Source organism: Microcaecilia unicolor, chromosome 9 (assembly GCF_901765095.1).
Source record: "Microcaecilia unicolor chromosome 9, aMicUni1.1, whole genome shotgun sequence".
NCBI classification, from domain to species: domain Eukaryota; kingdom Metazoa; phylum Chordata; class Amphibia; order Gymnophiona; family Siphonopidae; genus Microcaecilia; species Microcaecilia unicolor.
In genome coordinates, this window is record NC_044039.1 from 183,974,300 (window position 1) to 184,118,478 (window position 144,179).

General features: G+C 44.3%; 2 protein-coding genes and 1 long non-coding RNA gene across 3 annotated transcripts; 2 read left to right on the forward strand and 1 right to left on the reverse strand.

Annotated features, from left to right (window-relative positions):
- Positions 1 to 1,355: 1,355 nt before the first annotated feature.
- Positions 1,356 to 24,731, forward strand: LOC115477712 (SERTA domain-containing protein 2-like). The gene is made up of 2 exons (XM_030214765.1): positions 1,356 to 1,590; positions 23,359 to 24,731. Exons 1-2 carry the CDS (start codon positions 1,481 to 1,483, stop codon positions 24,203 to 24,205), a joined length of 957 nt encoding a protein of 318 aa, XP_030070625.1. The 5' UTR covers positions 1,356 to 1,480; the 3' UTR covers positions 24,206 to 24,731.
- Positions 24,732 to 50,385: 25,654 nt separating this feature from the next.
- On the reverse strand, positions 50,386 to 74,332 carry CLBA1 (clathrin binding box of aftiphilin containing 1). Its single transcript, XM_030215071.1, has 6 exons — positions 73,898 to 74,332; positions 70,320 to 71,046; positions 55,107 to 55,255; positions 53,145 to 53,271; positions 52,587 to 52,700; positions 50,386 to 50,616 (listed from the first exon to the last, which is right to left on the reverse strand). The coding sequence occupies exons 2-6, from the start codon at positions 70,794 to 70,796 to the stop codon at positions 50,485 to 50,487; spliced, it is 999 nt and encodes a 332-aa protein (XP_030070931.1). The 5' UTR covers positions 70,797 to 71,046; positions 73,898 to 74,332; the 3' UTR covers positions 50,386 to 50,484.
- Positions 74,116 to 79,950, forward strand: LOC115477931. Its single transcript, XR_003943403.1, has 3 exons — positions 74,116 to 74,203; positions 78,640 to 78,803; positions 79,523 to 79,950. It is a non-coding gene; the product is annotated as an uncharacterized LOC115477931 (long non-coding RNA).
- The last annotated feature ends 64,229 nt before the right edge of the window (positions 79,951 to 144,179 follow it).

The window sequence follows — 144,179 nt, forward strand, 5'->3', positions numbered from 1 at the left end:
ATATATTTTAAAACAATTTTAATACCTTGGTAGTCTATAAATTTTTATATTGTACATTATATTTTACACATCACTTTATTGTATATCTTTTCATTTCATTTTTATTTTATTGCATATATAGGTTACAGAGTAATAGGGGAATTTGAAAGTACTGACTCTTTTCTTAATATTTTTCCTTTATTCTCCTTTGTTATGAGAATTTGAACTACTAATTGTAGTGGACTTGAACTGAATAATTTTAGATTGTAAGCTCTCTTGAGCAGGGACTGTCCTTCCCCATGTTTAAACTTGTACAGCGCTGCGTAACCCTGGCAGCGCTATAGAAATGCTAAGTAGTAGTAGTAGTAGTAGGGAGGGGAGGTTTCATGATAGCATTGTGCTTATTATTTCAATCAGTTTTTTTGTACAAGTTTAGCTTCATTTGTCTTTATTTGAAATTTCTTAAATAAAAAAATGTTCTAAAAATGTAATAATCTTATCAATGGGGTGGAGCTAGGGTGGGTGCGGGGCTAGGAGGGGGGCCCCACCAAATTGGTCTGCATAGGGCCCCGCACTTGCTAAGACCGGCCCTGTCCAGAATATTGGCACCTGCGCATGCTCAGTTTTCAGCGCATACCTGCTGCAGACTGCCAAGGTGGAAAGAAGCATTTTCCTGCCAGCTGAGATATTTTTTTGGTGGTGGTGGTGGGGAAGAACATTTGGTACCCACCCACTGCTTACCTAGGCTCACCCAAAATCTGGCTACGCCCCTGCTTTCTAGTGGTTTTTTTTTTCACCAAGGTTGTTTTATTTGCTTATTGTTAAAAACCAAAAATCAGAAGACCCAAGTCCTCTCAAAATATGGTTGCTGTTCTGTTTAGATCTACCCGAGGTCAATGAAATGTTAACAAACATGCTGCTTTCTACATGCTCCCTGGACCCTGGAAAGCTTGATTCTGAATTAAGGATGCACTCCTTAATTATTATTATTTTTTTAAACCGCAAAGCAGACGAGCATTCAAGAATCACCAACATCTGAAAAGTTACGATTACGAAACGACGACCAACACAACGCTGCACAATTAGAGTTATAAGCGCACGCGCCTTGACATAGTATCTCTCTCTCTTTTTTTTTTTTTTTTTGTTTCTTTCACTCTTTCTCTCTAATTGGCCACCGACTTGGAGTAGGCTGAGCATTTCAATCTACTGACCAATAGGTAAATGGTTGCTGGGCAGTGCGGCGCTCCGGCCTCCAATGAGCTCGCGTGCACCTGACGGGGGCCGTCAATCAGCTGAGCGTTTTTCGCGCAGTTTCTATTACTGGTGCTGCTGCCTTCCTTCTTGCCTTGTGTTCTGAACCGCTAGTAGCGGAAAAAGCGGAGGTTGGTAAGGGTGACGCCGTTTGGAGCTAAAGGCTATCATAAATGTCTGGCTACGGCGGAGACGGTTCTACAAGAAGTTGGAGAGCAGGTGACGGACAGCTGGGACAATGTGAGTGTGAATGTCTTTTTGGAACCAGAAGCGGAAGATGAAGATCATCAGCGGAGGAGGAGGGAGTGCACCCGTTCGGCTTTCGGCAGAGGATACGGTGAAAGCCTGCCCCAGGGCAAGGTGAGGAGGAGGAAGGCTACTGATTGGCTCTGTGCCGCCGACGTGCAGCAGGGATTCTTGAGGCTGTTTCTGCTGGAGGGTAGTGTGTGATAACGCGTAGTGCAAGTTTTGGCACGCGCTATAATTAGCCGTGGCGGTCCGAGCCTTGAAAGGTACCCGCTGAACGGCTGCCGGGGATGTTATGCTTCCTGTTGGGGGTAGGGGTTAGTGAGTGGGGTCATCTGGGGTTAGTTCCTTCCTCCACACACGTTCAACTAACGGCACACTTCCCAGCCTGTCTACGCTGAACCTGCGGTATCTGCACAGTTCCCGCCGGGAATGCCCTAGGCTTAGTCCACTTCTCAACCTGTGCGGATCTCTGCAGTAGTAGCACCTCAGACCTAGGCCCAACCGATGTTAAGCACCCTCGTTCTTATTAACCACATGCGCATAGTAGGTTTTTTTTTTTTTTTACATAAAATGATATAGCCCACACTACTTGTTCTGGGTGGATAACAGTAACAGCCTACTTATTTTCGGGTTACCTAAAGTTAGGTGTGCTTGCATGCATGCACAGTGGTGGTATGTAACACAGTGTAAATGCAAGAAGAGGGTGTTTGTGTGGGTGGGGCGTGGGTGGTTCATGGGTGGTTCCCACGTTTAAAGTAGCATAATTTATATGCTAAAGTGTTGTAGTTGAGTTTGTGCATTTAATGCCCACATTGACATGGCGTAAGTGGGTGCACCTGAATGTTAACATAAGAATAGCCATAGTGTGTCAGTCCAATGGTCCATCTAGCCCTGTAGCCTGTTTCCTGCAGAAACCCAAATAGTACCAACATTCTGTGCTACCAATCCTAGGGCAAGCAATGGCTTTCTGTGTGCCTGTCTCAGTAGCAGGCCATGGACTTTACCTCCAGGAGCTTGTTCAAATTTTTTTTTTAAAACCCAGATAAACTAACTGCTTTTAGTACATATTCCGGCAAAGAGTTCCAGAGCTTAACTATTTGTTGACTGAAAAAATACTTCTGATTTGTTTTAAAAGTATTTCCATGTAATTTTGAGTAAAAAAAATATTCACTTCTACTTGTTCTGTGCCACTCTGGGTTTTGTAGTCCTCAATCATATCTCTCCCCCCCCCCCCCCCCCCCCCCCCAGCTGTCTCTTATCTAGGCTGAAGGGTCCTAATAGCTTTAGCCTTTCCTTGTGTGAGAGGAATTCGTTCCCTTTATGATTTTGGCTGCTCTTCTTTGAACCCTTTTTAATTCTACTATATATATATATATATATATAGTAGAATATATAGTATATATAGTGTATATATATATATATACACTAGCTGTTAAGCCCGTAAAAACGGGCGAGTATTGCAGCCCTCCTCTCTTCCCTGGCCTCACCCCGTCCACCGATCCTCCCCCCGTATCCAGCAACCCTCCTCTTTCCCTTGGCCTCCCCCCTCCCCCCATGTCCAGCAACCCTCCTCGTCACCGCTCCCTCCCACCTCCGTGCCGGGTCCCCTGCACTGACCTGACAGCGCCTCTCATCTCTGTGTGAAAGCGGAGGTGAGAGGCGTTGTCAGGTCAGTGCTGGGGGCCCGATACGGAGGGGAGCGATGGGGGGGAGGGTGGAGATTGGTTCACGCGATGTTCGTTTCCAGGCAGTGTCGTCCGACAGTCCGACTCCGTTTCCCTCTCTGTTCTGCCCTCTGACGTCTTGACGCGAGGGCAGGACAGAGAGGGAAGTCTGTACTATGCATTTGCAGGTGACTACAACAATGCAGTTTTATAGATACTTCTATACCTTTTATAATGTAACTTCAAAGCTGTTTACAGTCAAGAAGATATATTTGGACATGAATTACAGTATCAAAAAGCAACAAAAGGTTTACAGTAAATCAGAGTACATGCTTTAAAGCTTTACGAAGAGATATAATTTGCTATAGTCAGTAGAGAAGCTGGGATTGAATTCCAGATCTTGGGACCTTGTAAAGAAAAAAATGTTCCCATGTTAATTTCAGCTTCTTTACTAGTCTTTACTAATCTAGATGAGGTTGCACCATGAAGCTATAGAGAGAGTATTTTTCGTCTTATTTACCATCACTTTCCTAATAATTCCTAGCATCCTGTTTTCTTTTTTGGCCACCACTACACACTGGGCAGAAGATTTCAGTGTATTATCTACAGTGACACTTAAATCTTTTTCTTGGGTGCTGACTCCCAAGATGGACCCTAGCATCAGGTAACTGATCTGGATTCTTCTTCACAATGTGCACCACTATGCATTTGTCCACATTAAATTTTGTTAAACACATCAGTGATGTACCTAGGGCAGAGGTAGGCAATTCCAGTCCTCGAGAGCCGCAGGTCAGGTTTTCAGGATATCCACAATGAATATGCAGAAGATAGATTTGCAAGCACTGCCTCCTTGGTATGCAAATCTATCTCCTGCATATTCATTGTGGATATCCTGAAAACCTGATCTGCCTGCGGCTCTCGAGGACCGGAGTTGCCTACCCCTGACCTAGGGTAGTTGACACCCGGGGCTGGTCATTTTGTAACCCCCCCCCCCCCCCCCCTCCAAAATCCAGTATTAGGCATACATAGTAACATAGTAGATGACGGCAGAAAAAAGACCTGCACGGTCCATCTAGTCTGCCCAACAAGATAAACTCATATGTGCTACTTTTGTGTTTTACCTTACCTTTGATTTGTATCTGCCATTTTCAGGGCACAGACCGTAGAAGTCTTGCCCAGCACTAGCCCTGCCTCCCAATCTCGGCTAAGCTTCTGAGGATCCATTCCTTCTGAACAGGATTCCTTTATGATTATCCATCGCATGCTTGAATTCTGCTACTGTTTTCATCTCCACCACCACTGAGAATACAAAACAAGACCTATGGAGCAATTCTACCATACCATACCATAAGCTGTAATTTCTACGAGTCATACAAGGAAAAGGAAAGCATCTTAAACACTACAGTGAGCACTAGAACATCAATTCACCTATTGTAAAATGAAACCAGACAGATTAGTACAGATCGTTGATCCTGCACAATCAATGCCAGCTGAAAGCCATGTCTTTTTCACAAACACAGATACACCCTAATCCACTATAGAATAAGTAATCATAAACTTTCTATGTAGACAAAAATTAAACTGAACCCCCAAGATGCCAGACTCTGCATACAATGCAACACCACAGAAACAGAAAATGTCCCCCTAGTAGTGTGCAAAATATAAAGACAGCAGATGTAAATTTGAAAAAACTAAACAAATACCAATCACCACTTTACAAATTAACAAATAGAAATAAAACAAATATAGAAAACCCATTTTATTGGACTAATACATTTAGCTTTCAGAGGCCAAAACCTCCTTCCTCAGGTCAATACAGTATAGTGCTGTTACTGTATCCTATCCTGACCTGAGGAAGGGGGTTTTATTCTCCGAAAGTTAGTCAAAATGTATTAAGATTAGTCCAATAAAAAGATCACCTTATTTTCATGTTCTATTTATAAACATTTATTAACACAGCTACAATACTACTTTATCCTAAAGCAAGAAAAGAAAAAATATATATATTTTATTTACAGTTTGTTAGGTTTCTGCTTTCCTCATCTTTTCACTGCCTCCCTTCCATCCAGCATCTGTCTTCGCTCTCTCCCTGCAATCCACCGTCTGCCCGCCCTCTTTCTTTCTCTCTCTCCCCCCCCCCCTTGCTTCAGCCCCAGCCACTTCTCCCTGTCCCCTTTTCAGCCCCCAGTTCCAGTACTAGCTCCCTTATCCCTCCTACACTCCTTTTCAGCCCCCAGTTCCAGTCCCCTTCATCCACCTGCCTTGCATTAGGGCCATCCTTTTCAGCTCCAGCCCCATTCTCTCACCTGCCCTTCTTTTCAGCCCCGGACCCATTCTCCCTCCTGCCCCATTCTCAGACCCCTGTTCCAACTCTCTTCTCCCATCTGAGCCCCCCCCCCCCCCCCCCCGACCCAGTCCCCACCTGCCTACCATCAGCTCCCTCGACAGACCTCTTCTCTCTGCCACCTAGCACCCTGCATTTATAAAATAATCTCTGAATCGGCGGCGTAGCGCCTCGCATCTGCGTGTAAAAGAAGCGGATCGCCTCGTCGGGCCTTCCCTCACTGTGTTCCACCCTCGCAGAAATGGGAAGTTACGTCAGACGGGGGTGGGACACAGGAAAGGCCCGACAAGGCGATCCGCTTCTTTTACACGCAGACGCGAGGCACTGTGCTGCCGATTCAAAGATTTAAAAAAAAAAAATTTTAATGCAGGGTGGCAGAGAGAAGAGGGCTATCGAGGGAGCTTGAGGGTAGGTAGGGACTGGGACTGTGGCGCCAGTGCGCTTTGTACACCACTGAAACACATTAAATGTTGATGTGTAAATGCCGATCGTTATTCTATAAAAGAATTTGGATGCCTAGGTGCCATTTTAGAACTAGTACTTAGGTGCCAAGATGCAGTGCACTAATTTCTTAGCATGCTCATGCTTTGGAAAGGCCAGTAGCTGGTGAACGCCCTTGCTTTTCATTCTCTGAGAGGGTTCTCACAGCTTCTTAGGCAGTCAGGTAACCTCCTTAGCACTGTTAGTTCTGCCATAAGCTTATTGAATAGGTTGAGGAAAGAGATGTAGAGCAAAAGTAATTTGGGATAGCTCAAATATAAGATGGAAACTATTTGGTAAAGACTTCATTTTGCAAGAATAAACATTGTGCTGTAAGTGCAATAGATGCTTTTTGACTCTGGTGGTGCTCTTCCATTGTAGAGCCGTATAAAGGTTCTCCCTTCATCTTTCCTTTTTTTTTCTCTTAACCATTGAATTTGTTCTAATTTTAAACTAGATCTACTGGAAGTTTCTAATGCACAGTTTTTCTTGTCATTTTCTGTAAGTCTCATTTTGAGGAGTAGTAGCTGTTTACTAATAATAATTAATGGTGTTAAGATAGCAGCACACTTGGGTAAATCTAGCCCTTCATTTATTGTAGGATCAATTGGGATGAAGGAAAAGCTGTGGCGGTTTTATTTTTCCCTTCCTCATCCCAGCAGTAAATATTGTTAAATCGGTTTTATTTCCTTAGCGTCCCTCCGGCCCGGCCCACAATGTGGCTGATGGTTGTGCACTCCTTCCAGTAGGTGGAGACTGAGAATTCTGACTATTGTTAGAGCTAATAAGAGCCCTGGTTAGCTAGAATGAGATTCAGTATTCTTAGTCTCCAGCAGGTGGAAGGAGGTGAGCCCTTCAGTCTCTTTCTAATTTTTCCCATTTGGCTTTAAAAAATTATTTATTTTTTTGATTTTGCTCACACCTTTTTCAGTAGTAGCTCAAGGTGAGTTACATTCAAGTACTCTGGATATTTTTCTGTCCCAGGAGGGCTCACAATATGTTTGTACCTGGGGCAATGGAGGGTTGTAGCTTGCCCAAGATCAGACGGAGCAGCAGTGGGATTTGAACCGGCCACCTTTGGATTGCAAGATCAGTGCTCTAACCACTGGGCCACTCCTCCACTCCTAATGTTCAGTACATTCTGTGATCTGGTGTTTCTCTTAAAATTGGAGGCTGATACCCATGAGGGTTTTCAGTAAACATGGTTGGCTGGGTCTCTGCCCCCATAAAATCCTCCCAAATGTTTGTTTGTGTTTCTATCTTAAGTTTGAATGACGTTTTCATTTGCACTGCCTCAGCCCCTTTGTGGGAAGAGTGTCCTGAGAGCCCGGAGAGACAGCCACATTGATTGTGAGTTAAAGCTGCTTTGATTGTCTTTTTTTTTTTTTTTTTTTTTTTGCAACTGTAGCTTTTTATTTGGTTTGCTGCTAGTTGACTCTTTCCTTGCTGGGAGAGTATCAGGGTGTGGGGGGGGGGGGCAAGTTTGCTGATCTTTGCTATGGCGAAGAAACAGAGAGAGGTCTGTTAAAGAAGGGTCATTTCAGTGGCTGGTGTTTGTAAGTTTTGCATGGTCAGACAGCTCCTGACCGGTTTTTCTGCCCCGTTGGTGGTTTCTTTTGTAAATGCTGCGGTTTCTTCTCTTACCGCTGCTGGAACTTGAATAGCGTTGGCTTCGGTGGGAAACGCTCCCATTTTAGAGAAACAAATTGCTGAGACAGAGAAGGCCGGCTTCTTTCACAGACTCATTGTTAGGGGTTTCTTTCCAGCTTTCTCATCGCCAACAGTACCTTCCTGAGGAGTGAATTCCTCCTGAATTTGTTTTGCAACTGTACTAAGCTTTTTCTTTTACTTAAAGCTGCTTCCTCTGCTCCATTTCCTTCTACTGCAGAGAGGATTTTAACTTGGTTTAATTGCCCAAGGGTTTCCTGGGACCTGGTGTATGACCCTGTGTCTGATTCAGACTCTGATACATCCCTTCTATAAGATAATTGTTTGAATGTTTCTGAGTTTTTTGGGGACACTGAATCCATGATTTTGGTTCCAGATGCACTTCTACCTGGAGAAGATCCTTCAGTAGTCAGATTCTATAACTACTGCTTAAGCAGTTTCATTCTACCTGTAGCAGCTGTAGATGCATGACTATTCATAACATTGGCATAGTGTGTTGATATTTCAGGAGATTACAGTAAGATACACAAATCAAAAAGATGTCATTCCATACTCTGGAATATAGTATCTCTAGCAGATATCGGAACAGGACCCTTCTCTTATTTACTTTGTCATTCTGAGGAAAAAAGGGTCCTTTAGTCCAATTTTTTAGTTTTCAAAGTGGGCAATTGAGCACTCAAGACCTCCTCTTACAGAAACTCTTGATTCCATCATAGTCACAATGCGTTCATGGGAGTTTCTAAGACCTCTGGACTTAACGGTGGTATATCTTCACATCCCAGTTCGTCCACTTCATCAGCGATTTCTTCTCTTTGTGGTCTTTCGCAAGCATTCAGTCTCCAGCTTTGCCTTTTGGTTCCTCGAGCATTCATGAAGTTCATGGTAGTAGTAGCAACAGCTCTCGGGTAAGAAGGTATTCTAGTTCACCATTTCCTGGACAATTGGTTGATAGATGCAAAGTATCTCCAGAAAAGGCTGCAAGTTACAACTCCAGTTGTCCAGTTTCTTCAGTCCCTCAGTTGGGTAGTAAACCCTCTTAAGAGTTGTTTGGAGCCCTCTCAGAGCCTCCTTATCTTGGAGTCTCCTTCGATTCTCTTCAGGGCCGAGTGTTTCTTCCATAGGACAGGATTGTCATTCTTCAAGGCCAGATTCTCTCCTCCTCAAACAGTCCGATCTTCAGATTTTTGATTGCATGATAGCAACGATAGAGGTAGTACCTTGGGCCAGAGCGTTCAGGAGACCTCTACAGATGTCCCGCTGACTGTGAAACTGCCTCTTGGGACTTTCGAAAGTGAGAGTCTCCTTTAGTGGCTTCAGACTCCAATTCTGAACAAGGGTGTTCTTTTGATGAGCCTCAGTGAATGCCAGTCTCGGGAGCTGAGGAACTCTCTGTTTGGGGCATCTTGCTCAGGGTCTCTGGTTCCCGACGGAAACACGCTGTTTGATCACTCTGGAAACATGGGCAATTCATTCTGTTCTGCTCTCTTTTCAACTTCTAGTGGAATCCAAATCTGCGCGGGTGCTCTCGGACAATGCGACGACAGTAGTCTGTCAATCGTTAAGGAGGGATGAAGAGTCGACCTTTACAATAAGAAGCAGCTCTTCTCATGGCCTGGGCAGAGCAGCATCTTTTGGATCTGTCGGCGTCTCACAGTTCAAGCTTCTACTACTAACCTACAAATGCACTCAATCTGCAGCCCCTCATTACCTCTCTACCCTCATATCCCCGTACGTTCCTACCCGTAACCTCCGCTCACAGGACAAATCCCTCCTATCAGTACCCTTCTCCACCACCGCCAACTCCAGACTCCGCCCCTTCTGCCTCGCCTCACCCTATGCTTGGAATAAACTACCCGAACCCATACGCCACGCGCCCTCCCTGCCTATCTTCAAATCCTTACTCAAAGCCCACCTCTTCACTGTAGCTTTCGGCACTTAACCACTTACCTCTATTCAGGAAACCTACACTCCCCCATTTGATTGACTGCTTACCTGTCCTTTAGATTGTAAGCTCTTTTGAGCAGGGACTGTCCTTCCTCGTTTAAATTGTACAGCGCTGCGTAACCCTAGTAGCACTTTAGAAATGTTAAGTAGTAGTAGTATGTAGCGGGGACAACAAATGTTCAACAAATTTCTGTCATCACAGGAGAGTGATTTCTCGAAGCACGTGCATTTCAAGTAGTTCTCCACCGTTGGGCTGTCCCTGTCATGGATTTCATGGCACCAAATCTGAATGGCACGGTTCCATTATTCTTCGGTCACAGGAAGGATCACAAAGTGGAGGTCATAGTTGCACCTCTTTTACGTTTATTTCCTCGGTGGCCTCTTATAGGCAGACTTATTCAAAGGATCAAGGTCCACAGCAGTCTTTAATCTTGATAGGATCGGCCTTGAAGGCCTCCGTATGCTGATTTTTTTACACCTTCTGGTGGACTCGCTGAAACTTCCGGAGTCTCCCGGCCTCCTTCAGGGACCACCAGTTCTTCCAGATCCGGCTTGATTTTGTCTTATGGCTTGGCTCTTGGAAGGGCGTGATTGTTTGAGGGGTCATTCTTCTAAAGTAATAGTCACAATGCTATATTCAGACTTGGTGCACTTTTGAGTTTTCCTGCCTCTCTCCTTTTTTTTGGAGTTTACTAAGGAGCAGGTGGCTTTTTGCGTCCCGTTCCTACATTCCTTCTGAAAGTCATTTCCAGATTTCATTTGAGGCATACGGTAGTTTTGCCGCTCATTGTGTTCGTCCTCTGGATCGGCAGTTCTGCGCAGTCTGCGTAAACAATGTCAAGAAGGTTCTGAAACACTATTTGCAATCTGAGCGGTTTAGATAATCAGATCATATTTTCTTATCGGGGAGGGGATCCTGCAAAGGGATTCCCACATCTAAATCCACCATTTCTAGGTGGCTTAAAGAGATGATTGTTTCTGCTTATCTTCTTCCAAGAAGCTAGTTCCGGAGGGACTGAAAGTCCATTATACCAGAGGACAGGCGATGTCATGAGCAGAGTAGTTTTGTTTTTGTTTGGTTTCTCCTTTGGATTTATGTCGGGCAGCGACATGGTCTTCCAGGCTGGATGTGCAGTGTTGCCAGGATGTGATTTTTGAGCCAGTGTTGTTACAACCAGATTGTTACGGTCGTTCCCTTAAATGTACTGCTCTCATGTCCCATCAGTCACATTCTGGGCCAGTCCAGAGGGACGCCAAGGAAAGAGAAATTAGATCTTACTTGCTAATTTTTCCCTTAGCCCCTCCGGACTGGCCCAGATCCCATCCTTACCAGTTCTTTAGGGAAGAGCTACTTTGTTTGACTTCGATTAAAATAAAATAAAATCAGCCAAAATAAGGCAATTGACCATAAAGTGAAGATCTACAGGTATTTTCCTGTATGCTCACAGTGGCTGTTTTGAGTCCTCCGGTTGCACAGCTTTTCTCCTTTCTATTCTGCTTTGTAAAGATAATACTGAATCCCACTCTAGCTAACCAGGGCTCTTATTGGCTCTCACAAGAGTCAGAATTCTCAGTCTCCATCTGCTGGAAGAAGTGCGCAACAATTGGTCATATTCTGGACCGGTCTGGAGGGACTAAAGGAAAGTAAATTAGCAGGTAAGATCTGATTTCTCCTTCTTTCCTTACCAAGCTTGTAAAGGGGAAAACTCACTAAAGTATGTGAAATTATAGGCATATATGTACATCAAAAATATTTTGGCTCTATGATGAATGGATCCAGTGACTGAAATGGCATCACTGTACCATTCCCTGCAGAAAACTTTAATTTGGTGTCTGGGCATGTGCTCCCTGGTTCTGCTGGGGGTGCTTCAGAGATGGTACAGTCATTTTGGAGAGGGAGCCCATAAAACAGTGGCTGGACTTCCTGAGGATTTTTTTGCCCCAACTCGGCTATTGCAGCGGGGATCAGGTATAAATGTAGAGAGAAATAGAAACAGAGAAAAATGTAGTTAGACAAAGATTATATAGCTATCCAGTTTGCCAGTCTATGCCATATACTCTCCCTATCATTCCTATAGAGATTCTATGTACTTGTCCCAAGCTTTCTTGAGTTCAGGTGCTCCACTTACACAAGGAGACCATTCTACAAATACACTACCCTTTTTGTGAAGAAGTATTTCCTTAGGCTACTTTTGAGTCTATCCTCTTTCATTTTTGTCTAATGCCCCTGCCTTGTTCCAGGGCTTCCATTCAGTTGAAAGACTCGCCTCCAGTGAATTTATGCTGAACGTAAGAGTGGCCATACTTACTTAGACCAATGGTCCATCTGTCCCAGTATACCATTTCCAAACAGTGGCCAAGGCAGGTCATGAGTACTTGCAGAAACCCAATTAACAACATTCCATGCTACCAATCCTGTGTCTGTCTCTATAGCAAACTATGAACTGTTCCTCCAGGAATATGTCCAAACCTTTTTTTAAAACCCAGATATGCTAACCACTGTTACTACATCCTCCGGCAAAGAGTTCCAGAGCTTAACTATTGGTTGAGTGAAAAAATATTTCCTCCTATTTGTATTAAAAGTATTTCCATATAACTTCTTGTGTCCCCTAGTCTTTGTACTTTTGGAACAAGTAAAAAATTGATTTACTTCTCATTCTACATCACTCAGGATTTTGTAGACATCAATCATATTTCCCCTCATCCGTCTTTTTCCAAGCTGAAGAGCTAACCTCTTTTTAGCCTTTCCTCATATGAGAGGGGTTCCGTCCCCTTTATCATTTTGGTTGCTCTTCTTTGAACCTTTTCTAATTCTGCAATATCTTTTTTTTTTTTTTTTTTTTTTTTTTTATACATTGACCAGAACTGAACGCAATACTCAAGGTGTGGTTGCACCTGGAACGATAGAGAGGCATTATAGTATTTTCGGTTTTATTATCCATCCATTTCCTAATAATTCCTAGCATCCTGTTTGCTTTTTTGGCCACTGCCACACACTGATCAGAAGATTTCAGCGTATTATTTACAGCGACACCTAGATCTTTTTCTTGAGTGCTGACCCCCAAGGTGGACCCTAGCATCTGGTAACTATGATTTGGCTTGTTCTTTCCAATGTGTATCACTTTGTATTTGTCCACATTTCTTCTGCCATTTAGTTGCCCAGTCTTCCAATTTCCTAAGGTCTTCCTGCAATATTTCACAGTCCACATGTGTTTTAAGAACCTTGAATAGTTTTGTATCCTCTGCAAAATTAATCGCATCACTCGTCCCAATTTCCATATCATTGCTAAATATGTTAAATAGCACCGGTCCCAGTACCGATCCCTGTGGCACTTCATTGTTCACTCTATTGAGAGAAATGTCCATTTAACCCTACCCTCTGTTTTCTGGCCAATAACCAACTCCTAATCCACACCAGAACCTTGCCTCCTATCCCATGACTTTAATTTTTTCAGGAGCCTCTCATGAGGAACTTTATCAAAAACTCTCTGAAAATCTAGATAGACTACATCAACCGGCTCACCTTTATCCACATGTTTATTCACGCCCTCAAAGAAATGAAGCAAATTGGTGAGGCAGATCTTCCCTTGGCTGAACCCTTGCAGACTGTGTCACATTAAACCATGTTTGTCTACATGTTCTGTAATTTTATTCTTTATAATTCTTTATAATAGTTTCCACTATTTTGCCTGGCACTGATAACAGGCTGGTATTACCAGTTTGTAATTTCCTGGTTCACCCCTAGAACCTTTTTTAAAAATGTGTGTCACATTGACCACCCTCCAATCTTCAGGTACTACGGACAATTATAACGACAGGTTACATATTACTAACTGCAGATCAGCAATTTCATGCTTGAGTTCTTTTGAGTACCCTTGGGTGTATGCCATCTGGTCCAGGTGATTTACTACTCTTTAATTTGTCAGTTTGGTTCAGTACATCTTCCAGGTTCATTGATGTTCAGTTGCTCTGCATCATCACCCTTGAAAACTCATTTCTGGTAAAGGCAGCTCTCTTACATTGTTCTTCCATAAAGACCGAAGCAAAGAATTAATTCAGTTTCTCTGCTTGTGCTCCCCGAGCGCCCCTTTTGTTCTTGCGTGATCTAACAGTCCCACCGATTCCCTCGCAGGCTTTCTGCTTCTGATATACCTGAAAAAGTTGTTACTGTGAGTTTTAGCCTCTGCAGCAAGTTTCTCTTCATGTTCTCTTTTAGCCTTCTTTATTAATGCTTTGCATCTGACTTGCCAGTGATTATGTTGCTTCTTGTTTTCATTTGGGTCCTTTTTCCATTCTTTGAAGGACAATCTTTTGGTTGAAATTGCCTCTTTTACTTCACCTTTTAACCATGCTGGCTGTCATTTTCTTTCCACCTTTGCAAATATATGGAATGCATCTGGTCTGGGCTTCCAAGATGGTATTTTTGAATAACGTCCACACTTGATTTAGTGTCTTAACCTTAGCAGCTGATCCTTTTAGTTTCTTCTTAACCATTTTCCTCATTTTAGGTCGCCCTTTCAAAAATTAAATGTAGTTACAGTAGATTTTCCTTTGCGAGTTCATCCCAGATAGTAGCTCAGACTTGATCATGTTATGGTCACTGTTTCCCAGGGGACCTAACACTGCCACATCTCGCACAATGTCCTGCACACCACAAAGGACCAGGTCCAAAATGACTCCCCATCTTGTCGGTTCCTGGACCAATTGCTCCTAGAAGCAGTCGTTTATTACTTCTAGAAATGTTATCTCCCTGGTACTCCCTAATTTAACATTTATCCAAAGAGTATTGGGGTAATTGAAATATTATAGCTTTGCCTAATTTGCCAGCTTTCCTAATCTCTGTAAACATTTCTTCATCTGTTCGTTTTGTCCCAGCGGACGGTAGTACAGCCTACAAGAATACTCCTTCCCTTCACACATGGACTTTCTATCCGTAATGATTCCACACTATCTGTTTCATATGGAATGTTTATTTTATTTGACTCAATTCCCTCTTTAACGTATAGCGCAACCCCTCTCCAGTTTGATCCTCTCCATCATTTCGATACAATTTGTACACTGTTAGTGCAGTGTCCCATTGATTGTCCACTTTCCACGAAGTCTGAGATGCCTATTATATCTGTACTAGTAAAAAAGGCCCGTTTCTGACACACATGAAACGGATGCTAGCAAGGTTTTCCTCGGAGTGTGTATGTTTGAGAGCGTGAATGTGCGAGTGTGTGTGTGAGAATGAGTGTGTGCAAGTGCATATGAGAGACTGTGAGAGAGAGAGAGTGTGTTTCACACAGTGTGTGTGAGAGAGACACAGACTCTCTGTGAGACTGAGTGTATGAGACCAAGAGAGTGTGTGAGTGACTGTGTGACACAGAGAGTGAATGTGATAGTGTGAGAGAGAGAAAGACATTGACTGTGAGAGAGAGTGTGTGTGTGTGACAGAGATGCCCCCCCCCCCCTCTCTCTCTGGTGTCTGAGCGTTACTGTGCAGGACGCTGAGCTCTGGCTGTGCTTCAAGGAACTGACCAATCCTATTTAATAGAATGCACCGCCAACATTCTGAAGCCGAAAAACCTCATGTGGTTGGTCACTTCTGCTTGTGACGAACCCGGAAGTACGTGATGTCAATTCAGGAGATGGATACAGAGAGCAGGAATGCTTTCTTCCTCATTGAGCCTGCAAATAGGTGGGAAAGTGTGGGATACAAATGCAATAAAGGCTTATGATGTAGCTTGTGTATTTGGATTTAGCTCACACCTTATATTAATAGTAGCTCAAGGTGAGTTAAATTCAGGTACACTAGGTATTTCCCTGTCCCTGGAGGGCTTACACTTTTGTACCCAAGGCAAATGTGGATTCACCTTTGCACAGATTCAGATTAAAAAGTGTTACAGTAACCGCTAATTTAGTGCCTCGTCCATGAACCAATATCCATTTTGGCGCTGTATTTACAACTTGGGAATTGAGTGAAGACCAGTAGATCCGTCCATACCCTATCTAAGCTAAGTAGTTTTAATATTTGTTTGTATATTGTTTGAATAGTTTGCTACTAGACGACAATATCTGGCTGGAGGAAGGGTGTGCAATGTGAGCAATGTGTGTATATGCTTCTCAATTCTTTGAGTCACAGTAACACACCAAAAACAACTGAGCACAAAATTATCTATTTAAATAGTGGTTATTTTTTTTTATTTTTTTTTTTACATTTTTTGTGTTTGCACAAATTTATATATTTTTAAGTATGTTTTGAATTATGGTTTCTAAATATATTCATCAATTACGTTAATAGAAACCGATCTACTTAGGATACCTAGTATTTGGACTATATAATTAAATTTTCCCTCAACCATTCTTCTAACCTTTTGGAGATCCCTTCTCATTGTTTCTACTCCCACCAGGGTATCCACTCTACTAGCTATCTTCGTGTCATCCACAAAAAGGCAAACCTTTTCCTTCCAACCCTCCAGCAATATCTCTCACAAATATATTAAACAGAATAGGCCCCAGCACCGACCCCTGAGGAACTCCACTACTCACCTTCCTATCCGAGCGGCTTCCATTTACCACCACCCTCCGCCACCTGTCGGTCAACCAGTTACCTATCCAGTTCACCACTTTCAGTCCCAAGTTCAGCCCTTTCAGTTTAATTACTTTTTTTATTTATTTTATTTTTATGGATTTACATATATTTCAAGGAGTTACACTTGACTAGAAAATGTTAAAATAAAAAAAAAAACATTAAATAGGAAAAAAGGAAAACTATTTCACTTATTCAACACTCAAGTCCACTTTAAATGGGGAGATATTCATCACACTGGAGGCAAATAAAAGGAAAAAAATATCTATAAGATTTCTGCATCTAGGTGAGAGTGGACATACTTTACATTATTTAGTTCCTTATGTTCTCTTAGAGGTTACAAATGTTGTTAAATGAGATGGATCCATGAAAACAAACTTTTGTGTATTGTAAATTACAATGCATTTACAAGGAAATCTAAGATAAAATGTGCCTCCCAGGCGCAAAACTTCTGGTTTCAATAACAAAAATTGGTTGCGTTTCTTTTGTCTCCTTCGCGACATCAGGAAATACATATACCTTAAGTCCCAAAAACAATTTGTCCTTACATTTTTTTTTTTAATTTATTTGTAATTTTAATGAATTTTACAAGATACACTTGTACAGAAAAGGAGTATTACCATACCATACAAGAAAATATTTTATAAAGAAAATCTATTAAATGATAATTACTGCTAAAGTCCACAATTGTAGGCAAGGCACAATTCAAAAATTGGTTAACATAGGAAAAAATGAGTAGAACATGTTCCCACTTATCCTATCACGGAGTAGATACTAATGGAGGAAGCACAAGAGAGTTTACGGCTGGCTCTTGTCTGGAGTCCAGGAATTTTGCTAACTGATCACTCTCAAAGAAAACATATTTAATTGATTGAAATTTAACACATTTGCAAGGAAAATTTAAGCCAGAAAATTCCCCCCTGTGACAATACACGATCACGAAGTTTCAAAAAAGACTGACGTCTTTTCTGAGTTTGTCTAGCAATATCAAAATACTTTGACTTTGCAATTCAGAAAGACTTCATGTCTATGTTTAAAGAAAGTTTTCAAGATCCAGTCCCGATCCGGCTGTAGAACAAAGTCTATAATTAATGTAGCAGGTTGTACTCCACATAGTTCATCTTCAATTATTTGTGATAAATTCAAATTTAGCTCCTCAAATGGGGTTTCCATAGATGGTATTATGTGCTCACTTGGTTTCTTAACATAGGGAGCCAAATAATAAATCCTTGCTACAGGTGGAAACAATTGTTCAGTAATTTTTAATACTTCAGAAAGATATCTTTTGAATGTTATTAAAGGAGCCACTGCTGGAACTTTAGGAAAATTTATAAATCTCAATGTTTTCATCCTTTGTAAATTTTCTAAAGTTTCTATTTTCCTCTGTAAGTATACATTTTCTTTTATTAAAGTTATTTGACTCTCTTTAATTTGATTTGTTTCAAGTATAATTGTTTGTTCAAAAGTTTTAGATTGGTCCAACTGTTTTTCCAAGTCTGCTGTTTTAGATTGGTCCAACTGTTTTTCCAAGTCTGCTGTTTTAGCTTGATTTGATTGAATAACTTTAACTATTGGAGATAGTTTCTGGGTTAAAGAATCTTCTAAACATTCCAAAGCATCCCAAATTTTTTCTAGGGTTATTTTCTCCGGTTTTTTAGGAAATAATTTCAATGTTACCTCTTCCTGAGCTCCTTTCTTAGAGCCAGTCTTGCTCTCTTGTGATTCAGCTCCTGCTCCTTCGGTATTCTCAGCAGTAACCACCAGCACTGCTGCACTCGGCGTTCTGCTAGCAGAGTCTGCCCCTGCTCCCAGATCAGACATCTCCTCGGGTCTAGTCAATCCAGGGCTCTGGTCTGCCAGCATTGCCGGCATCGAAGGAGGACTCCGTTCCTCTGGGCTCAGAGTGGTCTCTCCCTCAGGCAGGTAGGTCGGTTCTCCTCTCATCGATCCCTCCTGCAGCAAGGGTTGTTGCCCAGTCAATTCTACTCTGGGAACAGTGAAACGGTCCATCGGTCCCAATTCCTGTCTTGCAGAGGGAGCAGGGTAAGCCCTCTGTTTGCCCCGTCTCTTGGGCATGGAAATATATTTTTTAAGGAAAAAAAAAACAGCAAGAGGGAGTTGGGTGAGGAGCTGTTTCACACACGTCCTATTCAGACGCCATCTTGCCTCACACTCTTTGTCCTTACATTTAAAAAACATCCGAAGTAGCCATTGTTTGGCAATAATGCCATCGTAGCTACAAGAGTTGCTACGATAGCTTGTTCTATGTCTGATGCTTCGAGGAAATTAGTAACATCTAATGATATTTCTTGTTGTTGTGGCGATGGATTGCGTTGTTTCTGAGGTACATAATAAACTTGAGTAAAAGGTGGTAGGTTACTCTCTGGAATCTCAAGAACTTCTTTAAGGTACCGTTTTAACATTTCTATCGTACTTATCTTTACTCTTGGAAAGGTTTTTGGAAATCTTAAATTATATCTTTTCATATAGTTATCATATATTTTCACTTTGCTCCTTAGGTTTGATATATCTTTCACCAGAGTGGTTTGAATATTACCAAAATTTACAATTTTTCCTTCCATAACATCAATCCTCTCAGAGCATGCTCTTATATCAGTTTCATTTTTCTCAACTTTACTTTCAATTTCATTAACTTTTGGGGTTAATGTAATTGTTTGATAAATGTTGTGCCATTTGAGCCACCAAGTCCCACAAATTGTCTAAAGTTACCTTTGACGGTTTCTCTAAAGTCCAGGGAGGCAAATTTAGTATTTGTTTCCTTCTCAGTTTCTGTTCCTCATTGACCTGCAGTCGATTCCCTCGGAGTACTTCAGGAGATACTAATCGTTCTGCTTGGCTTGAGTCTAGTTCAGGCCCAATCTTTGGAGCTTGCGTGCTCGTTCCTTCGGAGGGGGAGCTCGTCTGTGTCGGCTGCGGGGGCGGAGCTCTCATGTCGGGGCTCAGTCACATCTAGTCCTGGGAACGCCGAGCTCTCCTCCATTCTGCTGACATTCCCTAAGGAACCGCTCCCGACCGTTCCATCATGTCCAGAAGTCCTAAAAAAAAACCTGTAGGTACTAGGGCCGGCGTTGGGGAAGCTTGGACTGCTGACTTGCCCCTTCTCTTCGGCATTTGGTTTCTCAGGAAATGAGGTCTGCAGCTCACCTAGGTGCTTGCCGCCATCTTGAAATCTCTTGATGACCCCTTTCAGTTTATTTACAAGTCTTCTGTGGGGGACCATATCTCAAAGGCTTTGTTGAAATCCAAGTAGATTACATCTAGCGCATGTCCTTCATCCAGTTCTTTGGTCACCCAGTCAAAGAACTCAATAAGATTTGTTTGGCAGGATTTTCCTTTGGTAAAGCCATGTTGCCTCAGGTCCTGTAAGAAAGTTACTATCCTTTTCTTTCAACAGTGACTCTTATTTTTCCTTCCACCGACGTGAGACTTACCAGTCTGTAGTTCCCCACTTCTTCCTTGTCTTCACTTTTGTAATTTGCAAGAAGTCTTTATTGTCAAGTGAAACATATCATAAAATACATTGCACAAACAACTAGAAAGTACTGTTCTGTGACTAGTACAAATAATCTTCTAATATTTCCTATATTATAATAATCAATGGTTTCAACTTTCAAATATTAACATCACCGAACTTCAAAATTTTTATTGATTTTTTTTTTTCATTTTTAACAATTCCCCCCCCCCCCCCCCCCACCCACCCTTGTCTCCACTTTTGTGAAGAGGGACCACATCCCTTTGTTTCCAATCCCGTGGAACCTCTCCCGTCTCTAAAGATCTATTAAATCAATTTTTAAGAGGTCCCGTCAGGACCTCCCTGAGCTCCCTCAGTATCCTGGGATGTATCCCATCTGGCCCCATAGCTTTGTCCACCTTCAGATTCTCCAGCTAAAAACTCTTCTATAAACGGCGCAGTATCCACTCCATTCCCAGATATTCCTTTGGCAGCCAAACGTGGTCCTTCACCAGGATTTTCTTCCATGAACACAGAAGAGAAGTAATTGTTTAGCACGTTTGATTTATCCTCCTCACTCTACACATAGCCTTCAGTGGTCAAAGCTAAAGGCTTCTGTAAATATGGCGACTGATCATGAGCGGAAGAAAAAATGGCTAAAGATGTTGAGAGGTGACAACCTTTTTCAGATATATTGGAGAAAGAAGAAAATATAGGAATGAAGGCTTCTTCTATGCCTTCCCATGCCCAACAGCTCCTTCAGGTATTCCCCCATTTTATCAAAATCAATACTTCTGAAATCCAGTACTTTGAGTTTTGTGCGTCCTCTGTCCGCCTTTGCCCTTATATTGAACCATATTGTGCGATCACTATTACATAGCTGGGCACCCACCCGGATATTGGAAACACTTCCTCCATTCGTTAGCACTAAATCCAGTATCTACTCTTCCCTCGTGGGTTCCGTCACCATTTGTCTGAGCAAGGCACTTTGACAGGTGTCCACAATCTCCCTACTTCTTTCCGATTCTGCAGACTTGATGTTCCAATCCACATCAGTCAAGTTGAAATCTCCCAACAGTAGCACCTCCCCTTTCATACCAATCTTTTGAATATCTTCTATCAGATCCTTGTTTAGCTTCTCCATTTGTGCCAGAGGTCTGTAGATGGAACCTGTATCCACACGGGGGTTATCTTTTCAGGTCGATCCATAAAGCTTCTTTTCCCCACATTCCCCGCATTTCATCCGATCTGATATTGTCTCTCTCATACAGCGCCACTCCTCTACCTCTTCGGTCCTCTATCTTTCCTAAAAAGATTATAGCCTGGTATATAGTCACATCCCATTCGTGGGAATCATTGAACCATATCTCTGTAATAGCAGCAACATCCAAGTTTTCTTCAAACATTAGGGCTTCCAAGTCTTTGAACCTTTTTACCTAGACTATGAGCATTTGTGCTCATTGTTTTCCATGTGCTTAGTGAGCTTTGGTGATTTTCTATATTTAGATGACCTTGCCCGCTGCCATCATGTGTATTCTGGGGGTGACTTTCTGAATTCCCTTGTTTCCTTTTGTCACCCCTGCCTTCTAGTTTAAATGTCTAGAAACAGTCTGAAATTTTCCCCCATCACAGAAAGATGTAGCCCATCATTATAGTACAGCCTGTTATTCCTTCACGTATTACCCCATGCTCCTATGTATCTAAAACCTTCTTTACACCAAGACTCAAGCCACTTATTGAATTCCACTGTTTTGCATAGTCTTTCCTTTCCTTTCCCCCCCACTTGGGAATTACTACAGAAAAAGCCACAGTCAGAACCAAAGATTTCAGTCCCTCCCCAAGCTTCTGGAACGCTCTCTGTGCTGTAAACTTGCTGTTGGCCAGGTCATTTGTCCTCAGTTATATCTTGAGTTCTTCAGCTGAACACTTGTCTTAGCAGTGTTTTTTTCTGCTCTTTGTTAGGATGTATCCTTAGACTTTTACTGTGAGGAGAATTTCCTGTCTCCCTTTTTCTTAAGTGGAATTGGTTTTTTTTAACCACCCGGGTTTTCTCCCTCATGTGGAGTTTTTATGGGTGTTCCTTTTTTCTTCTCTTCCATGTCTAACTAGAACCTATGATATTACCTTGTTCCTTTTGAAGAGTAGTGGATTTCTTGGTGCCTTTGGTACTTTCCCTACTGGGAAGTTTAAGGTTCTGTTTGCTAAGTAGTTCTGCACTAGTTTGTTTGAAATTTGTGGGACGGAGTGGGAAATTCAACTCGCAGCACAATAGGTTCAATCCCGCATTTTGATTTATATTGATCCTGAAGATAGTGCCGTCTTTTCACATTAGTTAGTTGGTGAAACTCCCTTTTGCAGAGAAGACTATGGAGATTGGTATTCGAGACTCTTGGATGTGAGGCACGTACTTTGGTATTTGGAGGTTACCAATGAATTCAGTAGATTGGACAAGCTTTGTCCTGTTCAGCAAACAGAAGCAGGGCCTGGTGGCATCTAAGCCCAGTATTGCCGGATGGTTGAAGATGACCATCTGGTTGTCATATTTGACCCAGTTCATGTCGACTTCTTGGGCTGAGTCGCAATTGATTTTCACCAGAAGATATCAAAGGCTGTGATTTGGTTGACCTTCCATACATTTTGAGAGGCATTCGAGTGGGTGTTGCACCTCGTTCCAAAGCAGTATTTGAATCTTGCGTGCTGCAGGTGAGAGTACCTGAGTCCCACCCATAGTGGGATTGCTTTTGGCCATCCCACAGGTTCTGGTATAGTGGGAAGAACTCTATGGAAGGAGAAATTATTACCTGATAAATTTTCTTTCTATTAATCCTTCATATTTTTCCAGTAGCCCTCCTGGCTGTTTTCTTTGACTTCTAGGAAGTAGAGTTGGAATATGCCTGCTGTGAGTCGTCTCCTTGGTTCCTTCTCTCTTGGATTCGTATTGAGGAGGTCCATGCAGGGGGGGGGGGGGGGCTGTTTTGTATTTGTAATTGTTCTTATGTTCAAATGATGGTTGTTATTCAAGGTGTATATATCCACACCTTGATTCAGTGTTTTCTATTTCCACCTGCTAGTTGATGGGCATAACTACCCACAGGTTCTGGAATAGTTTGGAGGACTAATGGAAAGAAAATGATCCGATAAGTTGTTTCTCCTTGGTGTTAAAAAAATTTTTTAAAAATGCACAAATGTTCAAATTTTGTCTACAAAACAGCACTTCTTTATAATGTGTTCTTGGGTGGAGTGTGGGCAAAGTTGCAAAGTACATGTGTTTTTAATAAAATGTGCTGTTGTACAGACTGAAACTGCAGTCGTATTTATATGTGCATACAATCTAACCAATTTCTATTGGTTTAGCTCCTAGTATCTTACACACCTTCTTATTACTTGCCTATTCTATAAAATAGGCACCATCTTACCCTTTTAAGCTAGGCAACCTATTGTGAAGTTAACCTTGCAAAGCTATTTTTTGGGAAGCTAATGGTGGGGTAGGAGGAATGCTGGATGCAGTGTTTTGTTAACATTAAATTGGTAAATTGATGTGTTGTTGAATTTACTTGGTGTACCTGTTTTAAAAAGATCTAATTTAGAACAATCATTTACTCTTGCTGTAACAATTCTTTGATCTGAAAATGAGTAGTAAATATACCTGTTTCAGGTTTCTGCTTTTGAATTCTATTTTAGCAAACTGTCCTTAAGATGTTGGTTTTTTTTTTTTTTTTCCCTCTTTTTCCTACAGATTTGTGGTGGGTAGAGGGCTCAAACGCAAGCTGAGCGAATGTGAGGAGAGCATGGCAGATCTTTTTAGTGCCTTTGATACCAGTCGAAATCTGCCATATGCACTCCAGAGGCAATTGGTGCTGAATATGTGCCTCAGTAAGTTACAGAGCTATAAAATGCTGGTGGAACCTAATCTTCACCAGTCTGTTCTCATAGCCAATACAGTAAGACAAATTCAAGAGGAAATGAGGCAAGAGACCAGCCAGCAGGCAACGAATGTGTGCAATACCGTTACCTCCAGTGTCTACAATTGCACAGGAATTGATTTAACTGGAATTTCTTTACATTTGTCTTCAGGGTTAAATAACCCAGAGTCCCATGCTTGTGGCTCTTGTTCTGTAGAAACCCCAATAGAAAACAGTCTAATGATGGTATCAGATGATGACATGTCGTCTGCCATTTCATCTATTCTTAAAGATTTGGACTTCATGGAGGACATCAACCCATCTCCGTGTTTATCCTCTGCTGGAGATGATCAACCAAAGGCTCTGGAAAGCACAGGGTTAAAACTAGAAAATGACAAACTTGAACCAAAAGCAGAATGTGTGTTTGGTTCCTTTGAAATTTCAAACTCAACCAGTTACTTGAAAGATCTGGCTATTGATGACATATTTGAAGATATTGACACATCTATGTATGATTCAGACTTATATTTCCCGCCTTTTCTGCCACCCAAGCCACCATTGGCCAGTTCAGAAGAGATGCTGAAGGCCTTCCCATCATGCAATTCTTCATCAGCAAATAGTATCTGTAGAACAGATCTGAGTGATTTGGATCATATCATGGAAATTCTTGTTGGGTCCTGATACTGTTTTTTCACTATAAACTTAATCTCAGTTTGACTGAGACCGCATTGGTAATTTTGTTTTTAAATGACATAAGAGCTGCTATTACATTTACACCTGGTCAAGTTTCAACCACTTGAATATAACTTCAAGCTACCAACTCTGTTTTTACACATACAAAAAGTGCATTTGTACAGTACATAAATTAACCAGGCCTATCTAAAAATTACAAAAATATTTATTATGATTACATGAACTTCAAACTCTAGAGGATGTGTAGCAGTATTGATGTGCATGTATACCAGTAAACAATCTTTATGCAGTTCTAAGTGCTATAGAACAATTAGCACATCTTACATATAAATTTTGTATATACATTTTTCAGATATATAAATTTGAAGTAATACAGGGGAGCCTTGAGCTGTATCAGAGCTGAATATTTTTGGCGGCTCAGCAACCCCAAGCACACATACAGCATTATATTGGCAATTCTTTTACATTTTCTACAGTATTCAAACTTTTTATAAATTTTAGTGTGTTTCGTTTTCATCTTTTTTTTTTTTTTTTCCAGCTTGGTAACGACTAGGCATTTTGCTTTGTTTCTAGGTTTCTGTTTATTTTAGCTATTTTGTTTTTGACTGTTGTTTTACTTCCAGTTTATTCAGTTTTGTTTTGTTTTTGTTTACTTTGCTGGTAAATAGCTTACATATCATGATTTTGGAAGTTTGTTTTATGTCCCATTAATTTATGCCACTTCCATTGCTGTCTCAATGGAGGTTACACTATCAATATATGATGTCAAATGCAAACGATTTAGCCTCTTTCTCATGCTCTTGCAACAGTGTTGATTTTGTTGTGCAGATTTACCCTTATTTTTCTAAATGTAATTTCAAAAATGTCTGGTATTTTTCTATTCTACATTGGTGCAGACCAAAACCTACAGTCTGGCATCCTTCATGTTAGGTGTGGTTGACACTACCTCCGAGCTTAAATGCTTTAACTTTCTAGTGCAGTATATGTGCTTCAGTTTTTAGTTCCAGAATGGTTCTTGTAGTAGTTAGGTTTTTTTTTTTTTTTTGTTATGCAGATTATTTATGAGATGGAAAAGAGCTGATATGTGAAACTAAAGTTGACTGTTTTAATATATGGAACTATTTTAATATTTCCAGATATAACTTATTTAGGTTTATATTGCTGTCAGTATTACGTTTTTTACATTTTTAACTTATTTAAAATGAGCATGAATAGTATATACCAAAAATCATCTGCTTGTGGCATAAAAAGGGAGAAAGCCTTTGGATCTTTAGAAGTATATTAGCTGGAGAGTGTTGAATACTTTTCATCAGGCCTGCATAATGGCTTCATTAAAAACTGCATACAACAGATCACATGAATATTCATTGTGGTAATCCTGAAAATTCAACTGCCTGGGTGTGCTTCCAGGATAGGGTTGAGAAGCCTATCCTGGAATATCAGGGGAAGAATCTGCATTTTCTGCCAAGCAGGACTTGGGCTGAAATTATCCTGGTTGTTCTTCATATTCTTTGTACATCCTTAAACTTGATTTTATTCCTAAAGGTTAATTTGAGAATTCATCAACTTTTTGTGAACGTTGTATGATACTGTAAAAAAAAAAATCTTTTTAAATAGAATTATCAATTTAACTTGTCACCAGTACATTAACAATTCATAATTTCTAAGATGGCTTAACTCGTGGTGCTGTTTGAAAACTTTTTGTTTATTGGTTTCAGGTTGTGTATTCATGTTTCACATATCTGTGTGGACTAATAGTACACTGAACTTCATCTTCATTGGTATTAAATGCTTTGGGGACCCCTCTCCCTCGCTGTCGGCTTTGTGATGTGGACAAGTTTTTTGTTTTGTTTTTATTTAATTTGTGCCTCACTGAGCCCTTTTTTCCTGTATGCATTTAAGCTCAGCTGTGCAAGTCAGCGATCAGAAATTTGCTTCCAGACTGTCCTACAGACAAAATCTGCCTGTTCATTTGATAATCAGTAGTAAAGGATATTGGATTCATTAAATGTTAAACTGCTGCAAAACTCTTTCCTAAATATTTCATAGCCAGAATTCAGCTTGCACTCTGTAAAAATACAGTATTTCCACTTCTCTCATGTTGAGAGACCAATTACTATTAATAGAAACCTATTATTCATGGATCAGTAAGTCAAGGTGAGTGTACTTAGACTGATTTAGGTTTTCCTTCAGCAATTTTACATATCAGTGTAAACAAAAATGTGTTCAAACTAGCTGTGAGGTCCTCATACTAGTGAGTTACCAAAGGGTAATTAAAGATCTGATCTGCAGAAGATTTGCACTCAGTGGGCATAGTGGTGTAAAAAGTAATTCAGATTACTGGTTAAAATTTAATTTAGCAATATAACAAAAGTATACTAACTAAAGAATGGAAGCAGTTCTTTCTGTGCAAATAAGTTACTTCTGAAGGACTGAATTTTGTTACATTGGTGGTATTTTTGAGTCCCCCTTGACCTGTTTTTGTTTTTTAACAGGATATTCCAAATTGCATTATATTTGCATAAATCAATCTGACTTTTAAAGGTATCCAAGTGTACTGTCTAGATTAGGGATATCCTGAAAATCAGGCATGCAGAGGGGAAGGGCATTAGGTAGCAAGAACTGACTTTGGCATCACTGTGCTAGTTATAGTTTGGTATCTATGAAGCCATTTTTATAATGCATGAGGATTAGATCGCTTTATGGAAAACATTTTTTTTTCAGCCTTATATAATAAGGAACCAAATTTAGATACATATTCGCCACCTGAAAGTGTCTCCTGTAACATTGGGAATATATGCATTACTTTGAAGGCTTCATTCAGCAGTTATGTGGTCTGTGTCCGCTTTCCTATAGAAAGTTTGATACTGCTCTGCTGAAAGAGGTCTTAATTTGGGGATTAACCTCAATAACGTGTGTGTAGAAAGTGTTCCATCTGCTCAAGTAGGTGGTTCTGAATTTGTGCTGGAGAATACATATATAGTAGCTAGGCAATGGGAACACATAGGGCCAGATTCTATATATGGTGCTCAAATTTGTGCACGCAGTCTGGTTAATGAGCCAATAAGTCAAAGAAAGCAAAATTGTTGCTCCCTTTTTGAAATAGTAGGAAAAGAGTAAATTAATGGAGTGTTTAACTTGGAGAAATTACCACTGTAATTCATATCCACTGCGTAGGTAGGGCCTGGTGGTACGTGTTCTTGCGTGTTGCTCAGAGCTGTCCTTATTGTGCCAGGTGAGAATAAGTCCAAAATAGAATGACAAGCTTTAAATTCCAAAATAACAGAGGAACAGTTTATTTATTTTATTTATTGCATTTGTACCCCACATTATCCCACCTTTTTGCAGGCTCAATGTGGCTTACAGGGTGTTAATATGAAAAAGTCATTACATAATCTTAGATACAGTCGGTAATGAACTGGAGGTAGAAGAGGAATTAGAAGGTATTAGGTAAGGTCGTGTTAGAGGTGTTTTAAGTTGTTATATTCTTAATATTTTTAGGTTTGCATTAGAAATTGGAGGGGGGGGGGTAGCCCATTATTACCATAGAGGGGGGTATTTCCCTGAGTATATATGCAAAGGATTTCAGAAACATACTTCATATTTTTAAAATTTAGCTACAGTTTTGAGGTGATTATCTTTTTTAATGCACAAACTGTTCCCCTTACCACCAAAGTACAAAACTCACTCACCTTGCTTCTATTTTTTTTTTTTATAGACCATTGTGTATAACACTTTCTGATGTTTAGTAAATGAGATCATGACTGGGCCTACTCTGCAGAAACTGCTTTTATACAATAGATGTCGCTTTTAGGCTAATTATAAGATATGATGATCAGGCTGACCCATTGGAAATTCAGCCTGCTTAAAACCCTTTAGAGTCCAAAGTTCCCATAATAAGCCATATGGGAACAGATTGATGGGAACATTGGACACTAAAGGGTTAATTCTCCATGGTGCTGATTCCATTAACCTAAATGAGGTGGTCTAAAGGCAGAAAGGGAGCTTATGCTTTGAACCAGAAAATGTACATCTACTGTTGCACCTGATTTTGAGCACCAGTAAGTGATGGATAAATTCCCCCCCCCCCCCCCCCCCCCCCACCTTCTAATACCCTCTAATTTCAAAAGGCTTTCTCCAATTCTGTACCTTAGGGTAAAACATGCCCGTTTCTTGCGGCAATGAAACGGGCGCTAGCACGGTTTCCTTCCAGACCTCCCCCCCCCCACTCCGTACTCACTCCGTCGGCGTTTGTCCGCCATTGTTGCTGACCTTGCACGCCACTTTCAATCTGCTGTCATTGCTCTGCCCTCGACGTCATCGCGTTTGACGTGAGGGCAGGGCCTCAACACTGTTTTCGGTGGCTTCACCACCATGAAGGCTTCGAACCGGAAGGAAGTGCCCGGAGGACCTGACGGTGACGTCAGTGTCCTCAGAATGTTGAGGGTGAGTTTTTATTATATAGGATGGGGTCCCTAAATTGACAAAAGCAGTGTTGCTGCTTTATTATACAAGTGCTCATCTAGCATTGTTTTTGTTTGCTTTTTATAGAACCCATTGTCGCATCTTCTCAGCTTATTTATTTTATTTTCATATTTGTATCCCGCCTTAATCCAAAGCGGGTAACAATTAAAACATACATAAATTGAACAAATGGTCTGCATTCATTACTTTTCCTCCTAACTGCAATCTCCTTCTTAAAACTTTGTAAAGCTTTGTTTAGGTTTTTGTATTGGAAATGGTACTGCTTGATTTTGAACCGTACTAAGATGTCAAAATAGCCTCAACTCTGAATATTTTATATACAGTACTTTTTTTTAATAATCTTGCCAGATCTTACTATACTTGTTTTGGGGATTTTTTAAAAAAAAAATGTCTTTGCTTCTAAAGTGAGCTGTGAGTCATGCTACAAATTGAATGTTTAATTTGTACTAAAGCACAAATCTTTGTTTGAAAAACATGAAGAGAAAATATTGTGTATTCTTTTAATGTGGCAATATGGTGTATTCAGTACTTCAGTCTACCTGCTCATCTATAGAGGCTGTTTAGTACAGGGGTCTCTAACTCTGGACCTCAAGGGCTGCAAACCATTTGGTTTCTTAGGATATCCCTAATATATGCAAGAGATTTTCCATACAATAGAAGAAATAGGAATTGCCACTCTTAAATACTCTATCTATATCCTGAAAATGCTGCTGGTTTGTGGCCCTTGAGGAGGCGATCGAGACCCCTGTTTTAGTGCAATAAACTACATAGGGGCCTGCTTTGTGGGTGGATGAGCATACCTAATATTGAACAAACATTTTTTTTCATTGTTCAGGAAAGGATAAACTTTTGATTTGAGCACCCCCTTTTGTTTTGAAAAGTTGGTTGCTATGCAATAAAGTTGCAGGTGCTAATTCTGCATCTGTTTAAACAGTTTTGAGCTGCCATGCCTTGGCATGTGTTCCATAAAAATGTTGCACTTCTCATGTAAAGAGTCCGGTATTTTATAACTATAGCTGCATGGCACCAGTTTGAATATTAGCTTTCTTTGGTTATCACACATTGTATATTAGGGCTCTTGAATTTTGTTTGGTGCTCTCCCAGCCAGGCAGGATATTTACGGTGTGCATGAGAAACTGTCATACACAGGTCTGCATATAGTGGTCTCGTGTATATTCAGTGCAGATGGCTTGAAAACTCTGGCATTGTATGGGGTCACCAGGCTAGATTGGAGGAAACCCTGGTGTATATGGATTGTCATTCTTTTGTATTCATCTTCATTTTTCTTCTATGCAAGCTAATGTAATGGTGTTTAAAAATAAAAATTGTACCAATTTAACTTTTATATTGTCCTCATTTTCTTCTGTGACTTGTAATTTTTCCTTAAGCTGTGACTACATGAAAAACAAATTCATCTTGTTTTTTTTTTTTTTTTTAATATTCCTGTTAACTTTAAAAGTGGACAAACTAACCCAGCTACTAAACCCTCTTAATAGTAAAAGCTGTTATAATGGCTTTCTGTTCACAAGGATTGAGTCAAGCACATAAGTTCATTTGTTATCTAACAGCACAGGGATAAAACAGGTGTCGATATATTTTGAGCATCTATGGACCAGTCCTATGTGTAGTGGTCTCAACTCCCATTAGTGAGGAGTTTCCTCTTCTGCCATTTATTTTTCTAGTAACACTTTTTTTTTTTTTTTAATGTTGCTAAGGAAGGCAGGGGTGTAGTCCTTTCAGTGTGGTAGAGGTTCAATGCACTGTCTAGCTGCTACATTTGCTATGGTGCAGACTACACCAGCTCAAGTATAAGTAATTTAGAAAAATATTTGACTGGCTCTGCAATCATGAAGTTAGGAGGAGACTTGCTGGTCTCTGGAAGCTACTTCTACCTGTGTCTGCAGAAGCTTTGAGGAACATATCTTTCTTTCAGAATGGTGCAAATCTTAACTTAAAATCACCCATGTCTTCAATTAAGTCAGAAATGCCTGAGTATGAGAGCTTTAGTGCTGTTCTTGGAAGCACTGGAAGAGCATAGGCCCCTCCCCTCAATATTCCCCGAATTGCATGCAGCCTAATCTTGGGGTACATCTTAGACTTGGTGCTATTTCTTAAATGATTATTTTAGAAGCATCTGCATGTCTAGTGGCTGGAGTTGCTTAGAGTCTTAAATGCCATTTCAGAAACAGGCAATTCAGATAGGTGGAAGTTCACTATATGTAAAGGGCAAGGGTGATGGGGAGGCCAGGGCTGACTGGTCTGGGTGGGATGACCATAGGTGTATGCATTCCTTATCTTCCATAGGGCATCCACACATCTTTAGTGGGAAATCTGGGTGTCTGTGATTTAGAACTGCACCAAGGCCTGCTGTCGAGACCATGCTAAATACCATCCTTGTTGGTCCCATGGAGACAACCCAGCCCACCTTCGCCATCACCCAACCCTCAAACAGGTCTAACATCAGACCCTGTCACCAAAGCCAAAATGTTGGGCTGCAAGGACCCCTACCCCCAACCCAGTTCCTGGTCTTACTGGGATCCCTAGTGAGTAGTAAGGTTGGAGTGCTAGCGCTAATATTGCAGCATTACTCCTAGGGGATCAGGGCTGCTATATATGGGTAAAATTTCATACATGGAAACCTGACCTCTAGCACTAATACTGTGATATCAGAGGTCATGACAGCTATTTTTAACACTGACAGTTGTGAGACGAGTGAGTGGGCATTGCTCTGATATCACTATTTGCCAGAGTTTCTGGTAAGCCTAGCGACTTGATCCCAACAATGATTTTGGAGGGGGGGGAGAATGGGACTTGATGTACCACCTTTCTGTGCTTTTGTAACTATATTCAAAGCAGTTTACATATTATATACCTGGGCCAATGGAGGGTTAAGTGACTTGCCCAGGGTCATAGGGAGCTGCAGTGAGAATCAAACCCAGTTCCCCAGGATCAAGGTCTACTGTACTAACCACTAGGCATCAGCCTGGAGAGAAGTTTGGCAGGGTAGTTGCTGTTGAGTAGTGTTACAGAAGGGTAGGGAGGCTGGCAGTGATGGGATGGGGGAATGCAGGTACTTAAAGCAGTGATTTTTTTTAGAAAACTGCTTCTATATTTGGGGGGTGAATGTCTTCCCTCCTCCCCCCCCCCCCCCCCCTTTGCCATTGGAGTTCTTCTTTGCATGTCTTTTCTAAAATGCTCTTAGTGGTTTCATAGTGCAGTTCGTATTGTACTTCACACTGTCCAGCGGAAAATGAGCCAAGCGAGATCATAAACTGAATATCAAACAATAAAGTGGGAGAGAGTTACCTCCGAGAACACAGAGGCCACTGTTGTGTCTCCACTGTTACAATTTCACTCTGAAATACAGGCCGGAAAAGAACCAAAAGGCCGTAGACATCTTACCTGAATCATACTCTTCCGGCCAAGTAGTGGGTTGCACCTCCTTCAGATACCATTAGATGGAACTCAAGCACCAGAATCCAAGGAAGAAAATATCCTCCCAACAGCTGCTATTGCAGAAACTGTAATGAACGCTTTCCAAAAAGGACACTACTATGATCAGATCTTGAAGTTAGTCCCAAGTCAAGCTGACTAGTTGAACAGTGCTAAATTAACAGACTGTTCAGCCAGAAATCATTTAGAAAAAAGGTTATATATTCAAGCATGTTGCAAGGGTAATATTGTTCACTGTCCATTATTTTTGAAAGGAAAGATACATTGAGGCTAGTCCTTCTGGCCACTGGAGGGGGGGGGGGGGGGGGGGGGAGGGAGGGAGGGAGGGAATCCAAAGCCTGTAGAAATTACGCAGCCTTAATCTAATCACTTGCATATGGAGTCTGGTATTTGACTGGCATTATGAAAACATGGCCACTGTTCAACTTGGCCACTTTGACCAGCTAGTGTTGACTCAGCCAAGAGAAGGAACTGTCCACTGCAACTTCCCATATCAGTAATTCAACCATAGTGTGTTAGCTCCAGTCTCTCAGATCCATAGGCTGAGCCTTGCTGCACTGTAGCTGTGCTTATACAATAAAGGACTGTCCTCCTTAAGCTTCCATGAGACCAAGGACAACATTGCTCTTGACCCAGCACAGGCTGAGGACTAGGATGAATTCCTATGAAACTCCTGCAACGTTGACTTTGAGAGATTTGAAATTGAGTTACCTGCCTCTCCAGAGTTCCCTCTTCACCCCTCTTCCTCCTGTAAGCGCCAAGCTCTTTTTTGATGTGGAAATCATTACCAATACGTTGAACTCACCTCAAGCTGACTTTCAGAACATTGGGTTTACACAGTACCTTAAGGATACAGCCCCTGGCTCATGCCTCTACGCAGCTAAGTACATGAAGCAGAATGGGCTGTACCTGACTGTGCCAGCATGCAAAGAATGAGGTGAGAACAACGGGGAAGTTATGTCTGTATCCCAAGTAATGAATGTATACATTTCCAGTTTACACTTCTGGCTCCATTGATAGTGAATAATAAACCTCAGGCACTGGCTAGACTGGTATATTATACAAATGCACCATAGCACTTCCTGCTACAGTTGGAACCTTGTAAAATGCATTTTTAAGGGGTTAAATCCATGTAATGGGTTTACTCGGGTTCCCTTTGTCTAATATTTTTCTTACAGATCAGAAACCTTTCCATGTGACACATATGTAATAATAGGCTCAATCAGGAAGCGGGGGAGGTAAATACTTTTTCACATAACTGTACCTTCAGCTCTTCCTGTATTTCTTGCCAAGCAGGTAACTAACACCAATTAAAAAAAAAACAACTGTTTAAGCAGAACACAAAACAGCCAGTTGAATGAAAAGAAATACATGAATGAGGAAACCATTGTCCTTTGCTGACTCCTCTATTCAGCAGTTGCTGCAACTCTGGCTGCCCACAGCACCTACCTTGTCTTTGCCAGGTCAAAGCTTGCCTTTTTGATAGAATCCTTTTGTTATTCCTAATCTCATAATCCACGATTTAAATTCCATTAAAACAAAATTCATTGCCAAAGAATGTGGTAAAGGCGGTTAGCTTAGCGGGCTTTAAAAAAAAAAAGGTTTGGACGGCTTCCTAGAGGGAAAGTCCATAGATCATTATTAAAATAACTTCAGGAAAATCCACTGCTTATTTCTGAGATAAGCAGCATAAAATGTGTTGAACTTTTTTGGGATCTTGCCAGGTATTTGTGACCTGGTTTGGCCACTGTTGGAAACAGGATGCTGGGCTTGATGGACCTTTGGTCTGTTCCCAGTGTGGCAATACCTATGTACTTATGTAAAATGACTACATAGGTTAATGCCTATTACAATTTCATATCAAGTTCTAATTACTAGGTTCTGCAACATCTGAAATGCAAGTTCCCTAGGGTACCATTTACATCGAACTCTTCAAGATCCTTTTGAAAACTAGGTGACAATTGCGTAAACTGTCATTACCTCATTACCTACAGTCCCTGTCACTGTGAAACTGGTTGATTTCTTCACAACGCATCAAACCAGTGTGTGCAGTTCCATATCCCTTTCTATTAAATTAGATGCTATTTCATTCCCACTGAACTAGGTCAGTGACACCGTTGACCTCTTTTTGCCATACTGCTACTGCACACTTAAAAGGTGACACTTAAAGGGGAGGTTAACAACAAAACCAGTGATACTTCCTTCAAACTTGCACAAGAAAGTCATGCTACTAATGTTATAGGTTAAAAGGGCAATTCTATGGGCTCATGCATTTATGCACCCCTTGTGTGCACAAAATTATAGACTAGTGCTTACCCATGAAAATGCAAGCAGGGTGCCTAAGCGCTGTTCTGTATGGGTATACGTAAGTGGCATGGGAGGGTTCTATAAATGGTACTTAAAAATTGTTGGAAAAAACAGGTGCTAAGAATGATTCCATAAAGGGCACACACCCTTTATAGAATCATGCTTAGCATCGATCCCTGCACCTAACTAATGTTGGGTGCCAGACTTATACCTGCTGAAACCTGGTGTAAATGCTGGCGTGCTGGGGCAGTATTCTGTAAGAATGAACATAACCTTTTTGGAACACCCCTGACACACCCATGCTCCTCCCCCTTTTGACTTGTGTGCTATTAGTTAGGCACCATGGTTCATAGAATAGTGTGCAGCTAGATGCACGTGCAAAGTTTAATGGGTGCAAATTAATCTCAATTGATGTTAATTGGCTTATTAGTCCATTATTTTGCACATTTGTCTCAGGAGCATCCTCAAACTTTTGCGTGCAAATCTAGGCACCATATATAGAATCAGGGGGTTAATGTGTAAATGCTAGGGGGTCATACATATGGATATGAATGATCAGGGCTGTGACTTTTAGAAATGCAAATTACAGAATACTATAAATTAAGTTGCTGCTGCCAGTACAAGTTTATAATATGAAAAACAAAACTAAAATATTTCTGTTCTGCAGATGAAGAAATTGCATTTTTAGTGTACATCAAAAAGCATTCAGGATCATTAAGAAACCAAAAGACACAAGACTAAACCAGCTCACAAAAAGTACTAGATTCTAGGAGTTCATTCTAAAATTCAAAAGTAAAAACAATGGGGGCTCTACCTGCTTCTGGAACAGGAGCTATCTATCACTTTGGAGCAGTGAGGAAGTAACTTATTTCAGAAATGTGGAGCAGCTCTAGCAGGGGCCTCTGCACAGGATTCTGAAGGGTGGACGACCTTCACAAGAGACATCAAGCAAGGATCTACAGTCTAAGCATGACTTAAATAAGCAGGTGGAAGGCCATACAGGAGCACGTAAAATCAGTGTTCTATTCTTCAACCTGATCACAGTTAACTAGAGAATCAACTGGTTGTTTCTTGACAAACATTGCACTTTGAATCAACTGGTGGTGGCTTTTAAAGTTTTTCAGCATGTAGGCCCAAGATATTTGTTGAAAATATTCCCCGTCATTCTTTATGATCTATGAATTGACAGACCTTTTTCCCTTCTGTGAATTTTTAGGGTTGAGTGTGTGCATTTAAGCATGCCTATTCTCGTGCTTTGGCATTTTTGTGAAACAATCTTCTTCAATCAGGAATACTAATGATCTTTTGATTTTGCGCAAACTTTTTATTTTTTTAGATAGGTTTCATTTGCTTGATGTATATTAGGAAATTGTGTCTGTTTATAATGTAAGTTTTTATATATTTTGTTAATTTATTGGTATGATTTGTTTGATGTATATATTGTTCTCCGAGGACAAGCAGGCTGCTTGTTCTCACTGATGGGTGACGTCCACGGCGTCCACGGCAGCCCCTCCAATCGGCAGCCCCTCCAAAGTCCTTTGCTAGCCCTCGCGCGCACCGCGCATGCGCGGCCGTCTTCCCGCCCGAAACCGGCTCGAGCCGGCCAGTCTTCTTTTGTCCGCACTCGGTACGGTCGTGTTTCGCCGTGTCGGGCCCCGGAAAGTTGACCTCGCGCGTCCAAATTGTTTTTTGAGCGTGTTTTTTCTTCGGAAAAGCTTTTTCTAAAGTCGGGAAGTGCTCCGGAAACCCTCCACCGGGTTTCGTGTCAATCCTCCCTGTACTTCCAGCTTTTTGCCCCGGTAAGTTTTCTTTCGTCGTCGGGGTAGGCCTCTTTTTGGCCTCGGTCGAGATTTTTCTCCCTCTAAATTTTGGTGCTTCAATTTTCGCCATTTCGGCTTTTGATTTCGCCGGCGTGATTTTTCCGCCCATGACATCGAAGCCTTCCAGCGGCTTCAAGAAGTGCACCCAGTGCGCCCGGGTTATCTCGCTCACTGATCGACACTCGTCGTGTCTTCAGTGTCTGGGGGCCGAGCACCGCCCTCAGAACTGCAGTCTGTGTTCCCTGCTTCAAAGGCGGACTCAGGTAGCGAGACTAGCCCAGTGGAACGTGTTGTTCTCGGGCTCTTCGTCGGCATCGGCACCGGGATCTTCGAGTGCATCGACGTCGTCAGCGTCCAGACCATCTTCCTCGGCCGCCCTTGCATCGAGCGCATCGAGGCATCGGGCCTCTGCATCGGCGCCGAGACATCGGATAGCTGCATTGACGTCGGTGGTACCAGGACCTCGTCTGCTGATGTCGTCGGACGGTGGTGCATCGGGTGGAGTGCAGGTGAGGGCTGTCCATTCCCCTGCTGGTGGCGGTGAGCCCTCGGGTGGGTCTCCTCCTACCCTGAGGGCTCCTGCGGTACAGCCCCCCCGAGATCGACCCTCTTCGGTCTCGGCCCCGAGGAAGCGACGGGTGGATTCGACGTCCTCCTCGTTGGTGCCGGGGAGCTCCGGTGACATGCTTCGGAAGAAGTCGAAGAAGCATCGACACCGGTCCCCTCCCCGCGTCGGCACCGAGAGCTCTGGGTCGCCGAGGGAGTCGGCACCCAGCAGGCATCGGCACCGAGAGGACCGCTCACCCTCTGTTCAGGAGGTGTCGATGCGCTCCGCTCTGGACAGCCCGGAACAGCCTCCACGCCCGGAACAGGTACTGACGTCGACGCCTGCATCGACCTCCAGGCCTTTCTCTGCAGCCGCTCTGAACGAGAGCCTCCGGGCCGTTCTCCCAGAGATTCTGGGGGAGCTGTTGCGCCCTACCCCTCCGGTACCGGCGGTGCTTGCGCCTCCGGTACCGTCGAGCGTGGCGCCGGCTGGCCCATCGCCCGGGGTGAGGTCCCCGACGTCGGTACCGCGTGCGGTGCCGACTGCGGCCACCTCCCAGGAGGGCTCCCCGACTACATCGGCGGAGGGAGCTTCGCCGATGCGGGCGAGGGAGTCTACCTCTCGACGCCCCCATCGTGGACGTGGCTCCACGGAGTCGAGCCGGGCCCGGTTGCAGACGCAGGTCCGTGAACTTGTGTCTGACACCGAGGGTGAGGCCTCGTGGGAAGAAGAAGAAGATCCCAGATATTTCTCTGACGAGGAGTCTGAGGGTCTTCCTTCTGATCCCACTCCCTCTCCTGAAAGACAGCTTTCTCCTCCTGAGAGTCTGTCTTTTGCTTCCTTTGTCCGGGAGATGTCTACGGCCATCCCCTTCCCGGTGGTTGTGGAGGACGAGCCCAGGGCTGAAATGTTTGAGCTCCTGGACTATCCTTCTCCACCTAAGGAAGCGTCCACTGTTCCCTTGCATCATGTCCTAAAAAAGACATTGCTTGCGAACTGGACGAAACCTCTAACTAATCCCCACATCCCCAAGAAGATCGAGTCCCAGTACCGGATCCATGGGGACCCAGAGCTGATGCGCACCCAGTTGCCTCATGACTCTGGAGTTGTGGATCTGGCCCTAAAGAAGGCTAAGAGTTCTAGAGAGCATGCTTCGGCGCCCCCGGGCAAAGACTCTAGAACCTTAGACTCCTTTGGGAGGAAGGCCTACCATTCCTCTATGCTCGTGTCCAAGATCCAGTCTTACCAGCTCTACACGAGCATCCACATGCGGAACAATGTGCGGCAGTTGGCGGGCTTGGTTGATGCTCTTCCCCCTGAGCAAGCCAAGCCTTTTCAGGAGGTGGTCAGGCAGCTGAAGGCGTGCAGAAAATTCCTGGCCAGAGGAGTTTATGACACTTTTGATGTTGCGTCCAGGGCCGCTGCTCAAGGTGTGGTGATGCGCAGGCTCTCATGGCTGCGTGCCGCCGACCTGGAGAATAGAATCCAGCAGCGGATTGCGGACTCGCCTTGCCGTGCGGATAACATTTTTGGCGAAAAAGTCGAACAGGTGGTAGAGTCTCTCCACCAGCGGGACACCGCATTCGACAAATTCGCCCGCCGGCAGCCTTCAGCTTCTACCTCTACAGGTAGACGATTTTTCGGGGGAAGGAAGACTGTTCCCTATACTTCTGGCAAGCGTAGGTACAATCCTCCTTCCCGACAGCCTGCGGCCCAGGCTAAGCCCCAGCGCGCTCGCTCTCGTCAGCAGCGTGCGCCTCAGCAAGGCCCCGCGGCTCCCCAGCAAAAGCAAGGGGCGAGCTTTTGACTGGCTCCAGCAGAGCATAGCCGACATCCAAGTGTCAGTGCCGGGCGACCTGCCAGTCGGGGGGAGGTTGAAAGCTTTTCACCAAAGGTGGCCTCTCATAACCTCCGATCTGTGGGTTCTCCAAATAGTCCGGCAAGGATACACCCTCAATTTGGCCTCAAAACCTCCAAATTGTCCACCGGGAGCTCAGTCTTACAGCTTCCAGCACAAGCAGGTACTTGCAGAGGAACTCTCCGCCCTTCTCAGCGCCAATGCGGTCGAGCCCGTGCCATCCGGGCAAGAAGGGCTGGGATTCTATTCCAGGTACTTCCTTGTGGAAAAGAAAACAGGGGGGATGCGTCCCATCCTAGACCTAAGGGCCCTGAACAAGTATCTCGTAAAAGAAAAGTTCAGGATGCTTTCCCTGGGCACCCTTCTCCCCATGATTCAGCAAAACGATTGGCTATGCTCTCTGGACTTGAAGGATGCCTATACACACATCCCGATACTGCCAGCTCACAGACAGTATCTGCGATTTCAGCTGGGCACACGCCACTTCCAGTACTGTGTGCTACCCTTTGGGCTCGCCTCTGCACCCAGGGTGTTCACAAAGTGCCTAGCTGTGGTAGCAGCGGCGCTTCGCAGGCTGGGGGTGCACGTGTTCCCATATCTCGACGATTGGCTGGTGAAGAACACATCTGAGGCAGGAGCCCTGCAGTCCATGCAGATGACTATTCGCCTCCTGGAGCTACTGGGGTTTGTGATAAATTACCCAAAGTCCCATCTTCTCCCAGTGCAGAAACTCAAATTCATCGGAGCCCTGCTGGATTCTCGGACGGCTCGCGCCTATCTCCCAGAGACGAGAGCCAACAACTTGTTGTCCCTCGTCTCGCGGGTGCGAGCGTCCCAGCAGATCACAGCTCGGCAGATGTTGAGATTGCTGGGCCACATGGCCTCCACAGTTCATGTGACTCCCATGGCCCGCCTTCACATGAGATCTGCTCAATGGACCCTAGCCTCCCAGTGGTATCAGGCCGCTGGGGGTCTAGAGGACGTGATCCACCTGTCCACGAGTTTTCTCGAATCCCTGTTTTGGTGGACGATTTGCTCCAATTTGACTCTGGGACGTCCCTTCCAAATTCCTCAGCCACAAAAAGTGCTGACCACGGATGCGTCTCTCCTGGGATGGGGAGCTCATGTCGATGGGCTTCACACCCAAGGAAGTTGGTCCCTCCAAGAACGCGATCTAAAGATCAATCTTCTGGAGTTGCGAGCGATCTGGAACGCTCTGAAGGCTTTCAGAGATCGGCTGTCCCACCAAATTATCCAAATTCAGACAGACAATCAGGTTGCCATGTACTATGTCAACAAGCAGGGGGGCACCGGATCTCGCCCCCTGTGTCAGGAAGCCGTCAGCATGTGGCTCTGGGCTCGCCGTCAGGGCATGGTGCTCCAAGCCACATATCTGGCAGGCGTAAACAACAGTCTGGCCGACAGGTTGAGCAGGATTATGCAACCTCACGAGTGGTCGCTCAATTCCCGTGTGGTGCGACAGATCTTCCAGGCGTGGGGCACCCCCCTGGTGGATCTCTTCGCATCTCAAGTGAACCACAAGGTCCCTCAGTTCTGTTCCAGGCTTCAGGCCCACGGCAGACTGGCGTCGGATGCCTTCCTCCTGGATTGGGGGGAAGGTCTGCTGTATGCTTATCCTCCCATACCTCTGGTGGGGAAGACTTTGTTGAAACTCAAGCAAGACCGAGGCACCATGATTCTGATTGCTCCCTTTTGGCCGCGTCAGATCTGGTTCCCTCTTCTTCTGGAGTTATCCTCCGAAGAACCGTGGAGATTGGAGTGTTTTCCGACCCTCATCACGCAGGACGACGGGGCTCTTCTGCATCCCAACCTCCAGTCCCTGGCTCTCACGGCCTGGATGTTGAGGGCGTAGACTTTGCCTCTTTGGGTCTGCCAGAGGGTGTCTCCCGCATCTTGCTTGCTTCCAGGAAAGACTCCACTAAGAGAAGTTACTTCTTTCATTGGAGGAGGTTTGCCGTCTGGTGTGACAGCAAGGCCCTAGATCCTCGCTCTTGTCCTACACAGACCCTGCTTGAATACCTTCTGCACTTGTCTGAGTCTGGTCTCAAGACCAACTCCGTAAGGGTTCACCTTAGTGCAATCAGTGCATACCATTACCAAGTGGAAGGTAAGCCGATCTCAGGACAGCCTTTAGTTGTTCGCTTCATGAGAGGTTTGCTTTTGTCAAAGCCCCCTGTCAAGCCTCCTACAGTGTCATGGGATCTCAATGTCGTTCTCACCCAGCTGATGAAACCTCCTTTTGAGCCACTGAATTCCTGCCATCCGAAGTACTTGACCTGGAAGGTCATTTTCTTGGTGGCAGTTACTTCGGCTCGTAGAGTCAGCGAGCTTCAGGCCCTGGTAGCCCAGGCCCCTTACACCAAATTTCATCACAACAGAGTAGTCCTCCGCACTCACCCTAAGTTTCTGCCAAAGGTCGTGTCGGAGTTCCATCTGAACCAGTCAATTGTCTTGCCAACATTCTTTCCCCGTCCTCATTCCTGCCCTGCTGAACGTCAGCTGCACACATTGGACTGCAAGAGAGCATTGGCCTTCTACCTGGAGCGGACACAGCCCACCAGACAGTCCGCCCAATTGTTTGTTTCTTTTGACCCCAATAGGAGGGGAGTGGCTGTAGGGAAACGCACCATATCCAATTGGCTAGCAGATTGCATTTCCTTCACTTACGCCCAGGCGGGGCTGGCTCTTGAGGGTCATGTCACGGCTCATAATGTCAGAGCCATGGCTGCGTCGGTAGCCCACTTGAAGTCAGCCTCCATTGAAGAAATTTGCAAAGCTGCGACGTGGTCATCTGTCCACACATTCACATCTCATTACTGCCTGCAGCAGGATACCCGACGCGACAGTCGGTTCGGGCAGTCAGTTCTTCAGAACCTGTTTGGGCTTTAGGATCCAACTCCACCCCCCGAGGGCCCTGTTTGTTCTGTTCCAGGCTGCACTCTCAGTTAGTTGGTAAATTTTTTAGGTCAATCTCAGTTATGTCCTCGCCGTTGCGAGGTCCAATTGACCATGGTTGTTGTTTTGAGTGAGCCTGGGGGCTAGGGATACCCCATCAGTGAGAACAAGCAGCCTGCTTGTCCTCGGAGAAAGCGAATGCTACATACCTGTAGAAGGTATTCTCCGAGGACAGCAGGCTGATTGTTCTCACAAACCCGCCCGCCTCCCCTTTGGAGTTGTGTCTTCCCTTGAAGTGTATTGTCTTGCTACATACTGGACTGGCCGGCTCGAGCCGGTTTCGGGCGGGAAGACGGCCGCGCATGCGCGGCGCGAGGGCTAGCAAAGGACTTTGCTAGTGAAGTTTCCGATTGGAGGGGCTGCCGTGGACGTCACCCATCAGTGAGAACAATCAGCCTGCTGTCCTCGGAGAATACCTTCTACAGGTATGTAGCATTCGCTTTTGCTCATGACTGTGTGCATATTTTTGTAACCTAGTTTGAAATGTCTATATGCGAATGCCAGAAATAAGATGGGAGAGAATATATTGCACTAAATGGAAAATTAGATATAGTAGGCATCTCTGAGACCTGGTGGAAGGAGGATAACCAGTGGGACACTGTCACACCGGGGTACAAATTATATTGTAGTGATAGGGTAGATTGAATTGGTGGAGGGGTAGCATTGTATATTAAGGAAGGCCTTGAATGAAACAGATTGAAAATTCTGAAGGACACAAAACACATTTTGGAAGCCCTATGGATTGAAATTCCATGTGAAAATGGGAAAAAAGATAGTGATAGTAGTGTAGTACCATCCACCTGGCCAGGATGGAAATATGTAGAAATGTTATCAGAAATTAGGGACGCTAACAAACTGGGGAACACAATAATAATGGATGGTTTAAATTACCCCGATATTGACTGGGTAAATGTAACATCAGGGCATGCTAGAGAGGTAAAATTCCTTGATGAAATCAAGGACTGCTTTATGGAGCAACTAGTACAGGAGCCAACAAGAGAAGGAAAAATTTTAGACCTAGACCTTAGTGGAGAGCATGAACTGGTGCAGAAGGTAATGGTGCTGTGGGCTGCTTGATAACAGCTTGATCAGATTTGATATCAGCTTTGGAGTAAGTACACACAGGAAGTCCAATACGTTAGCATTTAACTTTCAAAAAGGAGACTATGATAAAATGAGAAGAATGGTGAAGAAAAAAAACTTAGAGGAGCAGCTGCAAAGGTCAAAAATATATATCAACCTGAAACAGCCTCAGCCACACAAACAACCCTATCGCAACATTCATCCCCCCTTGTCACCACCAACCCCCCCCCCCCCGCACCCCCACTGTCCTCCACCCCAGCCCCAAGTTATATATAACACTCCATAAGGAAAACTCCCCACCCCCTATCGCCTCTGCTCCCCCCCCCCCATCTGCTTTATAGTATCATAAGTGATAAAACTGTAAATCAAACTTTAAATATTTCCAGACCGACTGGATAGCCGCCAACCATCCTAGATCCAACAATGTCACTGCTGCAGCAAACAGGCAAAGTCGGTTCTGCAGGGTCGCTTCTGGTCGCAAGGTGTAAGTTGTCATGCCTTGCCTCAGAGGCCTCTTGGGAGCTGCTCTTCCTCACTAGCTACCGATTTTAAGGCTTTAGTTCTCCAGAAAGATCTCAGGGTTCGGACACCTCCCCAAGACCTCCAGTCCTTCTAAACAGGGCCGTGCTGTCCGTCTGCTCACTTGCAAAATCTTTCACCTGAACTTGTGATTCTCCTATCTCCGCTGCCCTCCCCTGCAAAGGGAGCAGTATTAATTGAGGCAGGCACACTCTTCAAGTTACGTGAGAATACAACCAGATTGCTATTTATGCTTCGGTTTGGGGCTAGCTCCTCAGTCAGGGTGAGTTTCAGATCTTGAAACAGCATTCAAATTAAAGAGAACCTGACATTTTAAAAGTGCTAAAAATAAGTTTTAAAAGTATTTGCCTTAAATCTAATTGCAGAATTCAGGTGCTGGGAGACTGTACTTGGTTGTCATATGCTGAGATTTGTTTAAATCATATGCAAATTAGTCCAGTGTTTTTCACTAAACATTCCCATGAGTGTCTGTATGTTAATCTGCATTCAAATAGAGCTCTCTGATTGGATGATCAGCTTCTGTTAAGAAATCTGCCCGGGAAGTGAACAGAGTGAGAGCTGTCCTTTGCCAAGAGAAACATCCAGCTGTGACTTCCTGTTTGTTGACTGAAGTTATAAAAGAGTGCCTGATTGTGGTAAATGAGAAAATATAAGTGAAAAGAGATTGGTGGCGATTGAAGTTTCTCTAGTGAGAAAAGGATCTGAATATTTCAGGATTACTTGAAGTTTATGAAGAATAGAAAATGGTGAATTTCAGTTTAAGAGTGTTTAAATCCTATAAGCTATATAAAGGCTAGGTAGATTTAAGTGACTGTAAGCAAGGAAACCTTAATATTTGATCTGAAATAAATATTTGATCTGAGATAGTTGATCAGAGATAAATGTTTGATCTGAATTATATCCTTTGGTGCAAAGGAGATTAGAATGCAATAGAGTATTTCTTTCTGTTTACCAGTACAGTCAAATAATTCCATTCCACTTAAATAATTTTTTGTTATATATATGAGGGAGTAGTATCTGGATTTATTGTAAATCAAATTGATTCCATTCACAGGAATTCATATTCACCTTCATGCATTCATCTGATATTATCTTTTAAGGATGAAGTTTTATTTTATGTTCACTCTGTCTCTTGTGAGCTGAGCACAGTTAGTTTCCTTGGCTGGCACGACTACATATTAGAGGTATTTTGATACTGTGTGAAGTTTTACCACAGACGGGTGACATATATAAAACATTCTCCTTGGATAGGATGTGATATGTGAAAATACATTTTGCTTTAATGAAATTGCTAAACTTTAGAGTCAGAGACTTATCAATGAGGGATACATACAGTGCTATTTTTTCCTGAGGTCTGGCTTACTTGCCTGCTCCCTTCTGTTCCTGCTCTGCTGGACAGGGGGGGGGGGGGGGGCACCAACCGATAGTCTGCAGGGGGGCACAAGAGACCCTAGGCACGGCCCTGCTTCTAAACTCTACGGCGGCAGCAAACTAGCAATGAGTAAGCAAACTCAGCAACTGGAAAACAAATTAACATTAGGCCGCAGACCATTCGGTAACATTTACGACTTCCACCAAGGCCTGCTCCAGCAACAGTGGGTATATCCTTAGGGTCACTGTAGTCTATCCACAAAAGCCCCAAGGTCCTTGGGATCAGTAAAGTACAGTGCTTTGTTATCCTGTAGAACTCGCACTTTAGCTGGATACAACGTAAAATGTACTCCTTTATCAAAGAGGTATTTGCAGTGGCGCCTCATCTGCTTTCTTTGGTCCAAGACCAGCGCCGAGTAGTCCTGGAAGAGCAGAATCTTGCTACCCTCGTATTCCACCTGTTTCTTTCCTCTGCATGCTTGTAATACATTGTCCTTGTCTGCATAATTCAGAATCTTGGCCAGCACTGACCGTAGCCACGTTTCACCCTCACTCTGTGGACTCTTTCGATCCGCAACGCACTTTCTGGGAACTGCAGGCCGAATTGATCCGGCAGCCAGCGCTCGACCAGCTGCCAGAGGTCTTTGTCCTTCACTCTTTCTGGGACCCCTATAATTAATTCTAAGGTTATTCCTTCTGCTTCTGTTTTCTTGATCATCAACCTGCTGCACTAACTGAGCACACTTCTGCTCCAATGCCGCGATCCTCACGTCCATCACTTCTGTTCGGTTTTGCAGGCGTGAGATGCAATCCTCAGCCTGATGCAAGCGCACACCTTGCCTCTCCAGTGACTCTCGGATCTGGTCAACTGAAGCCTGGAGCTTAGACAATTTCTCCTCCAATATTGTGGAAAGCTGTTGGATCAGCTCCTGGATGGCCTCCGCCGGCAGGCCTGCCGCTCGAATGCCCTCCTGCATCGCCGCCATTTTGAAGCGCGAGTCCTGAGTGTGGAGCTTCTTGGTTCGCGGGGTCCTTGCAGGCATAAAAAACTTCCATGACACCCAAATCCTCCCAGATTTGGCGGAGAAACCCACGTTCCCCTCGTTTCTCGTTCGTGTGGCTATGGAGTCTCCCCGGGAGTTTTTTTGCAGGCAGATTTTAAAGATTTCGGGGTGGAAGGAGCGGAGCCAGGAATAGAGACGTCTGCTTAGCTACAGAGCATCACGTGACCTCCCCAATTTAGTTTTATCTATTGTGAAACCAGGTGTTAGCCTGGGAAACTGGTTTCACAACAATAAAACACACAGGGGCCAATACTGAGGCCATGGGAGGCAGCCCAGATATTCGAAACTGAACTGTTTTCGGTGACTGGCAATGAATATGCGGTCTATTTCTGACCAGTTTAAACTTAACCGGCCAAGTCAATATTCAGCGCTGGCCAGTTAAGTTTATAGCAGCCAAATGTAGGCCTGCTATTTGGCCCGATTTGGCTGCCAAACGTATCCAGCCAGCGATTAATATTTGAGGATAGCCAGTTATATTGCATGACATAACCAGCTAGCCACTAAACACCGAGGGATCCTTTTACTAAAGTGCACTGAAAAATGGCCTGCGTTAGTGTAGATGCATGTAGTTTTGGATGTGTGCAGACATATTTTTCAGCACGCCTGTAAAAAAAAAAAAAAAAAGCCTTTTTTTTTTTTTTTTTTTTGGCTGAAAATGGAAGTGCAGCAAAATAAAAATTGGACTACGACCATTTTGGGTCTGAAACCTTACCGTCACCCATTCACTTAGCAATAAGGTCTCACGCGTTAACTGGGCGGTAATCGTCAGTGTGCATATAATGCCGATCACCCAGGGGCGTATCTGAGGTTCAGCAGTAGGGGGGCAGGGGCTAAAGTGAGGGGACACATTGTAGCCGCAGCCAACCCCCCCCCCCCCCCCGCCATTGCCGTCACCTACCCCCGCCGCGGTCCGCTTCCTCCTGCCTGCGCCTTTTACTTCAGCTGGCGGGGGACCCCAACCCCCGCCAGCCCAGCCGAGGTCTTAAGTTTTCTTCCTCGTGCTATGCTGTTAAAAGCTGCATCCCCTCCAGTTTCGGACGGAGTCTGACGTCGCAGCACATTCACGTCCTGCACGTACAACGTGCTGCGACGTCAGACTCCATCCGAAACTGGAAGGGATGCAGCTTTTAACAGCAGCACAGCACGAGGAAGAAAACTTAAACAAGACCTCGGCTGGGCTGGCGGGGGTTGGGGTCCCCCGCCAGCTGAAGTAAAAGGCACTGGCAGGCAGGAGGAAGCGGACCTCGGCGGGGGTAGGTGACGGCGGGGGAGGGTTGACGGCGGTAGGGGGGTCCAGGGCGAAATCTGCAGGGGCCCCCCACACAGATACACCCCTGTGATCACCATCACACGTAAATAATGAAATTACTGCCCGGGCCACGCAGGCGCCTATGTGGCTTAGTAAAAGGGCCCCTGACTGCAAATATTCATTGGGAGATAATCGGCACTGCAACCACTACTAGGCTACTCCAGGAACTTGCTTGTGGCAACATCTGAAGCTGTCATAGAGGCTGATATGTACTGCTTCTTTCACATCTTTGAGGGGTGGAAGGGTCATACATTAATCTCTCCATTGGTCACCTGGTCATTTAGGACATCTAGAAACATTTAGCCCCGAATGTTTTTGCTTTTTTCTATTATGGCAGAAAACCGTCCATGGTTTGGGAATACCCCTAACACACCCTCTTGTGATTTGGATGCACTGCAGAGAAATACATTTCAAATCTGAATTTCGAAAATCGTGAATGCCATTTTTAAGACGTTTTTCTCTTCTGAAAATGAGCTCCATAATCTCCTTAAAGAAACATACAGTGGGGGAAATAAGTATTTGATCCCTTGCTGATTTTGTAAGTTTGCCCACTGACAAAGACATGAGCAGCCCATAATTGAAGGGTAGGTTATTGGTAACAGTGAGAGATAGCACATCACAAATTAAATCCGGAAAATCACATTGTGGAAAGTATATGAATTTATTTGCATTCTGCAGAGGGAAATAAGTATTTGATCCCCCACCAACCAGTAAGAGATCTGGCCCCTACAGACCAGGTAGATGCTCCAAATCAACTCGTTACCTGCATGACAGACAGCTGTCGGCAATGGTCACCTGTATGAAAGACACCTGTCCACAGACTCAGTGAATCAGTCAGACTCTAACCTCTACAAAATGGCCAAGAGCAAGGAGCTGTCTAAGGATGTCAGGGACAAGATCATACACCTGCACAAGGCTGGAATGGGCTACAAAACCATCAGTAAGACGCTGGGCGAGAAGGAGACAACTGTTGGTGCCATAGTAAGAAAATGGAAGAAGTACAAAATGACTGTCAATCGACAAAGATCTGGGGCTCCACGCAAAATCTCACCTCGTGGGGTATCCTTGATCATGAGGAAGGTTAGAAATCAGCCTACAACTACAAGGGGGGAACTTGTCAATGATCTCAAGGCAGCTGGGACCACTGTCACCACGAAAACCATTGGTAACACATTACGACATAACGGATTGCAATCCTGCAGTGCCTGCAAGGTCCCCCTGCTCCGGAAGGCACATGTGACGGCCCGTCTGAAGTTTGCCAGTGAACACCTGGATGATGCCGAGAGTGATTGGGAGAAGGTGCTGTGGTCAGATGAGACAAAAATTGAGCTCTTTGGCATGAACTCAACTCGCCGTGTTTGGAGGAAGAGAAATGCTGCCTATGACCCAAAGAACACCGTCCCCACTGTCAAGCATGGAGGTGGAAATGTTATGTTTTGGGGGTGTTTCTCTGCTAAGGGCACAGGACTACTTCACCGCATCAATGGGAGAATGGATGGGGCCATGTACCGTACAATTCTGAGTGACAACCTCCTTCCCTCCGCCAGGGCCTTAAAAATGGGTCGTGGCTGGGTCTTCCAGCACGACAATGACCCAAAACATACAGCCAAGGCAACAAAGGAGTGGCTCAGGAAGAAGCACATTAGGGTCATGGAGTGGCCTAGCCAGTCACCAGACCTTAATCCCATTGAAAACTTATGGAGGGAGCTGAAGCTGCGAGTTGCCAAGCGACAGCCCAGAACTCTTAATGATTTAGAGATGATCTGCAAAGAGGAGTGGACCAAAATTCCTCCTGACATGTGTGCAAACCTCATCATCAACTACAGAAGACGTCTGACCGCTGTGCTTGCCAACAAGGGTTTTGCCACCAAGTATTAGGTCTTGTTTGCCAGAGGGATTAAATACTTATTTCCCTCTGCAGAATGCAAATAAATTCATATACTTTCCACAATGTGATTTTCCGGATTTAATTTGTGATGTGCTATCTCTCACTGTTACCAATAACCTACCCTTCAATTATGGGCTGCTCATGTCTTTGTCAGTGGGCAAACTTACAAAATCAGCAAGGGATCAAATACTTATTTCCCCCACTGTAATAATTACAAAGCATGTCCCTGATTTAAAAAAAAAAAAAGTAATTAGTCAAAACAGGGAAAAAAAAGGACCAATTTTAATTAGAACCAGACAAGGTGATAAAACAAATTTTATTTTAGGATTATCATCACCTATTTTGTATTAATTACTTTCACTCTGCATTTAAGAAAACAGTGCATTTTACAATCATACACCTCAATATTCAAGAATATTTCAGCAATTGATGAATAAAAACAGAATATTAAGGCCATGCAAGATTCACATTAAGGGGTATGTTTACTAAAGGCGCATTACCATTTTTAACGCACCTATAAAGTTAAGGTGCATTAAACGCTAATGCACCAATACATTCCTATAGGTGTGTTAGCGTTTTGACGCGCGTTAGCATTTAACGTGCTTTAAAAATGCTAACGCACCTATAGTGCACCTTTGTAAACAAAGGCGTAAGGAAGGAGTAACAGATATTTTCAGAATATTCCTGAAAATGGGCACTATCGATCACCATGTAAGCCAGAATTTTGAGAAGATTACCATTTAAAAAAAAAAGATTTTTAAGATTTTTAAGGTGGTATTTAGCTAATGGGAAATTGACTTAAATGTTACTGCAGTTCCAGCTATATAGTGTTCCTGCCATCCACAGTACTTCTGGAACTATATATATATATATATATATATATATATACACATATACACATATACACATATACACACACATATATAAAAAAGGGGGCTCTGTTTACTAAGCCGCATTAACGGCTTCCACACAGCATTACCGACGCAGCCCATTCAAAGTGAATGGGCTGTGTTGGCACTAGCAGTTTAGTAAACCCCAGCGTAATTGACTTTAAAAGCAGAGGCTGACAAAAACAAAAGTTACAGCTTTCTATGTGCTAAGAGGTTGTCTGGTGTTCATTAACACTACATAAAAGTGCAGCAGGAATCATCTTTACAGACTAAGCAGGTTAGTACAGTGCTCAGTAATAATGTTATTCATCAGCTTATCTTGCAGCTTTAGTTTGGGAGGAAGGGGGGAAGGGTAAGGTAAGGAGATCACATTGGTGATTGGGGAGGAGGTTCGATTCAGTACCAGCATCTGGAGGGGTAGGGCCTCAAGTCTTTCTCTGTTCCTCCCAAACTATACCTGCAATTTCATTATAAATATATAACCAAATTATCTACAATTATGTAAATCTAGAATATTTTCCTGTACATTACAGTTTTGGCTTTCAGAAGTGTAAATCTTTCTTTGTGAGCAAACAGTTTTTAAACACCAAACTTCACCTGGAAAAACGGTGGCAACGAAAATTGACACGCTTTTTTTTTTTTTTTTAATAAATATTTTAAAATTTTCATCTCAAGACTATGTGCAGCAAAAATGTTCTTTTTTTCCTGGGATTATGATGGATGGTGCATTCCTGTTCGATGGCACTTTCTTCGAGAACAGCTGATATGTAAAAAAACGACCACGCTTTGTATCTGGGGAGACAGAAAGCTGAAAGAAGGGAATATGTTTTAGAATTTCGACTAAAGGAAGGAGCCTAGGGAACAAGAACAGCACTGAAATAAAAGCTACATTGGGACCTTCATTGAGCAGAGACAGATTCTATCTTCTTGAAACTTATGAATGCAAACAAAAATTGAACTGATGGAGGGTAATTTTATAAAACAAGGCGGTCCACAACCCACTGAACTAACCATTAGGCCACTCCTGCCAATCTCCACCCATTCTCTGCCCCCGACACGTCCCCTCAAAAAAAAAAAAAAAATCAGTAGTGTGCTTACCTTGCGCAGATGCCAAGAAGTAATGCAGGATGCGTAATGCAGCTTAATAAAAGGACCCCCAAGTGACAATACTAGCATAAGCCAGTTACACCTGCCATAGACCTGGCATAAATGTGGGCATGTAAATGCAGCAATGGCATACGTCATTTCTAGTGTTCTGTCATTTGTAACTGGCAGCACTGGCCCTGACACGCATTTACCACAAAAAAAATTATATTCAGCAAATGGTGCAGAAAAAACCACCACCAAAAGAAATCCACATGAAGCGCTATTTTATAAAACGGCACTCCCAAGTTCTGCGCAGTTACAGAATAGCGCTTAGAGCCGATTTCCACGCCAAACTTTGGGCGTGATGGTTTATACCAACTGAAACCTGGTGTAAATCCTGGCACGCCATTTAGTTTGGAGACCCAGCATCTTTAGTGAACGCCCCTCCCATGGGCAGATTCCCTTTTGAGCTGCACACTATAAAATTTGCAAGCTCTTTAAAGAATAGCGTTTAGCGAGATGCACATACAAATCCAAATTGTTGCCCATTAACCACCAATAATTGATTTGTTAGCACTCAATTTTTGGCACTAATTGCCTCATTAGCCAATTTAGTTGAGCATACCTCTCAGGATAGCACATAAATTTGCATGCCACTTATAGAATCTGGGGGTATGTCTCCTATACACACCTACAGAATAGCACTTAGCCGCTTCTATGTGGAAGGGTTCACCCACGTGAAAAAGGGTTATTCTGCATGTTTATGCGCACGAGCATTGTGTAAACATGGCCGCCCAGTTGAAGAATTGCCCTTCATAGGTCTAGTGCGACTTCAAAAGCACAGTGAAAAAGCTGCAATATTCAGCAGTCCAAAATCAGCCACCATGTTAACATTTTAGAATACGTCATTCTCAGGGTTTGGGGACTTGTACCTTCGTTGTATGGTATGCTATCTGTAATCATAATCAGCCCCCATGCCATATCAAGTGATTCCCTTTCAAAAACACAGCGGTTCCCATATTCAGTGAACAGCTTAAAGCAGCAGTTCTCAACCTAGTCTTCAGGGCACACCTAGACAGTTAGGGTTTCAGGTTATCCACAATATATGCAGGAGACAGATTTGCATACTGAGGAGGAAGCAAGCAAATCTCTCAAACATAGTTGTTATTGGTATCCTGAAAACCCAACTGCTGGGTGTGCCCAATGGCCAGGGTCAAGAAGCACTGGCTTATAGAACTGACAAAAAGATTATTTAGTTAAAACATTACTACTAAATTAAAGGATATTACCACTTAGCTGTCTTGTTTTACCAATATTCCAACGTACCTTTCAGCTCCAGTAACTACAGGCACTTAAGCTGTGCCTGTTAAAAGGTTCTTTGTTGTTTTTTTTTTTTAATGGGAACAGGTTAAAGGTACAGTTGCAATCGGGCAAGGATGGTGGAGGATGAATAAAAATGCAAGTATTGAATTTAGGAGGTGTGTGTTGGTGTGTGGCTTTTTTAAAGACAGAACCAGAAGTTACATGAGGAATGAGTCTGACTCAAGTGAAACACTTTCAGCCTTAGAGGAGTCTTGAGTCCCTGTTAACACCTGACTACTTGTCTGCTGTCTTATTATATGTAAGACCTTCCATGGGAGAGGACGGAATGGGTCTGGGCAGAGCCTCAGTGTTTGTAGAAGATAAACATACCTTGGTTTGAATTAAAGTTTGAGAGCCATTTACACTGAAACCATCAACTTCTGTTGGTTCTTGGGCGTCTTTGAGATCTGTTTCACCCAAGTGATCTGTACTGTCCAAAACATTCTAAAAAGGAATTATATATTTTTTAGACTAAAAATATAATCAATTTAATTAAAAGCATGAAAGGTTGTCTGTCTTTCGTGGCAGAACAATGTCATCTCAGGTATGTCAGGGGGGGAAATAAATGCAGTGAGGGTAGGAGAAGAGTGGGAAACAGAGGTGGTGTTTAGGAAAGAGAAAGTTGGAGCAAAGTAGAACTTCTGGAATGACGACTGAATAAGTATCAGTATTAAAAGGTGGGAGGTGGGAAAAGAGAACATTAGACTGGAGGAGGCGGGTAGAGAGGGTGACCGTGGAGAGAAACTCTCCATTACACGTCATCATTTAAAAGATATCCTACTGTGGAAAATAAAAATCGGGGAATGCTGTTCTGCAGGCTTTGGATTTTGCTTATTTTGAAGGCCTCCTGTATCCTAGCATATCTATTTTGGTGACTATGTAGCTTACTTTTCGATCAGAATCAATTCCAAGCGTAAGTATGAGGCTCTTGAGACAATGAGATTCATTCCAGAGACTTCGTAATCCAGATTCAGTGGTAGTATCATGGGTTCTCCAAATGTTTACAGAACCAATCCTAAAACAAATGATGAGAACTAATCAGCAATGGTTCATAGAAAGGGTCAAAACAAAAATTGATGAATATCTAAGGTACAGATATTTCCACATTTGCATGCCACAAGGTTACAGTGGCAATGACTCCTGAAAACAAGAGAGCAACAGTAGAATGAACATCTTCATAATTCTGGCAATTACGAATATATACTACAGAAGATGCACCCAAACTTTTAAAAGGTAAAGTAGTGGGTGCTTTGTACCAAAATCATCTTTAATCCAAAAATGTTTGCTGTACATCACTCCCAAACACTATCTTCTAGTATAGCAACTGTGCCCTGCATATTTAAAGATCCAGCACAAAATACCACCAGTCTCTGAGATAACACAGTAACGTAGCTAAAGACCTGAATGGTCCATCCAGTCTGTGCAACTGTCACACTCATCAACTCATGATCAAACCAACAATTAATGTGGTATAAAATCTGTATACATGATCCTGATCTTTCTTTGCCATTTTTGGAACACAGACCACAGAAGTCCGCCCAGCACCGTCTTTACGTTCCAACTACTGAAGTTGTTGTCGAAGCACTCTTTAGCATATCTACCCCATCTGTCTTGCCATACACGGGACACAGACCGTAGAAGTCTGCCCGGCACTAGCCTTGGTTCCTCACAGCCAGCGTTACTGTCTAAGCACCACCCAACACGCATGCAGTCATTTAAGGTTGTTTTTATACCATTTTCTTTCTAATTAGGGATCCTCTGTGTTCATCTCACACCTGTTGTTTAAATCAGTGTTTCCCCAAGTCCAAACCAGGAGTACTAATCTTGCCGGTCAGGTTTTCAGGATATCCACAATGAATATGCATGAAAGATTTGCATGTAATGGAGGCACTGCATGCAAATCAAGTTCATGCATATTCATTGTGGATATCCGTAAAAACCTGACTGCCAAAGAGTACTCCAGGACTGGACTTGGGAAACACTGGTCTAAATGGAGGCATAACCACCAAAAGATAACTGATCAAATATTATGAACCCGAAGGAGATCAAGCTATAGGCAGAGAACATTCCCCACCTTCCTCCATCAAGAAGAGTAAGAACATAAGAATTGTCCAACTGAGACAAACAGAAGGTCCCTCTAGCCAAGTATCCCGATTCCAACAGTAGCCAGTCCAGGTCACAAGTACTTAGCAAGATCCCCAAATTAGAAACATTTCATGCTAATTACCCCCAGGGATAAGTAGAAATTTTCTCCTAATCTGCTTTATGGTTTGTGGACATTTCTTTCAGGAACTTATTTGAACCATTTGTAAATCCAGTTACTCTAATTGATTTTCGCTATATCAGCCTGCAACAAAGTCTACAGCTTAAAACTATGCATTTCTCCAATTTGTTTTAACTTCATGGTGTGTCTCCTAGTATTTATACTGTATGAAAGAGCAAACAATCGATTTGTGTTTAACCATTCCACTCCATCAGGATTTTATAGGCTAATGGTATCCCCTCCAAGCTGAAGAGCCCTAATCTCATTAGCTTTGCCTCTTAGGAGAGTTGTTTCATCCCCTTTATCATTTTGGATGCCCTTCTCTAAATTCCACATTTTTTTTTAGATGCAGTGACCAGAACAACATATAATATTCAAGGTGCGGTACAACTCTGAATTGTCAAAACTCAAAATGGAAGAAAATATGGAATTTACAGGAACCATGTACCATGAGTAAGTGATATTTTTTAACAAGTGCGACACCTCCAGGATAGAAAACAACATTTAAGTGCAATATGGTCTTCCATTACTCATGAGGTTGACAAAATCTACTAAAAAATGTAAAGCATTTGATAAAAACTTGTTACCTGAGTTGTTCCTTCATAAGTTCGACGACTCCTTTATCCTCACTGCTGATCTCAAGAAGTCTGTTTAAACTTACTATGTTTTCAGATGACTGATGTACAGGCATATCTGGAAAGCTAGATTTAAAGATGTCGTCATAACTCAAGCAGACCTACACAAAAACAAAACATTACACTTAAAGGGGTCCTTTAATAAAGTGCATTACGCAGTTAGGGCCAGAGTCTATATACTACGCTTAAAAAAAAAAAAAAAAAATCGGCACGGAAAGCATTTCTGCCGAAGCCTATTCTATAAGCTGCGCCTAGATTCAGGCGGGTCAGCATGCCTAACATGGGTGCCAGCATTTGCACCAGGTTTCAGCAAGCGTTAAGTCTGGCATCTAAAGGTTAGGCGCAGGAATCAGCGCTATGCACTCTTCTATAAAAAGGGTGTGCACCCTATATAGAATGGCGCATAGCAACTATTTTTTTTTGCATGCTATTTATAGAAGTGCACTTAAGCTGATATCCTAGCGCCTAAAACTACGCGCCTCATTTACACCAAAGAAACCATGGCATAAATCCCAGCACGTTGATTCAGACGCAGAGGGCCATATTCTATAACAGTGTGTGTAAATTTTGGAACACCCATTTTCCTGCCCATAACCACGCCCCTTTTTGCCTGCACCTATTAAGATATAGTAGGCACAGAATGTTACAGAATACGCTTAACGAGTTGTGCGTTTAAATTCTAATTGCCAATTAGTGCTCATTAGTGCTTAAGTGCTAACGCTGATTAGCTTAAGCCAATTCAGTTATGCGCATTGTTATAGAATATGCATGTTTTTGACGTGCAACGCTAGGTGTGCTATATACAATCCGGGGGGGGGGGGGGGGGGGGGGTTAATGCATAAATTAGCACGGTTGTTACTGCACAAATGTGATAACTTACCATGGTGGCATGACAGTGTGTGCTAAATGCACAAACAAAAAAAAACAAACGGTGCATAGACACTAAAGCCATTCGGATAGCACCAGCGTTTATGTCTTTCTACTCTGTGAGAATTTTGGAGGAACATCTTTATACGTCAATTTGAAGACCCCTGAAGAAGGCCTTTTCGGCCGAAACACGGACCGTGTAGGGTCCCAATAAAACCTTTTTGGTGCTCTTACCATCTGTGGTTTCAGTCTGGTCTTTTTGGGTTTCTTCCATTTTTTTGTTGTTTTGTGCGTTTGGCATTTTTTTGCGGGAGATTTGGACTCTCTTAGTGTGTGCTAAATCACATGTTAACTGCGTACTCTGATAGAGGGCAGTAACTAGGCAGAGAATGGGCGTGGCCTGCACACTGCAGTTAGCACATAGTACTTCATGCTTATCAGTTGTACCCTTACCCCAGAATTTTATAAATGGTGCCCAAATTAGGGCATGATGCCAAGATGCATGCAAATTGGCTAACGAGCTCTCAGCCATCAATAATTGGGTGCCAACTAATTATTGATGTTAATTTGCACTCATTAAAATTTACGCTTGCATCTGGCTGCGCACTATTCTATAAAGAAGGGCGCCGAACTCTCATAGCGTATACCCCAAAAGGGGGTGGGGTCATGGGAGGAGCATTCCAAAAAGTGGGTCAGCATGCCTAACATGGGTGCCAGCATTTGCACCAGGTTTCAGCAAGCGTTAAGTCTGGCATCTAAAGGTTAGGCGCAGGAATCAGCACTATGCACTCTTCTATAAAAAGGGTATGCACCCTATATAGAATGGCGCATAGCAACTATTTTTTTTTGCATGCTATTTATAGAAGTCCCTCCTTAGTGTGGCACTTACTCTCAAAAGGAGGTAGTAATGCATCCATGATTATTGGAACAGTCTTAATGGAACATGTTGGGTACTTTCCCCAACAATTATTGCACTGCCTATGCGCTTACTGTGCATTAACATTTGCTGTTCAAGTGGGTAAGTACGAAAACCAAAAAAAAAAAAAAAAAGGGACCCAAAGTGAGATAGCAGACCAGTTAGATGCAGAACATTAACATAAGAGTAGCCATACTGGGTCAGACCAATGGTCCATCTAGCCCAGTATCCTGTTTCCAACAGTGGCCAAGCCAGGTCACAAGTACCTGGCAGAAACCCAAATTGTGGCAACATTCCATGCTACCAATCTCAGGGCAAGCAGTTTCTTCCCCATGTCTGTCTCAATAGCAGACTATGTACTTTTCCACCAGGAACTTGTCCAACCCTTTTTTTTAACCCAGATACGCTAACTGCTGTTACTATATCCTCCGGCAAAGAGTTCCAGAGCTTAATTATTCCTTGAGTGAAAAAATACTTCCTCCTACTTGTTTTAAAAGTATTTCCATGTAACTTCCTTGAATGTTCCCTAGTCTTTGAACTTTTGGAACGAGTAAAAAAGCGATTTACTTCTACTCGCTCTACACCACTCAGGATTTTGTAGACCTCAGTCATCTCTCCCCTCATCCGACTCTTTTCGAAGCTGAAGAACCCTAACCTCTTCAACCTTTCCTCATACGAGAGGAGTTCCATCACCTTTATCATTTTGGTCACTCTTCTTTGAACCTTTTCCCAATTCTGCTTATCTTTTTTGAGATGTGGCAACCAGAACTGAACACAATACTCAAGCTGCGATCAAACCATGGAGCGATAGAGGCATTATAGTATTTTCGGTCTTATTCACCATCCATTTCCTAATAATTCCTAGCATCCTGTTTGCTTTTTTTGGCTGCTGCCGCACACTAAGCAGAAGATTTCAGCGTATCATCTACAATGACACCTAGATCTTTTTCTTGAGTGCTAACCCCCAAGATGGACCCTAGCATCAGATAACTATGATTTGGATTATACTTCCCAAGGAGTATCACTTTGCATTTGTCCACATTAAATTTCATCTGCCATTTGGATGCCCAGTCTTCCAATTTCCTAAGGTCTTGTTGCTGTGTTCACAGCAACCTGTCTTTGGATAGTCCAGGCATATAAGGACTGTTGCAGAGAATCTGAGGACAAAGTCAACAAGGCCACATTATTTGTGACCCATGTTGTTTGTCCAAGACTGGGATACTATCCTTAAGGACATTCATTTATTACCGCTCATTCAGTTCATTTGGATAATCAAAAAAAAAAAAAAAAGTGCATGCAAAATCAACTTAATGCACATTAATAGCAGATACAGTTGAGTTTTGCACGTTATTTTTCTAATGCATGAAAAACTGGAAAAGTCTGAAAATGAACCAAACATAAAATGTACATAGGAAATTTTTCATTCTTATTATCCTGTTTCACCATAATCATCAGGCCTTATTTCTTAGGCACCAAATATGAATTCCCCCCCCCCCCCCCCCAACACCACCAAAACAAACAAACAAACTTTTGTAAAGCAACACCAAATCACAGGAAAAAAAACAAAAAGGGGGCTTTTTGGAAATGTCTCAGGGTGAAAAGTTTCCAAATGGCTTTCTTTTTGTAAACATCTGCTAAACGCTGATAATGCTTGGTTTTTGAGCCCTCTCAGAAGCATTTATTTTTGGATTCTAAGAGAATAAACAGGAACCACAGCTGCTAGTTCTTTCCAGGCAGCTGTATTTTATCAGTAGGCGTCGAGTGTATTTACAGTTCGTATATTTTTCTTTTTTTATTAGGGGCATTTCGTTAGGGCATGAGTACCTACTGTAAAGGGTGCATCCATTTGTCTACTTGTATGCATATATCTTAATTAAGACTATGATGTGTCAGCTCCCAGCCAAGCACACACTGCCTACGGCAAAGCAGGAGCCAGGAGAAAACTGGGGAGAAGGAGCTGGAATCTGAGCGGTTGCTGCAGATAAGATAATTCCCAAATGTGCTGGCTCTATGGCAGCATGTGCCATTGCAGCTGCTGTTTTCCACACCTGCAGCTCCACAGCAGTTTTAGAGGAATGTGTGCTGTGTGGCCAGAGGCGGGCAGCCCAAGCTGTCACAGGGAAGGTGCAGTGACCCACACTTCTATGCCAGCTGGGAGTGTACAGAGGGGGATTAGGCATGTATGGGTGGTTACTGATGCTAATTGAGAGGGATGGCTATTTCCAGGAAAGGTGACAAAGACAGGCTGGAAATGGCTGTGCGGTAGGTGAGTCACAAGTTTCAGCGGACTGCTGCAGGCGCAGGAAGCCACGGCACCCATTTTCACTATGGAGACTGTATGGGCAAGAGCATTGGAGGACTGCTCCTGCTCACCACTGTTTTTTACACTGGAGTGAGCAAGTGGGATTTTCCAGTTTGGGGAAGGGGGCTGGGGCAGAGCCAGCTGTGTGAGGACACCTTGGGGAACAGAGGGAACAGTAGATGCTATGGGGACAGTAGTGCCAGTTATTGGGTGGGGAGGAGAGGACAGAACAGGACAAAAGCGCTGATTATCAGATGGAGACTAAAATATGTGGGCCCACAAATTTCATTTTATATTAGAGTATAAATGGTGCATCAAGGATTTGCAGAATGGCCCATTTTAGCTTACTGTAGAGGTAAAACCATTGGGGAGATGCTGACATACAAACAATTGGACTGTGTCAACAAATCTATTTGGAATGGACACTGGAAATGTAACAACTGTCAATCTTGCGATCAGACATAGGAAGGTGTATGTTGGACAGATCCTCAAGCTGTAAGATGTTTCTATTCAAGAGCAGAGACTACTTGCAATTCCACCAACGTGATTTACACAATTACATACCCTTGCAATTTGATTGATATATGTGGGTTGGACTTTGGCTTAATGAACATAAATCATGAATAGTTACTCAGACATTGTCAGCTCAAAAGTACAGCACTGGATGGCTAAACAACATCATGGTATGGATATTAACCCATTAGTGCCCAACGTTCCCATGCCAATTTGTTCCCATATGGCGTATTATGGGAACATTGGGCACTAATGGGTTAAATTAGGATTACAGATCAGGTGACGATGGGGTGGGAGGGATTTAGAATATTTTTTGAATTATAAAGAACGATTGATATACACATAAGTCTTTAGCCCCTGGTCGTTTAAATTTAGTAACAGAACAGATGATGTGTTTTTAATGAGCAAAGGGCTTTGTGATTGGATGGTGCCATGCCCATGTGTGAGAACATAAATAGTCTCAAACACGGCTGAGATGAACGGCATTGAAAGTTCCAAGAGGTATGCTTTTGTGGTGGAGGACAAGATGCACAGAATGTGATTATGCATATATTAATATGTTCTTGTAATTTAGGTGACCAACCATCCTTATAAAGCATGAGTCACATTTCAATTTATCTGCATGTTGGTAGCTGGTTCACCTGGAATTGGAGTTTAAAACATGCCGAAGCAAACAAGCAATTACACTAAGTGTTCTTTAATATGATTTTAAAAAGATTGACAAAAAAGTTTCCAATTTCAAAGTTATTCTTGGAAACATTTTTTTTGAAAAGTAAATTAAAGGGAGTGAACAGCACAGCAGCTTCAAGAGCTCTGTTTAGAGTCGGGGTTCGGACTCAGTCCTCAGTCAGGTTTTTAAGATACCCATGACGAATATGCGTGAGACCCATTGTATGCGAATAGTTCTTATGCATACTCACTGGGAAAATCCTGAAAACCTCAGGTTACAGCCCTCGAGGACCGAGTTTGCCCACCCCTGCTCTATAAAATCATGTGACGGAAAATAGAACTTTCTTTGCTTTGGCAAGTTTGCAGCAGCTTCTGCACAGGCCTAAAGGATTTTAGGGCAAAAGTAAAGCACTTGCTGTGTGGCCATTTCGGGGGTGGGGGGAGGGGAGAGCCCTTACCGTCACCCATTGAGGTGGCAGTAAGGGCTCCCGCATTAACCCGGCGGTAACCGAGCAGCTCGTGCCACTGCCTGATTACCGCTGGGTATATTCCGGTGCTACAAAAGATAAATACATTTTTATAGCACCGGAAATGACAGCGAGTTAGGGGTGGGAAGTACCGCCGGGCTACTTCCTGTACAGTGAGCGGTAAGCCCACGTTGGGCTTACTGCCACTTAGTAAAAGGAGCCCTTACTGTTTAATGCTACCTTAATATACACCCAGAGATCTTTTCACGGCTGGCCTGAGGTGTTGCAGTTTAGAAATTGAGAGCCTGATATTCAGCGGCAGCGGTTAGCTTCCATGAACTGGCACTTCATTTATCTATTCAGCGACACCATCTGCTAATATACATAGAACCAGCAACCACACTGGCGCTTGTACATTTGATAAGAAAATATTGCTACTCAACCACATAAGAACTGGCCGTGCCTCCATCCCAATGGCAGTCCCCTTTTGCAGACATTAAATCTCGGGAATTCTGAGTTACTATCACCTTCTAAATCCAACCTTGCTTTCCAAACCCATAAAGATCTTAAAACATCTTGAGCAGAAACCTACATTTTCCGGTATCCGACTAGTTGCCACCAAGACAGTTCCCATTCACCAATTCCCCCCAGGACAATTCCCTTCTAGGACTTCCCCCCCTCCAGTCATCTCCCATCCTCCTGTAGCTTTTTTTTTTTCTTTTCATGTGTTGTTTTGGGTCTTTTTTTTTTGCATCTGAACTCCCATAAGTACTGGTGTTGCGTTGTGGGCAACGTGGCATCGTGGTGGAAGTAAAGCTCTTTCAGATGAGGACAGGCAGGATCGGGCGGGCGGTGCTGAAGCAGGAAGGTCTGTGTAAATTTGGGTGTGAACGGATGTGTTGGGGGGGGGGGGGGGGGGGGGTTGAAAAAGGTAAAATTATGTAACATACCTGATAATTTTCTTTCCATTAATCATAGCTGATCAATCCATAGACCGGTGGGTTATGTCCATCTACCAGCAGGTGGAGATAGAGAGCAAACTTTTGCCTCCCTATATGTGGTCATGTGCTGCCGGAAACTCCTCAGTATGTCGATATCAAAGCTCCATCCGCAGGACTCAGCACTTAGAGAATTACACCCACAAAGGGACACTCTGCCCAGCTCACCACCGCCGAAACGGGGGAGGGGAATTAACCCAGCTCATCCCCACACAAGTGGGGGAGGGGAATCCGTCCAGCTCATCCCCGCGGAGCGGGGGAGGGACACCACACCCGCCGATGCGGGGGGGATCTGGCTTATCCTGCAACTGCAACCGCGGGAGGAGCTGACTGACCCTAACACCGCCGAAGCGGGAGGGGTACAAAGCTGCCCTACAGCCGTACGAAGCGGGAGGGAGTGCCGGCAAAATTTAAGTCTCAATCCAGCCCCGTAAAACGGAGGGGAGAGGAATGCAGCAGCTCACTGTAACACAAACTCGTCTCAACTCTTGAAGAATCCAAGTGAAAAAACTTGAACACGAAGTCCTCCTGAAGTACCTGAAGACTAAACTTGAACCTAAAATTCAACCAGAATATAAACAGTACAGATATCTGGGAGGGGCTATGGATTGATCAGCTATGATTAATGGAAAGAAAATTATCAGGTATGTTACATAATTTTACCTTCCATATCATCATGCTGATCAATCCATAGACTGGTGGGATGTACCGAAGCAGTACTCACCCAGGGCGGGACATAGAAATCCCTGACCGCAACACTGAAGCTCCAAACCGGGCCTCCGCCCGAGCAGCCACAGTCAAGCGGTAATGCCTGGAGAAGGTATGGGCCGAAGCCCAAGTTGCCGCCTTGCAAATCTCTTCCAAGGAGACGGACCCGGCCTCTGCCATCGAGGCCGCCTGAGCTCTAGTGGAGTGAGCCTTCAGCTGGATAGGCGGCACCTTCCCCGCGGCCACATAAGCCGCTGCAATGGCTTCCTTGACCCATCTTGCCACTGTAGGCTTAGCAGCCTGCAGACCCTTACGAGGACCTGCAAACAGGACAAACAGATGATCCGATTTCCAGAAATCATTGGTCACTTCCAAGTATCTGATGATGACACGTCTCACATCCAGATATTTGAGAGCAGAGTATTCCTCTAGGTAGTCCTCCCTCCGAAAGGAAGGGAGACAGAGCTGCTGATTCACATGGAAGCGAGAAACAATCTTGGGCAGGAAGGAAGGCACTGTGGGAATAGTCACTCCTGCCTCAGTGAACTGCAGAAAAGGCTCTCGACATGAGAGTGCCTGGAGCTCGGAAACTCTTCTGGCTGAAGTGATAGCCACCAAAAAGACTGCTTTCAACGTCAGGTCTTTCAGAGATGCCCTCGACAAGGGTTCAAAAGGCGGCTTCTGCAATGCTCTTAGCACCAGGTTGAGATTCCACGCAGGCACCACTGAGTGCAGAGGAGGGCGCAGGTGATTAACTCCCTTGAGAAAGCGCACCACATCTGGCTGCGAAGCCAGGGAAGCACCCTTCAGGCGGCCCCTGAAGCAAGCCAGAGCCGCTACCTGGACTTTAAGGGAACTGAGCGACAGGCCTTTCTCCAGACCTTCTTGCAGGAACGCCAACACTGAAGAAATTGGAGCAGTGAAGGGAGAAAGTGAGCCTGCTTCACACCACGCTGCAAAGGTACGCCAAACCCTGGCGTAAGCAGTAGAAGTAGAGCGCTTCCTCGCTCTCAGCATAGTGGCGATGACCTTGTCTGAGAAGCCCTTTTCTCAGACGCTGCCGCTCAATAGCCAGGCCGTAAGACCAAAGGGGGAGGGATCCTCCATCACCACGGGACCCTGATGTAACAGGCCCTGCTCCACTGGCAGCCGCAGAGGATCGTCGACTGAGAGCCTGATCAAGTCCGCATACCAGGGACGTCTGGGCCAATCCGGACCCACCAGGATTATCCGGCCTGGATGCTTTGCCACCCGGTCTAGCACCCTGCCCAACATGGGCCAGGGCGGGAACACATAGAGAAGCTCTTGTGTCGGCCACAGTTGGAGAACAGCATCTACTCCCAGGGATCGAGGGTCCCGTCCTCTGCTGAAAAAGCGCGGCACTTGGCAATTGGCCGATGACGCCATCAGATCTAGGCTCAGCTGGCCCCAGCGCTTCGCGATGTCCAAGAACGCCTGAGCAGATAGCTGCCACTCTCCGGGCTCCAAGGTATGGCGACTGAGAAAGTCCGCCTTGACATTCATGACTCCGGCAATGTGGGCCGCTGACAGCTGTTCCAGGTTCGCTTCCGCCCACTGGCATAGATTCATGGCCTCCTTGGCTAGAGGGGCGCTCTTGGTACCTCCCTGGCGGTTGACATAGGCCACAGCCGTGGCATTGTCCGACAGGACCCGTACTGGCTTCAACGCCAGTACCGGGATGAACTCCAAAAGCGCCAACCGAATGGCTCTGAGTTCCAGGAGGTTGATAGACCACTTTGCCTCTGCAGGAGACCAGAGCCCTTGCACTGTCCTTCCCAAGCAGTGGGCTCCCCAGCCCGACAAAGATGCGTCCGTCGTGACAACAATCCACTCCGGGGTCACCAGAGGCATTCCTGCAGACAACTTGTCTGTCTGCGTCCACCAGCTCAGCGCCTTGCGCACTGCTGGGTCCAAGGGAAGGCGCACAGCATAATCCTCCGACATCGGAGTCCAGCGCTGCAGCAGAGAGTGTTGTAGTGGTCTCATATGAGCCCTGGCCCAGGGCACTACTTCCATCGTGGCCGTCAGAGCCCAACAGCTGCACATAGTCCCAAGCCCGAAGAGGAGAGGCTACTAGGAACTGGTCCACCTGAGCCTGAAGCTTGACAATCCGATTGTCTGGCAGGAACACTCTGCCCACTTGGGTGTCGAATCGAACTCCCAGATACTCCAGGGACTGAGTTGGGCGCAGCTGGCTTCTCTCCCAGTTGATGATCCACCCCAGGGAGCTCAAAAGAGCAACCACCCGGTTCACAGCTTTGCCGCACTCTGCATAAGAGGGGGCTCGGATCAACCAGTCGTCCAGATAAGGATGGACTTGTACTCCTTCCTTCCTCAGGAAGGCCGCGATGACCACCATTACTTTGGAGAAGGTCCGCGGAGCAGTAGCCAACCCGAACGGGAGGGCTCTGAACTGGAAGTGTCGGCCCAGGACTGCAAAACGCAGAAAGCGTTGATGGGGAGGCCAGATGGGAATATGCAAGTACGCTTCCTTGATGTCCAAGGATGCCAGGTACTCCCCTGCCTTCACTGCCGCTATAACAGAGCGGAGAGTCTCCATGCGAAAGTGCTGAACTTTCAAGGCCCGATTGACCCCTTTGAGGTTGAGGATAGGCCGTACAGAACCTCCTTTCTTTGGTACCACAAAGTAAATGGAGTAACGCCCCTTGCCAAGCTGACTTTCTGGCACCGGAACGACCGCACCCAGGCGGATCAGATTGTCCAAGGTCTGCTGCACTGCCACAGCTTTGACCGGAGACTTGCAGGGAGAGAGTACAAACCCGTCTCTTAAGGGTCGGCAGAACTCTAGCTTGTAGCCGTCTCTGATGACTTCCAGCACCCAAGCGTCTGAAGTTATTGTGGTTCACTCGCCCAGGAACGAGGACAGCCGTCCTCCAATCTGCACTGGGGCGTGGACCAAGGCCCCGTCATTGGGTACGAGACCCTGGGGGAGGACCGGAGGGAGCACCTCCGGGACGGCGGTCTCTGCGAAAGGAATGCTGCTTGGGGGAGAAGTTCCTCTTGAAGGAAGAGGGGGCAGAGGAGCCCGACCTGCCCGGGCGGTACCGACGGGCTTCCTGAAACCATCCTTTGGAGGTACCGGGGCGAGTACTAGCCCGAGCCCTGACCTCTGGTAACTTCTTGCCCTTAGACGTGCCGAGATCGGTCATGATTTTGTCCAGCTCGACCCCAAAGAGCAGCTTGCCTTTAAAAGGCAATCTAGCCAGGCGGGATTTAGAGGCGTGGTCAGCAGACCAATGCTTCAGCCAAAGCCACCGCCGCGCAGAGACTGTCTGAGCCATGCCTTTAGCTGAGGCCCTCAAGACATCATACAGCAAGTCTGCCAAATAGGCTAAGCCCGATTCCAGGGCCGGCCAATCAGCCCTCAAGGAATGATCCGAGGGGAAGCCCGCTGCACCATAGTCAGGCACGCCCTGGCCACATAGGAGCCGCAAACTGAGGCCTGCAAACTTAAAGCAGCCGCCTCAAAGGACGACCTTAAGGCCGCCTCCAATCTTCTGTCTTGGGCGTCCTTTAGGGCCGTGCCACCTTCCACCGGCAACGCCGTTTCTTAGTCACCGCAGTGATTAAAGAATCCACGGTAGGCCACAGATAGGCCTCACGTTCACTTTCAGGCAAAGGATAGAGGCGGGACATAGCCCTAGCCACTTTAAGGCTCGCTTCCGGGACATCCCATTGAGCCGAAATTAAGGTGTGCATGGCATCATGCACGTGGAAGGTTCTAGGCGGGCGCTTCGTCCCCAGCATAATGGCAGAGCCAACAGGGGCTGAGGGAGAGACGTCCTCCGGAGAGGAAATCTTCAAAATGCCCATGGCCTGCACTAACAGGTTGGGCAAATCCTCTGAGCTAAAGAGCCGCACTGCAGAGGGGTCATCCGCTCCATCCGAGCGGGGATCCGTCTCCTCCAAGGAATCCGCAAAGGACCGTTGGGAGAACTCAGATACGCTGCCCTCATCTACATCGGAGGAGACAAAGTCCTCCAAGGCCTGGGAATCAACCTGAGGGCGTTTACCTCCGGGGGCCTCAACCTCTTTACCAGACGAGGGAGCAGGGGCAGCGTTTTGCATAAGAAAGGCCTGATGCAGCAGCAAAACAAACTCGGGGGAGAAACCCCCCAGACTGTGCACTTCCACAGCCTGGGCTACATCCCTAGACGCACCCTCAACCGGCGCTCGCAAGAGCGGGGGAGAGACATGCTGCGCATCCAAGATGTCGTCCGGCGCGACACTCCGCGAAGGAGCCGCGCGGGAAGAACGGCGCTTAACTTTTGCCGCTTTTGTGCCGTCACCCAAATTAAGGGCGTTCATGGCATTAATGTCTCCTACCTCAAGGGCGGCCCAAGAAGAAGCCGTCCGAGCCGCGTGGCCGGCCAAGATGGCGGAGGCGAGCAGCGGGGGATGGGCGTTTATGGCGGGAAAAACCGCCACACCGGAGGAAGGACCGGGACACTCATCGGTCACGAAACTGTCACCCAACAAGGGCGAATCAGACTTTAAGACCCCCGCATCCCCTCTAGAAGCGCCCAAGCGATCCGGGGAGCGACTCTTTGCGCCCTCGCCCTCCGACGCCATATGCCACGTGGAGATCAATCGGGGAACCCCCTGCCCGCTATAAAAAGGTAAAAATTACCTGCTTTCCGCTCCGAGCTGTAACGACCTGGTGTCCCAGTGAGTAGCTGCAATAAACGTTTAAATAAACGTCGAAATAAACGCCTTTAAGGACGTTCAAATTTTTTTTTTTTTTTTTAACGGAGCCAGCGGGAGGGGGGAGAAAAGGAGGGACCTGGCGCCACCAGGTTTGCACTTGCTCAAGAAGAGCCCTCAACCCCAGGCACTCAACAAAACCTAAAAATTAGGCTTGGAGGCCTAGCCAGAGCTGCTGCTGTGTGTGACCACCACCTGCTGAGACAGAGAACATACTGAGAAGTTTCCGGCAGCACATGACCACATATAGGGAGGCAAAAGTTTGCTCTCTATCTCCACCTGCTGGTAGATGGACACAACCCACCAGTCTATGGATTGATCAGCATGATGATATGGAAATTGGGTAATTGAGTGAGAGTGGGCCTAAAATGAAAAGTTTGTTTTGTAAGTGACTTGGGTTGGCGATGGTAAATTTTATGGGATGGGGAGGGGGAAGACAGCCTAGAACAGAAAATATGCACTGGGGGGGGGGGGGGGGGGGAGTTCTATTCTAGACTCCAAAGTGAAATGTAAACATCAGAACTAAAGATCATGTTGCAATTCTGCAAATCTCAGGCAGTCTATCAACACGTAGGGTTGTCACTGGGACAGTGTTGGAGAGTGGAATAAGTTATTTAGTGGGTGCGTAAATCGGGAAGGAGTGGGTGGTAGTTGGTTTGCTGTGGCGTGCCGTGTTAAAGGTAATGTTTTATAGGGGGGGGGGGGGCATTGCCCCTCCCCCAAATGATCTGGAAGGGGAAAGGGAAGGAGATAAGTTTCAGACAGTGATGCTTCACGATTGTTAAGGGTGGGAACTGTTTCAATAGTAATTGTCCTAGGTGGGAACTGTCCAGATGGGAACTACCTAGAACCCATTTTCCTTAACTCTATATGCACATTATTTCCTCGCACTTCCCCCTATAATCCAACATCTTCCTGCACCACCATTTCTCCCCCCTTGTGGATCAGCAACCCTCCTTTCCCCTTCTATTTATCCCCTCCCCCCCCCCATTTCCTGCCTTCTTCCTCGCCACTGTTGTCACTGCTTGAGATGGAAGAACAGCCGAAACAAGAAGATAAGCCAGTTGCAAAACAGCAAGGAAGTGCAGGGCCTCAGTAGATGCCTATGCTGCTTCACCACTGCCCAATCTGACACACTTCCTGTTAAGGAATGGGCGTCAACATGGTAGGCCTTCAGCATGTGCCGAAGCCCTGCGCTTCCTCGTAATTTAGCTGCCGGCTTGTCTGCCTATTAGTTTGGGTTGTTCCACCCAGCGCTGATTGGAAAAGGAATTTAATACTTACCGCTCCTGAACTATCAGTGCTCTAGGTAACTGCCTAGTTTGCCAATGCCATGCTGTTTACATCGAACAATATACCCCCATTTCTTTTTTGAAACTCAGCATCCTGAGCAATGGTGACCAGCACATGCAACCTGCCCTAAGCCAGTCTGGAGGAATCAGATTCCTTTTGGTACTATGGGGGTTACCACCTTCCTAATTAACCAAGAAACTTTCCTTTTATCCACTTCCTATTTTTACTTCGCTTGTCCCCCCCCCCCCTTTTTTTTGCGATAATACCCAAGGTTTGTTTCTCTGTTTTTACCCGTTTTCATATAGATAACCTGTGCACTCAATTATTACAGTATTCTTCCTTACAGTTAGGTAAAACCTTGATCTTTTGTATGGGTATGTAAATGTTTACAGGTTCTGAAATTAAAACTTAAAAGGTTACCATCATATTTGCAATTGAAAACTTGATAAGTGTTTTTAAAGAAGCTTCTCTTCTGAATCTTGAGCATAAATGCATTTCATTCACCTTTACTGGAGAGTTTTATCCTTTATAAAATATTTTAAAAGGGTAAAAGGGAATGGATTTGATAAACCTCCTTTCCGTTTATGTTTATTATATGCAGGTAATTTCTCTGTCCCTGGTGGGTTCACAACGTATGTTTTGAACCTGGGGCAATGGAGGGTTAAGTGATTTTCCCAAGGTCACAGGGAGTTGCAGTGCGAATTGAACCCAATTCCAGGTTCTCAGCCCACAGCACGAAACCATCCTCCTCCTCATACAGGTACTTTAGTTTGGCCCAGGATTGTTGCTATAGTAACCTTAGGACAAGTAGCCACCTGTGGCCCTGTAATTTTACTTATTAGGATTCACCTCCTTTTTAAAGAATGAGTAGAAGTGAAATTGATTCTTTTACTCGTTCTAAAAGTACAAAGACTAGGGGACACACAAGGAAGTTACATGGAAATACTTTTAAAACAAACTGGAGGAAATATTTTTTCACTCAATGAATAGTTAAGCTCTGGAACTCTTTGCCAGAAGATGTAACAACAGCGGATAGCATATCGGTCTTTAAAAATAGGTTTGGACAAGTTCCTGGAAGAAAAGTCCATAATCTGCTATTGAGTCAGACAAGGGGGAACACACTGCTTGCCCTGGAGTGGCAGCATGGAATGTTGCCACCATTTGCCATTCTGCCAGGTACTTGTAACCTGGACTGTCCACTGTTGGAAACAGGATACTGGGCTAGATGGACCATTGGTCTGATCCAGTATGGCTACTCTTATATTCTTATGATAAAATTAATCCAAGGCAGTGTACGAAAAAGATCAATGTGGCCACAGACAATATCAACAGAAAAAGTATTTAAATAACAGTTCATATGATGACAGCATGATACTTACAATGTCAACATAGTTGAATGTCAACACAGTACACAATAAGAGATCTTAACAGACAGCACTGAGTTAGTTGTCTAGACATCATTTCACACAAAGGCCACAACTTTCCCTGCTCTCTGGGGCTATAAATGCTGTCTTTGCAACAGCCGGAGCCCTTGCTGACCTGGGGAGCTAAGGTCCTAACCCAGGAATCAAAGCCAGGAACCTGCCACATAGAAATGCATGCCATCGCAGCTACCAGGCCAGCCCAACTGCATGAGCAGTAAATTTAAAGAATTACAATATAATTTTATTTTAAAAACAAACATACCTCAGCTCCTGAGTCCATAGCAGTGATATTTCTTTTTTGTTCAGTGGGCTCAGGAAAATCAAGTCCATTGGAGGTAGTGCAATGTGTCTCACTAAAATGTGAAACATTTTGGAAATTTTTTATTGCTGGAAACTGTATCGGCATTCCAAGTGTACTGTTAAAGCTCTCAGAGCTGGCCACAGATTCAGTGAAACCTTCAAAATCCCCCCAAGAATTGTGTTCAGTTTTACAGGTACAGGAATTCTCAGGCAATCCACTAGTTACAACCGCGCAACTCCTCACGTCATCAGCAACTTCCTGGATGCCACTTGGAAGCTTGTCGAATATCACAGGCTCTTCAAAATTTGGCTCTTCAAATTTGTTCCACTCTCTGGTAGGACCACAGATATCGAGAGCCATATCACTGACTGCTTCAGTGTAAGCGCAGGGACAGGCACAGTTTAAAACAGGTCCTTTCAACGAACAGTGATCTTGCATTTCTGTACTATCGCACTAAAGACCTGTTTGCCAGTGACACATATAATGTGTCATCCCTATAATCACACAAGGACAACAAGCCCCATTGTTGAAATGTTCAGCGCAGCAGAAATCCAACCAGCTTCTTCATTATGTTTCAAGCAGCAATGTCGAGTGAAAACATGTGCATCTGGAGTCTGGATATTTGTTAATACTGTACATAAAAGCACTGGCTTCCACTGCTGATCTTCTGTTCTTCCTGGCTCTGTACCTAGAAAAGAAAAAAAAAAAAAAAATCTTAAAGCACTCCGAAACAATGACTACTGCACACTGAGTCAACAAAACACCAGAAATAGAAATTTAAGTGTACATGCACAAGAAATGCTATAGCTAACTGCGGCTCTTTTGTTAAGAAGTCAGGTGATTTTTTTTACTGATTAGAAAAGCTACTGTGCAGTTCTATTCATGACCTTGAAACAGAGGCATTAATTGGAGTTTGACCTCTGCATCCTCGTCTGCTGGTAGTGCTTGATCGCAAGACACTTTTATTGGAAACCTGGGGAAAGTTCATTTCTTCTGAAGGAAAGGACAGGCATGTTTTACTGTAGTTTCACTCCCCCTCCCTCCCCAAGTCTCCCTTACAGTTCCTCCTTTCAGCTGAGCAGGCTAGATTTGTGCTTCAGGAGAGGCAGCATGATGCTTGTTTGGTTTCTTCAGGGAACAGATGAGCAAAAAAAAAAAAAAATTACAATTTCAAAAACCTCATCCGCCATGTGATAACAGGAAGTTGCAGAACCCTGAAAAGAGGGCAGACTGAACCATCCAACATGTGCTGCAGCTTTAACATCCAGCTCAATTCTCTCAGAAACACAGATCCTACCATTGTCTGGAGAATAAACTGGAGTATAAGTGAATTCTCCAATTTCAAGGATGTGCTGGATACTTACAAACAGTGCCAGACAGGGCTGGATCAACCATTAGGCAAATTAGAGGGTTACCTGGGGAAGCAGGTACAGCCAAAACGAAAAAACAATAGATCCCGACAACCAGACAATTCAAAGAACCATCAGCATGAAAATTACCCACCCTCCCAGTGGGTAAAAGTACAACTAGCCATTTATCCAGATACGTGGCTTTTGGACATTGCCTGGATTATGTATGTGTATGCAAAAAAAAAAAAAAAGTTTTAAATAAGTCTGATGTCCATTTGTACATTTTACATGACTACTCTGGTATGGGTGATATTGGCATAATAAAAATCTTGGGGGTGGGGAGGAGGAGGGGGTCTAAGGGCACAAAAAGATAATTGAAGGGGGGGGGGGCATGAGATTGAAAGTTCATCTAAGGCACCTTAATATCCTGGTGCCTGTTCAACTTTGAGGGACAAGGGCACAATTTTTATTCTTTCAAACTCAATAGGATGTTGGAAAGAAAATTATCCAAAAAAGGGTTGAAAATGTGTCCATCTGAGGGCAAAAGAGCTCTTCAAAAATGAACAGAAATAAGACTAGATTTGCCATTAGACACACACACAAAAAAAAAAACTAACAGACACATTGAGTTTAAAACAGACCTAATCAAACCATTGGTTCTGGGGAAATAAAGTCCAAAAAAATTGACTAAACACATTTCTAGGTGAGAGCAGCTGCAGCTTACAAACAAAAGCAGTTCGGGAAATGCTGGTGTGAAAAGTGCCCCTCCCCTCTTCTCGCCACAGATGCAAAGTGTCACTGGCACCTGCAGAACTGGTTTCTGGCCTCAGGGGCCATGGACCAATGATGCAAGCCACAACTTTAACATCCTGGTTCACAGTTTCACATCTAAAAACACAATCATCATCCTTGGGAGGTAGGTAAAGCGAGTACACCCCCACCCCTTTACTGAGTAACAAGAAGTTGCTACATAAATACAGCACTTCATCAGACACAAGCAATACACGTCTTATTTGCCAGTTTAATAAAAAAAAAAAAAAAAATACTACAACGCGCAGAACGCTTGAAATACAGAGAGGCATATTTTCAAAGCACTTTGGGAGGCTAAGTTCCATAGGTTTCTATGGAACTTTGGGAGGCTAAGTGCTTTGAAAATGAGCCTCATAGTAACATAGTAGATGACGGCAGAAAAAGACCTGCATGGTCCATCCAGTCTGCCCAACAAGATAAACTCACATGTGCTACTTTTTGTGTATACCTTACCTTGATTTGTACCTGTCCTTTTCAGGGCACAGACCGTGTAAGTCTGCCCAGCACTATCCCCGCCTCCCAACCACCAGTCCCGCCATATTTACTATGTTCTTGCTTAAACTGTTTAACTACTTAACTACTTTATTGCTAACCCCTGCATGTGCTGTAAACTACTATGACATTCCCTTTAACTGCAGTAGTGAAATTAATCAATACTGAGTTTTTATCTAACATTCCCCCCCCCCCCCCCCCCCCCCCATAGACACACAGCATAGTAAGTAAGGGCAGTTAGCTCATAAGCTGCACATAGACTGTTACCCTCGGTCTTATTATAAACGTTTTTAACAGAGCGTCTTCTCCAATCACCAGTGTTTCCTCATATGTATCTACAAAAACAAGTGTCCTCCAGTTTAAATACGCCAATGACTCCTCTCTTTCTCCCAACACACATATTAATAGCTCCTATTAAATTTTCTCATCTGCAGAAACTGGCAAAAGATCCCCGGGGATTTTCGCACTAACCCTTGTGCAATCACCAAAGCTTTGTTGCATATTTTATTTTGCTACAGAATTAAAAAAAAAAAAAAGTAGTAGACATATGCTTTAAAAAAAAAAAAAAAGCATAAAATCTTTCGTGAAACCATAGCTTACTAGCAACAATAAATAAATAAAAGAAGAAAAAAAAAACCCATATAAACAAGACACAGGAAATCTTCGAGCTCCACAGCACCTCCAAACATCTAAACCTTGCATTATTACAAAGTCTTTCGAAAGCCTGGAATGTACTGATCCGGCTTATTTCTTTCAGCAATGCCAGTCAAAGTAAAGCACAGGCTTCTTAGCAACCAACCCTTAAAACTTGCGGAAAAATACGACACCCAAATCAGCCGATCGTTACAAGCCTGCACTCTGCGTGCGAGCCGGAGTTTCTGCACCCACCGAGCGTGCGGGAACGGTACAAGCAACAGGACGCAGAAGAAGACAGCCAGGGTCTACTACCCTCTCTCCGCCGCAGGAAGCCCAGTGCCCTCCTCACGGGTCAGTGTGATGAAAGCGGTTTCCTGCTCCCTCCTCCTCGCTCTGACCTAGTTAAGGTGCTTCCCCTTTCTCGGGAAGTGCAAATGGCCTTGGAAGACGCCTTTCCCCGGGCAGGTGCTGTAACCTTGGCGCAGGGTGAGTCAAGGGCCGGGCGATTGAAGGTGGGAGCTCTTCCCTAACCCATCTGCTGCTCCAGAAAGTAGCCAGGTACAAGTTGCTTTTCTTTCTCTCTATTTGATCCTGCTTCTTTATTCAGCTGCTCTGATCACATGCTCTTCTTTCCATATTTACTTTTTTTTTTTTTTCTTATACTGAACCGCGGCAGCTTTCGAGATGGCTTAGAAAAACAAGGCAAAGGCAATATAATAAAATATGGAACGCCAGCAGCCAATCCCTGCACAGCTGCTCACGTGGTGCCTGCACCGGCCTCGCCCTCTCTAATAGGAGAGTCGCCTAGCTGAGCTAGTGTGAACGAGGCTCGAATGACTTTCTGGTGACTCAGCACTTTCGTGGGGGTTGTTTCTTGTATGTATTCTTCCCTTTCAGAGTTTTGGTTTTGTTTTTTATCACACTTGTAATAAATAGAAATTAAGCAAAACAGAGAAAAGAAAATAAGGTGATAACTTTTTTTACTGGACTGACTAGTAAATACATTTTTTGATGGAAATGAAATGACCTGTTAGAAACATAGAAACATGACGGCAGATAAAGGATAAAGGACAAATGACCCATCCTGTCTGCTCATCCTCTGTAACCCCTAATTCTTCCTGTTCCTAAGTGATCCCACATGCTTATCCCATGCCTTTTTAAACTCTGGAAGACGAGGCCTCGAATCCACTACCTCCACCTCCACGCCTGTGGAATGATATAAGGGGCCTGTGTATGAAATGATAGAAAAATGAGCCCTGATAATCTGCTTTAATAATACTGAGAATTTCCAGGACAGCATTTCTTCATGACTCATAAAGGGGTCCTTTTACTAAGACGCAGTAAAACGTGGCCTGCAGTAGTGTGGGTGCGTATTTTTGGCTGGGCCATTTTTTTGCCATGGCTGGGAAAAAAGGTACCTTTCAATGGGGGAGTAAAAGTATGATTATTATTATTAACATTTGTATAGCGCTACCAGACGCACGCAGTTCTGAACACCTGACATAGAGAGACAGTCCCTGCTCAGTAGAGCTTACAGTCTAAAAATGCGGCTAATTTACTGCCTGAGCCCTTAACTGCCACCCATTGACCTAGCGGTAAGGGCTCACGCACTACTCGTATGGTAATCATACAGCATGCACCAATGTGGCTGTGCTTCCAATTACCACCAGGAATACCCCTGCGGTAGAAAAATAGAAAAATATTTTCTATCGAGGGAAACAGCACGCACCAACTTTGAAACTACCACAGGGCGCCCGTGCTACCCCTGCGGTAGTGATTTGGCATGCGCTACCCGCATGTTAGCCCTACCGCAGCTTAGTAAAAGGACCCCATTATAAACCACAAAGTTGTATTGCTCTGTTTATCACCCTCCTCTCACCTATCCACCCCCATCCTAGACTATCACTGAAATGCTTTGATGTTCCCATGCATACCTCCTACCCACCCCCACCCTGTTAGATTGTCAATGAAATGCTTGGATGTTTCACTTATATACAGGGGCGTATCTGTGTGGGGCCATAGGGGCCTGGGCCCTCACAGATTTCGCCCTGGACCCCCCTACCGCCATCAACCCTCCCCCGCTGCCGTTGTTTACCTTTGTACGTGCAGGACAACGTGCTGGGACGTCAGACTCCGAACTGGATTGAACAGCTATCAACTACAGCACGGCCACGGAGGCCGAAGAAGAACTTTAAAGACGTTGGGTCAGCTGGCGGGGGTTGGGGTCCCCCACCAGCTGAAGAAATATCTTTAAAGGCGGCAAACGGACCTCGGCTGGCGGGGAGTTGGGGTCTCCCGCCAGCAAAGGTAAGCCACGGCAGCAGGGGAGGGTTGGCGGGGGGGGGGAGGGTGGAGAGTCGTTGGTGGGGGGATCTGGCAATGGCGGGGGGGTTCTGACAATGGCGGCGGCGGGGGGGGGCTAAAATGTGCCCCCTCCCTCTGGCTCTGGCCCCCCCTGCCGCCGGAGTCCAGATACGCCCCTGCTTAAACATACTGTCATTTACCACATTTGCTTATTTCCAATCTGACGAAGAAGAGCAACCTTCGAAAGCTAATCAAGAAATGTATTAAGTTATGTCCAATAAAAAAGGTATCATCTTATTTTCTTTTCCATGTTTTATTTTATTTGGTTTCTATTGATTACCTTTAAAAGGACCCCAGAAAAAGGTGTTATGACTGGGCAAAGTGACAAAGGAGCCCTTTTACTAAGCTGCACTAAGGGGTCCTTGTACTAAGGTGTGCTAACAGATTTAGCGTGCGCTAAATGATAACATGCCCATAGGATATAATGGGTGTCTTATTTAGCACACACTAATCACTGCATTCTAAATCCATTAGTGCACCTTAGTAAAAGGACCCCTAAGGGTGGAGGAGTAGCCTAATGGTTAGTGCAGTGGCCTGAAAACTAGGAGAACCAGGTTCAGTTCCCACTGCAGCTCCTTGGGACTCTGGGCAAGTCAATTAGGGCCTATTTTACCAAACTGTGCCAGCGATTCCTGCATGGCAATGCCGACAAAGCCTAGTCAAAGCGAAAAAGCCTTTGTTGGCATTGCGGCGCCAGGATCGCTAGTGTGGCTTGGTAAAAGAGGCCTTTAACCCTCCATTGCCCCAGGTACAACATAAGTACCTGTATAGAATATGTAAACCACTTTAATTGTAACCATAGAAAGGCAGTATATTTATTTATTTATTTATTATCTCATTTGTACCCCACAGTTTCCCAACAGTGTCAGACTCAATGTGGCTTACAGCGCACCACAGAGGCAGACGCCAATGCAGTGAAATGAAGCTTATACAGCAGAAAAACCTACAAGAGAGAATGGGGAAGAGTAGGAATGGATGGAAGGAGTAGGAAAACCAGGAGGGAAAGGGAATGTGTCCAAAATGTCTCTAGATCGATGCGCATCCAACAGTGGAGACACATGCAGAGGCCATGGGATAAGCATTTCCAAATAACATGGTCTTTAAAGATTTCCTGAAAGTTAGATGGTTGGGGATGGTTTTTATGGTTTTCGGCAAAGAGTTCCAAAGCTGAGTACTGATGAAAGAGAAGGATGTAGCATACGTGGATTTGTACTTGATGCCGTTGCATTTTGGATAATGAAGGCTAAGATACGAATGGTTGAGTCTGAATGTATTCCTGAGAGGTAGGATGATGAGATCTATCATGTCGCCAGGTACCTCACCATATAGGATTTTATGAACTTGAGAGCAGAGTTTAAAGGAGATTCGAACCTTGACAGGAAGCCAATGCAGTTTCTCTCGGAGGGGTGTGGCACTTTCAAATTTTGACTTTCTATAGACCAACCTAGCCGCTGTATTTTGGGCCATCTGCAGTTTCTTAATGAGGTGCTTTTTACATCCAGCATAAACTCCGTTACAGTAATCCAGATGGCAGAGAACGACGGACTGTATGAGGTTGCGAAAGACCTCTTGAGGGAAAAATGGTTTTATTCGTTTTAGTTTCCACAGCGAGAAGAACATCTTCTTTGCGGTGGCGTTAACATGTTGTTCGAGTGAAAGTGAGAGGTCAAGGGTGACTCCCAAAATTTTGAGGCTGTCCAGGATGGGAAGGTTTAGGGTGGGGGTGATTAATGTTGAAGGTCTGTACTTATTGTGCTGTGACGATAGTAGAAGGCAGTGTGTTTTGTCAGCATTCAGTTTGAAAGAAGATGCCCAAAAGTACATCGTATTTAGACAGCGGTTAATTGCACTAGAGATCTCGGACAAGTCATTTCTGAAGGGAATATAAATAGTAACATCATCAGCATAAATATGCGGGTGAAGTCCTAGTTTACTTAAGGTTTTGGCCAGTGCCCAATCCATTTCCCTAAGCCCATATCAAGTGTGGCTGTAAATTTGGACTTTATCTGGTCATGTGCTAATATTAGTGTGGCCATTTCCAAATATTAACATGGGAGCACTTACCACCTCCTATTTAGGGAGATGCTAAAGGCTCCTGTGTTATGGACACACTAATCAGCACGGCAGTAATATTTATTTGTTTATTTATCACATTTGTATCCCACATTTTCCCACTGATTGCAGGCTCAAAGTGGCAAGTAGTACAAATGGTTGCTGATTAACGTATCCACATCCATTCTCTGCCCCTGACATGCCCCCTCCAAAACATCCCAAAAATAAATCCCACGTGCTTGGTGCATGCAGATGGCAAAACTAATACGGAATGCTTTAGACGTCCTGCGTTAGGCCATTTTTGCTGCATTAGGGCACGTGTTAGTACCCAACATACCTTAATAGAAGGGCCCCAAAGTTTGATGTTTGGTCCTCTGAAAGGATAGCTTTCAGGTAAAAATAATATTCCCAGTGAATCTGCAGAAGGTGAAACTTCCCATTCAGCTTCCAAGAGTAAAACATTTCATGAAGCATCCATTAGAGCCAATGTGAGCTGATTGGAGAGCTTGTGATCCTTTCACCTTTTCTACTGTTTTGTGGATTCTTTAGACCTTTGCCTCTTTTGTTTGTCCGTTTAGTCACAGGTAATAAGGCTGCTTGGGAGACACTGATACCAGAGCTTCTTCACCAAGTCCTGGAGCACTATTCACTATTTCTGGGGACGAGACGAGCAAGAGGGCCATAGCAGCAGAGGATACGGTTTGGGAGTGGTTCCATGTACTGCGAACTTCTACAAGATGAGGTACAGAGAATGCATGCAACTGATGGCTCATCCTAGCAAGACCCTATTCAGCCTGCCATGCAACTAGCTTACTGTGTGGCGGGCTAAATATGGGCCTTGGCCATATTGTGGCCAACATTCCATGGCAAACAAAAAAAACCACATGTGCCTTCTGTTTGCTCGTTTTTGTTTGCCAATGACGGGAAACAACAGAGGAAGGTTTCGGCTTCCATTTCCATAGGAGCAGGCGTTACAGGGCAGGAATGAGTGGGGTTCATTTGTGCCCCAAAGACACCACTAGATCACCAGGGCTTTCTAAGGGATGGGGATGGGGGAGTAATTGCAGGGGGGCAACAGTGGGGGAGTGGGCTTTTTTGGTTGGGTGTGGGGGGACATTTTCTTTTACAGTTCCAGTTTCTCCTGAAACCAAGCAGCCATTTTCAGTTGCAGATTCAGTTTCGGTAGAAACCAGAAATTCTGAATTTGGTCGGGCTGTACCCTTCAGGCACTTGCACTTTTTAGGCTGTAGAACATGAAAAACATCGAAGTTATGAAAAAAATTGCATAGTCCCATTCTACTGACCCTATTGTATCAAAACTTCAAAAATGAAATACAGGATTATCTTGATTGGATGCATATCAATTCACTATTAGGAAATCACAATTTAAAAAATGTATTTTCAATATAACCCCTCTTTCTTCTGTATTTGCTAATTTTTGTTTTATTTGGACATTAACAGCTTCCTAAAAAGGAAAAAAATGAAAACACAGATAGCAATTGTCACAGGCCTCATCGGAGAGTCAAGGTTGGCTCAGTGGTCTTCCAGAGGCATCCTGTCTTCAGCCCAGCCTCTAGCGTCCTGCCTCCAGTCCAGCCTCTTGAGTTCCTGTCTCCAGCTCAGTCTCTGTGTTCTGTCTCCAGCTTTGTCCTGAGTTCCTGTCTCCAGCCCGGCCTCAGAGGTCTGGTTTCCAGTCCTGCATTCTAGGATCCTGCCCAGTCTCAAGACCTCTTTTCAGAGCCACTCCAGATCCTGGTTCCACCGGGCCTGCCCCCAATGGCTCTTTTCAGGGCCATCTGCTAGACTCTTCTACTCTACTGACTTATCTGTTGTCTTGTCGGGGCCCTCCTGACTTCCAGGTTGGGAACCCGGCGATGGCCTAAGGGCTCGCCATCCAGACTCATGACACCAATAAAACTCCATTAACCAACACCTCTGAAATTCTTAAGGCATTTCACACTTTGTATACAAAATTATACGTCAGAACCTCCTCATAATTCTGAAGATCTTGAAGGATTTCTTAACACCCTTACCAGGTTTACATGGTCCGAATCTGACTTAAAACATCTACATGCCCCCATATCTAATCAACTATTAACCAACTAAAAACAAAAAAAAAGCCCCAGATCCAGATGGTCTTTCTAGTGAACTGTATAAACTCTTTAAAACAGAGCTTGTCTTCTTTTTAATGTCCTTTTTTAAAGAATTGGAAATAAATGAAAATATTAAAAATAGATCTAGAGGCTCATTTTCAAAGCACATAGACTTACAAAGTTACATAGGTAATTATGGGACTCATTTTCGAAAGAGAAAAATATCCAAAATGTGGCATAAACTAGCAGATAGATGCTCTCACAAAAACGCCCAAATTGCTATTTTCAAACCCCATTTTTAGATGTTTTTCTATGCTGTTCATCTGCAGTGCATTCAATCATATGGAGCATGATAAGGGTGGGATGTGGGCGTTCCTAACACTTGGGATATTTTTCTGCCACAATAGAACAAAACAAAAATGTCCAGAGCTAAAAGTTGGACGTTTTAGTAACGACTAAGTCACAAAAATGTGCCAGATGACCACTGGTGGATTAAAAGAATGATACTCCCTTATTCCCCCAGTAGTCACGGATCCCTTCCAACTCCCAAAGATGTGAATGAAACAGTACATTCCAGCTTCAGTGACAGCTTCAGGTGTTATGGCCAGGTCTAGCAAGCAGGTCCCTGGGGTAGCCTAGTGGTCGGTGCAGTGCACTGTGGAGAAGGGGGGCCAAAACCCCCAAACCCACCAAAAACCTACTGTGCCTACATATAGGTGACACCTGCAGCCATAAGGGCTTATATAGTGGTGTATAGTTGGGTACAGTAAGTTTTAGTGGGTTTTGGAGGGCTCACTATACAATATAAGGGGGTAAGGGTGAGATGTGTATTTAGGACTTTTTATGTGAAGTCCACTACAATGCCTCCTAGGCAGGGGCATAGCTACGTGGGGCCACGGGGGCATGGGCCCCCTCTACATTTGACCCCTCTTGTCGTCGCCTCACGCCCCACCGCCACATCAGGTACCTTGTTTGCTGGCAGGGGTCCCCAATCCCCGCCAGCCGAAGAGTTTTCTTCAGCGCCGGTCGACTCTGGCGCCTTTGTTGTGGGATCATCTGTTTCTGACGCCTTACGTCCTGCACCGTGCATGTAGCCCCGTGCAGGATGTAAGGCGGCGGCGGGGTGGGGGGCGGACGGCAGCAACGGCGGCGGGGGGGGGTGGGTTTGCAGTTGCGGCGGCAGTCCAAAGTGGTGGGCAGGCGGGGGGGGGGGGTTTGCAGTTACAGCAGCGGGGGGTCCAAAGTGGCGGGGGGGGGGGGGATGAGCGGCAGTGAGGGTGGGGGGAGGCGGCTAAACAGTGCCCCCCACCTCGGGCTCTGGCCCCCCCCTCCCGCTGAGGCCTGGCTACGCCCCTGCTCCTAGGGTGCATCACTGCTCTGTTGGGATGCTTGTGTGGCCAGTCTATTAAGACTGCTGGCTTCTTCTACATCCCAATGGCTTCATTTTGTGAGTTTTTCACTTGGACGTTTTTTTATTTTTTAATGGTCAAAAAAGATAGATGCACTAGGCACAAAATGTCTAGAAAACATTTAGGAAATGGTCATTTTCAAAGAAAAAAGATAAAATGTTTTTCAGCTTCAAAAATGGTCACGTTCACTAATGTTTTTTTGGATGTTCTTCGCAAAATGTCTTAAGTCGGATTTAGATATCATATCGAAAATGCCCTCCACGTAACTTTGTAAGTTTATGTGCTTTGAAAATGAGCACCTTAATGAAGGAACTATAACTGTTCTCCCGAAACCCAATAAAGAGGCAACGCAAATTTCCAACTATAGGCCAAGTTTACTACTAAATGTAGTTTATAAAATTTTTGCAAAAATCTTATCTAACAGACTCATTAAAATTATTCATAGTCATTCACCCTAATCTAGTAGGTTTCATGCCAAACAGATTAATTATAGATAATTGCCGTCTTTTTCAGACCCTATTGTTGCCTTGTCTATAGATGCCAAGAAGGCATTCAATAGGGTCGAATGTAGGTTTCTCTTTTGTATCCTAAAACGGTTTGGTGCTCCAGGTGTTTTCTCTACTATAATAAAAGGCACCTTCAAAGTTCTGAAGCTGACTCCGTGGCTTCAAGTGAAGGGTTCGTTAGGATCGTTAGGTTCGTAGCTCTGTCACCATCTCTCTTGGCCCCGCCCTCGCGCCTCTGATAGGTCTGCCGCCCTCGACGTCATCACGTTTTGACGTCGAGGGCGGCAGACCTATCAGAGGCACGAGGGCGGGGCTGACAGAGATGATTACAGAGCGACGAACATGAAGAAAAAAAAAAAACAGTTCACTTCAGCCACGGAGTCAGCTTCACCACGTTGCAGGTGGGTGGCTGGAGGGGAGGGAAACAGAGGGGGCAACTACCCTGGAACAGGGAGGGAGGGAGAGAGGGGGGCAATGACGCTGGAACTAACTTGAGGGGGGCCAGACGGACACAGAAACTGGGAGGGAGGGGGAGAGGGGGGGGAAACGACCCTGGAACAGGGTGGGTGGGAGGGAGGGAGGGACAGCGGACACTGGAACTTGGAGGGGGGGACGCACCCTCGAACTTGGAGGGGGGCCGACCCTGGAACTTAGAGGGGGGACCAGGCGGACCGAGAAACTGGGATGGAGGGAGGGAGGGGGGACCCTGAAACTGGGGGGGGGGGGGGAACAACCCTGGAACTGGGTGGGTGGGAGGGAGGGAGAGCGGACACTGGACCTTGCAGGGGGGGCAGACCCTGAAACTGGGAGGGAGGGGGCCCCTGGCACACACTCTCATTCTCACACACACACACTCTCGCACACGGTCTCACTCTCTCTCTCACACACACTCACACATTCACTCTTTCTGTATCACACACTCTCACACACACTCTGTAAAACACACACACTCCGAGGAAAACCTTGCTAGCGCCCGTTTAATTTCTGTCAGAAACAGGCCTTTTTTCCCAGTTTATTAATAAAGTGAAAGTCCTTTATAATATGGCATATATTATAGCTAATAATATTCTCTAACACTTTTTTATTAGAAACAGGCACTCGTCAAGGTTGCCTACTTTCCCTATTACTTTTCAATATAGCCCTTGAACCACTACTTATTGCACTTCGTGATTCCAACATTATTGAAGGTACTAAGGGGTCTTTTTGCTAAGATGTGCTGAAAAATGGCCTGCAGTAGTGTACAGGTGGGTTATGGGCACATGCAGATCCATTTTTCAGCACGCCTGTAAAAAATGTCTTTTTACAAATTTTTTGCTGAAAATGGACGTGCAGCAAAATCAAAATCGGTGCGCATCCATTTTGGGTCTGAGACCTTACCACCAGCCATTGACTTAGCCATAAGGTCTCTTGGTGTTAACCGTGTGGTAATCGCCTACACGCATCAAGTTGAAGTTACCACTCGATTTTCGCCGCGCGCCAGAAAAGAAAATATATTTTCTGACGTGTGTAAAAAATGAAATTGCCACACGGACCACGTGGTAGCTGAGTGATAACTCTGAATTGGCACGTGTTGGGCACGCGTAGTGGTCTACACGGCTTAGTAACAGGGCCCCTAAAGTAGGACAAGTAGAATTAAAAGCCTCGGCATATGCTGATGATGTAATGCAGTTTCTCACCAGCCCAAAAACATCTTCAATTAGTAGAAAATTATTCCAGATCCTTGGAATACCAAATCAATAGACAAAAACCAGAAGTTTTACCGCTTAATATTCAGGCAACCCCAGATATTGTTTCTTCTTTCGGTCCAGTATGTTCATCAAAAAGCATAAGATATCTAGGTATTGAATTACTCGTCTCATTAGAATCTAAAATAGAAGTTAATAGTAAAGAAAAATTCTCATTCCAGTTAAAGGTTTTCTGAACTCATGGAGTCCACTCCATCTTCCTGGTGGGGCTGTTTAGACACCGTTAAAATGCCTAAGATAAATTTCATACTAAGGGCCATGTTTACTAAGCCACGCTTTGGGCGCACTAGTGTTTTTAGCGCACGCTAATGCTAGAGACGCCCATATATTCCTATGGGTGTCTTTAGCATTAGCGTGCGCTAAAAATGCTAGTGCACCTTAGTAAACGGGGCCCTAAACATGATACCCACTCCCTTTCCTGCACAGATGTATAAAAAATTAGATAAACTTTTAACCTAATTCCTTTGGTCTTCAAAAATGCCAAAAATTACACTGAAGGCGCTCAAAAATCCCAAAGAAAAATCAGGAGTCTCATCAAATCCTTTTATTGATTTTTTTTTTCAAAATGACAAGAAAGCATAATAAAGCAATGTTTAATTGGATAAGAGTTAACACTACCAAATGCATTACGCAGTGGCAAGTAAACATGTCTTGATGCAGTAATATCCAAGATAGATCAGGTGAGATAGTGTTGCAATCTATTTGTCAAACGGTGCCCATATCTTTTTAAAGATGGAGAAGTAGTGAGTCATAAGGCCTTTATTATAAAACAAGCCTGTTACTGGTTACATATTAACAATAAGTATACTCCATTATGGCTTGCCGTTGAAAAAGAATTTTGGAAACTGTTCTCTCTTCTAAATACAGTGATACCTCGGTTTTCGTTGATAATCCGTCCGAAAACAATCAACGAAAACCAAAACAGATGAAAACCGAGGCAATTATTTCCTATATGAATCAATGTAAATCCAATGAGCAGGAGAACGCGTGGGTTGTCCTTTGTTTTCACAAAATTAGCAGCGAAAACCGAGGCAACCAACGAAATCCAAGACAAATATTTCACTGAAAAAAATCAACGAAAACCAAAACCGACGATAACTGAAGTCAACGAAAACCGAGGTTTCACTGTATTATGCTACTCTCCCTCCCAGATACTCTTAAACTCAGGGGTCCTTTTGCAAAGCTGCAGCAAAAGGGGTCTGGCATCGGCGCATGTTTTTGACGAGCACCGAGGCCCACTTTTACTGCAGTGGATAAAAGGCAGTTCTTTGTTTTTTTTCAAGAAATGGTTGTGCAGCAAGTGAAGCACTTGCCGCATGGCCTTTTTTTTTGGGGGGGGGGGAACACTTACCGCCACCCATTAAGGTGGCAGTAAGGGCTCCCACGCTAACCTGGCAGTAACCAGGCATCATGTGGCACTTCCTCATTACTGCCGGGTATACACCCGCGCTACAAAAATAGAAATATTTTTTTATTGCTAGAAATAGCATGCGCTGGGGGAGGGAACTACCGCTGGGCTGCTGCGGTATCCCAGTGGTGCTTCCCTTTTAGCGAGCCAGTACATCAAGCTGCATTTCTGGCTGTCTTCAAATCTAGGCTAAAAGCCCACCTTTTTGATGCTGCTTTTAACTCCTAACCCTTACTCGTTTGTTCAGTACCCATGTTTTAGCATTCCCACTTTAGTAATTCCCTTATCCCTTATTTGTCCTATTGTCTGACCTAATTATATTGTAAGCTCTGTCGAGCAGGGGCTTTCTCTTCATGTTCAAATGTACAGCGCTGCATATGTCTAGTAGTGCTATGATACGTAGTAGTAATAGCATTGGACTGCTGGGGGCAAAAACATGGCAGGCGTGACCAAGCGAGCTGCCATGAGTGAATGGAAGCACTGGCAGGGTGGCAGGAAAATGGCCAGCTTCGGGCCTACCCTGCCGGAACCCCTGTGCATGTGCAGTCATTGCACATGCAGGAGCTCCAGTAGACCTCAATTGAAGCTGGGGCCTCAGTTTTTGAGGCTTCCTAGCTGGTCTGCCCGGAGGTCGTCCGACGGTGGGAGTGATCAGGAAGACCCCTGGGGAACAAGATAAGAGGTTTCTCGATCTTGGTTTAATTTAATTTTATTTGAGTTGTTTTTGCTGAGTTATTTTTTGAGCTCTCTAGAATAATTTTAAAAAGTTTCTTTTTATGGTCGGGGGGGGGGGGGGGGTCTGGAAATCATCTTTAGGTGGGCTCAGGTGTTTAAAATTGTTTTTTTTTTTGTTTTTTTTTTTGCTATATTAGGTGCAGAGCACATAATGCTGCTTCTAGTGTGGATTTTGAAATCTAATGGTTGTGCCCTCAAGCATAAAATTAATTTAACCCTTCTTGAAAGTTTGGAAAAATTTAATTGAATTTTGGGGTTAACTTTTAGTGGAATTGTGTAATATGGTAATAGAAAGTGGTTTTTGAATTTTAAAACATGGGCTGGATAGTACTCAAATGACATGGGTGGCTGTGTGATTTTTAGTGAAATTTTCTGTAATGTTGACTGTGTTTTACAAAGGAATTGATTTTTCCTATTGAAATCAATAGAAAAAAAATGGGTTTAAAGATGGAAATGTTGTTAGGATTCCATGACTGAAAAAATAGTAAACATTCCATGCACTTGCACCTGATTGACTCCATAGGATCAGGTGGCCCAGCCAAGGTCCTGTTGCCTGGGTAATGGCAGTTGAAGTTGTTGCCAGACAGTGTTGCCAGGTGGGCGGTTTTACCGCCCAATTGGGCGGTTTTCCGCGACCCGCCGCGGGAAATTTTTGCCCGCGGCGGGTTGCGGTTTTTTGGGCTGTTTTTTGGGCTTCAGGGCGGTTTTTTGTGCGGCTTTTTCGGCCGCGGGGGGCGGGGTTAGTGACGTTTTTGGGCGGGGTTAGTGACGTAGGAGGCGGGGCCGATGACGTGGGAGGCGGGGCCGGTGACGGCGGGGGCGGGGCCGGTGACAGCGGGGGCGGGGTTGATGACGGCGGGGGAGGGGGTGATGACGCGGGGGTGGGGGTGTCAGGGGCGGGGTTTGAGTTTGGGCGGGTTTTGGGCGGTTTTTGTGCTGGATTGGGTGGGAAAAAAATTTCCCACCTGGCAACACTGTTGCCAGAAGAGCCCTGGAGTTCAGTGTGAGTGGAAGCACTGCAATTTGTGAGTTCTGGAGAGTGACAAAAGGGCAGAAGTAAAAAGAAAAAAAAATGATTTGAAAGTTTGTGTCTGTTGCTGACTGAACAGCCTGAGGTTTTTTTTGTTTTTTGTTTTTTAAAGAAAAACAAGTTTCTCTTAAAGGAACTGTTAGCTGGTTTACAGTTGATTAAAATCTATTGAGGGCAGCTGACTTAAATGTAAATGTATTGAGACTTGACCTTAGCTTAGCCCAAGCTTGTTGTGGCTAGGAGAGAACATTGCCTAAAACTGCCAGTGGCCTGCCAGTGTGAGACTGGGTCATGAGCCTGTGATCAAAGGAGCTTGGCCATTGTTGAATGGAAGCTGGAAAGTTGGGTTCAAGTTTGGTGTGACAGGCAAGGAAAGAATTCATTTCAAACCAAAGTAATCTGCCATGTGATAGGTGATCTGTTCTGAAGGAATAATCTGACTGAACTGCTAGGAGATGGTTTGAATGAGACGATGTTGAGAGATAACTGTTTGCCTGGGAGCAAGTCTGTTGAGATGCTGCGCTGGAAGTGTGGGCCGAGATCCAGAAACAGCCAGGCTCCTATAGCATAGGGTGCAAAGTTAAGAAGTAGGAAACTCTATAGGAAAAAATAATTAAATGTTATTTTAACACTAGTTAGAAACCCACAGTAACTCATACTCAGAGAATTTGTTTTTGTGGATAAAAGGAGATAATGTTTTGCTTCCTCCTGAATTTGATGTAACGACAGGTGACAAGTCTTCAAAGAACAGCATGCCACTGGTAACAGCATCATGGGGCCTCCACACAAGTAAGGCCAAAGCCTAGCCAAGAGAGAACTTCACATACGTGACGATGACACCTACACACTAAAGGAGAGCAAAACACCATTTGGGGACTAGGCTAGCGCTGGGGAGGAGTTCAACATTTACCTGGGGAAGGGTCTGTAGTTCTGATACATCTTGGCCAGAATAAATCTGAAAGATGTAATAGAACCACAAAGGATCAGTCCTTTAAGAGAGAATTTGGGTAATAAAACAGTAAAAGATGAAAACTAAAGGGTTTGGACGGCTTCCTAAAGGAAAAGTCCATAGACCATTATTAAATGGACTTGGGGAAAATCCACTATTTCTGGGATAACCAGTATAAAATGTTTTGTACTTTTTGGGGGATCTTGCCAGGTATTTGTGACCTGGATTGGCCACTGTTGGAAACAGGATGCTGGGCTTGATGGACCTTAGGGCTTTCCCAGTGTGGCAATACTTATGTACTTATGTAATTCAAAAAGGGAATACTTATCTGATAAAATGTTCTTGGCCATGTTTGCCCAATATTGAAGTTGTGAGAGTTTAATAGGAAATTTTGATGTACACACTTGAAATAACTACTGATGAGAGCTGTTGGAAAGGAAAACTATTTGAGTTAACATTGTTGTTGTTTTTTTTTGTTACATTTGTACCCCGCGCTTTCCCACTCATGGCAGGCTCAATGCGGCTTACATGGGGCAATGGAGGGTTAAGTGACTTGCCCAGAGTCACAAGGAGCTGCCTGTGCCTGAAGTGGGAATTGAACTCAGTTCCTCAGTTCCCCAGGACCAAAGTCCACCACCCTAACCACTAGACAACTTGTCCTAATTTGTGCACTTTACACCTAGTTGTGCATTTCAAACACTCTTGCACTTTTTCTGGTTTTAATGCAGCTGCAAGTTTTTAACCTAGGGCCCTGTTTACTAAGCTGTGCTATACGCGTGCACACTTTTTTAGTGCATGCTAATGCTAGAGACACCCAATATATTCCTATGGGTGTCTCTAGCGTTAGGGTGTCTCTAGCGTTAGCATGCACTAATTTTTAGCACACACTAAAAAAGTGTGCGCGCCTACAGTGCAGCTTAGTAAGCAGAGCCCCTAGATTTTAAAGTGATATTTTAAATTATATTTATATTTTTAAGTGTTCTAAAAAGTTTATGTGCAATAAAATGTTAAAAATCTGCAGTATTGTCTTTTCTTTTGAGTTCCCTATGTGCTGTTGATTTAAAGAGAAACCCAAAGTCCGTGACAAAAAAATCTACTCAAAAGTTGTAATACCATTTCACACCACTAGGGTGTCCACATTAATGTTAACCACACAAATCATCTGGATTCTCTGTGAACTTGTTTTTTTTCTGTCTTGTAGCACCCAGGAGGTTGTTGATGCTATAGCCAATCATGAGTAAAAAGCCACCTGACCCAGGTCAGCCTGTTCCAGCTGTGCCTCATTGTGTCCATGTCAGCATAGTAGATTCTAGGTGTGTGTAGCCAGAATATTTTCCTTTTTGCGTTATTTCCTTTGTCATTTCCAGGTGTGTTCATTTTATTCTTTTTTTTTCTTCTTCATTATGTCATCACTGGAGCAGTGTAAGAATACAAAACAACAAAAATGGGGGGGGGGGGGGGGGTTTAAATACACTGAAACAGTAACAAAAAAGAAACCACCCTGCAATATAGGACAGGGACTTTATTAAGAAGCTCAGCAAGTTTTTTTGTACAGGAAGGAATGTCATCAGCCACTGGAGCCACTGAATATAGCAGAGTCCACTGTTTAGTAGGGCTAATTCAAGAATGGCTCTTGTTTGCATCAATAGGACCTTCCAATTACCATTTAAATATGTGTGTGATACTAAATATCAAAATAATAAATATATCACCATCCGCACCTTGAGTATTGTGTTCAATTCTGGTCGCCGCATCTCAAGAAAGATATAGTAGAATTGGAAAAGGTGCAGCGAAAGGCGACTAAAATGATAGCGGGGATGGGACGACTTCCCTATGAAGAAAGACTAAGGAGGCTAGGGCTTTTCAGCTTGGAGAAGAGACGGCTGAGGGGAGACATGATAGAGATATATAAAATAATGAGTGGAGTGGAACAGGTGGATGTGAAGCGTCTGTTCACGCTTTCCAAAAATACTAGGACTAGGGGGCATGCGATGAAACTACAGTGTAGTAAATTTAAAACAAATCGGAGAAAATTTTTCTTCACCCAACGTGTAATTAAACTCTGGAATTCGTTGCCGGAGAAAGTGGCGAAGGCGGTTAGCTTAGCAGAGTTTAAAAAGGGGTTGGACGGTTTCCTAAAGGACAAGTCCATAAACCGCTACTAAACGGACTTGGAAAACTCCAAAATTCCAGGAATAACATGTATAGAATGTTTGTACGTTTGGGAAGCTTGCCAGGTGCCCTTGGCCTGGATTGGCCGCTGTCGTGGACAGGATGCTGGGCTCGATGGACCCTTGGTCTTTTCCCAGTATGGCATTACTTATGTACTTATGTAAAAGTAGAACACTTGCAGTTTTGAGGCATATAAATTTTAAGAATAGAAAGTTCAATCAAGTAAAAAAGGCTGGCATTTATCTGAAGTCCAAGCAGCATAACGGTAGCTGCTCGACAGAGGCTCCGTTTCGAAATGTCTTCTTCAGGAGCAGTCACCAAAGTGAAAGATGAGAAGTTCCAACTTTTTAATAAATTCCCTGTCCTATATTGCAGGTCAGTTTCTTATTTGTTATCACGGGAGCAATATCATTAAATGTGCGTACACTTTCGGAAAGAGCATGCACTCTTCCAAAATAGTGTGTGTTCATTGCAAATAGTATGCATTATTCATGGTGAGTTTTGATTTAAAATTTATTTACAAAGAAAATAAGGAATGATACAGAATTATCCATCACGTTATAATCTGTCCCATAAGAAACAAAATATTATTATACACCACATCAAGGGAATAAGCTTAATTGGTCAAAGGTACAAACCAATCAAGGAACCAAAAACAAATGGTTACAACAGGCAATATAATTACTTAGAACTGATACTATAATAATATTTATCCCAACTGCCTAAAGAAATCCCATAGGAAAACTTATTACACCTTATCTACTTTATTCTTAAGCGATTCAATAAAAAAGGTTCTAGTTGAATAGGATCAAAAACCATATAATGTTTATCCTCATAATCCACACTTTCAAGGAAACTTTAAAAAGAAAGTGGCACCAATTGCCAATACCTTACTTTTAATTGAAGAAAAGGTTTTCTGCGCATTTGAGTGGAGTTTGAGACATCAGGAAGCAACATCACAGGCTGGCCACAAAAAGGCAAATTCTTTTTTTGGAAAATATGCTCTCAATACCGCCATCTTATTTTCCTCAGAAGAAAAAGTAATTAACTAAGTGGATCTGTACACACTCTTTTCCCAATTCTACACTCTATTGATGGCACACAAAATAACATTGCATTTTGTGGGGGGGGGGGGGGGGGGGGGGGGGGGGGTTCTGCTTGGTTTTGTTTGCCAAAGAGATGAAAAGGCATGTCGTTAACATTTTCTATGTCATTTCAAATTAACACACATCCCTAGAAGATTCTGCACAAGGAAGAAGGGGGTCATTGCAGCTGTTTTTGGATCTTTTGAAATGGATCCCCCCTGCTTCCACTCTGGGGTCCAGAGCTGCCAAGGGGGCCTAATTTTTGAAAAGGGGATTTTAAAACACAGCCCCAACCCTGCCTACGGTTCAGCCACACCCACTCCCTGACTCTGTCCACTGACGGTCTTCAATTCCATGGCCATGACACTAACAGCCCGCTTCCTCCTTGGGCAGCAGGAGACGCCTTAATAAAACATCATCTCTCGTTGCTGCAGGACCATTCTTTCAACAAGAGCTGTGAGATTTTACAGCAGTAGAAGATTATGTCTTATTAACATATCTTCTGTTACCAATGGAAAGGGAGGCTGCTGCACGGGAGTTTTTGGCTTCCCAGCAGGAGTGTGGATGATGACTGGTGAAAGCGGGAATCTACCACCGAATGAGGGAGACTTTGCAGGTCTTGGACCCTTTCTGACATTGTCACTTTGAGACCCTTTATTTATTTATTAGAATTTATGTACCGCCTTTTTGAAGGAATTCACTCAAGGGGTGCACACAGTGGTGTGCTGGAGTGGGCTCTCATGGGCTCGCGAGAGCCGTTTGTTAAGTTTTTAAGAATTTTGGGAGCCGGTTGTTAAAGTAGGCCTCCCCATAGCTACTTTAACAACTGACTCCCAAAATGTGGGCTTGGGCCCCCTCCTGAATTAACTTTTACTTTGCTGGCAGTGATGCTGCTGCTCCCTGCTCCTTGTTTCTGACTCTGAGCATCAGGCTGAGACTTTTCATGCAAGCGCAAGAAGGTTCCATCATGCTGCTCAGAGCCAGAAACAAGCAGCAGAGAATGGTGGCAGTCCATTTATTGGCTGGTGGGGCTCGGCAAAGGTATGCCTAGCGTGCCCGCACAAGGGAGGGGAGAGAGAGGCATGTATTCCCCCCTCCCCCCCGCCCAAATTTCAGGGCCAACTATGCCCGGAGAGAGAGCCCGTTGTTAAAAATTTACCAGCACACCCCTGGGTGTACAGCAAGAATACGTCAAACATGAGCAATAGACAATTACAGCAGTAAAAATATTCAAACAATGATACAAAGTATGGCATAGAATGCTACATTACAATGTCAACACAATACATAATAAAACATTTTAATAGACAGCATAGGGTATAAGCTAAGATGAAACATACAGAATAATAGGAATACAAAAATAATACAAAAACAGTTTTAAAAAAAGGTTGCAAACGAGGTCAGAAAGGTGCTTGAAAATGATCTTAGCTAGGGTGGGACTGGATAAACTGGATATGTCTTGCTATAGTATGTGCAGCCAGTGTCATTTAATTTTTTCATTAAAGGCCTGGTTGAAGAACCAAGCTTTTCACCTGCTCCCTGAAGTAAAGACAGTTTTGTGTTAAGCGGAGCCTTTCAGGCACTGCATTCCAGAGTGTGGGGGCCTACTCCGGAGAAGGCTCGCTTGTGGGTATCACATTGTGTGATGTCCTTTGGAGAGGGTGTGGTTAGGGATACTCCTTAGGAATTTAATTTGAACCACCGATCACTGGATTTGTAGTTCCTGCCTTAGCTAGAGAAAATAAAAGTACAATCACAGCAGGGGCGTAGCCAGATGGCCAAATTTGGGTGGGCCTGAGCCCAAGATGGGTGGGCATGGAATTCACATCCCCCCCCCAATCCCCCTCTGGTTTGCTCCTCTCTCCACCCTTCCCTGCCCACAGACCCCAAATATTAAATACTTGAACAGGCGGGGATCCCCAAACCCTGCTTCCTGAAGATTTCCTCCTCCTTCTCGAGCAGCCAGCACTCTTCCAAACGGCAGCCGGCAGGACTTGCCTCAAACTGATGCTGCTACCGGCTTGTCATGCATGCTCAGTGCTTATGCATGTGTGAAAACTGAGCATGTGCAGAAGGGCTGGTCTCCAGGCAAATGCCGCTGGCTGACATTTGGAAGAGCGCTGGTGCCCAAGGAGAAAATCTTCAGCTGGCAAGGTTTGGGGATCCCCACCAGCCACAGCAAAAGTGTCACAATTTTGGGTGGGCCTGAGTCCAAAGTGGGTGGGCCCTGACCCACCCAGGCCCACCTGTGGCTATGCTACTGAATCACAGGTGGTCAGGTGGCAGCAGAAAGCCATATGTATATAGTGCAGCTGGAGGGGGGGGGGGGGAAGAACCAGTGTATCGCCTATAGCGCCTAGTGTACTTGAGCTAAAGCACAGTTTATCAACCCAGTCCTCGGAGAACCCCAAGCCAGTCTGCTTTTCAAGATATCCACAATGAATATGCATGCATACAATGGAGGCAATGCATGCCAATACATCTCTTGGGGTTCCCTGAGGACTGGGTTGAGAAACTCTGCTCTAGGGTGTTCTAGGCCTATGGGTATGCATTTCTCATTGAACACAAACAGCAAGAGTTACTAATGTGCACTTGGAAACACTAATTTGTGTTAATGGCATTAATAGACCCTTTTTTTTCACGAACAAGTCCCCAAAAAGTGCCCTAAATGACCAGATGACCACTGGAGGGAATCGGGGATGACCACCCCTGACTCCCCCAGTGGTCACTAACCCCCTCGCACCCAAAAAAAAAAACAACTTTAACAACTTTTTTTTCCAGCCTCTAAGCCAGCCCCAAATGTCATACTCAGCTCCATCACAGCAGTATGTAGGTCCCTGGAGCAGTTTTAGTGGGTGCAGTGCACTTCAGGCAGGTGGGCCCAGGCCCACCCCCCCCCCCTACCTGTTACACTTGTGGTGGTAAATGGAAGCCCTCCAAAACCCACCCAAAACCCACTGTACCCACATGTAGGTGCCCCCCTTTAGCCATAAGGGCTATGGTAATGGTGTAGAGTTGTGGGCAGTGGGTTTTGGGGGGGATTTGAGGGGCTCAGCACCCAAAGGAAGGGAGCTATGGACTTGGGAGGTATTTAACTTTTTTTAAAATTGTTACAAGTGCCCCCTAGGGTGCCCGGATGGTGTCCTGGCATGTAAGGGGGACCAGTACACTACGAATCCTGGCCCCTCCCTCGACCAAATGCCTTGGATTTGTTCATTTTTGAGCTGGGCGCCTTCGGTTTCCATTATCTCTGAAAAACGAAACCGCCCAGCTCAAATCCGTACAACTCCGATGCATTTGCCGGGCACAAACCGTATTATCGAAAAAAAAAAGATGGGCGGCATTTTTTTCGAAAATACGGTCTGTCCCGCCCCTTCACGTACCCGTTCTCGGACATAGACGCCCATGGAGATGGGCGTTCGTGTTCAATTATGCCCCTCCATGGGTCCTATTTTTTGAAAAGGAACTTAGATACAAATAATGGAGTCCTTTTACTAAGTTGCACTGAAAAATGGCCTGTGGTAGTGAAGGCGCAGGTTTTGGGTGCACTCAGATCCATTTTTCAGCGCGCCTGCAAAAAAATGTCTTTTTAAAATTTTTGCCGAAATGGATGTGCGACAAAATTAAAAATTGTTGCGCGTCCACTTTGGGTCTGAGACCTCACTGCCAACCATTGACTTATCGGTAAGGTCTCATGTGTTAACCTACGCGTGTAGCATGACGCGTGTCAGAAAATAAAAATTATTTTTCGGACGTGCGTAGTGGACGTGTGTCAAAAATGAAATTACCACAAGGGCCACGCGGTAGCCGGGTGGTAACTCCAAATTGGGGTGCGTGTAGGTGCCTATGCAGCTTAGTAAAAGGGCCCCCAACGTGTGTTAACAGCATTGGCATGCACTAGCAAGGTGTCTCATTATAATAACTCTCACTGAAAGTTTATAGGTGGTAGTTTTTGGTCTGACTTTGCATTCATAAATAAGCTAATTCTTTTTGTGGAATTTGAGAGATGCATATCTGTTTCAGCAGATCGTTTTAAAACACAGGCTGGTTTTGCCCTTGCTTTCCATGTATAAAGTCTTTGACAAGAACCCTGGAACAGCTGATACTTTGTGTCACTCTGACTGTGGCCTTGCGCATTCATTCCTAGAACACCCACTGGAGCTCAGTGGCTTTGCACGTTTTGTGTGCCAGAGGTAGGGTGCTGTGCATGAAGAGAAGGGAGGAATTGTTTCAAAGTAAAGAAAGATATGGCTGAGAGAAAGAAGGCATTATTAAAAGGAAGATTTAATATGTAAGACTTATATTCTTCTTTGACTAGATTACAGAATTGGTGAAGCTATTTACTGTCCCACGAAACTGAAAAGGCAATTTTCCTTTCAGCGAGGATCATGGAGAAATGGAAAGCAACAGTGATGTAAAACCTAAACTCTTCATCTTTCAGGCAGTGGCTGTATTACCATTACAAAGCAGCAGGAAGCGGTAACACGGACGGACTACCCAAATGAAAAAATGATATTTTTTCATAGACCTCTACTGAGCTGTACTTTAAGCAGTATCCCCGAAGCACTTTGGTAGCTGTACTGTCAGGGCCGCTGAGGGGGGGGGGCAGGGGGGACAAAATTTCCTGGGCCCGGGCCTCCAAGGGGGGCCCGGCGTCACAGTCCCCTCCACCCACCCCCCTCCGTCCACCGGGCCGGGTCCCCCTGAATGCAAATCATAGCACCTCACCTCGACCTCGCTCCGTGTGAAAAAAGCGCAGAAGTGGCAGCCTGCAGATTGCCTCCCTTCGGGCCTTCCCTCCCTGTGTCCCGCCCTCGCGCAAGTTACGTCAGACGAGGGCGGGAGTCAGGGAGGGAAGGCCCGAAGGGAGGCGATCTGCAGACTGCCGCTGCTGCACTTTTTTCACATGGAGCGAGGTCGAGGTGAGGCGCTATGATTTGAATTCAGGGGGCCCGGCCTGGTGGTGGACGGAGGGGGCGGCGACAACCTCAGGGGGAGGGCGGGGGGCCCTGGGGGCGGCCTTGCCTCTGGCCCGGCCCAGTCTCTCAGCAGCCCTGTGTACTGTGCAAGGGAATGAATCACAATTATACTCAGAAACATTGGAATAAAAACAAACTGACCAATCATTCAGCCTGCAGCGGTCAGGTACCGTTTTACTTGAAGTACCACACGGCTGCCACTAGAGGTCGTGGCAGCCATTTTCAAGATGAGATAGCACCGGGTAGGAGTGAGTGGGCATCGCTCCTGCCTGTTTATATTTATTCTACACTTGATATACCACCTTTCTATAAATACAGTCAAAGAGGTTTACACATACCATATTTGAAGGTACTTTTCTGTCCCAAAAGGTCTCGCAATCTAAGGTATTTCCCCCTAGACCACCAGGAACCAGGAAAGGTAGGCCCAGGGGGCCTGCAGGGATAGCAGGGCTCAGGTCTCCTGATATTTTCTTCAAAGGAGAGGGAGGATTGGAAAGGGGGGGGGGGACCTGCAGAAACACATATGCCGGGAACCAGAAGACCACCGGTCATTGGCCAATATTCAGACTAGTGCCCAGTTAACCTCACCATATAAAGTTAAGACAGCCTGTTTCCTGTCCTAACTTTGGGCCCCTTTTACTAAGCCGCGTAGGTGCCTACGTGTGCCCAACGCGGACCAAATTGGAGTTACCACCCGGTTACCGTGTGGCCCTTGCGGAAATTTCAATTTTGGCATGCGCCCACTATGCGCGTCTGAAAAATAATTTTTATTTGCGGATGCGCACCAAGTGGCATCTGATGTGCATAGGTCATTACCGCCAAATTCTTTACCGCTAGGTCTATGGCTGGCGGTAAGGTCTCAGACCCAAAATGGATGTGCGGTGATTTTGATTTTGCCACACATCCATTTTTGGGGAAAAAAGGGCTTTTTACAGGTGCGCTGAAAAATGATTCTGCGTGCGCCCAAAACCCTTGCCTACACTACCACAAGCCATTTTTAGCGTGCCTTTGTAAAAGGACCCCTTTAAGCAGTTACCTAGCTGGTTTATAGACTGAAAATCGACAATAACTGGCTAGATCACCATTTCACCCTAACTGCATCCCTGGGCCATCCCTAACCTTGCCAGTTAGAAGGGATATTCAGTGATACTGTCTGGTTAAGTACAGCTAAATATCCCCAAATAGACCCGGACAAGTGATTTAAACAGCTAGGAGTCTCTCCTGGCTGTTTAAGTTGTTTTGAATACCGGGCCCAAGATATCTATGGAACAAGAAATGTTTTCTCCCAATTTGCAGCAACTAGCAGGGATTAATTATCATGATGCTAAATTTTAACACTGCCTAGTTTAAATTGCCTTAAAAACCATCTGAGTAAGTCATGGTGGAGGGTGTAGTCATGACATTTGAGAGTACAGTGTTCTTGGCATTAAACTGACACTCTGGACGATCAAGAGGGAAGGGTTATGCAAGAAATGTGTCCGGATTGGGGGGGGGGGGGTAAAGTTTTGGGGAGTATGTCCTGGGGGGTAAATTGAAGAAAGAAAACCTAAAGTTATATGTGAAATTGCCCTTACAGAATACTAGCTTAAGGGTCCATTTACGTGTGCACCTTTAGGGGTGAGCACTTAGGGCCAGATTCTATATATGGTGCTTAAAAAATCCGAGTGGAAAACATTTCCGCCTAAGTGTATTCTATAAGCGGTGCCTAGATTTAGGACAGAGTGGAGGATTGACCTAGTGGTTAGTGCAGTGGTCTTGCAACCCAGACGTGGCCAGTTCAAATCCCACTGCTGCTCCTTGTGATCTTGGGCAAATCACTTAACCCTATATTGCCTCAGGTACAAACTTAGATTGTGAGTCCTCCTGGGACAGAGAAATATCCAGAGTACCTGAATGTAACTCACCTTGAGCTACTACTGAAAAAGGTGTGAGTGAAATCTAAATAAATATTTATTTTTGTTACATTTGTACCCCACACTTTCCCACTCATGGCAGGCTCAATGTGGCTTACATGGGGCAATGGAGGGTTAAGTGACTTGCCCAGAGTCACAAGGAGCTGCCTGTGCCTGAAGTGGGAATCAAACTCAGTTCCCCAGGACCAAAGTCCACCACCCTAACCACTAGGCCACTCCTCCACATATATATATATAGAATACACTTAGTCAATATCCTAAAACTATGCACATCCATTTACACCAATGAAAATGTGGAGTAAATCCCAGCACTTGTTGTTTTTTTTTTTTTTTGTGCAGAGGGCCATATTCTATAACAATGCACACAGTGAAATGCTTATGAAATGCCCATTTCTATTCCCATAACCATGACCATTTTTGCCTGTGCACATTGAAATTTGGGTGCAGTGCATTGTACTTGTTATCAACCGACTGGGCAAACACCTTTGACGGTACTATGTAAGCCACATTGAGCCTGCAAATAGGTGGGAAAATATGGGGTACAATGCAATAAATAAATAAATAAATAAATACATTCTAATTATTGCCAGTTAGTGCTCATTCTTGCTTGTTAAGTGCTGTTAACAACACTGATTGGCTTCATATTGTTATAGAATATGCTTGGATTTCAGAGTGGAACGCTAGGCGCGCTATATAGAATCTGGGGTTAACGTTACCTCAATGGCTGGCGTAAGTGTGGGCACCTAACTGATGTCAGTTGTGTGCATAAATGATAGTATTCTATCACCCATGCCCCTCCCATGCCCCACACCCCTTAGAAGTTCCATATGATTGCTTTGAGCAGCTGTGCACGTAGCTGCTAACTGGTGCCAATTAAGGAATTTATGGTTACTATTGCTTGTTAGCACCTGGGCTGTGGAGTCGGTAAACCTCACCTTTGACTCAGACTCCAACTACTTATAGTAAATCTAAGAGAAATTTTATTAATTTACAAAAATATAGGACATTTCTTTACGTAGAAAATTAGGACTTAAAAGACTACAGAATGTATTTGAAGGTTGAACAAAGAACCCGAACAAAAAAAAAAGTATTAAATGATAAATTTACCATATATTAAAATGTTGTAAGTTTTCATTTTCAAGCTGGACTTGGAGTTGGTACATTTTCACTGACTCGGACTCCACCCAGAATTGCTTCCGATTCCAACTCCATGACTTCACAGCCCTGGTTTAGCACCAATTAGCTCTTCATTATTAAATTAATTTACATATCCAACCGACCTTATTCTATGACTTGCACGAGCAAATTTGCACACTAAGTGTAAATTGGGGTGTGCAACTTTATAGAAGTTGTCTCCCTGTGAGGCTGCAGAAGGTGCCTGTAGGGAAAGTATTGGGTTAATCATTTTTCTACATATACAGCTTCTGGACAAGAAAGCACTGTAGTTTTTTCTTAGATATGCTTTTGGCTAGTTTATAACACACTAGGAAAGAAGGCCCGTTTCTCTGAGCAATGAAACGGGCGCTAGCTTTTTTTTGGGGGGGGGGGGGTGACTCACATACGGAGATCAGTGGTGATTTTCCTGGGCCGCCCCGTGGCTCGTCGCGGTTGTAGGTGGTTCGTTTGCCGCCGATGTTGTTAGCGTTGCTCTGTGTGGGTGTCGATTTTCCTGTGCCGCCCTCAACGTCATCGCGTTTTGACGTGAGGGCGGAGCACAGGTACAGTAATAAAACTCACCCTCGTTTGCTCCGCCCTTGTTGTCATGACATTTCACGCGAGTGCGGGGCCTGGTGGCTTCACCACCACGAACCTTCGAACCTGAAGGAACTGTTGTCAGTGGCTTGGCTTCACTGACGTCAGTGTCCTCAGAACGTTGAGGGTGAGTTTTATTATAGTAGATGTTTATCCAAGCTTAGAAGGTCTGATAGCGCTGCATGTAGATAAAAGAACAAGAATGTATTAATTGTATGGGTCATGAAGTTCATCTCAAAGGAGGTTACTGGGAAAATGAAAAGTAATGATGCAGGTGCAGGATGAGGTAAGACATGGAGAAATGTAGATGGGAAACTGAGCAGATAGACCATATAAGGGAATAGATAATTGGACAAACAGGATGGGAATTGATCTAATGGTGAAAGAAGGTATATAATGACGGTCAATTTGTATAGAGTTAGACAACAACCTTCTGCTTGCATGTTGGTTGTTTTTCTCCTGTGTGCTGGATGTTGTCTCCTTGCAAGTAATAAAGCTTTAACTGCTTAAGCCTGTCTTGGTCTCATGATATTCATGAGTATTGTTAAAATTCTTTTAACAGTGCCCTTCATGAGGGGGTTGGTACCTCTCTCTCCCCAGTCCTACAGCCTGTGGGAAGGGAAGGAGGGGTCAGAGGGTATTGGAGGGTTAGTGGCACTGGGCAGAGAGGTATATGGGGGAGGGGGAAGGGGATGCTGGGTAAAAGGAGATGGGGAAATGGAGCGCTGCGCTGGAGGCGCTGCCACTACCAAAGGAGATGCCACTGTTATAGGCAGCGAAATGGAGTGGGCTGCTGGAACTTTGCCCCTACCCCTATTTTCATAAAACTTTCTTAGGGTTTATTGGGTTCTGCATAAATCTAATGCTTTATTTAAATAGAAACCCTATTTATGTTCAATATCCTTCACAATTTTTTTTACATAAATCATATTGGTGCTCAGAGTGAACTCAAAATGCCCAACTAAGGGTAAACCATGTTCGACCATCATAGCACTGTGGTACTTCTACCCAAATAGTCATTATTCTTTAGATTGAACCTACCTGAATTGCTCACAATTTCAAATTCAAAATGTTGACATCTGATTCCAGATTCCTCATGGTGATGTTTCTCAAAATTATCAAGTTCCTTAGCGAGCCACTACGTCTCCAAGGGCTATGTTTACTAAGGCGCGTTAGCATTTTTAACGCGCCTTTAAAGTTAAGGCATGTTAAATTTATTATTTATTTATTTGTTACATTTGTATCTCACATTTTCCCACCTTTTTGCAGGCTCAATGTGGCTTACATATTTACCGTTAACGGTATTAGCCGATTCCGGTCTGAACAAATACAAGGTATTAATGAATACAATGGTGATATTGTGGTAGATAAGGTACATGTATGGTAGGTACAATTGGGGGAACTTAGAGAGGGAGAGGGGGAGGAAAAGTCAGGTTATGTTCATTACGGTCTTTGGTTACATTGTGTTGCAGGTGTCCAGGTATTTTTATGTTGGGTCGGTGGGGTATGCTCTTCTGAACAGGTCTGTCTTTAATGCTTTCCGGAAATTTAGGTGGTCTAGCGTAGTTTTTACTGCTTTTGGCAGTGCGTTTCATAGTTGTGCGCTTAAGTAGGAAAAGCTGGTTGCATAGGTGGATTTGTATTTGAGTCCTTTGTTGCTTGGGTAGTGGAGGTTTAGGCATGATCATGCAGATTTTGTGGTGCTTCTGGTTGGCAGGTCAATAAGTTCTGTCATGTAACCAGGTACCTTGCCGTAAATGATTTTGTGAACAGTCGTGCAGATTTTGAAAGTGATACGTTCTTTGATTGGTAGCCAATGCAGTTTTTCTCGGAGTGGTTTGGCGCTGTCAAAACGCGTTTTTCCAAATATAAGCCTGGCTGCTGTGTTTTGGGAGGTTTGAAGTGTTTTAATGATTTGATCCTTGCATCTCGCGCCTATACATTCCTATGAGCGCATTAACATTTCATGTGCGTCCAACATTTACACGCGCTAAAACGGCTAACACGCCTATAGCGCACCTTAGTAAACATAGGTGCAAAAGTCCAATCCAGTGAATGCCCAGTGTTTAGTGCAATAATAAAATCCCCAAATCTTTCTTGTATCGGATCATTTGGATTCGGGGATTTTATTATTTTTTTTTTTTGTTATTCTCCTTTTCACTCTGAAACAACTAATTTTATTGCTCACTAAGATTCAAACTTAGGGGCCCTTTTACCAAGCTGCATTAAAAAGGACGCTGCAGTAGCAGCGGCAGCCATTTTTGCTGCACGTCAGGGCCCTTTTTACTGCAGCAGGTAAAAAGCCAGAAAAAACACATGGCCACGTGGTAGGCTTCCACTTACCGTGTGGCTATGTGGGGTGGGAGCACCTACTGCCACACATTGAGGTGGTGGTTAAGGGCTCCCGTGCTACCCTGACAGTAACCAGGCAGCACGTAGTACTGCCCAATTACCCCCAGGTAACCTACTGTGGCGTATTTTTTTAAAAATACAGCAGTGCTGGAAATGGCGCATGCTGGAGGCAGAGCTACCGCTGATGGCTGCTTTGGGCCAGCGATAATTCCGGGTTGCCGTCCAGCAACCCTTTAGTAAAAGGGACCCTTACTGTTTAATGCTGCAGTCTTTAATTAACGAGAATAAAGATCTAGAGAGTGGGTGGTAACCTTTTATTGTCCCACTATGAACCTGCTATATTGTGATAGGTCACTCCTAGTTAGAGATGCACATTTGTTAATATGCACTTGACTTGTTAGTGAGCTTTAAAATTTTAGTGTGCACTAAATTGATTTACCACACACTAACCAATGAATTAACGTGTGTTTTTTAATTTTTATTTTTAAGTAATTTTCAAAAATAATTACAAGAATTGATACAGCAAAGATGAATAATATTGGAACAGAGTTATAATTACAAAATGTAAATAAGAAAAATATTTTTATTTTATCCAATCTTTAGTCCACAATTTGACTGGAGAACAAGGCACAATACCTGGGGAAAAAACAAGTCACTAATACAGGATTATAATAAAATGACAGAGTAGATGAAATTACAACTCTTGGCTGTGAAAATGGAGTTACAACTGTCTTGGATTCCAAAAATGATGTTAAATGTGTTGGATCATGAAAGACATATTTCACTGAACTCAATTTCAATACACATTTACAGGGAAAGTTCAGCCAAAACAGTTCGCCCAGTTGCAAAACTCGTGGGTGAAGTTTGAGGAAAAGTTGGTGTCTTTTTGGGTTGCTCTAGATACATCTAGAAATATTCTATTCTTACAGTTCAAAAAAACACTCTTCTCTATGACAAAAAAAATATTTCAAGATCCAGTCTTTATCAGGTTGTAATACAAATGTCACAAGTAATGTTGCAGGTTTTAAACCCAAATTATCATCTTCAAGTGTCTGTGTAAGATTTAAACTTTCAAAAAATACTTCAGCTTCTTTGGCCACATGTTGATCAGTTTCCTTCTTGGTATAAGGCAGTAAATAATACATTTTTGAAACCGGAGGGTAAGCTTGCTACGGGATCCTCAATATTTCAGACAAATACTTTTTAAAAGTTATAAGAGGAGTGATTGAAGGCTATCTAGGAACATTTATTAACTTCAACGTTTTAGATCTCTATTGATTTTCCAAGTTTTCAATCTTATTTTGCAACAACAAATTTTCTTTAATCATATTAGGAATTAACGTGTGTTAAGTTGATTAGTACATGTTAAAAAGCTATAGCACAAATTACAAGATTTTTATTAAGATGAACACATGAAATGAACCAAAAAATACCCTAAAATCAGGGATAATGTCAAATGAGCCAAAGAACTTTGTCCCATGACCATCCCTACTCCTAGTATCACCTGCCATGTAGCCACCTTTAGAAATATGGATCTGAGTATAACATGACACACACATTAATAAACTGATGTGAGGACTTAAAACCAGAAGGGGGCAGCAAAAGTTCAAGAACAGACATTCCATCCTTCAAAACGGCAGTCAGGTGACTATATGGGAGGCAACTTTCAAACAGCCTATATTATTTCAAACCATGTGGCTAGCTTTAATAAATGCTCCTCAACCAAATTTTCAAAGAGAAGCCAACTACACTGATTCTGTTTGAAAATTAGCAAGTGCAAAGTTAAAAGCATCTGTGTGCTTTTTTTGCAGCAGCTCTCTGCGTAGGTGGTGGGTGCACAAACTAGTACATGTATATTTGAACATCAAATGTGCTGGTGCTGTTTTCCTTCGCCCAATTAAAATACACTCAAAGGAATGCTCAATTTCCCACAGCTAAAGTGTGCATGCTGTGATACCGGTGCGTATTTCTAGTGATGTTTGAGGAGAGTCATTTTCAGTCAGCTCATCTCACTTGGGTAAATACCTTTTGAAAACGAAGGTACAATAGCTACTCCTGCCAGAATTCTGCGCAAGAAAATTCAAACTTTTACACACAAAATTTGCACACAAGCCCCCTGTTTACTAAACCGCATGGCAATTCCGACACAAGCCCATTCAAAGTGAATGGGCTATGCCGGCATTAATGCACAGCAGCCGTTGGCGCGGCTTAGTAAACAGAGGTGAAAATTTGCAGATTCTGCAAGTTTATTTGTCATAATTTAACTAATATTACAGCTCCCCTCCCCGTACACAGATACCATCTATATTTTCCCATCCCCCAGCACCCATAGCATCCACCTTTTTTCAGCTTCCCTCCCTCCCTGTACCCACACATAGCATCTAACTGTTTTACAGCCCCCCTCCCTCGACCCCTCCACATCCGTATTTTTTTTCATCCGCACCACCACATGAGGTAGTAGGAGGAGGAGCTGCATCGGGAGTACCCTTTCAGGGCAAGAAAGAGTGGGGATACTTTCCTGCCCTGAAGAGGTACTCCCAATGCAGCCCCTCCTCCTACCTCATGGGTGAGCAGTGCTGCCAATTGGGCGGTTTTCCGCGACCCGCCGCGGGAAAATTTTGCCCACGGTGGGTCGCGGTTTTTTGGGCTTCTTTTTTTTCTTTTCCGCGGTTTTTCGGGCGGTTTTTTCGGCCGTGGGGGGCGGGGTTAGTGACGTTTTGGGCGGGGTTAGTGACATTTTGGGCGGGGTTAGTGACGGTTTGGGCGGGGCCGATGACGGGGGAGGCGGGGCCGGTGACGGGGGAGGCGGGGCCGGTGACGGCGGGGGCGGGGTTGATGACGGCGGGGGCGGGGGTGATGACGCGGGGGTGGGGGTGTCAGGGGCGGGGTTTGAGTTTGGGCGGGTTTTGGGCTGTTTTTACGCTGGATTGGGTGGGAAAAAATTTTTCCACCTGGCAACACTGGTGAGCACAGAACAGACAAAGGGCATTATCTTCCTGTTTATTTAAATATTTTCATGAACAGAAATAATTTTACCAGCTGTAGTTCCAGGAATGAGTTGCTATTCCCCTCAGACAAAATCCTGAAGCTCACCTTCCAAAATATGTGTAACAAAAACCACAACTCTTACTCCTGTGGGCAGGAAAGAACCCCACTCTTTCCTGCCCACTTCCACTGCTCTTGGCCAGTGCCTCCGCTTCTTCCAAATGGCCGCTAGATTTCCTGCATCAGTGTCGAGAGATTACTGACTAAAGTCTCAGTGGCCATTTTGAAGAAGCAGTAACAGGAAAGAGGTGGGTTGTTTCCTGTCCTGAAGAGGCCCCTAGGCCACCAGAGCATACTCAGGTAGGCCCGGGGAGGGCCCACCAAGGCTCGTTGTGGGGGGGGGGGGGGGGGGGGAGGTGAGTGGCAGCCAGCCATCTTTTAACATGGCACATTCTTTTTTTAATTGCTCTCAGAGTGCAGATACCGTGTGAAAATGTTGATTCTATGCAGCTGGGAAATTCTGCACAATTTCTGTGCTCCGCAGTTGCGCAGAATTCTGGCAGGAATAAACAGATTAGGGGCCCTTTAACAAAAGAGCATGAAATGCTAATGCAGGCTTAGCGCATGAGAAAAAGCTTACTGAAAAAAGGCATTAAAGCGAGAGTATGTAGGGGACAGCAGATATTGTTGCTGCAATTTGACATATCCGCTGTGTTTGATTTGGTCGATAATGAGCTGCTGTTGATGAGATTGAGTGAGTTGGGACTAATAGGCACCATTCGGAACTGGTTCGGAGAATTTTTAAGGAAGCACACTTACAAGATAAGGACTGGAGTTCAATTTGTGGGGTGCCTCAGGGCTCCCCCCTATCCCCCATGTGGTATAATCGTTTTATAAATTCTTTAGGTCAAGTTGTGTTTTCAAATGGCATACGTTTATTTTCATATGCTGGTGATATATTGATGTTGGCACCTGTTTGTTCATCGTTAGAAGACACTTTTACTTGTGTGTCAGATTGTATTGACAGAATCCGGTGTATCTTGTTTATCTTGTTGGGCAGGCTGGATGGACCGTACAGGTCTTTATCTGCTGTCATCTATTATGTTACTATGCTCAAACTTAACCCCACTAAAACCAAGATTCTCTGGTTTACTAATTTCCCACTGACTAATTCCCAATTCAAAAACTTTGGCTGGTGGGAAGATCCTAAAAGTGGAGAAAGGATTGAGAGTTATGGGAGTTGTACTTGATTCCTCCCTTACATATGATTCTCAGATTAAAAGTGCACTGAAATGATCTTATTACCATATGAGACAATTACGTTTATTAAGATCATGTTTCTCACAACCATATTTTGCTTTAATAGTTTAGATGTTGGTGTTATCCTATCTGGATTATTGTAACTCCCTGTATATTGGGTTTTTTTTTTGTTTTTTTGTTACATTTGTACCCCGCACTTTCCCACTCATGGCAGGCTCACTGCGGCTTACGTGGGGCAATGGAGAGTTAAGTGACTTGCCCAGAGTCACAAGGAGCTGCCTGTGCCTGAACTTAAATGCTAAACTTCTTCACAAATTACAACCAATTCAAAACACGGCAGTACATTTAATTTTCCGATTGAAAACATTTGATGGTATGTCTTTATATTTTCAGAAACTTCATTGGCTTCATGTAAAGGTTCAAATTGTTTTTAAATCTATCTGCATAATGTTTCAGATATACGCTAATACATCCATATTGCTTATTCAAATGTTCCCTCATTTATTTTTTTTTAATCAAGATTAAATGATCATTTATTAAAATCTCCATCCTTTAAAGGCCTTTGCCTCTGATGTCAATTTGAGGCACTTTTTTTTTTTTTTTTTTACTATGTGAGTCCTATTTGGAACACTGTTCCTTTAAGGATTTGTTCTGAAATGAACAATATGAAGTTATGAAAAAAACTTAAGACTTTCTTGTTCAATAAGTTTTAGCTGTGTAATGGTGGGTTTTTTTTAAATAATATTGCAGCTCATTTGTCTGAGTTGTTCTTTTGTTAACCACCTTGAACCTCTTGATGGGACTGGTGAGATCTATAATTGATAATTAGATTAGATTGTCTAAGAACACAAGCATTGCCATACTGAGACAGACCGAAGGTCCATCTACTACTACTACTTAACATTTCTAGAGCGCTACTAGGGTTACGCAGCACTGTACAAAATAAACAAAGAAGGACGGTCCCTGCTCAAAGGAGCTTACAATCTAAAGAACGAAATGTCAAGTTGGGGCAGTCTAGCTTTCCTGGGTAGAGGTGTAGAGGTTAGTTGCCGAAAGCGACATTGAAGAGGTGGGCTTCAATCCAGTATCCTGTTTCTAACAGTGGCCAATCCAGGTCACAAGTACCTAGCAAGATCCCAAAAGAGTAAAACAGATTTAATGATGATTAAATAGAAATAAACACCCCTCCAAAGGGACACCACCTTGTAAGTGGTGGAGGGGCTTCCGTGTTTCAATGACTCAGAGGGCTATGCTGAAGGGTTACCCATATCAGACAGGCCTCTGAGGAGAAACCAGACAAAGAGTGTCCCAAATTAGGGAGAGGGGAAAGATGGTGACCTGAAGCTCGTACACTCAACGGCCCAGCTGTCCTCTGAAGTTCAGTTTTTGTTCACTTGAAATTTCCTCTCTGCATTGCAGTTGCCTTAACAGAGGAAGGGGACAATGGGGGGTCAGCCGCCGATGACCAGCGTTTTGTTCCCTGTGCAGCAAGTGTGGGACCGCTGTGTGTCGAGCTGCCCATAGATGACTGGGTTGATGAGTCCTTTGATTAGCGCCGACGAAGGAGCGTCGATGCTCTTGGACCTGGAAACAACTTCATCGCTCAAAAATCATTTAACCACCATGCCCAAAGGAATGGAGGAGTGAGTCAGGAGTGTATGCTGAAACGGAAGTCGTTTACAGCTGAACCCGTGTCGGCGGTGCTACTCCTAAACCCTTAAGAGTTATCAGCTTGGAGTTTTTGGCTCCCATGGAGGTTGCATTGAATGTCATCTGGAGGGTGCTCCAGGACCTGACGGTGGTAGAGAATGACTTTGCTTCAGATATAGTCTTGTTAATGAGCCACATGGATAATCTAATCAAATCCTTTGAGAATATACAACAAATGAAGTTCTACTGAAGTAGGAAACGGTTAAGATTTGAAAATGATAAAAGACCAGAAAAATTTGAACAAAATGAATATTGTTACAGATGATTAATGTCGAGATTGTTGTTTTCCCAGAGTTCCGGGTATGACTCCTAATGTTTTTTTTTTCCTCTGAAATGATTCCTCATAATATATTAATTCAAAAGGAGTGAAGCCTGTGAAACTAGGATTACTTTAATCAACGGGAATTGGATTGGAGATTCAAGGGTTTGTTTTAATGTACAACTCATAGTCTGCAGGGGGGCACCAGAGACCCTAGTGTAACAGGAGACAAGAGGCAAATTGGTTCCAAAGACATGACAGCTTTATTGCTAGCAATGAACAGCACTGAGTTTAGTCTCAGGATACTGCTCCCTGAGCGTCACCTGACACTCGTTCTTATACACTCTTATCAGCACTCCTACACTAGGACCGGCCATGGCCCCATTTATGTCAGAATGGATTTCACTCTTGTGTCCCTAGTGTCGGCAGTAACCAGTTTACATGGTGATCTGATCTGGAAGAAACAGGCTTTGCAATGGAGCTGTAGTTCCATCAGCACAGCATGTTCTTCCCATAGGAGCAATGACATTTGAAGGTTCACTGGGCCAGGTAATCTCTGAACCATTACACTGAATTAGTACTGTTCATTCATCAGCCCTAAAGTTGCACAATCAGCAGTTTTCATCTACATAGAATGGTGTGCAGTGTCCAGTATAGGTTGGATATTGAAAGGAACGCATTGGAGCTGTTAGTACTCACTCAGGACTACAGATCTTGAGTCAGGTTGACAGTGGGTTTTCTCTCTCCTGTGGCCAGTTAGCATACCCGGACCTTTGATTAGCATGGGTTAGGCAGGACGTATTGGCGTTAGCTATCAGAGTACTTCAGATCTGCAATACACTCCCTGGCCGATCTGTCCAGACATGAGCAAGACCAAGACATAGTCAGATGTGTTATCTTCTAGCTTTGTGATTTCCCCTTCTCATTGACACAAGTGACATCCATCATGTTATTTGGTTAACACATGGGGTTGAGCAAAATTTAGATAGATTCCAAAACGAGGACTCCATATGCCAGTATCGGGGGGACCTGCGTACTGTCCCAAGGGGGAACTGTTTATGTCCTTATGTTCTCCTATGCTTTGGTCTCTCCCTGTATGGCAACATGTGTATTCTTCAGCTATGTGCTGCTAACCACGTTAATGATATATCCAGTGCATTGTTTCTAGCAAAAGAGGTGCCGGTACTCAAATGCCAAGCCACCCTTCAAGGGTGGGATGATCACTGAGGGACCCACCCCACAATAACCAGGCCTCCTGAAACCAGTCACAGAATCTATGACAAGGCAGAATCGGTGTGTATAGTCTGATCTCATTCATTAAAACTTGGGGACCACGGGCCAACTTTAGCAGACAATGGAAAAGGTGCCGGTACTCAGTACCCCCAAGTACCCCCTCAAAAAAAGCCCTGGATATATTCTTCTGGGAATGGTCTTTCTTTATACTTTCTCAGAGGAGATGGCCAGCCATCTCATGTCATGCACGGAATGGATGATACACTACAAAAGCTCCGTTGATTTCTCACAAAATTCCCTCCCAACTAATCCTATCATCTTTTATTAACAATGTCGGATGCCTAACTATGATGTAATGCAAATTTGTATTTATTTACGGGTTATACCAACACACGGCTTCAGAGCGGTTTACAATAAAACAATGGTAAGTTTCTAGAGAAAATGAAGTGAAACTCATAATAAACAGGGTCAGCTAGAGAGAAGACTACTGACCTTCCAACACAACTATAGGTTCCTTTAAGTTTGTCCCCTTATTCTCTGTCCAACTCTTGCTACACTATCTTATCTGTCTTTCATGTTTCATGTTCTGGCACATCTTATCTGTTTATATGTCCCATATTCTGGCACATTGTGCTCTATAGCGACATCAGAATGTATTATGCTGTGGCTGTCTAGGCTATTGCCTAGGTCCGGTTTACTCTTTGTAGGGGGCTATGCTTAGGCAAGAAAAAAATGAATACTAATATATGTTCCTCCTATTAGTAGGGCAAACTTTCTGAAGCTTTGCACCTTATACTGCTTACCTTGCCCTTTCACACACATGCGACATGGGTAATTCACACTACTAGCACTGGTCACTAATGGCACACTTAAGGCTTTCATGCAGTACGTTGAGGACATTGATGCAGTTATATAACAAGATGGCATTCCCCTGCTGGTTGTAGCATAACCTGTTTGTTGCAGACAGGTAGTCATGTCAAGAGTTACATATAGAATTGGGGTGTGTGGCGTCAAATGAAGAAGGGGCATTGGAGTTGTCTGGTGCTCCCGCACAAATTTGCATATGTGACACAGATCGCGCAGATTCCCATAGGCAGATGGATTTGCACAGGATCTAGGAATTCTCTGCCCCAGTTCTGCAGCTTGAACGGGGATGGGAAGATAGGAAATTACAACTGGGGGGCTAGTCCACAGAAAGGCGGTGCGAAAATGCAGGGGCAGTGGGTAGTCGCACACACTTCCTCAACACATTCAGGTAGATGTATAGATGCAAGCTGCATATTGCTATGACTACCAGGGCTGACTAGATTGCACACCTGAGTTACAGAAATGGCCACAAATAGGAATAAGTCTGGTGGGGAGACCGCGACAAGTGAGGCGTTGCTGTCTCAGTTTATGGTGTTGGGTCTTAGCCTGATAGAGTACACAGCAGTATGTCTCAGACCAAAGTAAGGTCAAATGTGAAGTGGTTTTGTCCCATGCTAGCAGTGGCATGGACGATGTCTAAGGCCAGAGACAGTCCCCCTCTTGTACAGAGGGGGGCCAGTGCCAGAGTAACAGATGATCAGCAGTGCCTACCTCAGACTTGGATAGAATGGGAATGCTGAAGGCTTCAAGAAAAAGAGTCAACGGTTGAGAAGGGGAAGACGCTTTTATGGCAATCCCCTGATCAAAGCTGTGATGATAGCACCTAGACATGTCTTCGATTATATGCCTCAGGTGGAGCAGAAAATCTACATCGTGAGTAACACAGAAGTAGAGGGAGCTGTGTGACTCAAAAGGCTAGACCCCTTGCCCTGAAATGCTCTAGAAAGAAGATAGAGTCATATATTTAATTGCTAGTTGCTGTAAACTGTTTACATGAATGTAATTGCTTGTTATTGTGAATGTATCTTACTATTTATTAAGTAGTAGAATGCCATAATAAATTCCCCTCTTCTTCTCAGATAACTCAAATGTAGCTATATGTAGTGTACGGTGGGAATGAAAGGCGAATGCCAAGGTGCGCATGCCCAGTTTGTGTCAACTGCAAGGATGAAATATAGTGACTAGGCAAAGCAATGTGTAACAGGAAAGGAAAACTCTTGCTGTAAATCATTGAACGTTTTCAACTTCCCCTCCTCAGTAACTGTTTGTGCAAGATATACTAGTCCTTGTCTGGCCAATTGGGTAAACACAGTCCTTGTCCTGGGGGAAAAACTGGATTACCTCAAAGGGACAGATACGGGGTTACTTTAGCAGAGAAATGGTACCAGCAACACATCCATCGCCAAAGCTTTCTTGCAGATTTTAACAGTGGATAACATGCTAAGGCTCCCAAAGGCAATTTTCTGGAGGTATGTGAAATCTGACTGACGTGCGCCCCTGGAAGCTATCGGGTTTCTATGGAAGTGGCAGAAAAGTACTCTATTCCCCTATACCAATTGTTAACGTGTCGCATTCCTCTGGCCACCGTCAAATATCTAATATTTAGTAATCCCATACCACCATGGGCCTTAGGAGTCTGGATCAGGGCCAGCAGCATGTGGCATGCGAGGTCTTTTACCCAACCACAGATAGTTCTGCACAAGCTGTGTCAGTTCTCATTCTCCTTGACGTCAAAGAAAGAGGGGGAGTATTTGAAACGTATACAACCACTTAGGGACTTAAATCATATTGGGCAAATATATGCATCCCCTGAGTGACAAGGGATAAGACTTCCAGAGGTACATCCTCAACTGAGTATCCTCAAGAAGTGACTGAATATTAATTTGGTACACAGTTGACAAATCTAAAGACACTTTAATCGTGCTTTTCATATTATACACAGGTGCTTTCCTTTCTGTGCTACAACCAAAGCGGTTTACATATTACATACAGGTATTTCCTTTTCTGTGGCACAGCCAGAGTGGTTTACATATTACATGCAGGTACTTTGTCCCTAGTGGCTCATAGTCTAAGGGTATGAGCCCCTTCTTTCGGATTTACTGCTTGTGTTCTTGCTAATCTATGTACCAAGCCCAAGACAACCTCCTTCCTTTATAAACTAGGTCCCTTTTTGGATTTTTCATCTAGGTATCCTGTAAGAAAATTAGCCCCACAGTGTCAATTTGGGAACATTATTACCCTTTGTGGGGGATGGGATCGTTCCTCAGGGTGGATTAGAATTACACACATATTTTTGGATTTTCAAATATATGTACATATTTTAGCTCAGAAAAATCACCAGCACAAATGACTAACTAGGTCCACTATGCACCCTGATCCTTGTTTTTACCCTTCCCTTTCCAGCTGAGTAGATTGACATGTTTTGTGGTGTGTTTCCTGGATAGTTTTAAAACTGGGAGTGTGCTTTTACCTTGAAAATCCAGCAAAGTCTGTGCATTTACTACTGTCTTGTCCAGGTAGTTACACAGTTACCCCCCTCTCCTAAATTCTCTTCTCAGTTCTTTAATACTGTTTACTCTGCCTTGTTTCCAGCCATTCTATCATCTGTGAACCAGCTCCAGGCCTGGTCTGGACAGCTAGGAAGCAAAGCCTAATTTAACCTTACTTTCCTATAGCCTATAGGCCCAAAACTAACCATAACAATGTGTGAAGGTTAGCTGCCTTTTGTTAGGCACAAGAATTTATGCCAGCCATTGAGCTCGCAAAAATTAGGTGGGTAAATGCAGACTTAAGCTAGTCTTCTGTAACGGGAATTGTGTGCACAACTGCCATTATAGAATTCATCCTAAGAGTGCATCATCCTGGCATCTAAATTTTGACGACCTTTTGAGAATTTACCTCTTAGAGTGTAAGCTCTTTCAGACAGGGGACTTTTACACCTGAAATCCACTAATGCTGTGAGCCACCTTGAACAGCATTTGGAAAGCTGGACAACAAAAATAAAAATTGAATTGACAATGAAATGAATTATGATCTGGAAGGGGCCAAAGGTCAGCAATCGGCCCAGAAATACACAAGCGAATCTGCCTTACTGCCAAGGAGACTTTCTCACGGCTTCTCCTACACATTGTTTTTGCTTGTCCACTTCTGCAGATTAATTCATTTAGATACCGCATGTTTAACATTTACTTAGAATACATTTTAGAGGGGTAGAAGGTAGCCGTAACGTGGAGGGGCATAATCGAACAGGGCGCCCAAGTTTTCATGAGGGCATCCTTGCAGGACGGCCACGTGAAGGTGCGGGGAAACTCGTATTATCGAAACAAGATGGGCGTCTATCTTTTGTTTTGATAATAGGGTCGGGGATGCCCAAATCTCAACATTTAGGTCGACCTTAGAGATGGTCAACCTAAATGTTGAGATGGTCGACCTTAGAGATGGTCATCCCCGGTTTTTGGCCATAATGGAAACCAAGGACGCCCATCTCAAAAACGACCAAATCCAAGCCCTTTGGTTGTGGGAGGAGCCAGAATTCGTAGTGCACTGGGCCCCCTGACATGCCAGGACATCAACCGGGCACCCTAGGAGGCACTGCAGTGGACTTCACAAATTGCTCCCAGGTGCATAGCTCCCTTACCTTGGTTGCTGAGCCCCCGAACCCCCCCTAAAACCCACTCCCCACAACTGTACACCACTACCATAGTCCTTATGGGTGAAGGGGGCACCTAGATGTGGGTGCAGTGGGTTTCGGGTGGGTTTTAGAGGGCTCACATTTACCACCACAAGTGTAACAGGTCGGGGGGGATGGGCCTGGGTCTGCCTGCCTGAAGTGCACTGCACCCACTAAAACTGCTCCAGGGATCTGCATACTGTTGTCATGGAGCTGGGTATGACATTTGAGGCTGGCAAAGAGGCTGGCAAAAAAAAATGTTTAAGTTTTTTTTAGGGTGGGAGGGGGTTGGTGACCACTGGGGGAGTAAGGGGAGGTCATCCCTGATTCCCTCTGGTGGTCATCTGGTCAGTTCGGGCACCTTTTTGAGGCTTGGTCGCAAGAAAAAATGGACCAAGTAAAGTCGGCCAAGTGTTCATCTGGGACGCCCTTCTTTTTTCCATTATCGGCCGAGGACACCCATCTCTTAATCACGCCCCAGTACCGCCTTCGCTACGGTGCCGACACACCCCTGTGAACTTTGGTTGTCCCCGCGATGGAAGCAGTTGAGGAATCCCAAAATCGGCATTCGATTATGCCGATTTGGGTGACCCCGAAAGAAGGACGCCCATCTCCCAATTTGTGTTGGAAGATGGGTGCCCTTCTCTTTCGAAAATAAGCCTGATAGTAACATAGTAGATGACGGCAGAGAAAGACCTGTATGGTCCAACCAGTCTGCCCAACAAGATAAACTCATATGCGCTACTTTATATGTATACCTGACCTTGATTTGTACTACCATTTTCAGGGCACAGACCATAGAAGTCTGCACAGTACTAGCCCCGCCTCCCAAACACTGGTGCTGCCACCCAATCTCTGCTAAGCTTCTGAGGATCCATTCCTTCTGAACAGAATTCCTTTATGTTTATCCCACACATTTTTGAATCTGTTACCGTTTTCATCTCCACATTCAGTCTATAACCAAGGTTATTGGGGAGAAGAAGTGAATGAATCGTATTTGCCCCTGACCAGCTCTGCAAGGAACAGAGAGATACTCTACTTCCTAAGGTCCATCACAAGCAGAACCTACTCACCTTAGATTTTGTTTTGCATTGGGAGCTTCTGAAGCATGTATGGACATAACCAATCAAGGGTTTCTACATTTCATTTGTGATTCTCCTGTGTATGTTGAGGTCTGAAATGCACAATCTTTTATTTTAGCAGCGACAGTGCCGATGGAAGTCCAAACTAGGTGAGTCCTGATGAAACTGGAACATGTGGCGGCCATACTGTACAAATGATGCAAGCTCTAAGGCACAACCATTTATGCAAATATTAATGAACTGAGAAATGTTTGGAAAGCATGTACTCAGGGCTGTATAAATATTTTGCAACTTCATAAGCACACAATGAGTTATGTAATCCAAGCATTAAGAGAAGACTTCATCAACCATTTTATTTCCAGATGCCATGTGATGTATTTAGTATTGGTGAAAATGAGATTTAGGGTTCTGTTTTCACAGTAAGCCTACAAATGCATGAGAAATTGCACACTTATCTCCACCATTTGAGCACTTATGCTTTTGATAAGTGCTTGCTTTCTAATTCTAAACTGAGACTAACAAATGCACTAATAAAATCACAAGTGTGCATGACTGATAAAAGTGCACAGCAGGGCTAGTTATTTGATCATGTCCGCTGCTATATGAAAGATCTGAGTTTAGCTCCTGCTCCTGTGTCCCTGATCTGTGGGCTGGCTGGAGCTAGGAATACTGGGGAGGTAGCACTCACAGCCCTCTGTCAGGAAGGGAATCCTAGCCATTACTCAACAGCGACACCCAGTGACTGGACTTAAGATGCACATGCATGGCACCTGACCAGGAGCTTTCCTTGAGCTAAATGAAATCCTCCAGAGTTCCAGCTAACTGCAAAGGAAAGCTCATGACACCATAGGCTCAGCGGAGGCTGGTTCTGATTGAACTGGAAGTGCAAAGGAACAGGAGAAAGTGAATAAACAACACACTGAATTGTGCCCACCTGCCCCCTAAATCTATTAACTTCTGCACACAATTTTACGCTTAGCACCCAAAGTTGTGTGCACAAGTTATAGAACAGTGCCAATTGACACATAACTTAATATAACAATTAGCTGCTAATTGGTATTTACCAATGATTGGCAATAATTGGTACTAATTAGCAGTTACACGTGTAAACTGATTAGTCAAGATTCTGCAAGCTGAATGTGCAAAATCCATCGTGCACAATTGCTAGGCAGGCTTGGACCTGGGAGGGGCACGAGGGAATCAGGGGCATGCCTCACACTCACACACGCGGGTTATAGAATACTAGCGGTTATGCGCCTTGCTGCCTGTTTAGACACAAGCATTTACTCACCTAGCTCAGGCTTCCATAAGCTAGGATAGGTGCTCATGCATAAAGTTAGGTGCACAACTTTGAACTTGTGCTCTATAACGGTGTACACAATTGCTTAGCGCACATTATCCCAGTGTCTACTTTAGGCAACCTGAAGAGAATTATCCCCTTATAGCCAGGAGCCAGAATCATGCCTGTACGACTTACCCCCGGTGCCCCTGCCCCCCACTCACAATGGTCAGGGAGCAGTTTTGGCTGCACTATCTCCATTGCACCCTGGGCAGCTGCACCACTCTCACAGCCCTCAGTACAGCCCTGGACTGACATAGTGGTGTGTCTTACCTTTCTTTCTCCCCTCCCTGCATTCATTCCCTCTCTCCCATCCACTCCCACTCCCACTCCCTTCATTCTTGCCCTGACATTTTTAAGTCAGCACCTCTCCTTCACCGGGGCTGCAGCAGCTGCACTTCTCTGTCACAGTCGCAGCCACCCCCCTTCTTCCAATGCTGTGGGCCATGGGATCCTCATTGCACACAGAGATCCACTTTGACATGGCCACCATCTTCCATCTTTCTCTGCTGCTGGTCATTTACATGCACTCTTGGCACTTAAATGTTTACGCACTCTTTACGTAATCGCCTCCATAATTCCTCTTGTTCTTGGGCAGAGTTTGAGCGGAGTATGAATGGAGTCGCAGTTTACACATGTACTTTATAAAATAGAAAGTAAAATGTTTGTGCCTTCAATCGAGGCGCCATTGCTGCAGGATTTGTGCTAATATTTTATAAAAACACACAGGCACCTGTGTGTCTTCATAACAGTCTGAAAATAGGCACCTTTTTGCCCTCGCAGGTGACCAGTTATAAAATTATCCCTATTATGTGTATGTAGACAGAGCCGGCGCAACATGGTAAGTGGGGTAAGCAGGGCAGGGAGCGTCAGCATTCAGAGGCACCAGAAACTACTGATGCTTACCTGTTGCGCCGAACCTAGAGTCATTTTTAATGTGAAATTGTTTTAGCTTAAAATTTTTGGGGGATAGCCTGTTATATATTCCCACCTCTTTTTATTTTCATCCTATTTGAGCTTGGCCACACCCTTCCTGCTCTGTACCTGCTGGGCCATCACTTCCCTGTTCTAGGCCCTGCCTTTTAAGGTGGATCTTTAATTGTGAGGGAGTGTCATTAAAGGGGAGCAGTAGTTTCCTATAGACTCCCTCACATAGCCCATGCTTGGAGCAAAAGAGCAGCCTAATGGTTAGAAATGGGAACTGGAGAGCCCAGGTTGAAATATAACGCCAGCTCCTGGTGGCCTTGGGCAAGTAACTTAATCCTCTATTGCTCTGGGGTCCAGTGCCAGTCCAGGTCATGCTTCCCCTTTCCCCCATTCCAGCAGCAGCATCAGACCTGCCATGTCTCCCGCTTTCAGCAGGAGACTCCCACCCTTGCAGGTTGTCTTCCACACTCCCTCCAAGAAGCCACGATCTCCCACTGAGCGGCCTTTCCTTCCAGCAGCAGCAGCAGGAGAGGCCTTCCTAAAAACGTCATTTCCTGGTCCCGTGGCAGCAGGAAATGATGTTTCAGGAAGGCCTCTCTTGCTGCTGCTGGAAGGAGAGGCTACCAGAAGCGTAGCCAGGTTGAGGACACAGGGAGAGCAGAGAGTGGACTGCCACCGGTGTGTATTTTAAACGTAACAGATCTTGTGGAAAATAGGCACTGGAGCAGTTGGATTTCAATTTGGGGGAGCGACCACTCCCCTGGCGACCCATCTAGCTATTCCTCTGGAGGCTACCACAAGTGCCGCTGTGGGCAGGGCTGGGCAGAGATGTGGACAGAGTAGGGTGGGCCCTAAATCTCTCGCATAGGAGGTCGGCCCCTTTGGCAGCTCTGCATCATAGTGGTGCCTCACACTGCACAGGAGGAGACTCTGGCAAACCACTCCTGTATCATGCCACGAAAACCACAAGGGACTGAGAGTACCTCATTGTGTGTTCACCAGGAGTTGGTTTCTCCCAAGGGTGCAGATCTGGAGTCCATAATTATGGAGTTTAGTTATCACTATCTTGAGGGTGGGGGTGGGATGGGGGGAATCTAGGGGCCTGGAGGTTATTTGACAAGGGTGCAAGGCTGAAGATTCACCTAAGGCATCTAATACTCTTGCACCAGCTCTGCTTGTGGGCTGAAACGGCAATGACAAAACTCCACAGTATATTGCCAAGAAAAATGTTAGAGGCGCTGAGGTGAGGCTATGATTCTCCAATCCTCAACACTCAAAAGTGGCTAGAAAGAGGTTAGGAAAAATAACAAGTACTCCCACAGGGCTTTGTAAAGAAGATGCCTTTTCAAGGATTTCTGTAATCTAATGTAAATCACTGGGAACTAACTTCTTCCTATAGCAGAACTGAATAATTGCTATTTGGATCAGATTGTGAATCGGTACAGATAATTTGTCAATAGCAGAAATTACTTATTTTAAACACAGTGAGATTTTAAAGGTGCCCCACCCTTCCTGGTTAGGTGTTGCCTGGAATCCTGTTAATTCTCAGTTCTGTTTCACTGCCAGAATATGGGCGGTTTCTTCTTCAGGTTATAATTAAATCCGCTTTGTAGAGTTCTTTGGACTTGTTTGAACAATAGGAAGAGCTGCAAGTTTTCCAAAATTCATGGCAGCTGCTTTTTAAAGAACCTGAAATGTGAATCAAGAAGGGTTTAGGGACGGTCAGCAGGTGATCTAGTTCTAACTGTGAGGGTTAGGATGAGAACACACAGGGGCCTATTTAGAGAAGAGACGGGGGGAAAGGATTTTGGATTTAGCTCACACCTTTTTCAGTAGTAGTTCAAGGTGAGTTACGTTCAGTACAATTGGTATTTTCCTGCCACTAGAAGGCGTTTACAATCTAAGGCATCCTGCGATGACTACCAAATTAGCACATGCTAATCTGTGCATTAAAAAAATTGTGTTTTGGGGGAGGAGGGACATGTCAGGGGGTGGACGGTGAGCATTACTGTGCTAAGTGCTCACGCAATAATTTTTTTAATGACCATGCGCTAATGGCAACATTAGCGCATTTACAAAGCCAACCCAAGAGTACAGAAAAGGAAAACAAAATACTATCTCCAAAACCTAATCTGTTTAAACTATTGTAACTGGGAATCAAGAGCGCCTCTTATATGGAGAAAAAGACCTCAGCAGAATTGTTCAATCCCAAAGGAACCCCTTTGCTACATTACTCATATCATAGGTCAGAAAAAACTCCATATAGTGTTTATTTATTTGTTACATTTGTATTCCACATTTTCCCACCTATTTGCAGGCTCAATGTGGTTTACACAGTACCGTAGAGCCGATCGCCAATACCGGTATGAACAAGTACAAAGAGAGGTAATGGCAGAGTAATGATCAAGTGTGATAGGCATATTGGGGGTTGTAGGAAGAAGGGTTAGGTTATGTCCAGCACAAACTTTTATCTTGTTGTGTAGCGGGGTTAAGGCATTTAGGTTGGATCATTAGGGTATGCCTTTTTGAATAGGTTAGTCTTTAAGAGTTTCCAGAAGTTTAAGTGGTCGTATGTTGTTTTCACGGCGATTGGTAGTGCGTTCCATAGTTGCTTGCTTATGTAAGAGAAGCTGGATGCATAGGTTGATTTGTATTTAAGTCCTTTGCAGCTTGGGTGGTGGAGATTTAGGTATGTTCGTGCTGATCTTGTTGTGCTTCTGTTTGGTAGGTCTATGAGGTCTGTTCATGCTAAATAGTCTATACTGGGAATGTTCACTTGATGTTTTCAAATTCCACACATCAAATTCAATGTTCATTATCCAGATTAGTTCATAAAGAAATGGTAAAAGAATAAACTTAACTTGGTGGCACACCAACATGGCTCCTGATTCCCAAATCGACCAGAAGGCGTCTTCTGACAGCTAGGAAGAATCCTGAGCATTCTTCTCAAAACGGCAAAATCCCAACAAGGTCCCCTGTTTTGTGAATGCTGCGTCAGGGGAATTGCTCTGTTAAGAGACAAAAGGAATCAGAAAAACATCCCAATACATAAAAAGCACCCCCCCCCCCAATACAATCAAGTGAAAAACAGTCTAACCACTTTCACACTGCACTCCCTACTGGTATGGCACAGCGAAGTGATGTGCAAATTCTCAAAACCAATCAGAAGACACCCATTCAAGCACTAGCTTCCGATAGATTAAAAATATTTTTAAAAAACACCTTCCACTCAATACTAGCCTTCATCCCATTTGGTTCCACAGATTGTAATTAAAAGATCCATTTCTGCTCTCAGCTCAGTAAACATTTGAACTCACTACCTCAGGTGCACCCCTCGAATTGATCAATCACCCAGCACCTCAAATCACTAAAGGAATGTTCCAGGGAAATACAAAGTTGAACCACAGACGCTTCCAATATCCGGTTTGAAATATAGTACTTATATCCTCTCATCCAAGCCTTGAAAGCTCTCAACGTCTGCCCCACATATAACTTTCCACAGGGTTAGGAAATAGAAGGACCCTTTTACTAAGCTGCAAAAGCGTGTATGCATGTGCCAATTTTGAACTACCGGCCTGGCTACCGCATTGAAACCTTCTGCTCAGTGTGCTGCTGCGCCTAAGAAAGCAAATAGAATGTTAGGTATTATTAGGAAAGGAATGGAAAACAAAAATGAGGATGTTATAATGCCTTTGTATTGCTCCATGGTGCGACTGCACCTCTAATATTGTGTTCACTTCTGGTCACCGCATCTCAAAAAAGATATAGTGGAATTAGAAAAGGTGCAGAGAAGGGTGACAAAAATGATAAAGGGGATGGGACGACTTCCTTATGAGGAAAGGGTAAAGTGGCTAGGGCTCTACAGCTTGGAGAACAGGCAGTTGAGGGGAGATATGATAGAGGTCTATAAAATAATGAGTGGAGTTGAACGGGTAGATGTGAAGCGTCTGTTCACGCTTTCCAAAAATACTAGGACTAGGGGGCATGCGATGAAGCTACAAAGTAATAAATTTAAAATGAATCGGAGAAAATGTTTCTTCACTCAACGTGTAATTAAACTCTGGAATTTGTTGCTGGAGAATGTGGTAAAGGCGGTTAGCTTAGCAGAGTTTATAAAAGGTTTGGACGGCTTCCTGAAGGAAAAGTCCATAGACCACTATTAATGAAAATCCACTATTTCTGGGATAAGCAGTATAAAATGTTTTATACTTTTTTTGGATCTTGCCAGGTACTTGTGACCTGGATTGGCCACTGTTGGAAACAGGATGCTGGGCTTGATGGACCTTTGGTCTGTCCCAGTATGCCAATACTTCTTCACAATCCATGCAAAAAATGTGGCCCATTGAGTGTGTTCACACTACAACCTCATTGTTGTCCCTTTTAATAGGCCCATTCAGTAGCTGTTCTTTCTGATTATATAGAGCTCTTGTGACTTTGGATATCCTCTAGCTATCAACTGCTCTTGAAGTCCAGAGGCTTTATGCCTAAAATCTTCAGTATTCGAACAGATGTGTCTATAACGTAAAAATTGTGGAAAAGGTAAACTATTTACCAGATGCATAGGATGGGAACTCTTACAGTGCAAAAAAAAACATATTCCAATCATTTGGTTTCACAAACACTGTAGTAAAAAAATTTTCAGGCATTTTCCTAATCTCAGCATCCAAAAAAGAAATTTGCACTAGATGGTATTGCATCTCAAACTTAATCGTTGGTACACAAGAATTCAAATATACTAAGAAATCTTGCAAAGTAGCAGCAGTATTTCCCATAATAGAAAAATGTCATCAATGACACGACATCATAGCCTAACTATGATTGGGTGGCAAAGCCGGTGGCGGGAGACGGAGATGGTGCTGGGCAGACTTACAGTATACGGTCTGTGCCAGAGCTGATGGTGGGAGGTGGGACTGGTGGTTTGGAGGCGGGGATAGTGCTGGGCAGACTTATACGGTCTGTGCCAGAACCGGTGGTGGGAGGCGGGGATAGTGCTGGGCAGACTTATACGGTCTGTGCCCGGAAAAGGACAGGTACAAATCAAGGTAAGGTATACACAAAAAGTAGCACATGTGAGTTTATCTTGTTGGGCAGACTGGATGGACCGCGCAGGTCTTTTTCTGCCGTCATCTACTATATGTTACTATAACTGAAGAAAAAAATGGTGACGAATAGACAAATTTTGACTCAAAACTGCAATAAACAAATTGGCCACAGAGGCTCCCCTTTCAGATCCTCTTTATTTTCCTGAAACTCATGTGCTCTGTGCATCATGGCACACTCCTGCAGGGGTTAGTGGTAGAGGTAGCTCAGGTTTCAGGCAATAGCTTTTGACCTCAGGCTTCCAACACTGGTGATGAATTACAGGGCTGTTGTTTTTTTTTATCTGGACCTGCAGGTGTCTGTTATATCTGACTCTCTCCTGCAAACTGATGATATGAGATAAAACTGGAAGAGAAGTGGCAGAATAAGGGGCATCTTCAGCATACTTATGGATCTTATGGCCCATTTTTAAGGTTATTTTTATTGGCAACCAGGGCCGTCAAGAGAGCCGGACCCGGGGCAGGCCCTCTGCCCCCTCCCCCCCAGGATTGCTGCCACTGCTGCTGCCAACCCCACACCCACCCGCCTGCTACCCTCCACAACTGCAAATACCTCGGTTGGTGGGGATCCTGAGGCCCTGCCAGCAGAAGAGGTCTTCCTCCAGCGCTGCTCTTCATTATGCCGCATTGCTTGCCCCTGTGACTGCTTTTTCTCTCACGTCGCATATGCTCGGTTTTGAAACCGAGCTTGTGCGACCTAAGGGGAAAAGCAGCTGCTTGGCAGGCAATGCGGTAGAATGAAGAGCAGCGCTGGAAGAAGACTTCTGGGGGGGGGGGGGGGGGCCTTACCAGCCAAACCATAGGCCCTGGCCCGAAGCCCTGCTGTGTCTGTTCCTCCGGGTCCTCCCCAGCCTCCAAGGGGGACCCGGTGCCGGAGTTTTCTCTCTCCTGTTCCTGTCAGGACACGATCTCCCGGGTTCCATCAAGAGCAGGAGAGAGAGAGAGACAGACCCCAGTGTTGGGCCCCCCTTGGAGGCTCAGGCCCAGGGAATTTTGCCCTCCCGCCCCCCTCTCGGCAGCCCTGTTGGCAACCAGTACATTTGCATGTGGTGTCAATCCTGTGTCCTGGTGGCCCCATCGCAAGGCAGCTTTTCAGTGATGCAAGGCATACATTTGCATGTATCATCTTTCCAATGTATGGAAATTACCTTATGCATATAGTTATGGGTATCTTGAAAACCCAACTGGCTGTGGGGTTGGGATGCCCTGAATTAGATTGCGTTGTCAGCCCTTCATACATCTGGCCCAGCACTTGCATTATCCATGTGAGCAAACCCACTTTTGTCTAATTCTCTTCCCTTGTTTTGCTTTGGGATGTGACATTGGAAACCTTGCAGCATCGGTCAGTGCCTCCCATAGTCTGCTGTACAGTGTGAGCGTGCTTTTCTTTGTACTTCTTGCATCTGGACTCATAAAACTGGGCATGCAGCCAGTGTATTGTGTCTTTAGGAACAAAGGGGCTGCTACAAAGCACAACTAAAACTCATTTCCATCAGAAGGAAAGAGGTAAGTGGAACGCAGTTTTATACAAATAATGGACCAGCATGCTCAAGTACTCTGCTGTTTTCCATTTGCCAGTGTAAGAGTCCTTGCTTCTGGCTCTCTCGTTATGCATTAGAAGACTTTTCTCAATCACTGTACTCTTTAACGTATCTTTATTCACAGTAATCAAAGTATATTTATTGAGATTTTGCACACACCTTTTTCAGTGGTAGCTCAAGGTGAGTTGCATTCAGGTATACTAGGTATTTCCCTGTCTCTGGAGGGCTCACAGTCTAATTTTGTACCTGAGGCAATGGAGGTTTAAGTGACTTGCCCAAGATCACAAGGAGCAGCAGCATCATTTGCACTGGGCTTCCTGAGTTGTCAGCCTGGTGCTCTAACCATTAGATATTGCTACCATCCATGGCTGGTATAAAACACCTTTCACTCAGATATTCAGCCTGTGGAGTGGGCTGAATCTAACCTGGATATTCAATGCCAGGCCATATCCAGATACTGGCATTAAATATTTGGGTTCTCTGCAAACTCAGAAGTTGTGCAGGTGCTGGTTGACATTCAATGCTGGCAGCCACACAATTAACCGGATAAAGTTAAGATTGCCTTTTGTGCGGCCACAATTGCCCAGCTAGCTCTGTGGGCACCGGCACTTAATATCATCAGTATCCATCAGGGGCGTAGGCAGACATCCAATTTTGGGTGGGCCTGGGCCTAAGATGGGTGGGCAGAAGAACTCCACCCTGTCCCACAAGTGATTTGGTCTCTCCCTCTCTCGCCTGCATGCCATATGATCTCTCAAACATCCCCCCTCCCCCACATACCTTTTAAGCAGCAGATTTTCACCGGCAGCGAGCAGCAACTAATACACACAGCTCATGTTGGTCCCACAGCCTTCCTTCTGATGCAACTTCCTGTTTCCGCATAGGAGGGAATACATCGGAGGGAAGGCTGTGGGGTTGGTGCGAACAATACGTATCAGTTGCTGCTTGCTGCAGGTGAAGATCTGCTATTTACAAGGTATGCAGGAGGGGCAGTTGTTGGGGAGTTCTTGGCTGGTGGGGCTTGGGGGATCCCTGCCAGCCACATCATAGGTGTGCTGCGGCTCCTCCCTAACTCTGCCCATGGACCACCCCGGCACTAACCATACAATGTCATGGTGGTCAGAGGGGATAGCAATCTATTACCAATAGGGGAAATGAGTTAACTGGGAGTACAAGTTTCATACAAATAATCCAAAAGTACTCCACTTCAAATTAATATCACTCTTTAATGAAAAATAACTGAGCAATTATCATCCATAAACACCAAATGGTCCAAAGGAACTCTGCATATCAGACCTCTCACACCATCAACCATACACAACCATCCAACCCCATTTCACACATAATCATTAAATCATCTGTAATTATATAGCTTCATATTCTGCAATTAATACATATCAAATAAACTTGCTCTCTACATGTATCATTCACTGCAAAGGCCTTGATATAAGAGGGAGGAGTTTTAGATAGATTATCTACGTGTGTGTGTGTGTGTGCTCACAAGAACCGTTTGTTAATTTTTAAAAGAATTTTGGGCTTGGGTCCCCTCCTGGTATCGGCGTGCCTTGTGGTTTAGGCATCTTCTCTCCCCACCCATGCAGTACCTCTCTGCGTTTGCTCTCTTTTTCCTCCCCCTACACCTCCTTGCCAGTGTTGCCATATAAAAAAAAAAATTCCCACCCAAAACAGCCCAAAACCCGCCCAAAAACCCCACACACCCCATCCCCGACGTCATCACCCCCACCCCTTCCGTCATCACCCCCACCCCCGCCGTCATCAGCCCCGCCCCGCCGTCATCGCCCCGCCCAATACGTCACCAAACCCCGCCTCTGTCGCCATTAGCCCCACCCCCTGCCAGCTGAAAAAACGCCCAAAACCCGCGCAAAAAAAAAACCAAGCCCAAAAAACCGCAACCCGCCGCGGGCAAAAGTTTCCCGCGGCGGGTTACGGAAAACCGCCCAATTGGGCGGGAAAACCGCCCATCTGGCAACCTTGCTCCTTGCCTCTTCTTGTTCTGCCGTGATTAATTAAGCAGTGCTGGCAAATGTCAGCAGGAACAGGGCAGCTTCAGCCAATCCTGGGGGCCTTCCTTCAGCCCTCAGGGGCGGGACAGGCTGAAGGAAGGCCCCTGGGATTGGCTGAAGTAGCCTGCTCTTGTTGATGTGTGTCAGCACATCTTTCTGGTAGATGATTGGTTCTCTTTAACAACATGGGATCTGCAGGTAGCCTAGCCACCCAGAAGCTGAGCTTGGAAGCAAGAAAACAAGGTATAAGGACAAACTGACTCATCTGTTGCCAGCTGCTGTGCTCTCAACCTTCCACCCCCAGTATCTGTTCTCTTGTCCCCTTCCATATGTACGGTTGAGAGACAAGATGATTTAGTCAGGAGGATGGTGTCAGGTGAGATTAAATGCAGATTCACTGTAGGACTTCACTATATGCACATTGGGAATGTTGTTTATAACACAGGGACTCACTTTTAAAGACGCTTACAAGTATCTGCACTTCGGTGTGGGTGCAGGTGTTTGTTCTGAAGTAATAACGGGACTTATATTCTTGGTTGCCCAGTCTATGAAAATGCTTTGTGCTTCTGTCTCAGAGTGTATTTGAATGCTTTCTGTTTTCATGTGACAAGGTGAAGAGTTTGTACTGGTGGGGGACCTTGTTTTTAAATCCTTTAAGTGCTGGCAGAAGTAGAATACTTAAGTGATCACAGGGTGCCAATGTGACATTCGGGCAGCTTACTTATTTAACTGTCATTTAATCACAAAAATAATTTTTCAAAAAATTTCAAAGTACTAGGCCACCTAAAGAGGTTTTCAGGAACCCAAAACTACCATTAGAATCCCTCAAAAATTAGCCCTTTAAGCGTCAGCCCAACAAGACAAAAAATACATTTGAAAAATAAACTCAAGAATTTCTTGGGCCACCAGAACCCTTACCTGGTTCCCAGAAGGGTCCTCACTCGACCTCCACCACTGGTCCAGGCCCAGGATGTCCCTCTGTGGCCGCGGTAAAGCACCACGATTTACAGCGGTAACCGTGTTACTCCATCCAGAGCACCTCAAACCTTGAGGCCCTAGCTTCAGTTTGTGCCTAGCGCCGGCCTGGGAGCGCTACTGCACATTCGCAAAAAGGTGTGCATGCTTGGAGCCTCCCCTTCACAGGCCAAAACCGGCTATTCCTCCTTCGTGCCTGGCAGGGAAACAGCACAACCCGGCCAAACAGCACTGCAGCAAGCTGCAGATAGCGAGGCTCCACTCTGGAGGCTCACAAATTACCTTCAGAGTCAGCACTGGCCACCAACGGCTCTCTCAGGCCACCAGATGACCCAGGAAGCCCTGGACCCAGGAAATAATCCCCCAGAGCCCAATTACAAAAAGAAAAAAATATATAACCCATCGGGTTACATTATAAAATTCTGGTATTTTAACGGTACAAACACAAACAAAAGAAGAAACAATCTCCGCACAACAAGGAGCACAAAAAACAGTAGAGATGACCAGAAAAGTCAATGGTGTATAGCTGTTTTTTTATTGAACATCTTCAAAAATGACTCACCACGGGCCATGTTTCGGCTGTAAGGCATGCATCAGGAGTCTGGTAACATGTTTGAATAATGACTTCAGAGGTCCAAAGCCTAACAATTGACTTGTCAGTCACTAATACGCTCTCTGTTTGCCAATAAATCTGGAAATTGTTCATATATACCTAAGGAATCACATCCAAAAACACATCTACAGCTGCAATTCCTTAGCTGTAGATGAACAATTTCCAGATTTGTCAGGTTATCAATAGAAATCAAACAAAATAAAACATGGAAAAGAAAATAAGATGATACCTTTTTTTATTGGACATAACTTAATACATTTTTTGATTAGCTTTCGAAGGTTGCCCTTCTTGTCAGATTTGTCAGCAAATAGAAAAGTCAATTGTTAGGCTTTGGATCTTTGAAGTCATCTCGGTGTCCGATAGTCATTATTCAAACATGTTAACAAACTCCTGGTGCAGGCCTTACAGCCAAAACACAGCCCGTGTCTCATTATAACAGTACACACTAGAGGATGACACAGGGACAAAGTTTGTCCCCATCCCCATGGGTTCTGTCTCCATCCCCACCCCATTCCCGCAGGTTCTGTCTCCATCCCCGCCCCATACCTGCAGGCCCTGTCTCCATCCCCGCCCCATCTCCGCAGGTTCTGTCCCCGTCTCCGCCCCCATGGGCTCTGTCCTGATCTACAGAAGCCTTGAACACTTATGATTTTATATTTAAATCTTTTTATTAAAGTATAAAAAGGAACTATATGCTGTGCAACTGTTGTGTATAAATTACAAATAGAAAACAATAATAACAATGAGCAGTTATAATAACCCTCCTTCCCACCACCACTACCCTCTACCTTTCCAACTAGAAGATGATACGGGGACGAAGTTTGTCCCCATCCCTGTGGGCTCTGTCCTCATCCCCGTCCCCACCCTGTCCCCATGGGATCTGTCCCCGCCCAATCCCTGCGAGCTCTGTCCCCTTCCCCATCCCCGTGGTTACTGCGGTTCCCTGTCCCTGTGTCATTCTCTAGTACAGACTTAGCTTCAGAGGCTGGTATGCCAAAGTACTCATCAAGACAAAGAGAAACTCTGAATTGTATCTTTAATTCTTGACTGAGCTGTTTTCTTTGACTGGGATACATCTTAGCAGTGCGTTTTTTCTACCAACAGAGGTGCCAGTACTCAAATGCCAGGCCACCCTTCAGGGGTGGGGTGATCACTGAGGAACCCACTCCACAATAGCCAGATGCCCTGCAACCAGTCACAGAATCTATGACAAAGGCAGAATTGGTGTGTAGAGCCTGAGCTCTTTCATTAAAACTTGGGGACCATGGGTCAATTTGAGCAGACAATGGAAAAGGTGCTGGTACTCAGTACTTCCAAGTACCCCCTCAAAAAAAGCCCTGCATCTTAGCAAAGAAAATCATGTAACAAACAGTGGTAAGCCCGCAGTTCTTAGGCTATAATGCTGTATGGCAGTGATTCCCATACCTGGTTCTGGAGGCACCACAGCCAGGTTTCAGGATATCCTCAATGAATATTCATGAGAGCGATTTGCATGCACTGCCTCCACCTCATGTAAATCTATCTCATGAATATTCATTGTGGATATCCTGATAACCTGACTGGCTGGGGAGCCCCCAGAATCAGCTTTGGGAACCACAGCTGTATGATATGATGCATGGAGCAGCTGACTGTTGCTTGAATTTCCTAGCCAGTGGTACCTACGGGAGTCACTGTTGTAATGGCAGCCAACTTCCCTCACACCGGTGCTTCTGTGCCATACCAGAGACCCACTTGCTAGGAAATTAAAGTAAGAACCAGCTGCCCCATGAGCAGAGGAGTGGCCGAATAGCAGGTTGGGGTGCTGGGGAACTGGGTTCAGTTCCTGCTGCTGCCTGATAGTCAGCAGTGGTTTGAGATCTTGTGGAACCAGATTCAAATCTCTCTGCAACTCTGTGTGACCCTGGGTAAGTCACTTAGGGGTATGTTTACTAAGGTGCATTAGCATTTTTAATGCGTCTGTAAATTTAAGGCGTGTTAAACGCTAACACGCCTATACATTTCTATGGGCGCATTAGCATTTAACATGCGTAAAATCACTAACGCCCACAACGTTGCTTAGTAAACCTAGGCGTTAGCCCTCCATTTTCCCAGACTACAATATATAACTTGAATTGCGAACCCATTAGGGACAGTGAAAAGTCCCTGTAATAGAAATTATAAGCCACATAGTCACCTCAGGGATCACTTGCAGTATATCAAGTATTAAATAAACATCATCTTCTAGCCAAAAGGCAGCAAGGGAAGCTACAGATGACAGCACTGACCTTCTGGAAATGGAGGGACAGATATAAGCAATAAAACATGGAGTGAAAGGCACCCCAGTGCTAAGTCTGACAAATTCTTTACAGTGCACAGGAAAGCATCTAGACATTTTTGAAACTATTTTCTAGTACTTCACTTTAATATAGAAATCAATAACATGTTGGTTCCCTTCAATCCTTCCATCTTGCTTTTGAACTACAGAAGACATTGAGGATCATCTTACAGCACTCACTGGGGACTCGTCTGTCATTGAGTAGAAAATGGATCTTCTCACTGGAATCAATACTCCTGCAAGCCTACACAATCCTATTATTGTTCCACTTCCTGCATTCCACCTTCTTCTCAACCATCTAGGCAGGACCAGCACTGGATTACATTTACCAAATCCTAATGCAGACTTTGCAACAGTGGCTGACATAATTCAGCTGTAAAAGTTGCTGTACTGAGTTTTCCTAGTGGTTAGTGCAGTGGACTTTGATCCTGGGGAACTGAGTTCAATTCCCACTGCAGCTTCCTGTGACTCTGGACAAGTCACTTAACCCTCCATTGCTCCTGGTACAAAATAAGTACCTGAATATATGTAAACCACTTTGAATGTAGTTGCAAAAACCTCAGAAAGGCAGTATATCAAGTCCCATTTCCCTTTCCCTATTTGAGATTCTACATGGAATGTTGCTACTATTGGAGATTCTAGATGGAATGTTGCTATTCCACTAGCAACATTCCATGTAGAATTCTGCCCTTGCAGATCACCAACGCGTCCGCGCAGGCTTCTGTTTCTGTGAGTCTGACGTCCTACACGTACGTCCTGCACATCTTCTAGCAATGAGTTCCAGAGCTTCAGTATTAGTAGAGTGAAACTATATTTCCTCCTGTTCGTTTTAAAAGTAGTAGCAGGTAATTTCATCGAGTATCCCCCTAGTCTTTATACTTTTGAAAGAGTGAAAAATCAATTTACATTTACCCATTCTATACTACTAAGTATTTTGTAGACCTCTATCATATTCCCCCTCAGCTGTCTCTTTTCCAAGCTGAAGAGTCCTAACCTCTCTAGCTTTTCCTCATATGGGAGAAGTTCCATCCCTTTAATCATTTTGGTTGTGCTTCTTTGAACCTTTTCTCCTTTTCTAATTTTGCTATATCTTTTTTGAGATATGGTGACCAGAAATGCACACAATACTCAAGGTGTGATCACACTATGGAGTGATACAGAGTCATTATAATATTCTTTGTCTCCCTTTCCTAATAATTCGTAGCATTGTTTTTTCGCTTTTTAGATTGCCACCGCCACACACCGGGCAGGAGATTTCAGCGTATTGTCCATGATGACACCTAGATCTTTTTCTTGACTGTTGACTCCTAGGGTGGAACCTAACATCAAATAACTATGATTTGGATTATTCTTCCCAATGTGCATCATTTTGCACTTTCCACACTAAATCTCATCTGCCATATGGATGCCCAGTCTTCCAACTTCATAAGGTCTTTCTGCAATTTTTCACAATCCGCATGTGTTTTAACAACTTTGAATAGTTTTGAGTCATCTGCAACTTAATTACTTCACTCATCATTCCCATTTGCAGATCATTAAAGTTTTTAGTTTCTTCTTACTGAGCTGGGTGCAGGTCGGGGCCGGACTTACTCCAGTAGGCCATAGGGTGTTAAGCCACTCTTTATCTCTATTCACTTTTCTTTGTTAGTCCGGGAGTAAATAAACTTCATTCTCACTCAAAGAAACCAGTCCAGATTCTATAAATCAAACACAAACTTTACTTAAATTCCGCAACAGACAGTTCATCCAAACTTCATATATTCTGTAAGCAGACAATTCTTTCAGTATCAACAAATCAATTTATATTCCAAACACATAGAACCAAAGAAACACGACTGCAGATAAGGGCCAAATGGCCCATCCAGTCTACCCATCCTCAGTAACCCCTAACTCCTCCTTTTCGTAAGAGATCCCATGTGTCTGTCCCACGCTTTCTTAAATTCTGACACAGTCCTCATCTCCACGACCTCCACCGAGAGGCCATTCTACACATCCACCACCCTTTCCATGAAAGAGTATTATCTTAGATTCCTCCTAAGTCTATTTCCTCTTAAGTTTACCCTATGCCCTCTCATTCCAGAGTTTTCCTTCATTTGAAAAGGCTCACCTCCTGTACATTAATACCACTGAAGTATTTAGTCTCTATCATATCCCCTCTCTCTCCCGCCTGTCCTCAAGTGCGTACATGTTGAGGTTCATAAGCCTGTCCTTATATTTTTTATGACAGAGACCGATTATTAATTTTGTAGCCGCCCTCTGGACCATCCTACTTACATCCTTCTGTAGGTGCGGTCTTCAGAATTAAACACAGTACTCCAAATGGGGCCTCACCAGAGACTTGTACAAGGGAACTATCACTTCTTTTTTCTTGCTGGTCATCCCTCTCCTTATGCACCCGAGCATCCTTCTGGCTTTGACCATCGCCTTTTCTACCTGTTCGGCCACTTTAAGATCATCAGATACAATCACCCCCAAGTTCCACTGTTCTTTTGTACACAGAAGCACTTCATCCCCAAAATTGTACCTTTCCCTTGGAGTTTTATAACCCAAGTGCATGACCCTGCATTTCTTAGCATTAAATCTTAGTTGCCAATTATTGGACCATTCTTCAATCCTCACTTCCTCATGTTATCCATACCCTTCAGGGTGTCTACCCTATTATAGAGTTTGGTATCATCCATAAAGAGACAAACTTTACCAGACAGTCCTTCCGCAATATCACTCACAAACATATTAGAAAGAGCCAGCCTGAGGACAAATCCATGCAGCACACCACTGATAACCTCCCTTTCCTCGGAGCAAGCTCCATTTACCACTACCTTCTGTCTCTTTCCACTCAACCAGTTTTGAACCCAGTCAGTAACTTTAGGTCCCATACCAAGGGCATTCAGTTTATTTACCAGTTATGTAGAAGAGTGTCAAAGGCTTTGTTAAAATTCAAGTACACCACATCCAGCGCCCCTCCCATATCCAACTGTTTGGTCACCAATCAAAGAAATCAATCAGATTTGTCTGACACGATCTGCCTCTAATGAAACCATGATATCTCAGATCCTGCAGTTCATTTGATTCAAGAAACCTCACAATCTTCCATTTTAGAAGCATTTCCATTAGTTTACTCATCACCAAGTTCAGACTGACAGGTCTGTAATTCCCTACCTCATCCTTACTTCCACTCTTGTGCAGAGGGACCACATCTGTCCTTCTACAGTCCTCCAGGACCACTCCAGACTCTAAGGAAGCATTGAAGAGCTCAGACAGTGGAGCCGCTGAAAGGGAAGGGAAAAGGGACTTGATATACCACCTTTTCTTTGGTTTTTGCAACTACATTCAAAGTGGTTTACATATCATATACAATTACTTATTTGTACCTGGGGCAATGGAGGGTTAAGTGACTTGCCCAGAGTCACAAGGAGCTGCAGTGGGAATCAAACTCAGCTCCCCAAGATCAAATTCTGCAACTTCTCCGAGTTATTTGAGTACCCTTGGATGTATCCCATTAGCCCCATTGCTTTGTCTACTTTTAGTTTAGCTAGCTCCTCATGAACACAGTCTGCTGAGAATTGGTCCTGGTCTACCATACATCCATCCCCATTAGCATTTGTTTTCTGTGGTCCTATGCTTAGCCATGAACACAGAACAGAAATAATTGTTAAGCAGTTCAACTTTATCCTTATCAGCTTCTACATATTGCTCCCCCTCAGCTTTGAGCCACACAGTGCTATTTTGGCACTTCCTCCTGTCACTTATATAATCTGAAAATGTCTTGTCCCCCAATTTTACTGTATCAGCTATCTGTTCTTCCATTTGTCTCTTTGCTTTCCTGACAGCTTTCCCAGCTTCTCTTAGCTTTTTCAGGTATTTTAGCCTGTGTTCCTCTTTCTGAGTTGTCTTGTAACCTTCTTTCCCTTACCTTTTCAGCTACTATGTTCAAGAACCAGATTGGCCTTCCTTTCCTCTTGCTTTTATGCAATTTTCTAACATAAATGTTTGTCGCCTTTAAAATGGATCCTTTCAGTTTTGCCCACTGATGTTCTACTTTCTTCAGCTGTTCCCATCCAACTAACGCTTCCTTGAGAAATTCCCCCAACTCGGCAAAGTTAGTTCTTTTGAAATTTAGGATCTTCAATCTTGAATAAGCCCTCTCCTCCTGTGTCTTAATATTGAACCACACCATTCAATGATCACTAGATGGCAGATGGCAGATGGCAGATGCAGCAGGGACAGTCCAATCGACATAGGCATATTAAAATCACCTGTCAGTACTACTTCCCCTGTCCTTAGCTATCTTGTGGATGTCTTCAATTAAGTCTCTGTCCATGTCTTCTGACTGCAAAGGTGACCTGTATATTTACATTTTCTTTTCCCTCTTACCAGTTTAACCCGCAGCGCCTCTTCCTTACCCCATATGTCCTACAGTTCTGTCACTTTAATATTATTCTTTTTTTTTTAATCATTTATTTATAAGTTTTTCATTTTACAAGGATCACTTGCAAAACAGTAAAACAGAGATGATTGTACATTAAAACAATATTAGAAGAAAACAATCTCAACAAGATAAATGGGTTTTATACAATCTTTCTCTTTCTTAGACCACAAAATAAATAGGGAGAGTGAAACAAGACAGGGAGATCAATTTAAACAACAGCAAACAAAGAAAATGTGATATTAACCCGATTATCCCCAGTTATTATTTATCTAAATCATTATTCCACATTGATCATCTGGTTGGTTTCTTCAAGACCATAACGGTGAATAGTCCATCAATTTCATTGGAAACATACTTATTGTCCAATATTAGTGAAAGTAATACACCTGATTTCATTTTTTTCCCTTTTAAAACCAGAAATTGTTTAACAATACAAACCCTTGAATCTCCAATCCAATTCCCGCTGATTAAAGTAATCCCAGTTTCACAGGCTTCACTCCTTTTGAATTAATATATTAAGAGGAATCATTTCAGAGGAAAAAAAACATTAGGAGTCATACCCGGAACTCTGGGAAAACAACAATCTCGATATTAATCATCTGTAACAATATTAATTTTGTTCAAATTTTTCTGGTCTTTTATCATTTTCAAATCTTAACCGTTTCCTACTTCAGTAGAACTTCATTTGCTGTATATTCTCAAAGGATTCGATTAGATTATCCATGTGGCTCATTAACAAGACTATATCTGAAGCAAAGTCATTCTCTACCACCGTCAGGTCCTGGAGCACCCTCCAGATGACATTCAATGCAACCTCCATGGGAGCCAAAAACTCCAAGCTGATAACTCTTAAGGGTTTAGGAGTAGCACCGCCGACACGGGTTCAGCTGTAAACGACTTCCGTTTCAGCATACACTCCAGATTCACTCCTCCACTCCTTTGGGCATGGTGGTTAAATGATTTTTGAGCAATGAAGTTGTTTCCAGGTCCAAGAGCATCGACGCTCCTTCATCGGCGCTAATCAAAGGACTCATCAACCCAGTCATCTATGGGCAGCTCGTCACACAGCGGTCCCACACTTGCTGCACAGGGGACAAAACGCTGGTCATCGGCGGCTGACCCCCCATTGTCCCCTTCCTCTGTTAAGGCAACTGCGATGCAGAGAGGAAATTTCAAGTGAACAAAAACTGAACTTCAGAGGACAGCTGGGCCGTTGAGTGTACGAGCTTCAGGTCACCATCTTTCCCCTCTCCCTAATTTGGGACACTCTTTGTCTGGTTTCTCCTCAGAGGCCTGTCTGATATGGGTAACCCTTCAGCATAGCCCTCTGAGTCATTGAAACATGGAAGCCCCTCCACCACTTACAAGGTGGTGTCCCTTTGGAGGGGGTTAATATTATTCGTAACATATAATGCCACTCCTCTACCTTTTTTTCCTACTCTGTCCTTCCTGAATAGATTATAGCCAGGTATAACTATATCCCAGTCATGGTTCTCTGTGAATGACGTCTCTGTGCCTGCCGCTAAATCCAAGCCAGCTGCTATCATTGTGACCTCTAGATCTAGAAATTTGTTACCCATTTTCCCATACTACAGGCATTGATATACAAGGCTCTCCAGATGTTACTCTTTTTTCCCCTTTTCTATAATGGTATCTGGTGTCTTACCTTTCTGAGGGTTATTAATGACTTGGGGGCATTTCTTACCCATCCCCAGCAAATTTAGTTTAAAGTCCTCCTTAGTACTTTATCCAGTCTGTTACTGAAGACATTTCATCCCTTCCTTGAAAGTTGGACACCATCCCTGCTCAGTAGCTCTTGGAAAATCATCCCATGGTCTAGGAAACCAAAGCGCTCACGTTGGCACCATCCATGCAGCCACACATTCAGCTCTAGGATGGAGCTTCCCTCATTCGACCTTTACATTCAACAGGAAGAATCAATGAGAACACTGCTTGTGCACCTCGGTGCTTCTCCCTGTGACCCAGAGCCATGAAGTCATGTTTGATATGTTCAGCAGGATACCTAGCAGTATCATTAGGTGTGATGAGTCTCAGCAATCTTTCCACTACATCTTGAATCTTGGCACCAGGCAGACAACACACCTCCCTGGACTTCATAGCTGGTCGGCAGATAGGCGCCTCAGTATACCTCGTTGGTCTCATGGACCTCAGCAGAAAAGATTCAATTGGTCCAGGGATATGAATAGCTAGAGTAGGGAGTCGAATTGCACCCCTTTTCTGGTCACCTTTGTGTAACCCTTGGTTTGTTTGGGAATGTGATGGAGTGAACCTTGGGTGGCGGGTCATTAGAGGAGTGACTGGAGGACCCTGGAGGAGCCAGAGGTTATAAAAAGGAAGCTCAGAGGAAAAGATTTGTCCCTGGTTCTGCCTCTTGTCAGAAGAACTAGGTCCTTGGTTGCCTGAGTTCTGTGTTACTTATAGCCCCCTGCCAGGTGACCCATTGAAATTAAGGGGGGGGGGGGTCCCGCAATGCTGTAACTGACAGATTGAAGCCATAGACAGTGAACTGTTACATTGCATCAGCCATTTGAGGAGCCAGAAACTCAGTGAATTAGGGAGTCCAGCCATAATTGTGGCTTCAGTGGAACGTGGTTTACCCCTGGCTGAGGTGAGACCTTCGAGGTGGCAGCCCAAAGGGAGAAGGCAGTTACAAGGAGTCTAGCCCAGATGGTATTTTGAAGTACATCGGGAGAGTGAAATCCGTTCTGGGTTCCAAATAGGCCGCAGGACAGGCATGAGGGTTGTGCACATGTGTTAATCCAGTAATGTACTATCGCTGTGACCATCTTGAAAGCAATTATGATTTACATCTGAACTGTATTTATTTATTTGTATCCCACATTTTCCCACCTATTTGCAGGCTGAATGTGGCTTACATAGTACCGTGATGGCGATCGCCAATTCCGGTAAGAGAAATATAGAGTGGTCTAGTGTTGATGTTCATAGATGACAGAATATTTTAAGTGATCAAGGAGAGAGAGTTAGATTTTGTCCAGTTCTGGTAAGAGTTTCGATTGTGTTGCAGAGTTCAGGAGTTTAGGTTGGTTCTTTCTGGTATGCCTTTGTGAACAGGTTGGTTTTTAACGATTTCCGGAAGTTTGTTAGGTCGTGTATTGTTTTCATGACGTTTGGAAGGGCATTCCATAGTTGCGTGCTTATATAAGAGAAGCTAGATGCACATGTTGCTTTATATTTTAGTCCTTTGCAGGTTGGGAAGTGGAGATTTAGGTATGAGCGTGCTGATTTTTTTGTGTTCCTGGTTGGGAGGTCTATAATGTCTGTCATGTAGGCTGAGGCCTCGCCATGAATAATTTTATGAACCAGGGTGCAGATTTTGAACGCGATTCGCTCTTTGATTGGGAGCCAATGTAGTTTTTCTCATAAGGGCTTAGCACTTTAGTATTTCGTTCTTCCAAATATGAGTCTAGCTGCGGTGTTTTGGGCAGTTTGGAGTTTCTTCAAGATTTGTTCTTTGCATCCAGCATAAATTGCATCGCAGAAGTCTAGGTGACTTAGAACCATTGATTGTACCAGGCTACGGAATATTTCCCTCAGGAAAAAAGGTTTTACTCGTTTAAGTTTCCACATTGAATGAAACATTCTCTTTGTAGTATTTTTCGCTTGGCTCTCTAGCGTGAGGTTTCGGTCGATTGTAACTACAAGAATTTTCAGGTTGTCTGAAAGAGGAAGGGTGTAGTCTGGGGTGTTTATATCAGGGGCGTATCTGGACTTTGGTGGGAGGGGGGCCAGAGCCAGAGTGAGGGGGCACATTTTACCCCCCCCCCCCGGCACCGCCGACCTCCCCCCCCCCGCCATTGCCGGACCTCCCCTGCCGATGACCCTCTCCACTCCCCCTCCCGCCGCCAACCCTCCCCCGCCACCGTCGTCTACCTTTGCTGGCGGGGGACCCCAACCCCCGCCAGCCGAGGTCCTTCCATTGCAAAGCTGGCGGGGGACCCCAACCCCCACCAGCCGAGGTCCTTCCGTTGCAAAGCTGGCGGGGGACCCCAACCCCTGCCAGCCAAGGTCCTCTCTTCCGTTGCAGCAAAGCTTCCTTCAGTTTCAAATTCTGAGCCTGATGTCCTGCAGGACGTCAGACTCAGAACGCTGCAACGGAAGAGAGGACCTCAGCTGGCGGGGATTGGGGTCCCCCACCAGCAAAGATAGGCGACGGCGGGTTGGCAGTGGGAGGGGGGTGGAGAGGGTCATCGGCAGGGGGGTCCAGGACCAAATCTACAGGGGCCCAGGCCCCCGTGGCCCTACGCAGATACACCCCTGGTTTATATGTGTGGGTTTGTTTGTATTGTGTGGAGATGAGAGGATGAGACAATGTGTTTTTTCTGCGTTGAGCTTTAATTGAAATGTATCCACCCATGAGTTCATGATCTGGAGGCTAAGTTTGATTTCGCTTGTGATTTCTGTATGAAGATCAATGCAGTGAAACCATCAGTTAAACAGTTAAATAAATGTTCCAGTTACTTTTAATCCTCTGAGTGTCTTGTGGTTCCTGAGTGGATGAGCTGATGGGACCTGGATCTAAGTAAGTGACTGCTAGCCTCTCAAGCCCCCTCTAACCCGGGATAGCAGGACCGGGTTACATCTGCATTTCCCCCTAAGTAAAGCAGAAGGAAAACTAGAGTGATACCATCAACAGTCAGCAGGTAGTGGCCATCTTGGATCAATCCCTTACCCACATGTAAAACACTTCTTATAAAATTAGGTCATGCCTAAAAATGCATATGATGCAAACCAGCACCAACTTGCTGAGTAGGTATGTACAGGGGAGGAGTTTGGGTGGAGTGGGCAGAATCATGATTTATGCATATATTTATCAAATACGAAAGTATGTGCATACATTATGTGCCAACATTTAGGTCTGCTCCCAAGCAGATGTATACATCGGCACCCACAGTGCAGGCTCTGTTTCTTCAGGATTTGTGCTAGTATTTAATAAAGACACATACTGTAAGTGCCTATCGTGCCTTTATAAAATAGATGCCTTCCTGTCCTCTTAATTAAGTACCCTGTTATAAAATTACCCCCTGAGGTCAAAAATTGGCAGTTTCCCAGTTTGCAGGCAGGGAACTGAGGCCCAGATGCATCAACCAAATGTACAAAAATCTAAAATGTAAAAGTCCTTAACGAATTTTAAAAAACAAAGAATGCACCAAAAAAACAAGCCGCACATGTTCAGTGCGGTATTGTAAAGTACAATGCATCAAACTGGTGTAATCCCCGTCATTAATCGGCCCCTAAAGCATGCGCAGAGCAGCCAAGCGTTATGCTGGCTGCTCTGCGCATGCCACAAATGTCAAAACAAAACAAAAAAACCAAAACACAAACACGTTGAAAATACCAAAATACCAAAAAACTAAAACACAAACACGTTGAAAAGGGGCAAAGGCACCGTCAGGAGCGTCCTGTATGGATGCCCCCCCCCCTGCCCGAGGTCGCTGCTGCTCCCCGCTTCCCCCTGTATTAAATAAAAAATCAAAACAAAAATCAAAAGTTTAGCAGCCCCGGCCCCTCTCCCTTCCTCTCTCTCTCTTTCTCCTTCTCCCACAGCTCCGCCTCCTGCCATCCTCCACCCCTGTGCCCCGCCCCCCTGAGGTCATCGCCGCTGCTCCCCCCCTCCATTGGACCCCCCCTCCGCCTTACCGGGCCCGCGCAGCGCCTCTCACCTCTGTGTGAAGGCGCTGCAAGGGCAAGAAGAACATCTGATCGCCGCCAGTCTTCAGAATGTCTCTCCTTCCCTGACCTTGGCCCGCCCCCGTCTGCTAAACTTTTGATTTTTGTTTTGATTTTTTATTTAATACAAGGGGAAGCGGGGAGCAGCGGCGACCTCGGACGGGGGTGGGGGCAAGGCCGTCCATACAGGACGCTCCTGACGAGCGCCTTTGCCCCCTCCCAATCCTTTTTTGCTTTTTGGTTTGATTTTCTTTTTTATGCAGGGGGAAGCGGGGAGCCACGTGTTTGTGTGGGTTATTTATATTTTCAAACATGCCAGCTTGGATTTTTATGCTGCAGGGAGAAGTGGGGAGCAGTGTCTGTATGACAGCTCAGGCCTTAACGACAGCTCTGACCTCACGTTAAATATTTCACGGTAAATGATTCGGTGCAATCGTCGGTATGGTTAGTGCATCCCGAATTGTCCACATTGCAATTGTAAGTGACTCGTTTGCATTCCGTTTCGTTAGCTGCTAGCATAGTCGGAAAATGGCCTTTAATGCATGCTACGGTTGAAAATTTCTTCGTTAAAGTTTAGTGCATCTGAGCCTGAAAAGAGAATATTTCTTGCTTGTTGTTTCAGAACCGTCATGGAGATTGCAGCCTATCATCCTACACCTAGGCTGGGTTTGCTTCATACCCTAGAAGCACGGAGAGAGTGGTGGATGCTTGGAATGCTCTCCCGCGGGAGGTGGTGGAGATGAAAACGGTAACGGAATTCAAACATGCGTGGGATAAACATAAAGGAATCCTGCTCAGAAGGAATGGATCCTCAGCAGCTTAACCGAGATTGGATAGCAGAGCCGGTAGTGGGAGGCGGGGCTGGAGGTTGGGAGGCGGGGATAGTGCTGGGTAGACTTATACGGTCAGTGCCAGAGCCGGTGGTGGGAGGCAGGGATAGTGCTGGGCAGACTTATATGGTCTGTGCCAGAGCTGGTGGTGGGAGGCGGGACTGGAGGTTGGGAGGCAGGGATAGTGCTGGGCAGACTTATACGGTCTGTGCCAGAGCCGGTGGTGGGAGGCAGGGATAGTGCTGGGCAGACTTATACGGTCTGTGCCAGAGCCGGTGGTGGGAGGCGGGGATAGTGCTAGGCAGACTTATACGGTCTGTGCCAGAGCCGGTGGTGGGAGGCAGGGATAGTGCTGGGCAGACTTATACGGTCTCTGCCAGAGCCGGTGGTGGGAGGCGGGGATAGTGCTAGGCAGACTTATACGGTCTGTGCCAGAGCCAGTGGTTGGGAGGTGGGGCTGGTGGTTGGGAGGCGGGGATAGTGCTGGGCAGACTTATACGGTCTGTGCCCTGAAGAGCACAGGTACAAATCAAAGTAGGGTATACACAAAAAGTAGCACACATGAGTTGTCTTGTTGGGCAGACTGGATGGACCATGCAGGTCTTTTTTCTGCCGTCATCTACTATATGTTTACTATGAAGAGCAAAACACCTACAACCAGAAGAATTTACTCCTTCCAAGAGCCACTTCGAATATTTATTTCTGCTGAATGTGAATAACCAGACCTTGCAATAATAGATACTGAGAGGGATGTTGGATATTTTAGCTGACACCAAAAACAAAACAAGCACCAAGCAAAGGATTATTAATTCAAAATTCAAACTAAATTCAGTCCTATAATGGCAACCAGAGCCCATGCAGTGTTTGTAATGATAGAGAAGCTCTCATAACACACCACCCAAACCAACACTATGGGCATCTTTTACTAAGGACTGCAGTAGAATTGAATTGTGGGAAATTATAATCACCCCACACAGCAAGTTATGTGAAAGATAAGTGGATCTTTTATCTGGGCATACTCGGATTTTAGGGATGTCCATATGATTTCAGACACAACAGACAGTTCATGGGAGCAGGACTGAGGCCAGCACCGTATCTACTCTTGATACAGTGGGATGTTTTCTGTGGACTTGAATTTGTAACTGCTCCTCCTGTAAATTAAAACAGACTAGCTCGAACCACAAGAGAACATAAGAGCATAAAACTGATGGTCTATCTAGCCCAATAGCAAGAAAAATAGGAAACCACCTCTACGAAAAACCAAAGGCAGCAAAAAAAAAAAAAAAAGAGAAGATAACAAAATTAATAGCTCTGGGAGTATATGCAAGAACATACTACGCAAGTAGCTATTCAGGAGAAAAACTTTATTGGCACCAGTATGGACCTGACACGGGACCGTGTTTCGGCAGGACAACCCCGCCTTCCTCAGGGGTCATAGAAACACTACAAATAAAACAATAACATTTAAAACAGAGCTATTGTTTTATTTGTAATGTTTCTATAACCCCTGAGGCAGGCGGATTTGTCCTGCTAAAACGCGATCACATGTCGGGTCCATACTGGTGCCAATAAAAGTTTTCTCCTGAATAGCTTACATGTGTGGGATCTTCTTGCATATATTCCCAGAGCTGTTACTTTTGTTGTCTTCTCTGCTTTTTTTTTTGCTGCCGCCTAGCCCGTATCCTGCTTCCAATAGTGGCTAATCCAGGTCACAAGTCCCTGGCAGAATCCCAAAGAGTTTCAAGATTACATGCTACCAATCCCAAAGAGAAGTAGTGGCTTTCCCTATGTCTACCTTAATAGAAGATTTATGGGCTTTTCCTCCAGGAACTTGTCCAAACCTTTTTAAAACCCAGATATGCAAACTGCTTTTACCACATCCTCAGGCAAAAAGTTCCAGAGCTTGTTGATTAAAAAAAAACCCATTTTCTCCTATTTGTTTGAAAAGAGATTGCTACCTGAAATGATTCTCAGGGAGGAGAGTGAAACCATGCAGTGAGAGAGTACTTGTCTGCTCAGCCTGTTCCAGTAAATGGTTCACCACCTTGTTTATTACAACATCTGATTGACCTCTCTGACTAATGAGAACTCTTAACCCGGTCAGGGAGTGCCGTGAGGAACAATTACACTTGCAAGCCTAAAATGAATATGCATGGATAGTATCAGAGCAAGGAATAAGTTTTTTTTTTTTTTTGCAAATTCACACATTGGATCCTTAGCTACTGGGAAGAGACAGTATCTCCAGAGATCATGTTGGGTCTGCAATATTGCAGCAGAAAGGGAAAATGAGCCTAACAGTCATTATGGGGGCAATTTTACAAAATAGGCATTAACATCTACGCACCCATTACATACACAAAGGTTAAGTAATACAGTTATACCTCGGTTTTCATCGATAATCCGTCCAAAAACAATCGGTGAAATCCGAAACCGACGAAAACCGAGGCAATTATTTCCATATGAATAAAAAAAGCACAAAAACTCTAGAGTGTATGTAATTTATCTTTAAAATCTAGCGTGGTACCAAAAGATTGGAGGGTGGTCTTTGTTTTCGCAAAATTAGCAGCGAGGTCACGTGGGCACGCTGACGAAATCTGAGGCAACCGACGAAATCCGAGACATTTTTCGCGGAAAAAAATCTACAGAAACCGAAACCGACGATAACCAAAGTCATCGAAAACCGAGGTATTACTGTAATGGCATTTACACGCATACAGAGCTCCTTTTACTAAGCGGCAGTAAGCCCAATGCAGGCTTACCACTCGCTATACAGGAAGTAACGCTGGGCTACCATAGCAGCCCGGCGGTACTACCCACCCCTAATACGCCATCATTTCTGGCACAATAAAAATGTATTTATTTTTGTAGCACCGGAGTGTACCCGGCACTGTCCGGTTACAGCCAGGTTAATGCAGGAGCCCTTACCGTAATGGCCGTACGGCAAGTGCTTTACTTCCCTGTAGGAAAGCGAGACTTCCCTTTTACCAGCTGCGGTAAAAGAGGACCTCGGCGCACGTGAAAAACACACGCCAATGCCAGTGCAGGCCCCCTTTTGCCGCAGCTTGGTAAAAAGGGCCCACAGTTAGGGAATGGAGATGGCCCTCCTATTCCTAGTAGATGATCT

Bases quoted from the DNA above. Each gene is read 5' to 3' on its own strand.
- LOC115477712 (XM_030214765.1), top strand. From the start codon at position 1,481: ATGTCTTTTTGGAACCAGAAGCGGAAGATGAAGATCATCAGCGGAGGA. The intron at 1,591-23,358 runs GTGAGGAGGAGG...TTTTTCCTACAG, and splicing joins AAAGCCTGCCCCAGGGCAAG to ATTTGTGGTGGGTAGAGGGC.
- CLBA1 (XM_030215071.1), bottom strand. From the start codon at position 70,796: ATGCAAGATCACTGTTCGTTGAAAGGACCTGTTTTAAACTGTGCCTGT. The intron at 52,701-53,144 runs GTAAGCTACATA...ATTCCTTTTTAG, and splicing joins GAATTGATTCTGATCGAAAA to AATGTTTTGGACAGTACAGA. The intron at 50,617-52,586 runs GTATGTTTATCT...CCCTTCTTTCAG, and splicing joins AAACTTTAATTCAAACCAAG to CTTTCTGTCTCCCCAGATAC.